The sequence below is a fragment of the Schistocerca nitens genome, chromosome 1 (assembly GCF_023898315.1).
Source record: "Schistocerca nitens isolate TAMUIC-IGC-003100 chromosome 1, iqSchNite1.1, whole genome shotgun sequence".
Lineage (NCBI taxonomy): Eukaryota > Metazoa > Arthropoda > Insecta > Orthoptera > Acrididae > Schistocerca > Schistocerca nitens.
In genome coordinates this window covers 715,722,490-715,854,195 of record NC_064614.1, presented here as the reverse complement: position 1 = coordinate 715,854,195, position 131,706 = coordinate 715,722,490, and the positions used below count along the sequence as shown (strand labels likewise).

General features: G+C 42.5%; 1 protein-coding gene across 1 annotated transcript; it reads right to left on the bottom strand.

Moving 5' to 3' along the window:
* Positions 1–10,082: 10,082 nt before the first annotated feature.
* LOC126197193 (odorant receptor 43a-like) lies at positions 10,083–118,498 on the bottom strand. Its single transcript, XM_049934626.1, has 6 exons — positions 118,244–118,498; positions 95,964–96,442; positions 74,035–74,134; positions 22,659–22,772; positions 12,455–12,610; positions 10,083–10,145 (listed from the first exon to the last, which is right to left on the bottom strand). Exons 1-6 carry the CDS (start codon positions 118,496–118,498, stop codon positions 10,083–10,085), a joined length of 1,167 nt encoding a protein of 388 aa, XP_049790583.1.
* Positions 118,499–131,706: the final 13,208 nt, after the last annotated feature.

Sequence of the window (131,706 nt, the reverse complement as noted above, 5' to 3'; positions counted from 1 at the left end):
TGTGTTCTGTTCCTACCCTAGCGCTGTTGACAACTGGTGGAGCGTCGTTGGTGGATTTGGAAATTCTGCAACACGCCTCCCCAACGCATCCCACACCTGCTCGTTGGGATTTAACTCCGAAGACAGGGGAAGCAGAGTCCACTCTTCACGTATCCTCTCGTTTCAACAGCTCTTTCACTTGTGCCGTAAGACGCAGTCGCTCGGTGTCATCCACAAAAATGAATTCAGCGTCAAATGCACCGCTGCAGAGACGTATATGGGAGGAGTACAGTGTCACTATAGCGTGACTAGTGAGTATACCGTGTTGAACGATCTGACGGTCAGTATATCCGAGCCTTCATACACCGCGACTATGAAACTGTTGCATTCATTTGTTGCAGTTTATGTGACAAACGCTTATGTTTTCATCACTTTTTTGGGAGTGATTATCACATCCACAAGAAAACCTAAATCGGGCAAGGTAGACAATGCTGGACATACCGTCATCGGGTGAGAGGTGCGAACACGTAAAGCACCCAGGAACTATTGCTTGATGCTCACGTGTTTTGCTACTGCATCGGGTCTGGTCAGACAAGCCGCAGTAAATTCCGCGTTCGGATGTGGATAAATGGGCCGACGTAGCTACTGTAGCTTGGCTTTCCTGCTGTGTTGATATTTCCACTCCAGCTGTGCACTGCGACGTAGTAACCGCCTGGCGTCGTAACGCAGTTTTTGTATCAGCAAGTAGCCTACGATGGAATGATTACTGCAAAATTTTGTCTATCCCAATTACGCAATCCATAGCACCAGACGTGGGATGTACTTTAATTTTTCCCTAGCTGTGCGAAATACATCATTTTGCGGTGCGCCGTATATAACATACTGTTTTTACGTAAATTCATCCACATATTATAGTCTCTAGATTCATGTAACAAACTACACCAAAACTTGTTATCCTTATAGATACACCAAATCTAATAATATTTCCTCCTTTCATCCGTAATATCTATGCTACTATATGAGACAAGTAGTTGTTTAACGATGTTCCCAAAATTCTCGAAAAGTAGGCTACTTGATCAATTTATTTCAAGCCTTTACACGATACTCTAATGAACATTCGGACGAACATAATCTATATATTTTAATGTATATAATGAATAAATTATATGTAATATATAAAAGATAAATATTGCAACAAAAAATCTCGGACTGATTTACTTCAAATTTTTACGTGCTGCTCTAATGAACATTCGAATGGACTTCAGCCCTATATTTTTTAATACAAGCAATATATAAATATACTTGTAATATGTGAAGAGGCAATGTTATTACCAGAATTCTCGAAAAGTTCTTGACCTATTCAATTCAAAACATCACACGATACACAAATGAACTTTCGGTCGGGAATAGACTACAAATTTTTAAATATATGAAGACTACTTGGGAAGAAAGGGTTAAGATCATTTTATAGATTTTCGGGAGACGAGTTTTAAAGTTTGAAATGTTACAGTTTCAGTGATTATTCAAATGCGCGTTTCTAAATTGTATAGATCATTCTTTAGTACTCCGTATTAAAAATATTTTTAAAATTTGGACCCTATGTGTCTATTTGTCTGCATGTCTGTTTTTCATTTTCTTATCAGGCGCTCAACTCAAATTGTGGAAGTCAGAATGTAATGCGATGCTGAGATCATATCTCACTATATTACTTCCACGCATCTGTGGCCCAGTCACGTGTTATACAGTGTGCTCATGACTAACTTGGTTTTAGGAAAAATATTGTTTATCGGTTATCTGTTTTTGTTTAAAATGAACTTCAGTAAGCTATAGTGTTTAGTAAGTCAATGACACACTTGAATGTCTCTACTTCTGTATCCTCATTAAATCACCTTGCACAGTACATAACTTCCAAAATCCTTCTATCAATGGCTTCGACACATACAATAAAAATATAGGTAATGGAAGATACGTTCAGCTATTAAGCATAAAACACGGTTTTAATACACCACAGTAATCATGTTTTACCTTCTATGTATGCAAAAGGCATAATACAAAATCAGCTTGACAAAAGAATTGGAAAAGAATGTTTGTAAAATGTTCTTGTTCCTCTATGTCACAGAACATCTTTAGTTCCTGCAGATGATGATACTTTCCTCTACCAATGGGTAGCAGTCTTCAAACCCTGCACCTGTTAGCATGGTATCTCAATAGGTCTATTATTTTATAACAGGGACTGTTACTTCAGTTAATGATAACATCCAATTTACTTAAATTACGACTCAATTCTTCAGTAGTTTACCTTTGTAACAGGATGATGGAAACAAAACTCTGTCCTCGAAGCCTTTCGCAGTGGCATGACTGCATAATATCTTCTCGATCTTCAAGCCGTGTCAGTTCCAATAAAATTCTCAAGTTTTCAGTGGCTAGCTCCGCTTTTATTCTCTGTTTTTCTTTATTGTATTTAAATTCCCCATCTGGGGAGGGCTGGCATCAGCATAGGTGCTGCTCTTCAGCCGAGAGACAGTAAGTATGTATCGCGAAGACACTTAAAGCAACATAAAGGAGAAAATATGGTGGAACAAAAATATAAAAAGGGGGCTCATTATGGAAGAGAGCGTATAAAAGGGGGTGGCTTTAGAAATGGAGATAAAAATCTAAGAAAGTATTTTACACAAAAAATCACACACTGAAACGATTAAAAGAACACAAGGCGAAGTACAGCCGGAGGATTAACTTAAGCACAGGATTAAAACCACAGTACTTGACGTCACTGTAGATTACTGCTGGACACAAGACTGACATAGCACACTGATGATGAAAAATAAACTGGAAAGATCTGCCAGGGGTAAGGATATCAGTGATAAGAGAAGAAATGGGGAAGGGGCGGTAGTAGGAGGGAGGGAGTGAAGGGGAGATTGGGTGGGGGAGCACTGAATGGAGGCAGGGAGAGAAGGACAGGAGAGGAAAACAACTGAGGAGGGAGTTCAGGACTCCAGGGAGGGGGAGGGAGGAAGAGAAAGCACTCTGGTAGTAGGAGGGGAGGGGTGAGAGTGGAGAGGAAGGAGGACACCAGGGGGTGGGAGGGCTCTAGACTGTGGACAGTGTAAAGAATGTGGATATGTTGGAGGAAAAGGAGAAGTTGGGGGAAGGGGATTAGGTCATACAGCAGGAGCCATTTGTGGCACGGAAGGTGGATACGGAAGGCAAGACAGACAGTGTGGCGTTCATGGATTTGGAGGGCCATATAAAAGCATGGAGGGTGCGGGGGGAGATCCAGACAACGCTGGCGTGACAGAGGATAGGACGGATGAGGGATTTGTAGTTGTGGAGGATGGTGGAAGGATGCAATCCCTATGTCTGGCCAGACAGGAGTTTCTGGAGGTGGAGGCAGATATGGGTTTTCTGCTGGATGGTCACGAGATCTATGTGAGGTGGCAGTCGAGCGTAAGGCCAAGGTGTGTCAGGGTGGGGTCGAACTGGAGGGTCGACCATAAATGGTTAGGTAGAAATCATGGAGACGGAAGTAGTAGGAGTTGCGGCCTGTAATGATTGGCAGGGTCTTGGAGGGGTTGATAGGAAGGAACCCCTGGTTGCACCAAGTGGTGAACTGGTCAAGGGTAGGATAAAGGGTTAGGAAGGCAGTGTCATCAGCTTATTGGAGGAGAAGGTAGCTCCTTCATCGTCGTCAGGAGTAAAATTATTGACTGCAGGGAATGGCTTTTTTATCCTTATTGGGTTTCGATTCCCCCCAGAGGGGGCAGCCAGGCAGCAGCTTAGTACGCCTCTCTTCAGCCCACATAATATTTAAAAACATAATAAGAAGATAATAAACAATAAAAACAGGCGATAAAAATGGTGATCTTTTAAAAATATGGAAGCTAAAATATAAAAACAAAGGGTTGATGATGGTAATTAGGACCCACAGTAAGCAGACAGGTACAATAGTAGACAGACAATTAAAAAAACATCACGACACTCTGGTTTCTGTTCGCAAGAGATAAAAAATCACACCTAGGGACTGTATGGTTTCTGTTTGCAACACTTCACACCACAGCGGAAGGTAGTTGGGGCGGGGGAGTAGGACCCAAGCCAGACAGATAAGGGAAAAAAGGGGGAGGAGAGGAGAAAGCAAAGGAGGGGGTGGAGGGGCTGGCACTATTTCCCGCTTGTATAACTATGATTATGGACGCTGGCACCAATCAGAGAGGGCCGAAAAGACGCGTGCACGGAAGGCGAGTTGGGCAGCTCATAGCAGCTCTGGCCCACCGCAGGACCGAATGACGTCATATGGTGTGAGGGGCCGGCGCCTCGTTTGCCGCTCCCGCCTCCCTACAAGCGTTATGCATCCGCCGTTGCTTCCTTTCCACATCCAAAGCCCACCCCCACTCCCTACTCAATGTGTAGCCCTGGTCTCTATGGAAATTGTTACTGTGCATTCTAATCTCAGCAACCTCTTTTATAACGGAATCCCAGGCATGAGCGTAGACTCTCGTGTTCTCAAACTGTATTTTGTGTCCGTTTGCGGCGCAATACTTGTCGAGCTCCCTTTGCTTAATACATCTCTTGTACTCGGTACAATGCTCCGCAACTGTGTTAACTATCTGGCCTATATAGATGCTGCCGCACTCGCGAAGGACAACATACACACTGGGCACATGAAGAGCTATGTTGTCTTTAACAGAGCGCAACATGCCTCGTATTTTGTGGGTGGGCTGGGACACTGCTCTCAATCCGTGTCTCTGCAGTACACATCCTAACTTGCTGTTCGTTGCCCCACGATACGGCAGGAAAGCCATCAGCTTGGCTTTTTCTGTCGACTCACGAGACGCCATTCCCCAGCGACACTTGAAGGCGTTTGCAACTTCTTTTTTGCTGTAGCTATTCTCCCTGAACACAGAACCAAAGTTATTTCTGACGACAACCACCTACAGTGTGAATTGCAGCACTCGGATGTCGAAAGGAAGCAGCATTGGATGTTTAATGTTTGTAGGGAGACGGGAGCAGAAGTTTCAAATGTGGTGCCAGCTGCTTGCGCCACCTGAAGTCACTCAGTCACGAGGCGGGCTGGAGCTGCTATGAGCTGCCCAACTCGCCTTCCGCTTTCTTCTTTCCCTCCAACTTAACTCCCATCACTCTGCTGTCTGTTTCCCTTGATCTCCAGAAAGCCTACGACCATGTCTGGCCTCCCAGGCTTCTCTTCAAACTCCAGACCAATGCTCTATCAGTTTTGTACATCTCGTTGCTTCCTTCCTCTCCCATCGTCCCTCCTATGCCACTATCCACATTTCCAACTCCTGTACCTTCTATCCCTCTGCTGGCACGCGCCAAGGCTCCGTACTTTCCCCTCCCCTATATTTCCTGTATACTGCTGATACGCCCAAATCTCCCCTGCCTGTTCATCTCCTCCAATTTGCTGATGACACCGCCTTCCTAGCCCTTTGCCTACCATCAACAGTCTCTCCAAACCCACCTTGACCGTTTCACCACTTGGTGCAACCAGTTGTTCCTTTGTATCAACCCCTCCAAGACCCAGGCGATCATCATAGGCCCCATCACCCGCACCTTCTGTTTCCATGATACCTACGTAACCATTTATGGCCGTCCTATCCTACTCACTCCTACTCTCAAATACCTTGGCGTCACCCTCGACCCCCAACTAACTTGGACTCCCCATCTCCTTACAGTCCAACACAAAGCCCACAACAGACTCTGCCTCCTAAACTCCTGTCTGGCCGGACATGGGGACTGCATCCTTCCACCATCCTTCACAGCTACAAATCATTGGTCCACCCTATCCTTTGTTATGCCAGCGTTGCTTGGATTTCCGCCCCTCACAAGTTCTATAAAGCCCTCCAAATCCTAAAACGCCATACACTCCACCTCACCTTCTGTATCCACCTTCCATCCCCCACACACATCCTCTATGACCTGATCCCCTTCCCCCACCTTCTTCTTTTCCTTGAATACATCCACACTCTCTCTATTGTACGCCAACCCGATCGCCCCCCCCCCCCCTTCCTAGTGTCCCCCTTCCTCTCTGCCCCCAGCCCATTGCCACGTCGATACCTTTGTGTCCTGCCCACTCTCTATCTCCACACCCTCCACCTCCTTTCCCATCGCAACTTCCAGCACTTATCCCTCCCAGATGATGAGCTTCACCCTGACGTCTACCCCTCCTACCAACTTTAACCCCACCTTCCTCCCCCCTACTCCTCAGGGCTCCCTCTACCATCCCCTTCCATTTACCAGAGCGGTTTCCCGCCCGCCTACGCCCCCTACTTTCCTGTGCTCCCCTTCTGTGACTCAGCACACCCTCCTGCCCTGTCTTCCCTCTTCATCTCCTGCCCTGCCTGTCTCCTGCGTCTTGGTGCACCCCTTACCCCCATTTTTCCTCTTCATCCCCCCCCTCCAGGCCCCCCTCCACCGCATCAACCATCCCTCATTTTCCCTTCTCTCCAGCCTCCAGTCTCTCGGCAGGTACCTACCAGTGGTTTTTATTCTTTGTGAGTGCTGCTTCGTTTCCAGTGGTTTTTTAAGTGTTTCGTCTGTGTGATTTTAATACTGTGGCCGAATTTTAATTTGTGTTGACTCCAGTGTATTTTAAGTGGGCCACGAATTGCCAGCTGTGTTCTTTTAACTTTATCTCGACATTTTAAATGTCCCCCGGTGCCTGTCCCCATATTGGTGTATACACTCCTGGAAATGGAAAAAAAGAACAGATTGACACCGGTGTGTCAGACCCACCATACTTGCTCCGGACACTGCGAGAGGGCTGTACAAGCAATGATCACACGCACGGCACAGCGGACACACCAGGAACCGCGGTGTTGGCCGTCGAATGGCGCTAGCTGCGCAGCATTTGTGCACCGCCGCCGTCAGTGTCAGCCAGTTTGCCGTGGCATACGGAGCTCCATCGCAGTCTTTAACACTGGTAGCATGCCGCGACAGCGTAGACGTGAACCGTATGTGCAGTTGACGGACTTTGAGCGAGGGCGTATAGTGGGCATGCGGGAGGCCGGGTGGACGTACCGCCGAATTGCTCAACACGTGGGGCGTGAGGTCTCCACAGTACATCGATGTTGTCGCCAGTGGTCGGCGGAAGGTGCACGTGCCCGTCGACCTGGGACCGGACCACAGCGACGCACGGATGCACGCCAAGACCGTAGGATCCTACGCAGTGCCGTACGGGACCGCACCTCCACTTCCCAGCAAATTAGGGACACTGTTGCTCCTGGGGTATCGGCGAGGACCATTCGCAACCGTCTCCATGAAGCTGGGCTACGGTCCCGCACACCGTTAGGCCGTCTTCCGCTCACGCCCCAACATCGTGCAGCCCGCCTCCAGTGGTGTCGCGACAGGCGTGAATGGAGGGACGAATGGAGACGTGTCGTCTTCAGCGATGAGAGTCGCTTCTGCCTTGGTGCCAATGATGGTCGTATGCGTGTTTGGCGCCGTGCAGGTGAGCGCCACAATCAGGACTGCATACGACCGAGGCACACAGGGCCAACACCCGGCATCATGGTGTGGGGAGCGATCTCCTACACTGGCCGTACACCACTGGTGATCGTCGAGGGGACACTGAATAGTGCACGGTACATCCAAACCGTCATCGAACCCATCGTTCTACCATTCCTAGACCGGCAAGGGATCTTGCTGTTCCAACAGGACAATGCACGTCCACATGTATCCCGTGCCACCCAACGTGCTCTAGAAGGTGTAAGTCAACTACCCTGGCCAGCAAGATCTCCGGATCTGTCCCCCATTGAGCATGTTTGGGACTGGATGAAGCGTCGTCTCACGCGGTCTGCACGTCCAGCACGAACGCTGGTCCAACTGAGGCGCCAGGTGGAAATGGCATGGCAAGCCGTTCCACAGGACTACATCCAGTATCTCTACGATCGTCTCCATGGGAGAATAGCAGCCTGCATTGCTGCGAAAGGTGGATATACACTGTACTAGTGCCGACATTGTGCATGCTCTGTTGCCTGTGTCTATGTGCCTGTGGTTCTGTCAGTGTGATCATGTGATGTATCTGACCCCAGGAATGTGTCAATAAAGTTTCCCCTTCCTGGGACAATGAATTCACGGTGTTCTCATTTCAATTTCCAGGAGTGTATCTTAACCTCACGTATCTACATTTCTGCGTTTTTGTGTCCCCCTTTCTTCGGCCTTTTTGTATGAGTTCCCCCTTGTCACATGTTTGTAAAACCACTTGGTTGAAGAGTGGTGGACTGTGCTGCTGCCATCCCTCCCCTTCCCATATGGGGCAGGGGAATTAAATTGCAATAAAAGAAAAAAAAAACAGCCCCGGCTTTAGTGCTTCGTGGATGCTGACTCTCCAGCGCCTCCAGAGGAGAGTGCTTCAGTGGCGACTACATGCCACTCCCCTCACGAGGATTGTTACCATCCACGAAGAAACAAACATGGTAGCTCTACAGACGTCCATTGGAGAGAAATTCTGGCATCTCTGTGATAAAGTGGATGGGCTGTGCGATACAGTAGCTGGCTTAGAAACCATTGGCACCACGACTCCCTGGCACTGTCACCGCCATCCTGTTCTTCTCACCATCGTTGAGGAATCAGATTCCAACCATGGCTAACGACTGCCCTGTTATGGCCGCTGATGAATGTCAGTGTGGAACTAACCACTTGATAGGTGTCGACCATAGTAAACCACAAATGTTGGTACCTAATGTAGTCAGTACGTATGTCACCTATTGCCTGCAACTTGAACTAACACCATTAGAGGATGGTATGGGACGTCAGGTCCCACCGCCACACCTTCAACGTACACTCTACTGATGTCTTTGAATTGCCATCACAGTAGAATAGAACGCTTTTACCATCCACCAAGCCAGTAAGACCGTAATCCATTGGTGACGCTCTACATCAAACGTCCAAAAAAAAATAAAAAAATTACAGCCACAGCAGTCAGTAATTTTACTCCTGATGACTATGGCATAGCTAGACATCGAAAGCTCGAGAATTTTATAGCAACTGACGCAGCTTGAAAACCGAGAGGATTTTATCCAAAAAATCTCTTTCTGCAAGTTCTGGTACCTCAACTATTCGTTCACCGGGAGCAGTGAAAACTGATGTGATCCAAAATCCATTGTAAGTGCCACGATGACTGACAAGTGTTGAATGATGACTTTATATCTTTACCTCCTTAACAGTTCGCAATGGAAATGGGCGTTTTGGTCGGTAACTTGGTTGCAAGAAATCAGTAAACTTACGAATCATCGAGCCATCAACTTCAACAATGTTAAAAAAGTAGGTTATGCACTTCCATCTTTACTTATGTCCATCCAGTCCTTCTGAAAATCCACTTTTGTTTTTCGTCTTAGGAGGCCCAGGTCTTTTGTCACATTCCAGACATAACTTGTGCCTAACTGGGAATGTCACACGATTTGGTTCAGAACGCTTTGCATGATGAACAAAGACGGCGCGCTAACGGAAGCACGAGACTTATTGACACGCTGGACCGTTGTTATAGAGAAAAATGGATATTATATTCAAGGTTTGTGAAACCATCTTCTGAAATAAAGAGAATTACAGTATGAGAATTGTTTAAATGACCCTCATAAGAATAAATATACCTGATGGAACCCTTACTATGCTCATAAACAGTTTAACAGCAATGCTATCCAAACTTAAAAGCATTTTTGTAAGAGAAAAATAACATCTGTGTTTTATGTAATTTATTATGCTTGCATTTTCCATCCACTTCGTCAAGAAGATTCTAAGGTATAGAGACATGTTACTTTTATGTACACTGGAGACATATGGTGGCATACTTTATCAAATTAAAAGTAAATACTTAGTCTACAATTCGAAAACAGCTTTACAAATAAAAATTTTAATCATTACGACGAACAAACTGCATTATAAGAAAATTAAGTAAACTAACACCATCTCAACTGATATATTAACTTGCAGTATTTTAAGAATACATCGCATATATTATACATAACATTAGAGTTTAAAAATAATTTATAGAGTGCTTTCCATATCAATAATTAACCGTGAAAGATCATGAAAAATTATTTGCGAGTCCAGTAGTAGCCAGGTATGTTGGTTGTCTTCTTGAATATAACGCGTATTTATCCCTCAGGACGACGAGAATGATACAACAAATTTATAAGCGTGTATGAACCATTAAGAGCCTGTGAACAAAAATATACATTACTGTTTTATTATCAGCGGTTATTCATAATCATACACATCAAACGAAGGAAACTGAATTGAATGGTAAGTGACATGAACGAAAATATATGCTCGTTCTAAATGTAATATTTAAAAGTAAAAAGCAAAGCTCAGAACAAGATTTTCAGACAAAATTAATGACCAAAAAGTAATCGTTCTTTCACTACTAAAACTTAGGAAAGAGGCTAAGAACGAATCAGTAAAAATAAGGAAGCGTACTACCTCAATCACATTTATCTATCTCAGCTGTTCCTCAATTCAAATGCCACTAATATCTTTATCGTTCTCCTGAGCAACGGTGTGAGAAGAACTCCTAGATCTTCCGTTCTAAAGGTTAATTTAAAAAGGAGTTCAGCGTTTCTGCTTTTGCTGTGTTACCCTCAATTTCTGTTCCTGTATCAGCGATCAATTTCTGGACAATAACTTTGACACGCTTTATAGCTTTTAAATTAGAACACAATATCTTCGGATATTTAGAGAGATCTGAGAATAGTTGTTTTTGAAGGCTTCACATATTGTGATTTTGATATTCACACATGATGCATTTAGCCTCTCTGTAGTTGTAGCGCTATACTTATACTCCTATAGCGCAGTAATCGCTATTTGTTTACAAGTTTCGTTACAGGCGCTGGATATCATCTAGGGTTCCTACAACATGATCATTTACTGGCTAAAAATCTATCAAGTGATCAACAAGCATTCTCTATATAATCCATACTTATGTTATACGCTCCTGCCCATAGCTAAATGTTTCTGTATCCTCTTGAAGGTATAACACTACTGTCTGTTTATCTTGTTTACTGAACATGTAAATCTCTCTTGTTGTTTAACTGTCCTTTGTGCTTTTGTAATCATTGTCGATACAACCGGCTTACAATCACTGACACTAGTTTCAGAGTGTCAGGTTCGCTCTGAAGAGATCTAACATATTTCCGACATTATTAAGCTTGCAAAATTCTAAATAGTTTTCTGAGAATACGTTTAGTATTATGTGTAAGATTTCTCGTCCCATTAACCACCGACAAAACTGTAAATACTCTAATCGATTATTGTATGATTTACCACACAATGCTTAATGACGTTTCCTTTTAAACAGAACGTCAACAGCCAGGCGGCACAATGATTAAGGGAATGCACTTCCATTTGGATGTACTACACCCAGTCTTGTGATGCAGATTTAGGTTTCCCGTTATATGAATGAAAGCGAATTCAGGTACAGGTCCTTTAAAGAATAGACGGCAAATTCACATATCCTTCCATCCCAATTCGATCTTCTACAACAGCACCACGCGAAATGTACCGTGGTGCCAGTAGAGTCATTTCGTAGTTGGTCGCACATGCCGATTCTCTAAACTTTCTCAAGTGTTTCACGAAAAGAACGTCTTCTTCCCTCAGAGGTTTCCCATTTTAATTCACTGAGCATTTCCCTATTACTCAATTTTTGATGAAAATCACTAGCAAAAAATATAGCACGACGCTTCTGAATTGCTTCGGCGTCTTCCTGTAATCCGACCTGACGGTGGTCCCAAACACTCAAGCAATCCTCAACAGTGGGTCGCACGAAAGGTCTGTGCGCGGTTTCTTCCCAGATGAGTTGCCATTTCTTCGAATTCCATCTATAAAACGAAATCGATCATTCACTTTTCCTACAACCTGCCTTATTTTTTCGTATCATTTCATGATTATTTGCATCGTTACGCCTAGATATTTAATCGACGTTACTCTGTCAAGCAAAACAGAACAAATTATTTATTCGAATATCACAAGATAATTTTTCCTTCTCACCTGTCATTAACTTATATTTTACCACATTTATAGCAAACTGTCACTCATCACATCAAATGTAATCTCTGTATCCTCCTGTAGTCACTCAACGACGACGCTTTTCCGTAGTCTACAATACCATCACCAAGCAGTCTTACATTGCTGCTCAACAAGAGCGGTCCTCCCACCCTTTCCTGAGGCACTGGTGCTGCCTCTAATGAACACTCGCCATCCAGGATAACGTACTGGTTTCTATAACTTACGAAGTTTTCGAGTCCCTTACATATCTGAGAACCTATTCCACATTCTGGGTCTTGCATGTGCTCCTTCAGTTGTGACGTTATCGTTTACAGACTGTGAATCCCTAATGTCCCATTCCCTTTGCATTTTCTTCCTTCCTCCCTGTCTTCTCTCATGTAAGGACATCTCATGTAAATCGCTAATGAATTATGAAGTAAAGTGGACCACAGACGAATTTGACAGCTGAGAAGAGTTGCAGAGTTACCTGTAGGAATGTTGACCTTGACAGCTTGGCAGTGCCGCCCAGTTTGATCTGCAGCGGGTGTGACGCCATCAGCATGAACTTGAGGAGCGGCTTCCTGAAGCAGATGTCTGCGTGCAACCACTCACAGCTGAAGCCCGCATGGACCAAGTTCTCGCTCTGAAACGGGGGAAAATTCTTGTCTATTCGGGCTGCAGTTGATTTTCTGAAAATTTCGCACGTAGTCCAGTGACACATAAGTTATCAAGAAAAAACAAAAGCCAGTGTTGCGGATTATACAGAGTACACTCCTCTAACAAATCAGTGCTGACGGCAGATATTGTTAAATAAACACGTGAGCTGAGACAGATGGAAGACATAGAATCTCACAAGTCGAGTTGCAGTACATATGGTCTGTAAGTACTGGTGATTGGGACAACCGAATGAAAATGATGGGTTCAGTCGGTTGTTGGAAAACAGTCATCTCATTCAGTTATAATTTTATGTGCTGGTTGGATTAGTAATTCATTCTAGTGAGGGAAAGCAGTCTATGGGAACAAATGAATGAGAAAAATCGATTCTGTCGCTTATAGGTTGACATATCGGTGGAACTATTAACTCATCAAAATGTTCAAATGTGTGAGAATTCCTAAGAGGCCAAACTGCGGAGGTCATCGGTCCCTAGACTTACACACCACTTAAACTAACTTAAAATAACTTATGCTAAGAACAACACATACACCCATGTCCGAGGGAGGACTCGAACCTCCGGCGGGAGGGCCCGCGCAGTCAGTGACATGGCGCCTCAAACTGCACGGCCATTCCGCGCGGCTATTAACTCTTCCCTTTGAGTGAAACCAGTCTGTGGGAACTACCAAATGGGAACAGTCGACAGAAGTTGATTGTAGTATTACGTGCGCCAGTAGGTAGCTTGCGAACTGCAAGTGGTACACTCAAGAGGACAGCCTTGCAAGAGTCTTGAAAGAGTAAACGCTTCCGAATAAAGCAGCGTGCTAGTGTAAAGGTGACGAATTTAGGTTTACTGGCTCTAGGGAGAGTAATTATAACTGTTTTGTCTTTGGTCGTAACTTCACATACAGCACTTTTTCTCCTGAAACGAAGTTCTATCCAAATAAAAAGCAACACATAGCTAGACGGAAAGATTGCATCATGGCATTGAAGAGGAATGCAGCTGATGGCAAGAAATCGACTCCTGCAACACATTATCGCGTTTTTAGTCGTCATTTCATCAGTGTTTTGGCCACAAGAGAAACTGGCAGCCCAGGATATGAACCAAGATTGCGCATGACATCAATAGATGATATTACTGTGAGATTCAAAAGAAGAAAAGAGAGAGACACAACAGGAAAGAACAATCTGCAGGGAACTACAACAATGTACCTCTTAATGAATCTAAAACGCTCCAAGCAAGTACCCACGTGGAGTATGGTAATTTAAATCCTTCTAGCAGGACACACAGTTCGATAAAACATTAGCTTCACTTTCATGTTCTCTCGCAATGTTCGAGAAGGGTCACAGACCACCTCTTTAACCTTTTCAAATTTGTCAGATATGTTCATTAACACACAGCTTATCCGTTCTGCAGATTTAACAGGTTGTGTGTGCTTTTTCCTGTGAAACATTTCCTCAGTTTTTTCGCCTTGCAGTGAGAAAAACCTAAAGTTTCCCATTGTTGCAAAATGATTGTTTCAGAAAAATATCTTTGTCTATTAATGAAGCAGCATAATGCAGCAATATATTCACCGTGTCCCGACAGGGCTGCTTCACACTAACATTCACCTTCGATAACCTGTCTGTCACGGCCTGTCTGAAAAAAATGAGATGCCGCACATGCTGCTTATTAACGTTATACAGACGACATTTTCACATTACATAATTCTAGTAGACATATTTTCACAACTTGCTTTGATTTTAAACGTATAAAGTTTCTGATTAACACATGCTTTTCTTAAACGCTTGCTGGACACTTCCTCTCTCTACATTTCCTTTACTACGGACGCTGGTTACTGCTTTGGAGGTCTATGTCTTTCACCGTAGTGGCATACCTAAAATATGAATAGTCGCATTTTACTTTCTCGTAGCATAACATAAATAAGGCTTGCAATATCGGACGCCATACCCACGACAGACACTGGAATACAGTGCCCTCTCGGTCTCTTATTGATAAAGTTTTCCGCTAGTGCTGCTTGAGGCGGGTACTCGCTATCACAAATACTGCATTCGCACACTCATGACGGATTAAAACTATATGCCGGACAGAGACTCGAATCAGGGACCTTTGCTTCTCAAAAGGCGAAGGTCCAAGGTCAGAGTTCTGGTCAAGAACGCAGTTTCAATTCGCGAGACACAAAAAACGGCAAAAATAATGAAAAAGGTGGAGGTATAAATCTGACTAATCCAGGAACGAACAAATCCAAAGATAGAACGGAAAAGGAAAGGGTTTGAATGGTGATCACGGAAACACCCCGTACACATAAACAGAGAATGAGATTTTCTACAATAAGTGTTCCTTGTAGAATTATCTTATACAGTTGTCACGTGCTTGATATGTTGAGAATAAAATTTTACCTAATTTAAGCATCTCTATTAGTATATTATTCCTTTTCCAAAACAAGTGTGTCGAATCAATTTCAGTTGTGAGCTTACAGGATGTAAAACTCAAGTGCACTGTGAGCCGTGCGTGGCTCGTGTTCGTGCCACATCTGGTTTGACATCCTGTTTTTGCTGTACTACCACCTCGTTATGTTAATTTCAATTACTGGTGTCACCGAGTTGCCGCCGCCGCGAGTGGTGATTGTTGCCGCTTATCGATATAAGCCCTGGCGTATTATCTTTGGTGACTGCTATTACTTCCCGGTTGACATGTGTTCGGAGTTAGTTCGGATCTGCCAGTCAGTTGGCAGTGTTTGACTTAGGACGCGGCAGAAGTTCAGTCGGGGCACGGCTGCAGTGAGGTCCGGACAGCCATGACTTGCCCGACCGCTGCCGATACATATCACTTGGGTCATGACCGCTTTGGTTGGTCGTCGGTCGGCCGTCTTGCCGGATGACGTGTATGTTGGCCGGCGATCGCTTATGGGTTGCCTACGTGTGCCGACTCGTAATTCGTCCTTGTTATTGCACAGTCGCTGCCATTAGTATTGTCTAGTCCTTCGTGCAAGTGTTCGTGAAACTGTGTGTAGCTTGTGATGTCGACTGCTCAGTTATGTTCGTGCTGTATCAGTGCTGATGTGTGGCAGTCGGTTGGTTGGTGTGGATCAGCCAGGAAATCTCTGCGCGGCGCAGTGGGCCAGGCCGCTGGCAGTCTCTACTCAGTGTCGGAGTGTGTGGGAGCTGTTCCGATTGCTACGAGGTTCGTGGTTGACCAACCCAGGACATCAAAGTTGAATGATGATTTAATTACTGAAGCCAGACTGTTCAGAATGTACCGTTGGTTTTCATGGTTGACTGTTGAGGGTATTCCCGTGAGCAGCAGCGAGTGTTCGAGTTGGCGAAGGTTTGTCCACCATCCTGTGGAGTTTAGCAGTATTTTGGATATTTGGAGTCCAAGTGCATCAGCGGAATTTTCTGCCTTGTCGCCGTCAGCGTTCCGGTCACCTGCCCTGCCCTCTGACGTAAAATTCATGCAGTGTCTTTCCCTCACCGTGTTGTCGCTGTCCAACAGGTGTGTGTAGTTTTGACAGCTTATGCATGCTTGGTTGTGGGCGGCTACGCCTTTTACGTTTTGGCTTTGGAGTGCATCGATCGGGTGGAAAGCAAGTCGTCTTGTCGGTGGGTCCGCTGACTTTCTCTTGGTTCGGTTGCCGGTGGATCGGATACAGTTGGGCCGACTACCTGTCTCCCCTAAGCGAACGTTAGTATTGCAAGTGCAGACCGACCCCCGGAAACTTCTGAGCGCCGCTGGCTGTACTACCTTTTCTTATTAGTGTTTGATTGTGTATTTTAATGGTTTATAGCCCATGGTTTGCATTTGTATGCTTTTAGTTGGGTTTTAAACCATGGGCCTTCAGCCGCTTTAAAATTTAAATTCCTTACTTGTTAACTCTTAGATTGTTTGGACCTTCAGCCTGTGTAAAATATTGTTAAAAGATAAAGCTATGGGCCTTCTACCTACTAAAAATTATTTTAGTTGTTTTAAGTAATCGGCCGTCAGCCGTTTTCAAATTATAGTTCTTGTCTTTCAAGTATCAGACTGTGTGGGGCCTTCAGCCTAATTGAAGATTAGGCCTTCTGCCTTGTGTTTTGTTTTTTAAATTACTGGCCATTAAAATTGCTACACTATGAAGATGACGTGCTACAGACGCGAAATTTAACCCACAGGAAGACGATACTGTGATATGCCAATGATTAGCTTTTCAGAGCATTCACACAAGGTTGGCGACACCTACAACGTGCTGACACGAGGAAAGTTTCAACCGATTTCTCACCAGCGTTGCCTGGTGAAACTTTGTTGCGATGCCTCGTGTAAGGAGGAGAAATGCGTACCATCAGGTTTCCGACTTTGATAAAGGTCACATTGTAGCCTATCGCGATTGCGGTTTATCGTATCGCGACACTGCTGCTCGCGTTGGTCGAGACCCAATGACTGTTAGCATAATATGGAATCGGTGGTTTCAGGAGGGTAATATGGAACGCCGTGCTGGATCCCAACGGCCTCGTATCACTAGCACTCGAGATGACAGGCATCTTATCCGCATGGCTGTAACGGATCGTGGTTCAAATGGTTCTGAGCACTATGGGACTTAACATCTGTGGTCATCAGTCCCCTAGAACTTAGAACTACTTAAACCTAACTAACCTAAGGACATCACACACATCCATGCCCGAGGCAGGATTCGAACCTGCGACCGTAGCAGTCGCGCGGTTCCGGACTGCGCGCCTAGAACCGCTAGACCACCGCGGCCGGCTAACGGATCGTGCAGCCATGTCTCGATCCCTGAGTCAACAGATGGGGACGTTTGCAAGACAACAACCATCTGCACGAACAGTTCGACGACGTTTGCAGCAGCATGGACTATCAGCTCGGAGACCATGGCTACGGTTACACTTGACGCCGCATCATAGACAGGAATGCTGGAGATGGTGTACTCTACGACGAACCTGTGTGCACGAATGGCGAAACGTCATTTTTTCGGATGAATCCAGGTTCTGTTTACGGTATCATGATGTTCGCATCCGTGTTTGGCAACATCGCGGTGAACGCAGATTGGAAGCGTGTATTCGTCATCGCCATACTGGCGTATTACCCGGCTTGATGGTATGGGGTGCCATTGGTTATACGTCTCAGTCACCTCTTGTTCGCATTGACGGCACCTTGAACAGTGGACGTTACATTTCAGATGTGTTACGACCCGTTGCTCTACCTTTCATTCGATCCCTGAGAAATGCTACATTTCAGCAGGATAATGCACGACAGCATGTTGCAGGTCCGTACGGGCCTTTCTGGATACAGAAGATGTTCGACTGTTGCTCTGGCCAGCACATTCTCCAGATCTCTCACCAATTGAAAACGTCTGGTGAATGGTGGCCGAGCAACTGGCTCGCCACATTACGCCACTCACTACTGTTGATGAACTGTGGTATTATGTTATGTTCAAGCTGCATGGGCAGCTGTACCTGTGCACGCCATCCAAGCTCTGTTTGACTCAATACCCAGGCGTATCAAGGCCGTTATTACGGCCAGAGTTGGTTTTTCTGGGTACTGATTTCTCATGATCTATGTACCCAAATTGCTTGAAAATGTAACCACATGTCAGTACTAGTATAATATATTTGTCCAATGAATACCCGCTTATCATCTGCGTTTCTTCTTGATGTAGCAATTTTAATGGCCAGTAGTGTACTTTTACCTGCAGTCTTAAATCATGGGCCTTCAGCCGTCTTTAAATTAACTTGTTTTCCTCTGAAGTGTTACATTTGTTGGGCCTTCAGCCAAGTTATAGAACTTACTTGCGTGAGGCCTTCTGCCTTCTAAACATTCTGAGTCTGAATTTTAAGTTAATTTCTTTCGGCCGTTTTTAAATTTAAGTGGTTGTGCCCTTAAGGCATCAGATAATGTGGCCTGTTCAGCCGATAACTACGTTCAAAACAATTTTACTGTATTGTTTGGACAACTAAATAAAGTTATGTGTGTTTGAGTGTAACTGACAGCCCCTTTTAGCCCCTTTCCACAATTCCAACTACTTGTTCTGTCCTGCGGACTCGAGCAGGGTGTTACACACTGATACAAGAGAAAAGGCGTAAGTAACGGAATCTGTGGAAAATAACCAGAAGAAGGCATAACAAGGCAAGACAAGTATTGAGACGTTAGGGAATATTTTCCATGCTGCTATACGGATTCATAGAGTGAAAAAGTTGTAGATGACACTGATTTGAAATATAAGCAACAGCAGGATGTAATGCTACTCTGAAGTTAAGTGATTGACGCAACAGAGGAAGGTGTGGCAGGAATCATCAATCGAGACACAAGACTGATGATTTAATCTATGTAGAGTGCTGTGGGGACATACGAAGATTATGTGTCATGCAGCAACTGTCTGGGTGATATTTTTTATCACAGCATCTGGCTGTATGTAATGATCCAAGTGAACATGAGTAGACCAGATTAAACCGTTAATTCTTGTAATTTTTAATATGTGATGCTAAATACAGTTGATCCTTAACAGGCGTGAGAGGATTACCTTTTGATCCATTAACACGACGCCTACTAGGTCATTTAAACAATAAATGATAACTAACTGACAACCTCAGCTGCCGACAGGTGTTGTTGTTATACCTCGATGTGGACAGCTGAAAATGTGTGCCCCGACCGGGACTCGAACCCGGGATCTCCTGCTTACATGGCAGACGCTCTATCCATCTGAGCCACAGAGGACACAGATGAATAGGACGACTGCAGGGGCTTATCCCTTGCACGCTTCCCTTGAGACTCACATTCCCAACTGTCCACAATTCTACATATGTATTGTACATTACAGACATTTGCCCATCCACTCATTACTCGTGCACGCTTTGGCGATTCCCGTCTTCAACAGTAACTGTTCTTTCGAGAACAAGTTACTATCTTCGCTTATACATTCAAATAATAACTTAAGCAAATGTTGTTTTGGGGTCAGTACTACAACAAAATGAATGAACTCTAAAATTATTAAGTTCTTTAAAAGTCTGGGTTAATTCTGACTGGAAATAAATAAGTGAGGCATCATAATTATTTGTCGACAGGCTTTAAAACAACAATTTAGACTTAGTATCGCATCACTCTTTATCAATGCTGCATTCGTGATACTGCAAGAGATACAGAAGCTCTCCTTTTGATCGCTGTACCGATTATTTAATCTATTGTGTTTTAGTGGGATGATTATAATTTTTGGAAATTTATTTTTGTCATTTCTGATAAAAGAAAATGTTAGAAGAGCTTTCAGATCTGTTGAACAGATTCGAGACAACCGCGAACCGTATTCGACCTTTCCTGCAGGAAGTTAACCTTGAGTTAGTTGTTATGGTACGGTCTGAATCGAGGTATACCACGTTATTGTTTTCAGTTATCGGCTTTGCTACATTCATAACGGAAAAGGAGCGTTTATATTTTTTTCATAGACAATTGTTCATAACGTTTGCCTCCTTCACTAAATTCAAAACACTAAAGGAGAATTCATATTTTTCATAAAAAATTGTTCATCATATTTTTCCTGCAGAATATAATTTAATGTTGAAATTTAACACATATCCTGCATTGCACTAAAGTAAATTAGAAAAGCTCTTTTTTATATCAACTGCTGTTAGCCACTAGTGGCTATTTGTTCACCTATAAAAGCAACGCTCAGAAATATTAAAGAATGGTGTTACATAACGATTATTTAATAGAGCTCCAATGTAATAATAGACTTCAATAGTATTATTTAAAATGATCGCTCTAACAGTGCCAACTCCAATAAAAACGGCGTGGCGTGTATTAACGGGCCAGCGCATGCTTCCGTGAAACACAACGCTGTCTAAAGTGGAACATTTCTGTCACTTCCTAAGTGAAGTCGATAAAAGTATATACCATTAGCCTTAAATGCTGTTTACTGCTTTATCTACTACAAACAATCGATTTTGTAGGTATTAACATATTCCTCCGGTAAGTATGAATACCATTTCTGTGGAATTAATTTTTCACTCTTCAGCGGAGTGTGAGGTGATATGAAGCTTTCAGGTAGATGAAAACTGTGTGCCGGACAGAGACTTGAAGTCTGGACCTTTGCATTTAGCGTCCTCCACAGACTGATCTACCTAAGCACAGTTCCAGACCCGTCCTCACAGCTTCATTTCCACCACTACCGCAGCTCCTATCTTCCAAAACCAGTTTTAACCTAACAGAAGTTTCATATCAGCGCACGCACGGCTGCAGAGTGAAAACTTCATTCTGTAAACATCTTCGCCCGCATCTCGTGGTCGTGCGGTAGCGTTCTCGCTTCCCACGCCCGGGTTCCCGGGTTCGATTCCCGGCGGGGTCAGGGATTTTCTCTGCCTCGTGATGGCTGGGTGTTGTGTGCTGTCCTTAGGTTAGTTAGGTTTAAGTAGTTCTAAGTTCTAGGGGACTTAGGACCACGGCATTTGAGTCCCATAGTGCTCAGAGCCATTTTGTAAACATCTTCCAGGCTATGGCCAAGCCATGTCCCGGCGATAACCGTTCTATCAGGAGTGCTTGTCCTGAACATTTTGCAGGAGCCCTTCTGTGAACTTTGAGAGGTAGGAGGTGAGGTCCTGGTGGATGTAGCTTAGGTAGATCAGTGAGCACTTGCCTGCGAAAGGCAAAGGTCTCGAGTTTGTGTCTCGATCCGGCACCGACTTTTAATCTGCCAGGGAGTTACCATTTTTATGGTTCTAAGTCTCTAGGCTTGAGAAATCAGCGAACAACTGCGTAATAGTCACTGCCAAATATTCATATATTTGCAGATGCTCTTTGAGACTCTCGTCTTCTCAGCAATCAGCTTGTGTTTAGCATTAGGCGCCTGTGGAGAGACTGAGAACTTTAGAAGTTGACCACTTGAGAAGAGCATGTAGAATTTTCCGACCTGGCCGTGTAAGAAACGTAGAAACAAGAGAAAGGGCGCAGATTCATTATAGCATTATGGCTAGAATAGGAGAGAGACAGGAAGCTTGGTTAGGGCATGTCTAGAGAACGAAAAACAAGTGGCCAGAGAGAACACTTCACGACAATCTCCTGGAAGGAAAAGACGAGTAAGTCCTTGAAAAAGTATCTAAGGAGTATGAAAGGGGGAATGGAGAGTGGAGAAATAGAAGAGGATGAGGAAAAAATGGGAAGATCGAGGCGTTTACGGACAGAGTTGGGAATGCGGCGACGCTGTACAAGTCATGCAGCAAGGAGAATATTAACCGCTTACAGTCCACTTATTGGATGACTTGTGAGGTATACAAATGACGAAAAGAGGTTATGGACTTACTTGCATGTGGGGGGCATATTATTTCCTCTGTTTTTATTGGTTTTTGTAATTAGAGGGATAATGCTGACATTCGTAAATATTTGTTTTAGATCAATAAGAATGACTTCATGGACGAGGCATACTTCCATGGTAGATGATGTCTGGCTGATAGTGTAAAGACCTTATGGAAAGTGGTTAGAGCAGAGCACACAGAAGGTTCAGAATTCTGAGCCGACTGAAGGAGATGATGTACATACTATTTGTATCGTTTGAAACACTTATGTAGTAACTGATGGTAGTCGCAGAAACGTCTAATACGACGCAGCAGGCGGGGTAAACTGTTTGCCTGTGCTTGAAGAAGTATTTCAAGAAATTCGTGAAAGTAACTTTTATACTATAGTGGTTGCAAATGTGGATTTATACGGGAAATGTCTTCCTCCTTACGGAATATATTTACTAACAGATTTCCTACAGTTGTTTTCGAACTTTTCAGCACAGATTTTGTGCTCCTTCATTGGTATCAATATTTACCATTTACCACAACGAAAGTAATGGTGAGCTTAGAAATACATAATAAACTGAGCAGTTATATTGATTACTATTCCAAAAGAAGGCGTACAGGCACGCATTTCATAGTTATGCTGCATAAGACATTTCGTTACTTAAAGTGTTAAAGAAAATTAACTACGTGCAACATGCTTACAAACACTGAACTTACTAGCACAGACTTTAATTCTCATATTTTATTTTCACAAGCAAAGAACACACATTGTTGTACGTACCTGATCTATTATCATCTGCCCAAACATGCAGAAGGCTCCGGATTCGCACAAAAGACAAGGGAGGGAAAGTATGGTCTGCAGCACGGCGTGTAAGCTCTTCTCATTATGTAACAGCTGTAAACACAAACGCTTTGAAAACCAGACAACGCCTGATTCCGAGACACACAACAATACGATATTCTAATAACAAATGTTAAAGTAGCCTCCAATCTACCACAAACTGTCGTCACTCATGAGTCACAAACTACAAACAAACTTGAGCATATGTAACCAGCTTCGAATCTGCCAATGCACAAAGACGGAATGAGTAGAAATAAGTGTTCGCGAATGCGCATGAGACCAGTGTGACTTACATTAGAGCGTAGTTTCCACATCATATTTATTTCGAGCTTTGGAGACTAGCTTAATGGATGACTTTCAAAGGCTACGTTAAAAGCAAACTGATTGAAAAGAGAGTAATACATTTAATGTATATGGTAACAGAGGTAAGAATTATTCTAGGTTTACGACCGAAGGGGGTGAGATATGAAGAGAAACGTCAGTCAACGGGGCACTAGTCGAGGGGCAGGAAACGACAGCGGTACAACCATCTCCCTCTCCTCTAGAAAAAAATATTATATCGAAAACCTATCTCACACCCTACCACAACCACAAAGACATACATATCGACTAAGCATGTCTAAGCATGTCTGAAGAAATGCAAATAACCTAACGTGTACTGACTAGAAGCAAGAGCACCCAGAGCAACTTCTTCTTACATCTCAAAAGTATTTCCGCCATGGGCAGCTGATCTCCTTACAGCTGAAATGCTCCACGAGTCCAGTAGCACAGTAATTTCAATATGTAATGTTTATTCTGTTACCACCCTCTGCCAAAACCTTCTATGAATGTGAAAATAGGGAGTATTAGAAAGTATCTGAAATCACTTGCCTGGCAGGAAAGACATGTACTCTCTCAGGCAGGTTCCTCTAAACACAATTTCACAATAGTTTTTAGCTAAGTTTGTAAAAAATTGACTTTAATTTCGTCTATCTCTCTCTTACTATGAGTTCTCCAGCACCTCCCCCCCCCCCCCCCCCCCCCCCGCTCAACCACTCTTTCAGTTCCATTCAGGAGTACAATTTGACGTCATTAGTTTATATAGTTTTACACAACTTACCAATACTTAGTACCAGTCAATAATTATTACTCGCTATGTCACATATAATCTCCACAACCAATAACTCTGCACAGTTTCATTAAGAGGCATTTTTGGGTCATCAGTCTTCTGATCAGTTTGAAACGACCGCCATGAATTACCATCCTGTGACAACCTCTTTGTCTATGATTATCACCTGCGCCGATCGTCCTAAATTATTTGTTGAATTTAACGTAATATCTGTCTTCTGCCACAGATTTTACCTGCAGGTCCTTCAAGTGCCATGGAAGCAATTCCTTGATTTTTAATACATCTCGTATCATCTTGTCCCTTCTTCTTGTCAGCATTTTCCCTACATTCCTTTCCCAGCCAATTCTGCGGAGAACATCGTCATTTCCTAACTTATCAGTCCATCAAATTTTCAACATCCTTTTATGTGATTTTATCTCCTGCTTCCGGTTTCTCCAAGGTCCGTATAACTCTGCACTCGACACATACACACAAATTATTAAGGGCGATGTTTGGTACTGAGAGGATTCTTTTGGCCAGAAATGGCCACTGAGCCTTTGTCAGTCTGCTTTTTATCTCCTCCTTGCTTTATCCATCACGGGTTAGTTCGCTGGAGAGATAGCAGAATTCTCTTACTTAGTCTGTTTCGTGGTCCCAAAGTTTGATGTTAACTTTATCGCTAGTGTTATTCCTGCTACTCCTTATTACTATCGTTTTTCGTCGATATACTCTCCAAGCATAGTGAGTGCTTAGTAGCCGGTTAACCGTTCAAGAGGTGAATAATTTTCCTCACTTTCACTGAGGATACCAATGTCATCAGTGAATCTTATCAGTGATATCCTTTCACCTTGAAATTTAATCATACTCCTGAACGTTTCCCTTAAATCAATCATTGCTTCTCCGCTAAACAGATTGAACAGTTGTGAAGGAAGACTACGCCACTATCCTGAACTCTTTCTAATCCCACCACTTCGTTGTAACTACTCCCTCTGGTTATTTTACACATACGTTGGCCGTCTTTCCCTGTAGCTTACACCTATTTCCTGAGCATTTTGAAAGTCTTGCACCATTTTCCACTGTCGAACGCTTTTTCTAGATCGACAGATCTTATGAAAATTTCATACTTTTTCTTAAGGCTTCTCTTCATTATCACGCGAAACGTAGAACTGTATCTGTGGTGACTTTACCTTTCCCAAAACCGATCGAAGAAACCTTCGTACTTTTCCATTCTTCAGAATATTGTTATTATTGTCAGGAACATGTATGAAAGAGCTTTTGAACTGATTATGTGGTAGTTCTCGCACTTAGATCCCCTTACTACCTACAGTGTGCGGATGATAACTTTTCCGAAAGTCTGATGGTGTGTCTCCGGAATCATAGATTCTACAAACCCACATCAATAGTGTTTTGTTTGACATTTCCCCAACTAATTCTAGAAATGTCGAAGGAATGTTGTCTATACCTTGTACCTTATTTGACAGCGAAACCTTCCACAGCTCTATTGAACACTGAGTAACACTGGATCCCCTATGACTGCTACATCGACTCTCATTTCTTCTTCCATCGCGTCGTCTGACAGTTCCTCCCTCATCTTCTATGTACTTCTATCACTATCACCTCTTCCGTCACCTCTTCCTCGCCCCCCCCCCCCTTTGGAAATGTGTTGCCACGTTGGATTAATCGCGTTCTTGTTCCACTAGGTTGATGATCCTGTGCGGATACGCACTCATTCACGCTAACAGCTGCTCGAAACATGCACTGTCATTGACGCAAGTTCACGTGGGCTGTATTACGCAATGGGAAACACCCACCTGTGCTACCACTGGACATGTGGTGGTAATCGAAGGCATTGCGATATCTGTGTACTGTGTCAGCCTTAATGAGGACCACCTCCATCCCTTTAGACTTGATTTCTTCCTTGACAGCATCTTCCAGCAGGTAACTGCCCATGTCAAAGGGCCATAATCACGGCACGTTGCCTTGAGGAGCACGCCAGTGAACTCACATTGAATTTTTATCACAAAATTTGCACAATCTGAAGTATGGTACACATCGGGGATGCTGTTGGGCTCCAACTCTGTGCCAGAAACCGCCTTTTTGGGGGTGCATCAAACAATGTTTGTTGTGCATTATTACAAAAACTTGATTATGTATATATATATATATTATCACATATCTGTAATAATGCACAACAAACATTGTTCGATGCACCCCAGCAAGAAATGTGTGTACATTTAGTAGTGATGGGAACAACCTAACTGTAACAACAGGGGCCACAGCACGCGCCCAGAGCTGTAACTAGGGTATAGTCAGATTGATTACATTTGTTAAACGTAGACCGTGTCACCGTTGCTGCCTGGTGAGTTAGTTATATTTATTTCTTTTATTCATCAGTCTTGTGACTGATTTGATGCGGCCTGCCACGAATTACTCTCCTTTGCCAACCTGTTTATCTCAGAGTAAAACTTGCAACCTACGTCCTCAATTATTTGGGGAACGTATTCCAGTCTCTGGCTTCCTCCACAGTTTTTGCCCTCTACAGCTCATTCCAGTACCATGGAAGTTATTGCCTAATGTCTTGACAGATGTCCTATCATTCCGCCTCTTCTCCTTGTCAGTGTTTTCCACATATTCGTTTCCTCTCAGATTCTGTGTAGAACCTTATCAGTCCTTACCTTATCAGTCCATCTAATTTTCAACATTCGTCTATAGCACCACATCTCAAATACTTCGATGCTCTTCTGTTCCAGTTTTCCCACAGTCTACTTTTTCAGTGCCATGCAATGCTGTACTCCAGACGTTCATTCTCAGAAATTTCTCCCTCAAATCAAGGACGATATTTGATACTAGTAGACTTCTCTTGGCCAAGAATGCCCTTTTTGCCAGTGTCCTCCCCTTTCTCCATTCGTCATTGATTATTTTGCTCCCTAGGTAGCAGAATTCCTTAACTTCATCTAAATCTTGATAAACAATCCCGATGTGAAGTTTCTCGCTGTTCTCATTTCTGCTACTTCTCATTACGTCCATGTTTTTTTCGATTTACTCTTAGTCCATATTCTGTACTCTTTCTTTTACTTCCATCAATGCTTCTTCGATGTGCAGATTAAATAGTAGAAGTGAAACATTACATCCCTGTCTTACTCCCTTTTTAATGCGAGCACTTCGTTCTTGGTCATCCACCCTTGTTATTTCCCCTTGGCTCTTGCACATACAGCTTACCCTCTTTTTTCTCAGAATTTCGAGCAACTTGCACCATTTTACGTTGTCGAACGCTTTTTCCAGATCGACAAATCTGTATTCTGATTTTTTTTTAGTCTTGCTTCCATTACCAACCTCAACGTCAGATTTGCATTTCTGGTGTCTCTACCTTTCGTAAAGCCAAACTGATAATCATCTGACACACCCTCAATTTTCTTTTTCATTCTTCTGTGTGTTATTATTATCAGCAACTTAGATGCATGAGCTGGTAAGCTGATTCTGCGATAATTTTAGCACTTGCCAGCTCTTCCAGTCTTTGGAACTGTGTGGATGGGATTTCTCCGAAGGTCAGAAGGTATACTGCCAGTTTCATACATTCTACACACCAACATCGTTTTGTTGTCACTTTCCCAAAGGTTTTAGAAATTTGGATGGAATGTTATCCATCCCATCTGCCTTATCTGATCTTAAGTCCTCCAAAGCTCTTTTAAATTCTGATTCTAAAACTTGATCCCCTATCTCTTCTAAATCGATTCCTGTTTCTTCTTCTATCACATTAGACAAATCTTCCCCCTCATAGAGGCCTTCAACGTACTCTTTCTACCTATCCTCTGTCTCCTCTGCATTTAACAGTGGAGTTTCCCTTGCCTTTAGTGTTGTTTTAACTTTCCTATACGCTTCCTCAGTCTTTCCGACAATCATTTGTTTTTCGACTTCTGTACATTTTTCAAGCAGCCATTTCGTCTTAGCTTCCCTGCGCTTCCGATTTGTTTTTTATTCCTCAGTGACTTGTATTTCTGTCTTCCTGAATTTTCCTGAACATTTCTGTACTTCCTTCTTTCATCGATCAACTGAAGCATTTATTCTGTTACCCATGGTGTCTTCACAGTATACTTCTTTGTACGTATGTTTTGCTTTCCATCTTCTGTGATGTCCTATTTAGAGATGTCCATTCCTCTTGCACTTTACTGCCTACTGAGCTATTCCTTATTGCTGTATCTATAGCCTTAGAGAACTTGAAGCGTATCTCGTCCTCCCTTAGTACTTCCATATCCCATTTCTTTGCGTATTGATTCTTCCTGACTGATCTCTTCAGCCTACCCTTCATCACTACTACATTGGGATCTGAGTCTGTATCTTCTCCAGAGTACCCCTTACAATCCAGTACCTGATTTCTACAATCCAGTGCCTGATTTCTGAGTCTCTGGCTGACCATGATGTAATCTGACTGAAATCTTCCTGTGTCACCCTGTTTTTTTCAAATATACCTCCTCCTCTTGTGATTCTTGAACAGAGTATTCTCTATTACGAGCTGAAATTTATTACAGAATCAATTACTCTTTCTCCTTTCTCCTCCCTTGTCCCAAGCCTACAGGGTGTCCAGAAAAGGGCTCCCTGATTTCAAAATTAAATATCTCTAAAACAAAGATCGATATAGGAATGCAGTAAACGGTATGTTTATTGTGAAAGCTGTAAGAAGTTTATACAGCAGTTTGAAATAATAGTTACAAAAGCTGCTAACAGATGGCGCTTTACGCTGTACAGCTCATATCAGCATACATAAGTGAAATAATCGTATGAAAACAATCTTTGCAAACAATCAAATCAAAATGTTTTCAAAATGTTCACCATTGGCACTACAGAGGTGGCGCAAACGAAGAATGAAATTCGCCATCACATTTCGTAATGTCTCAACCGAAATGGATTCACATGCCACAGAGATCGCCGATTCAAGCTCGTCGATCGTGGCGGGATGCTTCGGGTAGACCATGTCTTTCACTGTGTCCCTCAAAAAAAAGTCACATGGAGTCAAATACGGCGAATATAGAGGCCAATCCATGCCTGCACCAGAAAATTTTGGATATTCCAAAGCAATGACTCGATTCCAGAAGTATTCCTCAAGAAAGCGAAACACTTGGTCGGTCCAATGTGGTCGGGCTCCGTCTTGCATAAACCATTCAGTACCTGGTCGATCCTCTAACGCTTGCTGTGTGGCGACAAATTGTTCCAAAATTGCAAGGTAACGTGCACCAGTGACCGTTTCTCGAATGAAAAAAGGGCCAATAATGCCTCTGCTGCATACTGCAGCCCACACAGTAACTTTAGGAGAATACAGGGGTTTCGCTTCACACCAATATGGCTTTTCGGAACCCCAAAATCGCCAGTTCTGCTTATTCACGTATCCATTCAGGTGGAAGTGTGCTTCATCTGTGAACCAGATGCAGCCAACATCAAATCCTTCACTATCAATCATTTTGAGCATCTGATTAGCAAAGGCAACCCTTTGTTGGACAGCTCGTATGGGTATGGCCTGGTGCGTTTGAATTTTGAATGGAAACATGTGTAGGCTCTTTCTCAGTATTTTCTGCGTGCTGGAACGCTTCAAACCAGTCTCAGATGCAATTCTACGGACGGATGACATTGGATTTCGCTGAATAATTCCAGTAACTGTGGCGATATTTTCAGGCGTAACTGCGGTTTGCTTGCGGCCAACATGCCCCACTAGATCATCAGTTACGCTGCCTGTTCGTTGAAATTTTGCGAAGAGCGTACGAATGGTTTTCGCATCGGGTCCTTTTGGAACATTAAATCGTGCTTGAAAACTTCGCCTTGTTGCCGTAGGGCTCTCTTCTAACCTGTGGGACTCTAGCACCAGAAAAACGCGTTGTTCAATGGAGTACATGGTTTTAATCTCTTCCTTCGGTACGCTAACCTCCTTTCACGTTTCAATAGTGAAACTGATCGCTCTGTGCTTCGGATCACTATTTATACTAGGCTTTACGTACGGCGATTACAGTGCCATCTGTTAGCAGCTTTTGTAACTATTATTTCAAACTGCTGTATAAACTTCTTAAATCTTTCACAATAAACATACCGTTTACTGCATTTCTCTATCGATCTTTGTTTTCGAGATATTTAATTTTGAAATCAGGGAGTCCTTTTCTGGACACCCTGTATATTCTCCCGTAACCTTTTGTCCTACTCCTTCCCCAAATACTGCATTCCAGTCCCTCATGATTATTAGATTTTCATCTACCTTTACATACTGTATTACCCTTTCGATATCCTCATATACCTTCTGTATCTGTTCATCTTACGACATTGGCATGTAGACCTGAAATTCGTTGTCGTTGTCGGTTTGCTGTCGATTCTTAGAAGAACAAATCTGTCACTGCACTATTCACTGTGACACACTGTTTGCCCTACCTTTCTATTCATAACGAATCCTACTCCCATTAAACCATTTTCTGGTACTGTTGATATTACCCTATACACATCTGACCACAAATCCTTGTCTTCTTTCCATTTCGCTTCACTGGCTCCTACTATATCTTGACTGATACTTTGCATTTCCCTTTGAAGATTTTGTAGCTTCCCTAGCACATTTAAGCATCTGACACTCCACGCCTCGACTCATAGAACGTTATCCTTTAATTGGTTCTTCTATTTTTTTTCTCGTGGTAACCTCCCCCTTGGCAGTCCCCTCCTGGAGATCCGAACTGGGGACTATTCTGGAATCTTTTTCCATTGGAAGAGATCGTCATGACACTTTTTCAGTTACAGGCCACATGTCCTGTGGATACATCTTATGTGTCTGTAATGCAGTGGTTTCCATTGCTTTCTGCATCCTTATGCCGTTGATCATTACTGATTCCCGTGCGTTTAGGGGCAGTTTTCCGCACCCCTAGAATAAGTGAGTGTCATGAACCTCTGTCCACTTCTTCGCCCTCTTTGACAAGGCCGTTGGCAGAATGAGGGTCACTTCTTATGCAAGAAGTCTTCAGCCACCAATGGTGATAATAATTCTTTAAGTGCTGGTGGGTATCAAACCTGGAACCAAGGACGTTTTGATTGCTAATCAGAGACGCTATCTTATCTCATTTTGCTTTTCTTCTTATGCAAGAAGTCTTCAGCCACCAATGGTGATAATTAATAATTCTTTAAGTGCTGGTGGGTATCAAACCTGGAACCAAGGACGTTTTGATTGCTAATCAGAGACGCTATCTTATCTCATTTTGCTTTTCTTCAGGATTGACGTACCAAGATGCCCATTCAGGTTCATCATTGATCTGTTCACTCAGTTTTTTTATAACAAAGACCGAACACGCTGAGCTACCTTGCCGGCAACCCCTACTCCACAGAACACCAGGCTACAGAACATGAGAAATGATCAATTATAGCTAATACACTGATTGCCCGGTGGTGATTATGCAAAAGGGACCAAGAATGTCCATACCTATCACCTGGAATGGTCTCAGGTCACCTCTGAAATAGGATTCACTGACAAATCGGCTCTGCTCTTTGAGTAAAATAAACGTGGTTCTTTATGTAGCACTCCAAATATTGCTTTCTTGTCTTCCGCCAATAATTTTCGGCGCCCCAGTGATCTAAGGCACATCGTCTAATATGTCTTGCCCAACTACAATCATGCCTTGTTCTGCAAACTTACAGGCACAACTATGTAGTGACCACATTTTGTTTGGTTGCACAACACTCTGTCATTACAGCTGAGTGTTGCTTCATGAACAGCTGAGAGGTTGGGTCAGCAGCCTGAGCTTTCCACACTTAGAGCAATACATTGTACGATGCATACTTTCTGACTCAGTCTATCCACATTACCATGAGACAATCCAGGTTGATGTACACCCTAAAAACTAAATTTGCTTTGCTGTAAAGCCCAGTAAGTCAAGTGAGCAGTAATATCTTCTTGAGCAGTTACATTGCTGTGTGATCCATTCTGACACTAAAACAATGGCCTAAATGTAACAATGATAACAGGTGATCTCAGAAAATCACAGTAGGGTTTTCTTTCCTATAGTTGAATAATTCATCTCCCCCTCATTGAGTTGTCTATAACTGTAGGTTACTGGGTGTTCTTTACCACCCACCTCTTGGCTCAAAATACAGCCTAGAGTGTGGCTATTAGAATCACATAATCACATAAACTGTTCCCAGTAGTCTGGGAAAGAGAAGACAAAATCGGTGGTTGGTACATTCTTTAACGCCGCAAGGCTGCTTCGCAGTCTGTTGTCCATCAAAATTTTTCTCCATTCCTTAATAAATGCATAAGGGTTCTTGCAGCATCTGCAAATTTTGGAATAAATTTTCTGTAGAAATTAGCGCTACTGAGAAGTGAATGTAATTCCTTTTCTGAACTAGGAGTTTGGAATCTGTTTGTGGCTTCTTCAAATTACGTGCCAGTTCATACATCATCCTGGCCAATAATATGGTCTTAGAGCCAAGCTCCTGTAATGCACATTCTCACATTCGTGAAGTAAGGGTAAGTCACACTGCATGTAACTCATCAAAGACCTCTGATATAGCAACATGTGCTCTTAGATGTTCTTGGAAAATACATTTTCATCCTGGTGTATCACGCTTTCCTTCGGTAGCACCCAATCTAAGAGGCAATGAAAAGTTGCCAGTCTGTTTATCAGACCAAATGAGATCTGACAATACTGGTAGTCTACAGATGTAACTATAAATGCTGTTTTGAGCCGCTTCTCCAGTGCTACCTCTAATTTGTTGTACCCAGTTTGCGAATCTGTGGTGGAAAAATGACTGCACTGCCCTAGACTGGCCAAGGTTTTATAATGATAGGCACTAGATAAGCCTCCTTAACTGTCCGTTGGTTTCACCATCTTTAGCTGCAGTAGATCATGTAAGCTTTACTACTATTTGAGGACATTTTTGGAATTATGATTTGTTCAAATGTTCAAATGTGTGTGAAATCTTATGGGACTTAACTGCTAAGGTCATCAGTCCCTAAGCTTACACACTACTTAACCCAAATTATCCTAAGGACCAACACACACACCCATGCCCGAGGGAGGACTCGAACCTCCGCCGGGATCAGCCGCACAGTCTATGACCGCAGCGCCTTAGACCGCTCGGCTAATCCCGCGCGGCAGATTTATGATTAAAGATGCTCCTCGATGAGTAGTGCATTCCTCTACAATTTCACCACAGAGCTGCTGATTAACAAACTCCTCGATCACTGATTATGAATGGTGTGGAAATCTGTATGGTTCTTTGTACACAGGTGACTCATTCCCAGTGGGAATACTATGCTGCACTAGTAGCTTAGCTTGTGGTGGTCCAGACAGGTTGAATAAATCCGTGCATTCTTCTAATAACCTCTCCACATCCACCCTGTCACATTGATTCGAAAGAAACATCTTCCCCATCACTGTGACGTAACTGTGTGAGATGGTTCTGGTTTCGACTATTCTAAACTGAAATACCTACTAAAGTCTTCTTCTGCCATTATTATTATCCATGGCTGTATAGAGAAGCCATCGAAATATATAAACATTGGGATAATTTTAACAGAAAAGAAGAAGCCATGAAACTCAGTGATATGTGGACTGTGGCGCTACAGAATCGATGAGAAATTTTATTTTTGACGTACTATGATCGATAGTTAAAAAACTTTTATCTTTGACAAAGTTTATCTCTGCTATCACGTGAAATCCAGACAACGCCCACTTTCCACGGTATTTAGGACGCTCTTCGACGTCCGACTCATCAGTCGGCAAGACTCAGCACAACCAGGACCACCTCTGAAGATGTCCAACGTAGCCTTGGAAGAAACGTCGGGGACTGAACAGTTCCATGGACCACAGCCATAAAATCCGGAAGAATTCTCAACAGCTGATATTAGAATGTCTTTCTACATACATCTCATCCATACCAACACTTTTAACTTACTCCTAAAACACTGCATCCTGTTCTCATTAATAAGTCTTACTGTTTTGTAAGAACCTGCCTTAGGTTCTATATTGTTTGTTTCTATTAATTTATTGTACATCATGCTCAAAAAGCCCATTGGCGACTGGGTACACATTAATTGTTTCAGCCATACCAGTCCCATTAAAAACGTTATGAATCAGTTTACTGTTATCTTGCTCAGTACAAGCTGCAAAATTTTGGATTGAAAAATCCAAATAACGATTCTAATTCAGTTCTCCTATCTGCTTCTTTGGAGAAATCTACATTGCAATCCCTGCAAACTGCTTACTGTTTCTCCTTGTCTGACAGGTAGCTGTGTAATGTATCTAGATTTCTCATAAACAGATGACTGTTTCCTAAAGGGTTTGTTGTCTGTTACAATTGTCAGAGAAGTATTCTACAGTAACAACTCACAGACACATCCTTCTAGGTTCTAATCAACACAAAAACTATTTGTTTTAATATTTTTGACTTCGTATCCAACTTTTATTGTCTCTTTCCTCTTCACCCTATCTAATTCGAGATATACCATTTCTAATTCTGCCTTAATGGCCCTAATCTTTCTTCCCTCTTCCACGATTTGCTTTCTTCGAGAACATAATCTACAACTGCGTAGAAGAGCCTCATCAAACACTTTTTCTTAGCTTCTCTATTGCTTTCTCGCCAGTGAAACACCAGCACACAGTCCTGACATGTTTGTCCCATACCAATTAATCTATGACAACATCACATTTGTCACACATGACGCTACCCTCACAGTAAACTACAATGCACTACAACAAACTTAAGCTGTTATAAAATAATAATTGGTAAAATTATATTTGTCGCAGAGTTGTGCAGTTAAATTCCAGGTATCAAGCAGACAAAGAATGACACTCCGATGTTTGTTGAATGTCAGTAGTACATCACACAAAGTGAATGAAAACTAAAAAGCACGGTATTTTTAACAACTATCTTAGATTGATGCTATCAGGAAATTAGGCAAACCACTATAATTACCACAGAACAACATGTAACGAATAGATGGTGGGCAAAAGTTAACACTAGCTTGTAAACACATCCCCGATATTCACTGAACGTCGGTTTTCCATCAGTGAAGATGCAAAACTATGGAAAACTCTAAAAAGCACCATATTCTGATTAGATTAGATTTAATTTCATTCCAATTGATCCGTAGTAAGGAGATCCTCCAGGATGTAGAACGTATCACGAAAACAGTAATACAAATATTTACAACTGAAACAAATAAGCTAATGTACCTTCCACAGGTCCCAAATGGAATGGTCGTCATTTTTTTCAATGAACACGATATGAAAGAATCATTTTACAAACACTAATGCACTGAATGTAAAATATAAAAGTTTTTTATTTATAAGGTAATAAATATGTAACAGAACTAGTATAATACTTATTAACAATGAACACATTACTGCATTGAAATGGTGCAGAAGTTAGATTGTACTTACACACACACACACACACAATATATATATATATATATATATATATATATATATATATAATCAGTTGGTTCAACTGAGAAGTTCATCAATGGAGTAGAAGGAGTTGGCCACCAATAAATCCTGTAGGTTTCTCTTAAACTGAATTTCATTGGTTGTTAAGCTTTTTATGGCTGGTGGCAAGTTATTGAAAATGTGTGTTCCTGAATAATACACACCTTTTTGTAGAAGAGTAAGTGACTTTAAATCCTTGTGAAAATTATTCTTATTTCTAGTATTGATTCCATGAAATGAGCTGTTGGTTTGAAAAAGTGATATATTTTTAATGACAAATTTCATTAAGGAATAAATATATTGAGAAGCAGTAGTTAGTATCCCTAGTTCCCTAAACAGGCTTCTGCAGGATGTTCTTGAGTTCACACCACATATAACTGTTACTGCACGTTTTTTTGCCCAGAAAACTTTTAGCTTGGCTTGATCAATTACCCCAAAAATGATCCCATATGACATTATGGAATGAAAGTAAGCGTAGTATGCCAGCTTTTTCATTTTTATGTCCCCTATGTCTAACACAATTCGCATTGCAAATAGAGATTTGTTAAGGTTAGGTTAGTGTTGTTTAACGTCCCGTCGACAACGAGGTCATTAGAGACGGAGCACAAGCTCGGGTTAGGGAAGGATGGGGAAGGAAATCGGCCGTGCCCTTTCAAAGGAACCATCCCGGCATTTGCCTGAAACGATTTAGGGAAGAGATTTGTTAAGATGCGTCAGCAGTTCTGTGGTGTAGTCCTCATAGTTGAATTTATTATCAAGCTGTACTCTCAAGAATTTATCACTGTCCACTTCTTCTATCTGCTTGTCATCGTATGTTGAGCATATTCTCGTGGAACACCCCTTGCAAGTTCTGAACTGCATGTAGTGTGTTTTTTTAAAGTTTAGTGACAAGAATTGGCTAGGAACCAGTGATAAATGTCCACAAATATTTTATTAGCCGATCTTTCTACGACTACACTTGATTTGCTATTTATTGCAATGTTTGTATCATCGACAAACAAGACGAACTTGGCATCTGGTAATGTTACTGATGAAAGGTCGTTGCAATACACAAGAAAAAGTAAGGGCCCTAAACTAGAACCTTATGGGGACCCACATGTAATTAGTTCCGAGTTGAATCATGCCTGATAGCTTAATACATGTCTCTTTCCTAATAATACCCTTTGTTTCCTGCCAGAAATATAAGATTTGAAACATTTTGCAGTATTTCCTGCTACACCATAATATTCTAATTTACTTAACCCTTTGTTGCCTGACGGTACTTAAAAGTACCAGTAAATTTTGACTCTCATTATTTTCTCGTGGTGCGGTTTCGTGATCTGAGAGCCTGTCGGTACGTAACAGTAACTCTGCTCTACTGTTTCATAGATGTTATTGTGCAATAAATAGGTATCTCTGGCGGTCAGAGCTTGAAATTGTTTTTTGCACGCTGCTGTGAAAACAGAAGATTGTATGTGCTTGTTTCCATGGTGTTGCCTGAATTTGTGCGCAATTTATTGAAACTTCCGTTGAGTTTTCCATTGTACGTGCTTACCTTCTTTGTTTTTTTATAATAGTTTGAAGCATTACGTTACAAGTGAATGAGAAAGTGGAAAATATAAGGCGGCCTTATTAGTACTGTCAGGTTGTGCGAACGCTTTATTGTAGCAACAATACGTTACCTGTCACTAGTTGTTCTGTCCACTTTTTCTCACACAGAAATCCCTAAATACATTTGCCTGTGGAACAATTAGAACAAACAGGAAAGGTTTGCCAGGGAATTTACCTAAAGAAAAATGTCTAAATCAAATCACAGAGAGTCATCTTTAGACCTAACAGTATATCAATGGAAGGAAAATAAAGTAGTGTATTTTGCGTCAAACTTTCATGGCACTGAACAGAGAGTAGTGACAAGAAAACAGAAAGATGGAACTAGTATGACTATACCATGTCCAGTTATTGTATGTGATTACAATAAAAACATGGGTGGTGTGGATCATGCACACAGATTACGTTCAACTAATGGTCTTGACAAGCGATCAAAGAAATGGTGGCACCGTCTCTTCTGGGGAGCAATAGAAATTGCTTTTGTCAATGCTTACGTCATTTTCAGTGATCTACATTGGCCACTGCCACTGCTGAAATTCAAGCGTGCTGTGGCACTAGGGCTAATGAATGAACAGCAAGTGCCACATCTCAAAAAGAGAAACTCTGGTAAAGATGAAATAACTCTCCCAAAGAGAAGGAAGGATAACTTTTATGTTCCGAAGGATGTACATCGTGGCAACCGAGGAAACCATTTTGTAGTGTTCAGTTGTAAAAGAGGACGATGCGAAATGTGTGCGAAAAATAAAATTCAGTCAAGGCCACATTCACAATGTAGTACATGTAAAGTGTATTTGTGCTGCAATGAGAAAAAGAACTGTTTCCTACAATTTCATGAGGTATCACTAAATATGTGATATGTATATACTGTCAAAAATGTATAGTTAAGTTACTATGTATTGTGAAGTTGCTCTAGAATAAATTTATGCGAAATTTAAAAAAAAATTCAGAAATATCACATTTCTGTTAATTTTCTAATGTAAAAATATTTAATATGTATGTGGAATAAAGTACAAGTTATAAAAATTGGAGCATTTTTCTGCGCATGTTGTGATTCTGTCCATGGAGTCTGACAGTACTTCTGAGTACCAGGAGAGAAAAAAGTTGTGATAAATAAAATAAAATTTTACAAAAAATCCTACCGTCATTTGAGGCCACAATAGCATAAATTCTGCAAAGAAAATGTTAAAAAGTAAATTTTTTTCTTACGTCAGGAAACAAAGGGTTAAAAGGATACTGCGATTTGTACAGTCAAACGTCTTTGACAGATAACAAAATATACCAGTTGCCTGCAATTTTTTGTCTAATGAATTAAGCACATTTTCACTGTAAGTGTAGATAGCCTTCTCAATATGAAAACCCTTTAGAAATCCGAACTGCGACTTCGACAGTATGCTGTTTGAGATAAGATGGTTATAAAGCCGATTGTACATTACTTTTTCTAAAATTTTTGAGAATGCTGGCAAAAGTGAAACTGGACGGAAATTTGATGCTGTTTCTTTATCTCCCTCCTTAAACAATGGCTTAACTACAGTATATTTCAACCATTCAGGAAATATTGCACTGATAAACGACTGGTTATGCAGATAGCTTAATGTGTCACTTAACTCAGAATCATATTCATTAATATTGTTGATATTTCATGATACCCACTAGATGTTCTTGTTTTTAAAGATTTAATGGTGGACATTATTTCTGCTGGGGTGGTTAGGGTCAAATTCATATTATGGAAGTTGCTTGAAATGTCTGGTCTGAGGTATTCCATAGCAGTGTCTACAGAACATGAAAACCCCATCTTTTCAGTAACAGTTATAAAATGTTTGTTTAAAAGTTCTGCAACACTACACACATCTGTCACCAATGTATCATTTACTCTTAATGCTATTTGTCACTCTTCATGTCTGGTTCTACCAGTCTCCTCCTTCACTATATCCCATATCATTCTTATTTTGTTATTTGGTATGACTATCATTTCCTTGTAATATATTTGTTTTGATGTCCGTATTACAGTCTTTAATATTTTGCAGTATTTCTTGTAATGTGTTAAAGCATCAACGTCAGAACTGTTTGGGATTGACGGATACAGTTTTCTTTTCGTTTTACAATATACCCCTATTCCTTGAGTAATCCATGGCTTCTTTGCAGACTTTTCTCTAACCTTTGTTAGTTTTTGGAGAAAACAGTGTTCTAATAAGGTAAGAACTTTATTAACAAAAGTGTTATGTTTGTCATTCATGCCATGAGTACTGTAAACACCAGTCCAGTGAATGTCTCTGAAGAGTGTCCTAAAATAGTTTTTGGCTTATTGATTACCCTCTTGAGCTCAGATTTAACAGATTTTATATCCTGTTCAGTATTAACATTTATCAGAAGGAAGTGTATGTCATGGTCTGAGAGGCCATTGACTACGGGTTTTGCAAAATAATTTTGTTCACTGGACTTTTCTATAAAGATATTATCAATAGCTGTTTGTGAGAAATTGGCTACCCTAATGTGGAACTTTACAGTGTGAATTAAGTTGAATGATAGTGTTACTAACTCAAATAAGTTCGTATTGCGAGTGTCTTTAAGGAAATCTACATTGAAATCATCAGCAACCACTATTTCTTTGTTTTTGGTTGTTAAATGGGCCAGTACAGCTTCAAGGTGATTTATGAATAGATTAAAGTTACCTGCAGGTGTTCGATATACACTTAATAGTATGAAGGATTTTTTTCTGAAACTCTACTTCTGTTGTACATGCTTTCATATGCTGTTCTAGGCAAAATTTATTAATGTCTATGTTCTTAAATTTATGACAGTTGCTGATGAATGTGGCAACTCCTCCTTTCTCCATTTCTGCTCAACAAAAGTGAGATGTTAATCTAAACCTTGTAACACTTAAAAGTTCCATACCAGTGATCACATGATGCTCAGAGAGGCAAATTATGTCAGCTGGGTTTGAGGACTCGAATTCATCTATGCAGATAATTAATTCATTAATTTTATTTCTCAGTCCTCAAATATTTTGATGCAATAAAGAAAGCTGACATTTCACATTGACTGAGTTAAAATCGGGTAGAGTTGAAATATCTGCTGACTGTTGAAAATTTTTAACCTATGGCTGTTTATGCTGATGTAATAAGCAAGAATTATGTTTTTTGGTTTCTTTCTCAAACCGAAGGTTTGTCTCAGTCCTAACTTCTATTAAAATTTGGTTTCTTTCTGTCCACCCTACCCTAAAAAAGGGTCTTTTATGAACCCTATAAACACAAGTATTTTATCACTCATGACAATGCCTTCCCCCTTTAACTTTCCTGCAATTTTCCCAGCCAGTTCACCCTTCCCTTTCCTGTTGAGGTGAAGGCCATGCCTAGTATAATCCCACCTGTTGAGAGAATCAACAGGAACCACACCAATGTGTGACCCTGCACACGACCTAAGCAGCAGTTCCAACTCCAAATTAACTCTCTTGACAGTAGAGTTCAAATGAGGTCTATCATGGCACCCAAGAACAGATACAACCTCAACACTAGTATGCTTCGATGCTGATGCAATCTTTGCCAGGTCCCACTCTATTCTGTACCCAGGATCTCTGTCAATAGTATTATATGCCCCACCCACTATAACCACAGTGTCTTCCTTAGTGAAATCTTTGCAGAGTGATCCTAAATCCTCTGTCACCTGCTGCAGACCAGCACTAGGTTTAAAAAATTGGTGACCTGTTATTCTGATCCTAGTTCGTCTTGCGAAAGTTGGCCAACACCTCTTCCATGGGAACTACCTAACAAAAACTCTCTCTTTCTGTTTACTGATTTCCTTAAATTCTTAATTTTCAATTTGCTGCTGAAAGTTTCTTGTGACTTGTCTACAGCTGCAGCTGCTTGAGGCTCACCAGCTTCTAACTGAAGCAACAGCTGTGACCCACGAGATCATGTGAGCGGGTGTGCAGGTGGGGTGGAAGCCCAGGAGGCTCTAGAGAAAGGCAAGTTTTTGTTACAATTTTATTTCTGTGTGGATCCACAGACTATAAATATTTAATAAAAGAAAGCCCGTAGTATGCCGTAATGTAAACGATCTTTATTTAAATCTTGCACGTAGCTAATTTCGACAAATTGTCATCTTCAAGCACGTGTATGACAGTACCTATTACTAATGGTCTGAATTACTCCAAAATCGAAAGATGTGTAGAACAGTGTAATCATAATAAGTGATTAAGATTTCAGAGAGATGGCATGCACATAGGGCTAGCAGAGCTCCATTTTGTGTTTCCAGACAGGTCAGTGTTATACCAAGCCGAGTTGGTGAAAGCTGTCAAACAAAGTAATAACGCCGGCCAGAGTGGACGAGCGGTTCTAGGCGCTACAGTCTGGAACCGCGCAACCGCTACGGTCGTAGGTTCGAATCCTGCCTCGGGCATGGATGTGTGTGATGTCCTTAGGTTAGTTAGCTTTAAGTAGTTCTAAGTTCTAGGGGACTGATGACCTCATCAGCTAAGTCCCATAGTGCTCAGAGCCAAAGTAGTAACGTGTAAACAAGTTCCACTAGGCCTCATCAATGTTAAATGGTGCAGTATCAGCATAAAAATTATTTCAAATGGGTCAGTGAGACTGGTCTCCGGGAAACGAATCTGGCGTGCTGTGACACTGCAGCTCGTACAGGGCACGCTGCTATAACAGTGACGCGTTTTCGGGACCAGTGGACAGAGAAGGGTCACACACAGCAAAAGTGGGGACTGGACCACCAATGTGGCCACAGCCTGGGGTGACCTCCATCTTGTCTGTGTGGTCATAATTGAGAAAATAACTTCAGCCAAAGGATTTATTCGACGTCAGACTGATGCAACGGGAGCGGGTATGTCTGCGTCGCCGGTTCGACGCCATCTGCTGTCGACTGGACTAGTGGCACGCAAGTCATTACATGGGCTTCAATTGTCCAGAAGCTACCAATGCCAGAGATTTCGGTCGGTACGTAAACGCCGCCACTGGCATGCTCAAAAGCAGATTTCAGTGTTTTGAAGAGAATCACGTCTCAGTTTCAATGGTTCAAATGGCTCTGAGCACTATGGGACTCAACTGCTGAGGTCATTAGTCCCCTAGAACTTAGAACTAGTTAAACCGAACTAACCTAAGGGCATCACAAACATCCATGCCCGAGGCAGGATTCGAACCTGCGACCGTAGCGGTCGTGCGGTTCCAGACTGCAGCGCCTTTAACCGCACGGCCACTTCGGCCGGCCACGTCTCAGTTTGTCCTAAGTGATGGGGGCATATATGTTAGATGCTCCAGTGTTGACAGAAGTCCGACAGACACTGTCGTTGAGCAGCATAGCTGGCAAACACCAAATGTGATGATTTGAGGCGCCATTAGCAGTAATATGCGACCTCGCCTCCTACATGCGTGCCAGAGGCACTGCCACTCCTGCAGGCAGCACCCATGCCATACAAAGCCTGGCCACATGTGTTGAGGAATGCTTTATGGCTGCTCCTACAAGCCGCGTGGCAGTGTGTGCTGCAGCAGCATTCCAAGCCCTCTTTGATCCTACGTCTCGATATCTAGAGGCTATAAATGCAACATGTAGCAAAAAAATGGTTCAAATGGCTCTGAGCACTATGCGACTTAACTTCTGAGGTCATCAGTCGCTTAGAACTTAGAACTAATTAAACCTAACTAACCTAAGGACATCACACACATCCATGCCCGAGGCTGGATTCGAACCTGCGACTCTAGCGGTCGCTCGGTTCCAGACTGTAGCGCCCAGAACCGCGCGGCCACTCCGGCCGGCAACATGTAGCTACTTCACACTATACTGAAATCTGACAGTGAAATTGTATCTACAGTTCTGTAGGTCATTAGCGTGTTGCCATGTCCTGAATCTGTAGAAGAAATTTGACTGTAATTTGACGTGTCTCCTTCTTGGTGTTGCGATTTTCACGAAAAAAGTGTATATTGTAACTATCAAATTTTTCTTTATGTGTAAAAATAATGTGAAAATTACATTATGTAATATGTAATATCAGACATGTGCTTGTAAATAGGCTGCCGAAATTAGCTAATGCCACTAGCGGTATCGTATTTAATTAGTAATGAAATGTCTTCGGTCCCGTGCTCGAAACCAACTACCTCAAACTTAGAATAAAAATCGTCAGTAATGTTAGCCGATTACTTCCAGCATAAGAAGTCACCCCCATTCATTGGCCTTCTAAAAGAGGGTGGAGGACCGGACAGAGGCTCAGGGCACTTTCTGTCCCTCGGAATGGGAAATTGTCCCTAAATGTCGAAGAATCAGTGATGACGCATGAGAACGCACAAGGCACCGGAAACCTATGCATTAACCACACACCATGTGTTACCACAGGATTTTTGGCCTGTACTTCAAAAACTGTTGTGATGATTAGAACTAATTAAACCTAACTAACCTAAGGACATCACACACATCCATGCCCGAGGCTGGATTCGAACCTGCGACTCTAGCGGTCGCTCGGTTCCAGACTGTAGCGACCAGAACCGCGCGGCCACTCCGGCCGGCAACATGTAGCTACTTCACACTATACTGAAATCTGACAGTGAAATTGTATCTACAGTTCTGTAGGTCATTAGCGTGTTCCGGAATAGTCCCCCATTCGGATCTCTCGGACGGAACTGTCAACAGGGAGATGACCATGAGAAAAAGATTGAGTAACGAAGGAAAGGATAAAGTTCCACGAATTGGGGAGTGGAGTGTCAGATATTTGAAGGTGATACGGAAACTAGAAATATGAAAAAGGCTCAACATAGATACAGTGGGGGGGTCACTGAAGTGAATGGAAAGAAGACAAGGATTTACTTTCAGATAAGTATAGGTAATATCAAAAGCAGCTGAAAATGGTATAACGGGAGTAAGATTCATTATGAATGGGAAGGTAGGGAATAGAGTGAGTTACTGTAAACAGTTCAGCAGTAAGGCTGGTTTCGTCATAGTCGACAGAAAACCACCACGGACAACGATGTTTCAGGTATACATCTCTACGTCGCAAGCCGAAGATGAAGAGATAGACATAATATATGAGGACATTGAATGGGTAATTCAGTAAATAGGGAAGATCAAAATCTAATAACCATGAGGGACTCTAATGCGGTTACACGGGAAGGACTAGAAGAATAGGTTGCGGAAAATATAGGCTTCGTACTAGGAATGAGAGCGAAGAAAGACTAACTCAGTACTACAATAAATTCGAGCTAGTAATAGTGAATATTCTGTTGAAGAATAGCAAGAGGAGAAGCAATGCCTGGAAAAGACCGGGAAAGAAGGAAAGGTTTCAGTTAGGTTACATCATAGCCGGCCAGAGATTCCGAAATCAGATAATTGACTGTAAGAACACAATTTAGTAGTGATGAAGAGTAGGCTGAAGTTTAAGTGACTGGTCATGAAGAATCAATGTGCAGGGAACTGGGATGCTGAAGTACTGAGGAATGATTTGATACGCTTGAAGTTCTGTGAGGCTACAGATGCTTCCATACGTAAAGCTCAGTAGGCAGTTCTGTTGGAGAGGAGTGGACATCTCTGAAAAGGGCAGTCACAGAAGTTGGGGACAGAAACGTTAAGACAAAGAAAGTAATTGCGAAGAAACCATGGGTAACAGAAAAAATTCAATGAAAGAAGAAAGTACAAAATGTTGATGAAATTCAGGAATACAGAAATGTAAGTCATTTAGGAATGAAATGAATGGGAAGTGCAGGAGAGCTAAGGCGAAATGGCTGCATCAAACATACGAAGAAATTGAAAAAGAAATTGTTTTTGGAAGGATTGATTCAGCATGTACAAAGGTCAAAGCAACCTTCGGTGAAATTAGAGAGCATGGGAACGTTAAGAGTGCAATGGGAATTCCATTGTTAAATGCAGAGGAGAGAGCGGGTAAGTGAAAAAGAGTTCATTGAAGACCTCTATGAGGGGGAAGACACAAGAAGAAAATTGAGTCAACAGAGAAGGGGTAAGAGATCCAGTATTAAAATCAAAATGTAAAAGAGCTTTGGAAGACTTAAGATCGAATAGTTGGTTGGTTGGTTTTGGGGAAGGAGACCAGACAGCGTGGTCATCGGTCTCATCGGATTAGGGAAGGATGGAGAAGAAAGTCGGCCGTGCCCTTTTAGAGGAACCATCCCGGCATTTGCCTGGAGTGATTTAGGGAAATCACGGAAAACCTAAATCAGGATGGCCGGACGCGGGATTGAACCGTCGTCCTCCCGAATGCGAGTCCAGTGTCTAACCACAGCGCCACCTCGCTCGGTTCTTAAGATCGAATAAGGAGAATGGATAGATAACATTCCATCGGAATTTCTAAAATCGTTGCTGGAAGTGGCAATAAAGTGACTATAGAAGTTGATACGTAGAATGTATGAGTCAGGATATACCGTCTGACTTCCGGAGAAGTAATGTCCACACATTTACGAAGATTGCAAGAGTCGACAGTTATAGCACAGTCATATTAACAACTCATGCATCCAATTTCCTGTTGTGATATCCACCACTATTAAATCTCCACACCGAGCAGCGGCACGCTCCATTACGCGCGGCCGAGAAACGCGTCGTGGCCGCACTTCTCCGTGCGCGGCCCGCCGCTAACATCGCTGGCCGCAGTCGCTCGCGAGAGCTTCAAAACACAACAATTGGCTACACATAACACTCAGCCATTGGCGGCCCAGAATGTACAGCGCTAATGACATCTCCAAGCCAATCCTCTTAGTGCTTGTTTCTACTCCCCCAAGTCGGAAGTGCTACGCTGCGGTGGACCTGCTGTTAGATGTTGATTCGGCTGGGATCTGGACTTAGAAACCGAATGCTGTAGTGGAACGTCGACATCAACGTTCAGCAGGCTTAGTATGTCAACAGCCTTGTGATTTCCGCCAAAAATCTGCATTTCACTTGCACTTCCTGGACATTGGTATAACCTCCATCAGTTTGTATAATTTTCCATATAGTGTTCAGCTACAACTTGATGCATGGTAACTGAATTATTTATAGCAGTGTTGTGTCAATAAACTGTAAAATGGTGATAGGTTTATTGTGTTATTCCTAGTTATAATAAAATGGTTCAAATGGCTCTGAGCACTATGGGACAAAACATCTGAGGTCATCAGTCCCCTAGACTTAGAACTACTTAAACCTAACTAACCTAAGGACATCACACACATCCATGCGCGAGGCAGGATTCGAACCTGCCACCGTAGCAGCAGCGCAGTTCCGGACTGAAGCGCCTAGATCCTCTCGGCCACAACGGCCGGCTAGTTGTAACAACTGTCAAGGATAATATACAGGAGAATGGGAAAGAAAATTGGAGATATGTTAAATGACGATCAGTTTGGCTTTAGGAAATGTAAAGGCACCAAAGAGGCAATTCAGACGTTGCGGTTGATATCCGAATCAAGAAAAAAGGAAAAAAGAAGGCATGTTCATAGGATTTGTCTACCTGCAAAAAGCCTTGGACAATCTTAAATGCTGCAAGATGTTCGAAATTCCGAGGAAAAGAGGGGTAAGGTATAGAGAAAGACGGGTAATGTACAACATATACAAGAGCTAAGACAGAACAATAAAACTGGAAGATCAAGAATGAAGTGCTCGGATTAAATAGGATGTAAGAGAGGGATGTAGTCTGTCGCCCCTACTGTTCAATACATACGTTGAAGAATAAATGTTCAAATGTATGTGAATTCCTAAGGGACCAAACTGCTTAGGTCATCGGTCGTTAGACTTACACACTACTTAAACTAATTTCAACTAACCGATGCTAAGAACAACACACACACCCATGCCCGAGGGAGGACTCGAACCTCCGGTGGGAGGGGCCGCGGTGTCCGTCACATAACGCCTCAAGCCTTGCGGCCACTCCGCCCGGCGTCGAAGAAACAATGACCGAAATAAAAGAAAGGTTCAAGAGTGAAATTAAAATTTAAGGTACAAGGATATCAGTAATCACATTCGCTGATAACATTGCTTTCCTGAGTGAAAGTGATGAAGAGTTACAGGATATGCTGAAAGGAACGAACAGTCCAATGAGTACAGAATATGGATGGAAGCTAAATCGAAGAAAGACGAAGACAATAAGAAGTGCCAAAGAAGAAAACAACGAGGATTGTTGAGGGCGAAGCTGATGAAGTTAAGGATTTCTGTTACCTAAGCAGCAAAATAACTAAGGGCGAACGGAGCAAGGATAACGTAAAAAGCAGACCAGCACTGGCAAAAAGGGCATTCCTGGTGTAACGTTCCCTGGCATTTTCACAGTTTATTTGCACCATATACGCCGCTCTGGTCAAGTTGTATATACATCGTAATTATTGAACAAAAATATTACTGAATGTGGTATAAAGTACGTTTGTCATTTTTATTATGTTTTATTGTAATATTTCTCTGTATTTAGGATAGGAATTTTTCTGTATTTAATATGTGAATGTAAAATGTGTCAGTATTTGCGGTATCAGAGATATAAAAATTTGCCAGAAGAGAATAATTTACAAAGAAATGTTAATAGTCGGGAAATGCTATATAAGGACTAAACATTATGTATTCTTTGGTCTTGTCTGATGAGACGCGATTGAGGTTGGACGCTGTGAAGAAGCTTTTAACGAATGTGTAGAAGTCTTTTGTCTCCGTCTGGACTTAGCCGCCATTAGACGATGTGTTACGAATTAATGTGAGTTGAATTGTTGTTTGAGCTAAATATATCAGTATTTACCAAAAGTGTGAATTATTTATGTAAATTAGCTTGCCCACGTCATCTATAAAATTTCTTTAAGAATTTTTCAGCATTTTTTAGCGGTGTTGCTGGGCTGTGCCGCGACCAACAATCGCAGATCTGAAGAGGCGGCACATTTAAAAAATTATCAAACCCGTAAATCGGGAGCAGAAGCATAAAAATCAATAGTGAATTAAGAAATTGTTCTTTCTTTTCAGTGATCCTGTGGCTGATAAAATTTGAATTAATTATACGTTTGTGCATTCGTAGGCGGATAGTTAATGTTAGTTAACATTGACATTTAAACAGTTTGGTTCTTTAAAATAACTCAAATGCGTAGTGAAGTAGGTTTGATCAGTGATAAATGTCGGCTTGGCAATAATTAAAACATTTTCTGCTGATAGAGATAATCTTGTGTTCTATGGCTATTACCGGGATAAAATTCAGTAAAAATATTTAACAAAAAAAAACCCACTGCATCAGGAAAGTGTATGCCAAGGCCGAATGATCTAAAGGACTCAATTCTCAACTAAATATTATTATCCAGTTAATATGAGTGCACGTAATATTTTTTCTTTAAATGTACGTAATTCTTAAGAAAGTAAAATTTTTTATTACCACACGAAATTAAGAGAGTGGTTCTACAACAAAGTTCGCACGAAAGAAAATTAACTTAAAAGGCAAAAGATAAAATTTATTATTCATTCTTTAACGAAATTTAAAATCAATTCCAAATATTTCGACGATTTCGTTAAATTTGGCGCCCAACGTGGGGCTCGAATATGCAGTGGCCACTAAATACCCGTGAGATAACTAGGGAATTAATATAGTCGAACTTTGTTGCAGAACATTTAATAATTTTTCTATGTATTGTATGTATTTCATAACCAATATTGTGTGGTAATACCTGTGTATGATTTTTTGCATGAGAACACTATGTATCCAGAGGCAAGCTGAAGAAGAGAGCTCATTATTTCGAAAAATTAATTACCTACCACAATATCAGGGGGCAGCTGCACCCAAGATAGATCACCAAAAGGTAAAGCTACAGTGTAGTTGTCCTGTGGGTAGTAAAGTAGCCTCAGTGCAGTGTTCTCGGATCATTAGTGGTGTGCTTGTTGTTAGTACTTTGTTTTAAAATAACAGGACATTTAGGTAGTTAGTCATTGTAGTATATAGTAAGTGTGTATTAGTTAATGTCCATTTCTTGTGTGATTATGTCAGTGAAACCTGAGTGTTAGGATATTTAGTTCAGATTTTATTTCTTTTGTTTACTATGGTTAGATTGCGTAGTCAGAAAGATATCAACATGGATAATGAGCAACAGTCAGTAAGTAGTGATACCGAGTTGGAAAGTGGGACACAAAGTAATGTTAGTGACGTAGTTCAGGAAGTACAATGTGAGAATCTGGGGGCAGAAGGGCAAGAAATGTTGCCACTGCCACCCAGTGATTCAGTTGATAGCGGAAATTCTGTGCAATCTGCAAGCACTGGACACGGACCAGAGAGTGGTGTGATGTCAGAAGTGCAATCATTAAGAGTTATGTTCGAGCGCATGCTCAATTTCCAAGCTGAATTTGTACATATGCAAGCAGAACGTGACCAGAGATTGGTAGCTGAATTTGCATGTATCCAAGCAGAGCGCGATAGAGAACGTGATGCTAAACAAGCAGAGCGTGACCGACGCCTGCATGAGAGGGACTTGCAGTTGATGCAAACTTTAGAAGTTATGCAAAGTGACATAGTTAGTTTGAAACAAAAATATGAAACCATACCCAAAACAGTGCATGAATTAAGCGAAAGAGTAGACAGTATTCAAGTGGCTAACGCCAATATCGTAGAGGAAATCAGTGTCCTGACTAATAGGGTCGAACAACTAGAACTCGACACAACTCAAGCAATTGAGGACAAAGTGATCGAACAAGTGCACAAAGTAGAACGTAAATTCACAAAGGAATTAGATGAGAAAGTGCACGCCGCAATTGAGGCCAGGGAGGTGGACTCAACTGCGGATGTGCAAAATCTTAAAAGGATAGTGCAAAAGGACATTCCGCTGTGGCAGCGGAGTGTGGACCGCCGTCTTGCCGAAATGGAGCTAGGCTTGCGGCATGACGATGCGCAGGCGTATGTCACGCCAGCCAGGTCCAACAATGATAGGCATATAAATACTGCAGTAAAAAATTGCGACTGCGAGACAGAACAGGCAACCAATGTAAGCGGAACAAATAAATGTCATTCCAAAGTAGTTATTGAAGAAAGTCTGATTAGGAACCGACAGTTTCAGATCTTTACAACCGAGAAGAAATCTGTTCACCCTGTAGTGTTTATCAAGGGATTTAGAAACATTTTGCCTAGCGTTTGGAGTCATACCCAGAAAATACAGTTTGTTATGTCTTACATACAAGGAGATGCTGCATTATGGGCAACCGAAGCAGCTGACAGTTGTGATACATATGAGCAATTCGAAAAGGCATTCTTGGCCAAATATTGGTCAACATGTATTCAAGAGAGATTACGGAAGGAGGTATATAATCCAGAGCCGTATTCTCCACGACTAGGAAATTTGCGAAAATATTTTGAGAAGTACATTAACAAGACCCGTTACTGGGACGAACAGATTTCATCTCGGGATTTGATCAGGCTTTTGAAATCACACTTGCCGATACATGTAAAGGAAAAGCTTATACACGTGCCTGAAAATGATATGGAACATTTCTTGTCTGTTCTGGACTCAATTGACCTGATTCAGGAGGACGTTAAGGCAGCCTCTGAACAGGCTAGAAATAACGGAAACGGTTATAGAAATGGTAGAAATAACACGCCTCCACCAAGTAGTGGAAACGGCGGAGGTAATAATAGGAGACAAGAGTATGCACAAAACGGAAATAGAGGTAGAGACCGGAATGGCAATAGTCCGCCGGTGAATAATGACCGAAAGAGGAGGTTCGATGACCGGTATGAAACAGGCCCACCAAGCAATCATAGATGGAAAAATGCCAGGGGGCCGTACAACACTAATACTTATAATGATGCAAACCGAACTTGGCCACAGAACCAGAGGCCCAGTCCGGACCGGCAAAACAGTGATAGATATGACAATAACCGACCGCCACCACAAAATGCGCCAATTGCGCAACCGTGGCGGCCGACGCAGCACAACGTGCACATAGTGGAGGTCAGTGACACAGAGCAGCCACGCCCATCCACTAGCAATAATTCAACAAACTAGATGCAGCCGAGATACGCTCTCCATCGTCGGCTGAGGTTTGGAGTGAGAGCAGCCCGACACAGAACAAAACACCTAACAAAATCTGTATCCTTAGATATAATGACGGGGTACAGATGGGAGACGAACTAATAACTGAACCATCCACGTGCATAAAGGAACACAAAGACAAAGTACAAGCGATAATAGAGATCAAAATTAACAATATTGATGTGCAAGCAGTCATAGATACAGGTGCTACTGTCAGTGTTATGAGTATGGACTTATTCAAAGTACTGGGGAAGGAAAGGCGTATGCTGACTTTTCCCGTGAATAATTGTAAAGTCACTGGAGCCATAAGTGCACAGCGACAAATAATTAAACTCCAAGTGCAGGTAGAGATGTATATAGGGGAAGAAGCCATAGCGAGCTCATTCCTGGTAGTAAAGGGTTTAAAGGTAGCCTGCATTTTGGGGGTAGATTTTTTAAGAGAAAGGGACGCAATAATCGACCTTTCTCGGGGAAAATTAAGTTTGATGAATGCTGGTAGGAGAATAGAATTGTCCATGCTCAGATCCGGAGAGGTACCTGTACCTGTACCTAAATGTAATGCTATTAATATAAAATGTAGGAATCAGTCGATACTACATTTAGACAATCATTGTCTAGGACAGAATCTCTATTATCCTGACGTACAAGTTGATCAATCAAAAGCGAATATGGACGCATTAGTGAACAAAGTGTCACAGTCCGAAAATTTGAATTCTACGCAACAGCAGGATTTGGTACAGTTATTATTTAATTATGCAGAGGTATTTTCAGAACGACCAGGAATTGTTAAGGGATATCAGTACAAGATCGAGGTATATCCTCACAAAACTTACTGTCGAGCCTCATACTCCATTCCTTAGTCCAAGAAGGAAATAGTAGCTATCTCTCAGCAGATCCCCACTCACGGAGAGTACGGGGACTGTATCCGCGTAAGGATGTAAAAGCATTCCTACAGTAAAAGACTAATAGTCCTATGTGGACACCACTCTTTTGTAAAATGAACATTAATGATGTGTGATCTTTAGAGATAATGTGTACTAGTGTAGAAGTGTTTAGTTATAAGAATATGATTGACTTTCTCATGTGTATGGATATTTGTGTTATGTACTCTTTTAATTTGTGTTATCTAAAACATGCTCTAAATGTTTGCACAGATAATCTGATTAGTGCAATTATTTGTAGTGTTAAGCTGTGACAAAGTTCAGTCAAGAAGAACATTTTAGTAAGGATTAGTTAGTGTATTACATAATTTCCAATATGTGTGTCAAATTTGAAATATTTCTTGGCACAATCTTTTCTATTATGTGTATGTATGTATATATGTGTAGCTGTCAGATTGACAGACTCGAACCCAGAATAATATCAGTAATATGATGCCCTGAGAACTTTATTATCTCACCAATGTTATCAGAGAAAATAATGCACCCAGTAGTGACCCGAGGGCACCACGGGAGGCAAACTTGTTGCAAATTTATGTAGCGCAAAGTTACGCACAAAAAAGCTTCAATTGAAGCATGTGCATATTCAATCAGTTAAAAGGAGCTAGCCAGATACAGTCCAAGTAAATTTTTGCCTACAGAGACTACACTGTAGTTACGTAGGACGTTAATAGTAAAGTGTGACATGAGTACAAAGGAGTTATTGAACAATATGCCTGAATCCGGCTGGAATGCACAAATAAAATCTAATCGAACACGAATATAGATGACTATGGGCAAACTAATACGAATTTTGAGTAATTGTTACCATGTACGCAAATCTCACACCTTGGTAAAGAGTTACGAATGTGCTGTTACAAACAAAATTGAGCAGCGGAAATTGTAAATAGAAATAGAGGAACTTTAACAAAAGTGCAGTATTGTGCGGCAGAGACAGACAGTGACTGTTAAACCTGCAGCAATACGTCACGGAGTAGTTGTGTATAAGTAATAAAAAACTGTATCATCACCGTGTGTGCAAGTGGACAAGGAACTAGCACGACACGAACAGTGAACCGATAACGGAAGGTGATCAAGTTAGTGTCAAACTTTAACTCTTTGTGTGTCAAGGGACGCTAGGAAAGCGCATTGACTACAGAAATACATTTTGATTTTGTCCTAAGGTGAAAACTTGCGTGTGACTAATGACAAGTCATGACATGGTGAAGAATATTGTGTGCCCATAAAAGTGTTACTGTGACAACGAAACATTGTGCAAACCAGACTAGTGAAGGCCTACTGAGTAATAACTACCACTAACTGTGTGCGTTCTTTCCCACAGCAGGAAAAATGCCTATAAGGATAGTACACTGTTTGTGAACTTGTTGCATGTTTCCTGGAGCACCGCGAGAAGACGTCGCACGGGCGAGCTGATATCCAACGCGCATCCGGCTACATCAGCTATGCAGCGGCCACAGCAGCCCGTAGCAGACCAGACAGCCACGCCCCTCCGCGCCGTAGCTGTCAACGCCGGGGGCGGTGACCTACACGGAGTCAGCGCGCCGCGTCGAGCGCCGCCCAACAATCACTCCGCACCGCTCACCAAATACAACATTATTGACCTTTTTGAAATGTTCACATAAACTGAATAACATGTTAATGACTTCATTTCGATAAACATTGAACATTTACTATGTATGTCCGTGAGTGATATATCCTAGGACAAGTGACTTTGTAGTGTATCACAAGAATAATAGTATCACACACAAAAAACCTTCCATTGAACTGTATGTGACTGTGATATTGTGTAATTGTGTAACCCCGTTTGTGACAAACTGCTAATTTAATTCAAATGAATAACTGTTAAAAAGACAATATTGACTATAAACCAACTGGGATGGCTGGGCTCCGGCACAGTTTTGCCCAGGTTTCCTGTTTGCCTACGCCCAAATGGGGGAGCCATGAACTTATATAACCCTGGGACTAAATAAAAGAGCCATTCCGTAAAACATACAGAAGTATAAAGAACGTTACTGGCACCATTGTGTCAAAGTGTAAAAAACTCTTTGCCAAATGCTGCCAGGGGGCAATGTAACGTTCCCTGGCATTTTCACAGTTTATTTGTACCATATACGCCGCTCTGGGCAAGTTGTATATACATCGTAATTATTGAACAAAAATATTACTGAATGTGGTATAAAGTACGTTTGTCATTTTTATTATGTTTTATTGTAATATTTCTCTGTATTTAGGATAGGAATTTTTCTGTATTTAATATGTGAATGTAAAATGTGTCAGTATTTGCGGTATCAGAGATATAAAAATTTGCCAGAAGAGAATAATTTACAAAGAAATGTTAATAGTCGGGAAATGCTATATAAGGACTAAACATTATGTATTCTTTGGTCTTGTCTGATGAGACGCGATTGAGGTTGGACGCTGTGAAGAAGCTTTTAACGAATGTGTAGAAGTCTTTTGTCTCCGTCTGGACTTAGCCGCCATTAGACGATGTGTTACGAATTAATGTGAGTTGAATTGTTGTTTGAGCTAAATATATCAGTATTTACCAAAAGTGTGAATTATTTATGTAAATTAGCTTGCCCACGTCATCTATAAAATTTCTTTAAGAATTTTTCAGCATTTTTTAGCGGTGTTGCTGGGCTGTGCCGCGACCAACAATCGCAGATCTGAAGAGGCGGCACATTTAAAAAATTATCAAACCCGTAAATCGGGAGCAGAAGCATAAAAATCAATAGTGAATTAAGAAATTGTTCTTTCTTTCCAGTGATCCTGTGGCTGATAAAATTTGAATTAATTATACGTTTGTGCATTCGTAGGCGGATAGTTAATGTTAGTTAACATTGACATTTAAACAGTTTGGTTCTTTAAAATAACTCAAATGCGTAGTGAAGTAGGTTTGATCAGTGATAAATGTCGGCTTGGCAATAATTAAAACTTTTCTGCTGATAGAGATAATCTTGTGTTCTATGGCTATTGCCGGGATAAAATTCAGTAAAAATATTTAACAAAAAAAAAACCCACTGCATCAGGAAAGTGTATGCCAAGGCCGAATGATCTAAAGGACTCAATTCTCAACTAAATATTATTATCCAGTTAATATGAGTGCACGTAATATTTTTTCTTTAAATGTACGTAATTCTTAAGAAAGTAAAATTTTTTATTACCACACGAAATTAAGAGAGTGGTTCTACAACAAAGTTCGCACGAAAGAAAATTAACTTAAAAGGCAAAAGATAAAATTTATTATTCATTCTTTAACGAAATTTAAAATCAACGTCAAAATATTTCGACGATTTCGTTAAACTGGACAAGGGAAATCTTATCAACTATAGGACTTACGTTGAGGAAGGAATATCTGAAAATGTACTTTTCGGGCAAAGAGTTGTGTGTTAGTGAAACATGGACTGTGGTAAAACCGGAAAAGAGATTCGAAGCATTTGAAATGTGGTGCTACAGAAGATTGTGGACAGTAAAGTGGATCGATAAGGTAAGGAATGAAGATGTTCTGCACATAATTCGCGAGGAGCGGAGTACATGGAAAATACTGACAAGAAGAAGGGTTGGTTTGTTGGTTGGCGGTATGGGGGGGGGGGGGGGGAGGGATCAAACAACGAGGTCATAAGTCCCACCGGATTAGGAAGAAAGTCGGACGCGCCCTTTCAAAGGAAGCATTTCGGAATTTGCCTAAAGCGATTTAGGGAAATCATGGAAAATCTAAATCACGATGGCCGGGCGCGTTCTTGAACCGCGTCTTCCCGAGTGCGAGTCTAGTGTGCTAAGCATTGCGCCACCTCACCCGACCAAGAACAAGAGACAGGATGGTAAGACATCATTTGCGACATCACGAAATAATTACTATTGTACTAGAGGGAGCTATAGAGGATAAAAACTGCAGAATAGGAAGAAGACAGAGACTGGAGTATATCCAGCAAAAATTGAGGATGTAGGCTGCGAGTGCTACTCTGGGTTGGTACAGCAGAGGAATTCGTGGAAAGATCGCTCACATTACAGCCTACTACAGCGTATGTTTCTTTTATTAAGTGCTTTATTGACACATCTGTACTGCTTAATAGATTATGTCAATGGCCGGTTTGCTGCTGAACTTTGCTTGACTGGATGCCAGCAGGCTCCACCGAGCACAGGCGGTCTCTTCACGGAAGCCAGCCATGTGGTCCCTGTGCCAGCGGTTTGTATTCGACGACGGCGTACCTGCTACGGCCCCAGATGACACTGGATGCGTCACAGAGGTGCAAATGCCCACTTGTTAAGTCCGAGGAGAGATTTTGTGGTCAGAGTTGTCGCCCTGTCATGGTATCGAACCGATGACTTCTACTGGCAGATCTATGTTGTGTCCTCGTCTGGCACAACCCCGTCATACTCATAGGGCTACAAGACCAGGAATAATGCCCAGTATTATGTAGATGGCAGCGGCGTGCTTGATCTCAGTACGTGCCACAATCAGTCAGGTATCCTAAAACACCATTGCGTCAGTGAGGACATCTCCCTTGCCCCTTATTGCACAAGTCTGTGCAGTATGTAACCTCCCCCTCACTTATCGACCTTAATGACAGTGAAAAATTAAACCACGTGTACCTAATGGAAATTTGGGAAAAGCAATCGTCACCGAAGTTAATTTGTCGGTAAAGAGGGAGGAAAGGGTTACATCTAAATGAAAGGAAAAATGCAAATGAAATTGGTGAAAATTAATTTTGAGAAAAGGGTAAAATTAAAAAAGAAAGTAAATGTGCGGTCGTTATGTTAACAATTAATTGGCGTTAATTAGATATTTGAGATTTGGGGAAAATTACGGTCGCCAGTCCTGTGGACAACTACTATAATAACTGAAAATGAAAGATTAATGCACATATATTTAGCACTAAAAGCGTGGCAACTGAAGGTTGACACGTGTCGTGTGAAAAATGAATGTTTGTCAGAAGTAATAAATTTCGCTACACTCTAACTTAATTTAGCAAAAGAATTAATAAAACTGGAAAACTGAAAGTTAATTTAGTGACTGAAATTAATAGTGAGCTTTGTTTCTGAAGCACTACGAAATTCAGTTAAATAAGGTTAGTCTTGGGCTACCTCAACAATCATTTCAAAAGCTACTTGACTCTACGCAATTTAGAAATAAGAGGTTTAACTTTGAACTTGAATTAAATGATTCTGAACAATTAACAATAGTAAAATTTAGTACGTACCAAGCTGAGCTGCAGTCACAGGTAAGCTAAAGTATGCTAACAAAACTCGCACTCTTAATTGGTGCTTGTGTAATATAAAATATTCTAGCCAGCTATGAATACCTTAACTGTACTTTGAAATTAAAGCAGTGAAATGGAATGATATTACTTTAATGCTGGTGTTTGAATTTCAACGACACTCGGGTTCATTTCGGAAAAGGAAGGGATCCAGCTTGGTAATGCAATTGGGACAATGAGCAACAAAGGTTCATGCTAAGTTGCTGTAATTTTGTGATGCAACAATTTTAAAAGCTGAGGTCTGCCATACAGTTCTAAAACTTGACGTGCTTCCAGTCTTCCTTGTTGGTTGATTGAAGGTTTGAAGTCGTCGGTCGAGGAGGTGGCGACAATCACTTATTGTCGGCCGTAGGTGTTGCAGAAGCTGGATGTTGGTGCGCCTTCTTCTCGACACGGTCTCCAGCCGAAACGGGCTCTTGATGTTTGCCAGCTAACGCTTCCCGTCCGCGACACCATGTCAGAAACTAACATAGCAAGTCGAGCGCAATTACATGCTGCCAAACCCCGAAAGCGCGGCAACTCGCGAGAACGTCACACAACACACATGCTCCACCGCCCTACTCCAGCCACACTCTCTCTGCCCGCGCTCCATGCGGCAGAGTTAACACTACCAAAGATCCTAAACACTGTGGTTCTCCACACGACCTATCGATGTAGTCCTTCGATAGCATAGTTTTCCCTAGGCCAGACCCAGCGTAAAAATACAAATAATATTTACAAAACAAACCAATTATACATCGACATAAATGCATAAATAGTAAAACAATTACAATATATAAAGACACAGAAATGTCATATCTTCAGGTAACAAAATGGTTCAAATGGCTCTGAGCACTATGGGACTTAACATCTGTGGTCATCAGTCCCCTAGAACTTAGAACTACTTAAACCTAACTAACCTATCACACACATCCATGCCCGAGGCAGGATTCGAACCTGCAACCGTAGCAGTCGCGCGGTTCCGGACTGAGCGCCTAGAACCGCTAGACCACCGCGGCCGGCTCTTCAGGTAACAAATAAAGGAAAAGAATTAATAGTACAATAGGTGGAAATAGGAGGATATGCATTTCCGGCGTTACAAGTACTGCCGAGTTCCCTGTTTCAACTAGCTAACCTGCCTCGCAACATTGCATTAGCCTTGTTGAATTGTTACAGAGTCAACAGCCTGTCCTCGTCAGACGTCAGCTCCGTTGCAATACGGCGTTCAAGCTCACACGGATATGCACGTAGAAGGTCGGTCAGCTACATCTGCCTTCACTATTTAGCCTCTCCTTGCAGCCCACTAGTTTAGTATTGTATTCATCTCCCCTGTTTTTAGGTATTCGTTGCCTATGCTCTCTCTTAAACTCTCAGAGACTTGTGGTTCTTTCGATTTATCAAAGTCCCATCATCATTTCCTACCTTCCTGTAATTTTTGATCTCAGTTGATAACCAATAAATTGTGGTCACAGTCCTCATCCGCCGCTGGAAAGGTCTTCCAGTTTAAAGTCTGGTTTCGAAAACTTCCTATTACCATTTTGTTATCTATCTGAAACCTCCCATTGTCTGTAGGTATCTTCCACTTATACAACGTTCTCTCACAATTTTTAACCAAAAGATACTAAAAATAAAAGGAGTAATCTACCAGAGAGCTGGACAGGTTACTTTTTCAGTCTTTCCACCCAGTCCATGTTCGATGGCTAAGTGTGTAAATTACTTGTAAAGTCCAACGAACCTATTACAATTTATACATACACAACTCCATGAAACAAATAATGTGTAGTAAACAATGGGATCAAGCTCATATTAACGTAGAACTTTAGTTGAGGGCCAAGAAGTCTTACGGTAACACTTTGGTCTTTGTTTCGAAAATTGAAGGTATACTACTCTTGGTTTTAGACTGCGGAACCGCCAGCTGAGTGTAGATTCCAATTAAACGGAATCAAATAACCTACAGTAGCACTTGTAACGTTTCAAAAGGTAAAATACTTCTTTGGTATTAACGTACGTTGATCCTTCTGGCAAATACCACTAAGAGTAGAATCGCAAAAATGGTTCAAATGGCTTTAAGCACTATGAGACATAACATCTGAGGTCATCAGTCCGCTAGAACTTACAACTACTTAAACCTAACTAACCTAAGGACATCACACACATCCATGCCCGAGGTAGGATTCTAACCTGCGACAGTAGCAGCAGCGCGGTTCCCGACAAGCGCCTAGAACTGCTCGGCCATAAAGGCCGGCTAGAATCACACAAGAATACAGTTTATTACACGGAGGTAGAAGTTGTCAGTTTGGAGTTCCACCATTCGGACTAAATGTGAGTGCCGGAGTATTTACTAATGCACTTGATAAGGTTCTTTGAGCAGAGCTGTTAAAAAGAATTAGTGTGTACGTGGACAACATACTGAACACCATGCCTACCTGGGAGGAACACTCTAAACTGCCTGAGAAAGTATTGCAAGCTTTCGGACCGTCTGGTATTAATGTAAACCTTACCGAGTCAGAAGAATAGAATCTGTTTACACATCAGTGTTGTGAACGAAATCAGGGCAGTTCATATGCTAATCTTAGTTTCAAGCCATTATAGTCGCTTAAAGAACGCATCCATTAGCTTCACACTTATTTTCAGACTGCAGGAGAACAATGCTGGTGCATCGTAACCCCAAAGTACGAGTGTAATGAGAGAGAAGAAAACATCAGAGAAGCAGTCGTGTCTCTGGCGCAAAAACAGAGAAAAATAAGAAATACTTTGACAGGAAGATTGGCCAAGTGCTTGTCTGAAATTATCTGAAGCTCTCAAACTTGACAAAACTCTTTAGAAAATGGGAATATGTGTATAACTGCTGCTGTGTTATTGCATGGATATCTAATTCTAGAGAACTTTTGCTGAGTTGTCGTAAATTACAAGGAATAAAATATCTATGTCTTTATCAGAATTTTAAGCAGCTTTATAAATGAAAGGAGTAAAAATGTGATGTGCATACACAACTTAATTTTTGAATTTGCATTTATGCCTATTTACTGTGCTAATCTTAAGATCCGATAATGAGGAGGTACTGAATCGAAAAAGGGAGAAAAGTAGTATACCGCATAATTTCACTAAAAGAAGGGATTGGTTGATAGGTTACATCCAGAGACGTCAAGGAATCGTGAAGTTGCTCATGGAGCGTAGTGTGGTGCGTAAGAATTGTAGAGGGAGGCCACAGTGTGATTGCTATAAGATGTCCAACCAGGTGCGGGCTGCAGTAGTTTTGCAGGAATGAAGGGGCTAACATGGGGTAGAATAGCGTCGACAGACGCATCAAATCAGTCTTCAGACTGAAGACAACAACAACAATAGCCTGCATACAGGTAGTTTGTTCAAACGTCCTGAATGAGTTCTCGGGGTGTGGATGACGGAGATGGAGAAAGCAAGCTCCACCCACCGACTCCCAGCACCCAGGTGGAGAAGTGGCAGTGGCAGTGCGGGAAAACAAGCTGCGCATACTTCACTCAGTGCTGGCGCTACGTATATGGTAGTAAGAAACTCTTCTGTTCCGCACGTTTCATCCAGGACTGCACTGGACATCCTCAGAGGCGTTCCTCCGCTAAGTCTCCCCGAATGATTAGTCGGACGTCCGAGGGCAACATATACAGGGTGTCCATTGATAATGACCGGGCCAAACATCTCACGAAATAAGCGGCAAACGAAGCGTCTTGCTTGAAGGGGGAAACCAGATGGCGCTATGGTTGGCCCGGTAGATGGCGCTGCCATAGGTCAAACGGATATCAACTGCGTTTTTTTTAATAGGAACCCCATTTTTTATTACATATTCATGTAGTACGTAAAGAAATATGAATGTTTTAGTTGGACCACTTTTTTCGCTTTGTGATAGATAGCGCTGTAATAGTCACAAACATATGGCTCTTAGTTTTAGACGAACGGTTGATAACAGGTAGGTTTTTTAAATTAAAATACAGAACGTAGATACGTTTGAACATTTCATTTCTGAGAATGCAAGCTGTTACAGCGTGATTACCTGTAAATACCACATTAATGCAAGAAATGCTCAAAATGATGTCCGTCAACCACAATGCATTTTACGTGTAACAACATTCCTCTCAACAGCGAGTAGTTCGCCTTCCGTAACGTTCGCACATGCATTGACAATGCCCTGACGCATGTTGTCAGGCGTTGTCGGTGGATCATGATAGCAAATATCCTTCAACTTTCGCCAGAGAAAGAAATCCGGGGACGTCAGATCCAGTGAACGTGCGGGCAGTGGTATGGTGCTTCGACGACCAATCCACCTGTCATGAAATATGCTATTCAATACCGCTTCAACCGCACGCAAGCTATGTGCCGGACATCCATCATGTTGGAAGTACATCGCCATTCTGGCATGCAGCGAAACATCTTGTAGTAACATCGGTAGAACATTACGTAGGAAATCAGCATACATTGCACCATTTAGATCGCCATCGATAAAAATGGGGGCCAATTATCCTTCCTCCCGTAATGCCTCACCATACATTAACCCGTCAAGGTCGCTGATGTTCAGCTTGTCGCAGCCATCGTGGATTTCTCGTTGCCCAATAGTGCATATTATGCCGGTTTACGTTACCGCTGTTGGTCAATGGCGCTTCGTCGCTAAATAGAACGCGTGCAAAAAATCTGTCATCGTCCCGTAATTTCTCTTGTGGCCCCTGGCAGAACTGTACACTACGTTCAAAGTCGTCGCCATGCAATTCATGGTGCATAGAAATATGGTACGGGTGCAATCGATGTTGATGTAGCATTCTCAACACCGACGATTTTGAGATTCCCGATTCTCGGGCAATTTGTCTGCTGCCGATGTGCGGATTAGCCGCGACAGCAGCTGAAACACTTACTTTGGCAACATCATTTGATGCAGGTCGTAGTTGTCGTTTCGCATGTGGCTGAACACTTTCTGTTTCCTTAAATAACGTAACTATCCGGCGAACGGTCCGGACACTTGGATGATGTCGTCCAGGATACCGAGGAGCATACATAGCACACTCACGTTGGGCATTTTGATCACAATAGCCATACATCAACACGATATCGACCTTTTACGCAATTGGTAAACGGTGCATTTTAACACGAAGCAAATACCGTCCGCACTGGAGGAACGTTACGTGATACGACGTACTTATACGTTTGTGACTATTACAGCGCCATCTATCACAAAGCGAGAAAAGTGGTCCGACTAAAACATTCATATTTCTTTACGTACTACACGAATATGTAATAAAAAAATGGAGGTTCTTACTTAAAAAAACGCAGTTGATATCCATTTGACCTATGGCAGCGCAATCTAACAAGCCAACTATAGCGCCATCTGGTTTCCCCTTTCAAGCTAGACGCGCTTCGTTCTTTGTAGTTTTTTCGTTTGATGCTTATTTCGTGAGATATTTGGCCCGGTCACAATCAGTGGACCACCCTGTATAAGTCGCTCTCGGACGTCCGACCGGTCAGTCGGCAAGACTCAGCGGATGAGCGCCTCTGAGGATGTCCAGCGCAGTCCTGGACGAAACGTCGGTAAGAGAAGAGTTTCGTGGACCACGACCTCACATCCCGAAAGGTTTACCAGCAGCTATGTCATCCGGTTGCGAAAGCCTTTATTCTATGATTAAGTTCAGACAGCCATATTTAGCACGAAAAGAGTTTACCACAGTCTTGCACGTAGTTGATTTACATATCTGCTTTCGTCTGATTCGGTCTAATGCAGATGAACATCACTAACATGTTTAGAAAATGGCCTGACATCTCTGAACATCTAACTAGGTCGAACTGTAAAATAACAAAACATTTCTATTTGTACGACTATTGTCAATACAGTAATGAGAATGTAGTATTAGGTATATATATTAGCGTATTTAACGAAGGTTGCGTTTTTTATGGAATGATTATATCATTAACAGGACAAATAATCAGCTTTATTCCTGAGGATCTTCCACGAAAGTGCCCTAACATCTTTTACTTGCCAATGAGATAAGCTGTTGCTTTGCTTTGATACAGAATCTTAGCTCATTGGGATTACTGTGCAGTGAAAAGAAAATAGTTGAACACAATAATTAACAACTGCGCTGTCTACTCATGCAATCTGGACCGTGAACTGGTGCAAAGACACAAGTGAGGAAGCTGTGATGATGATAACATTGTTTTCCGAGATGAAAGGTGCGAACATCACTCCTGCGCTGTAAAAACACACTGCACTGAGTGAGCGTTATAGTTTGAACTGGCGTACTGATCTTACCTACTGTTTCGTGCTGAAGAAGGAATGAATTCACTTGTGACTAATTGAAACGTGACGTGCGGTCAGACACATACTACGAACTGTTAACGTATCTTGTGATGGGGAGCAGCTCATGCCACACGACTGCAAAAGTGTCACCAATTTCAGTAAATATTAACTGCTTTGCAGGACAATGTGATAGCCCTGTTCTCTGGGAACTAAATGTGAAATTTTTTAATTGTTACTCGGAATTTTTGTTAATTTGAAATCTGAAATAATTTTCAAGGCATATAGACCGTATATACAGTTTATATTTTACTCATCTTGTAAAAATGTTTCGTATAATCTCATTAAGTAAAATGAAGTTCAAAACGAATATGATTAGATTGCTGTAAGATGATGTTTCATTACTGAGAACAAGATATGTAGTCTATAACTAGCGGTTACCCTCGGTTGCGTTCGGATATCAATAGTTTTGTGATAATGAGTGACTGTGAGTAAATATGCTACTGTACGTGCTGTAACATCAGTTGCCATCACGTGTGTGCCAGCCCGTGATGTGCGCCCCACTCTCCCCCTTCCCAAGCTATCTCAACGCACGATACATGGGCATGCGTAGCATCGATGTCTGACAGTGCGTACAGAAGGATATTTGCAGTAGTACACATCACTGCAACCTGTTGATGAAGTAGCTATACATTATACAACATGTACATTACAGCCGGCCGCGGTGGTCTCGCGGTTCTAGGCGCGCAGTCCGGAACCGTGCGACTGCTACGGTCGCAGGTTCGAATCCTGCCTCGGGCATGGATGTGTGTGATGTCCTTAGGTTAGTTAGGTTTAAGTAGTTCTAAGTTCTAGGGGACTAATGACCTCAGAAGTTGAGTCCCATAGTGCTTAGAGCCATTTGAACCATTTTTTTTTTTTTGTACATTACACAACAAATATCGTGAAAGTATGAATTAAACGTATTGAAGGTTTTACAAACATTGTATTCGTTACACTGAATTGCACCATGTATCACATACCAACCAATAAAAACATTTTCACAAACATGATAAATGTCAAAAGTCAGAGTAAATAGCTTTTTGAAAAAAGAGGAAATATTTTACTCTAAATTATGTAATATTCCTCAAATCATTAAGTATCTTGTACTACACACTTCATAAGTAGCCAATATTCTTCCTCAAGGATCAAGCTATCTCTATACTAAATTTCAACGAAATCTACTCAGCAGTTTAGTTGTGAAAACGTAACAGACAGAGTCACTTTCACGTTTATAATATTAGAACGGAGAAAATTTTCAATTACAGTATCTTTCTTTTTCTGTGATCCAGTTTTCATGAATTGAAGCCTACACGGTGCCCGTAGCTATTTTCAAGTTATGTATCGAAACCTCATGAAATAGATAGCGTTTTCAGACAAACAGACTGATACGATGGTTTTAGATATTTTTTTACGCTATCACACTGTGATTAAATAAAGCCTGCACGGTTCCCTAAGGTCCGCTCAAGTTACATGTGAAAACCCAATAGCTTTTGAGAAGCGTGTTCAAGCAGGCATACAGACACGCCAGTTTTACAAATTTATTATTAGTTTACACAGGTATGACTATTGTAATGACAGTTGAAGACGACCTTCTGTGTGTGTTTTTAGGACATGATTTTCTGACAGACCGGGGATCGAATGACAGGGCGTTTGAGAAAATTCCAGTCCAGAAAATACTAATCGAAACAAGACCAATGGTCACTAAAAACGTGAATGAATGGACGACAGCGGTAGTAGATGAATGACGAGCTACGGCAGGCTTGTGATGTTTACTCCGCGCCCACTGCTGTCAGGATTTTTTTCCCGCAATTCCGAAATAATTTAAGGTCGCTGAATTGCAGCATGTTTGTCTGCTATGACTCATTATGTGAGTAGATTTTTTTTTTGCATGCTCGTCGAAAAGGAAACAAATGAATATGTTATTGACGGATAGCCCTGGTATTAACCGAGACTGGGATTCGCTGTACTCGTTTGTTGATGTCATTTCCTGCCATTATGACACACCGTTTGTAATGAACTAAATCGTTGCGAAACTTTTTAAAGTGTTATAATTTATTTATAATAAACGTGTCATTATGATTCAGAGCTAATATGTTCTATAATTATTAAATAATTGTGGAAGGGGGGGAAGCACCTGAGATATTACATACTAAAGTTGGAACTTAACTTATCCTGGCGATAAACAAGACGTAATCACTCGTCTTTAGTGACCAGTTATAGAGTTATAAGTTAAAATTGTAGTTAAAAAAGTATCCTTCGTACAGACCTCTATCTGAAAATGCACTTTCCTCCTTGATATTGCCATTGAACGTGATACTGAAAGGGTTCAAACAATTTTTTCTGTTGTAGCACAACACGACGTAGCAAATCTGACAATATTTCACACGTAGCTGGTCAACCACTACCTTGAGTCGTTTCGAGTGTTCAGGGCAGTAATTACTGATAAATCTGTTGCTGGTCACTACTACACTCATAGCTTACCTATGACAAACATCTTCCTCTTCTTCTCTGTACTGTTGTAGCACCTGATAATCCTTTTCACTCCCTGTCATTGATGTCAACAACAGTTTAATAACATTACGACTAACTTCTGACCCCCGCCTCACGTTGCAGTCATTGTGCTAACTGGTTGACCCCTACTCAGCCACTGATCAGACCATGTGTTAACAGGAACCGCGCCCTGCTACTACATCACTCGATTTTGTTTATTCATCAGTATTCCGATTAGTTTGATGCGGCCCACTACGAATTCCTGTCTTTTACCAATCTCTTCATCTCAGAGTAGCACTTGTAACACCGAAAACGCACATAAAATATCTTCTGCACCATCCAAAATTTTTCGCCGTTCAGTATCCGTCGATAAATTGAACTGTACCCCCAATTCTGAATCTGTAAGCATTATTACAGAAACTATATTTAATATGTAATGGATGTAGCAGAGTATTTATTTGTGAATGTATATAACTGATTGTTATTAAACTGTAAATATTGTAAGTTGGTGGGAAATATCGAAGGCAGGTAGGTAAGAAAACTTAAAAAGGGAAATGGATAGGTTGAAGTTAGATATAGTGGGAATTAGTGAAGTTCGGTGGCAGGAGGAACAAGAATTTTGGTCAGGTGAATACAGTGTTATAAATACAAAATCAAATAGGGGTAATGCAGGAGTAGGTTTAATAATGAATAAAAAAAATAGGAGTGCGGGTAAGCTACTATAAACAGCATAGTGAACGTATTATAGTGGCCAAGATAGACACGAAGCCCATGCCTACTACAGTAGTACAAGTTTATATGCCAACTAGCTCTGCAGATGATGAAGAAATTGATGAAATGTATGATGAAATAAAAGAAATTATTCAGATAGTGAAAGGAGACGAAAATTTAATAGTCATGGGTGACTGGAATTCGAAAGTAGGAAAAGGGAGAGAAGGAAACGTAGTGGAGGAATATGGATTGGGGGAGAGAAATGAAAGAGGAAGCCGTCTGGTAGAATTTTGCACAGAGCATAACTTAATCATTGCTAACACTTGGTTCAAGAATCATAAAAGAAGGTTGTATACATGGAAGAATCCTGGAGATACTAGAAGGTATCAGATAGATTATATAATGGTAAGACAGAGATTTAGGAACCAGGTTTTAAATTGTAAGACATTTCCAGGGGCAGATGTGGACTCTGACCACAATCTATTGGTTATGAACTGTAGATTAAAACTGAAGAAACTGCAAAAAGGTGGGAATTTAAGGAGATGGGACCTGGATATTACAGGGCCAAATTAATGATTCCAGTTTAAGTACCCCACTAATACGAACCGCAATGGCAAAAAAAGAAAAGTCTCTGGCGTCTGTCTATTACAGAATTCTGGAACATCTTTTATGCATGCACATTTTGACTCTTGTGGAGCTTCGGAATTTTCTCCATAGGACTCAAGATGGGTTCCAAAAGCAATATATGTGTGAAAACGCAGCTATCCCTGTTCGTCCAGGATATCCGTAAATACATAGATACCGTGTGCGGTGATCACTGGATGGAAGCATTTCTACACTGCTTCCTAATGAACAAAATACGATTGTGTGGAATATCGGAGCAACAGTGTGACTGGACTGAAGACTTACTACAAAATAGATCACAGCATATCATTCTCAATGGAGAGAATTCTTCAGACACAGAAGTCACAGAAGCATCTTCGGGTGCACCCCAAATGAGTGTTATAGAACCGTTATTTTTCACTCTCTCTCTCTCTCTCTCTCTCTCTCTCTCTCTCTCTCTCTATGTGTGTGTGTGTGTGTGTGTGTGTGTGTGTGTGTGTGTCTCTCTCTCTCTCTCTCTCTCTCTCTCTCTCTGTCTCTCTCTGAGACAGGAGGAAAGGTACATGCTTCGAGGAGTGATAGTATTAGTGATTCTGAACAAAAAACTTCCTATGGACTTACCCTGTTTCGAATGGTTTCCGAGATAGAACACAAATTAATATCACTTTTGTACGTTTTTCTTGAATAACTCGAAAACCGCTCCCTCCAGTGAACGCGTGTCGCAGTAAAAAATTACACTTTATTAAATTTCCTTCAAAATAGGTCCTATTCATTTTTTCCTCTAGAACTAATGGTTTGTGCGAAGAGATCGCATTAATGTTGGAAAACTCGCTCGACGCGCATGCGCTTTAGATTACGTAGTTTTTGTAAGCCAATTTCAGGTAGCATATTGAGGTAGTAAGATGAGACGAACAGTACAATGCGGGACACTTGTGGTCTATCAAGTCGGGATACTACCTCAAGTTGGCGTACAAAAACTAAGTAAGCTACAGGGCACGCGCGCCGACCTTGTTTTTCAACATTCTCGAGCTCTCTTCGCACAAACCATTAATTCTAGAGGGAAAAAATGTATACGACCTTTTTTGTAGGAAATATAATAAGTTTAATTTTGTACTGCGATGCGTTTTCGCTGGAGGGAGCGGTTTTCGAGTTATTCAAGAAAAACGTACAAAATGATATAGAATGTGTTCTTTCATTGCTTCGTCCGAGGCAAATCGATGGCCCCTTAATGCCTGTTTGAGTGGACCAAACAAGTGATAGAAGGTGCAAGATCGGACTGTATGTAGGATGATCCAGTACTCGAAATTTGAGTTTCTGGAGCGTTTCAGCGGTATGGGCAGCAGTATGCGGGCGGTCATTGTCGTGTAACAACACACCTTTTAACAAGAATCCTCGGCGTTTGCTTCGAATTCCAGGCTTTAGCCTGGCAGTAAGCATCTCATGTAACGTACACTGTTTATTGTTGTGCCCCTTTCCCATAATGTTCCAGTACTGGACCTAGTGCGTCCCAAATACCCGTAATCATCAGTTTTCCGGCGGACAGCTGGGTCTTGAACATTTTCTTGCACGGTGAATTTGGATGTTTCCATTCCACACTCTGCTGTTTCCTCTCCGGCTCGTAATGATGGATCAATGTTTCGTCACTAGTAATGATCCTGTCTTAGATGTTGTCCCCTTCGTTACTATAGCGATCCAAATGTTTTTTGCAGATATCCAAGCGCGTTTGTTTATGCAACTGTGTGAGTTGTTTTGGGACCCATCTTGCACAAACTTTACGAAACCCAAGTCTGTTGTGGATAATTTCGTATGCAGAACCGTGACTAATTTTCAGACGATATGCCACTTCATCAATAGTTAATCGCCTGTGTAACAGATTCATTTCACGTGAACGCTCAATGGTTTCTCCATTTGTGGCAGCAATCGGTCGTATGGCTCCCTCATCGTGCGTGACACTTGTGCGACCATTTTGGAATTTTTCAATCCATTCGTAGACACTCCGTTGTGGCAAAACACTGTTCCCGTACTGCACTGAAGGTCTTCGAGGAATTTCGGCCCCTGATACGCCTTCTGACCACCAAAAACGGATCGCTGAACGTTGCTCTTCTTTGGTAAAAATAGACAGCGGAGCAGCCATGATTAACAGCACGGCAGCGCTAACGAAACTAACCTAGCCGCTTGAAAATTGCAAAGGTATAACAAAAAATAAACAAAGCATGCGTCATCAACGTAAAACGACAGTACTACCAAAATCAACAAAAATAACTCTCTCTCTCTCTCTATATATATATATATATATATATATATATATATATATATATATAGAGAGAGAGAGAGAGAGAGAGAGAGAGAGAGAGAGAGAGAGAGAGAGAGGCAGGCTTTGTCATGGATAAAAGCGGCAACACGTCGTGTCATGGAAGCAATGAGACCTTGGTAGGTCGCTGGAGAGAATTGGCACCGCATGTGCACACACAAGTCAACCAATTCCCGTAAATTCCAGGGAAGTGCTCGATGAGCTCTATCGCCACGTTCATTCACATTCCAGATGTGTTAGATCTGGTTCAGATCCACCTAGTTGGGGGGGCCAGCACCTAAATTGGAACTCGCCACTGTATTCTTCGAACCACTCCGTCACATTCCTGGCCTTGTGATATGGCGCGTTACGTTGCTGAAAAATACCGCTGCCATTTGGAAACATAATTGCCATGAAGAGGTGTATGTGGTCTGCAATACTCCTTGGCCGGCATGGTGCCATGCACGAGCTCCACTGGACACATGGATGCCCACGTGAATGTTCCCCAGAGCATAAAGGAGCCGCCGCCAGCTTGTCTCCGTCCCGCAGTAGAGATGCCTAGCGGTTGTTCCCCTGGAAGACTATGGATTCACGCCCTCCAATCGGCATGATGGAGAAGGTGTCGCGATTCGTCAGACCATGCAACACCGCCACGGCGCCGACGTCCAGAGTCGACGGTCACGTGCCCATTTCAGTCGAAGTTACCGGTGTCGTGGTGTTAACATTGGCACATACATGGGTCGTCTGCTGCGAAGGCCCATCGTTACGGTGTACTGTGTGTTCTGACACACTTGTACACTGTCCAGCATTAAAGCCTGATATTAGTTCCACAAAAGTTCAAACACGTCCAGTTTTACCAGTCTGTCCAGCGTACGACGTCTGACATGCGTAATGAGGGGTGGCCGCTCAAACCCATGACGTGTAGGAGTCACTCCTCGCCAGGTGACGTTTCTGTCGCCTGGCGTGTTTATGTTGATAGTAGGACGGTGATCGTAATGTTCTGGCTGGTCAGTGCACACAGAGAGGTCGCAACGCAAGAAAACTGTAGCGAAATGCAGGAAGATCTGCTGACTATCGGTGGTTGGCGCAGGAACTGGCAATGGACCCTCAACAGAAAGAAAAGTTACATACTGCGTGCATATAGATAGAAAGACCCATTATTGTATGATTGCATACAGAGCGATTGCAAGCGAGACCACCCCACAAAGGCAGATGCCAGACTGAGACTCATTGGAAGAATCCTCAGGAAAGTCCATCAACAAAGGAGGTAGCTTACGAAACACTTGTCCTACCAATACTTGAATATTTCTCGTCAGTCTTGGATCCGTATCAGATAGGATCGATTGGACAAATAGGGCACATCCAAGGAAGAGCAGTACGTTTCGTTACAGGTTCGTATAGTAAGCGTGAAAACGTTACGGAGATGCTCAGTCAAATCCAGTGGCAAACGCTGCAAGAGAGGCTTTCTGCAAAATGATTTGATTTACTGTCAAAGTTTCGGGAGCGTACCTTCCTGGAAGAGTCAACCAATATAAACAAAATCAGTGATATGCGATCTCACATAGAGGCTAGACGGTAATATTTGTTCCCGTGAACCATTCAAGATGGGAACAGGAAAAGGGGGCTGCACAAAGTTCAAATGGTTCAAATGGCTCTGAGCACTATGGGACTCAACTGCTGAGGTCATTAGTCCCCTAGAACTTAGAACTAGTTAAACCTAACTAACCTAAGGACATCACAAACATCCATGCCCGAGGCAGGATTCGAACCTGCGACCGTAGCGGTCTTGCGGTTCCAGACTGCAGCGCCTTTAACCGCACGGCCACTTCGGCCGGCCGCTGCACAAAGTATTCTCCTCCGCATACCGTGAGGTGGCTTGCAGAGTATAGATGTAGATGTAGGTGAAGAAAGCGTTGATAATTTTCTATTTGTCGATGGGTCCACAATAAACCTGTGTGAAACGCAATTTAGTATACAGGGTGTAAACCTTAAGTTGGTAAACCAGAATAACTCGAAAAATAAGCTTCACACGAAAAAATGTGTAGAATACAAAGCGTGGGGCGGGAGGCAACTTTAAAATTTCAAACGGGAACCCCCATTTTTTATAGCACAGCCAGATTCTACATAAAAAGCTACATACATTTCGTCTTAAACATTTGTTTTGATTCTTCGTAGTTGGCGCTGTAGCTCAAGAAAATCCATGTTCTCATTTTTGCATAGAAAATAGTTACGGATAAATAAAAAGTAGGATGTTTGATTAGTTAGTTAGCTAGTCAGATGATTTGTTTGATAATCAAGAGTTGTGTGGCCTCATGACCACTCAACAAACAAAACTTATCCGAATTTGCGGAAAAAATTAATTACAGTATTTGGGTCAACATTTGTAAAACTCTAATTCCTCTATCTCAAACCCCACCCTATCGGGAAAGAGGGAGAATTTTAGTTTTAGCGACTCAAAATTTTAAAGTGACCTCCCGCCCCAACGCGAAGGGGCTGGGGTGGTGGGCTAATTTTAGCACCAGCAGATGTCCCCCTCGAAAATAATCAGCTTTGGATTCTACACATTTTTTTCGTGTGAAACTTATTTTTCGAGTTATTTTGGTTTGTCAACTTAAAATTTACACCCTGTATAAGGAGAGTTTAAACAGAGCAAAGTCGTATTTTACTGTGTAGTTGTAATTTAGAGGGACAATAATTCAGCTGTAAAGTTATTCTAAGTCCCGCAATTGGACGAATAGATGCTTTTGCAGTTTTGTAGATTAGAGCAGAAATACAGTATATACGTAGTGGGCACTTGTTTCATCCATACGCATAAAATTACAGGTATTGTCACTAGGAAATTTATAATCTCTACACGCGTCATAAATCAATAATACACGAGCACTTCTGTGAGACATGTGCGATAAAAAACGTGTAACAGCAAATTTAGACCGCTACGCATTCGTATAAATTAATGTTTTGAAAGAGTCTAATACGTTGCGGTTGTTTTGGAAACATAAACACTTACTGTAAATAGGGGTATGCATCAGTGTTCTGCACAGCCCATTTCGAAGAGAATGCTCAACAAGCGAACGCCTGCGGAACCACCGATCACATATTGCATTCTATCTTTTCTTTAAACAAAAATAAAAATGCCGGTATGTAATGTCACTACATTCCCTTTCAATCAATTAACTCTATTTATCTGTTTTCCTGTAGAAATGCAGTTACTTAAGTAAAGGAGTACTTCTTCCTGGGGTAAATTAAATGCAACATAACCTAACAAAATGGAAATTCTTCTTGCTAGACTTACTGTTGTGACTTCTAGTGAAATAAAATTTCACCTCATCGTTAAGATAAAATAATAGTTTATAGAGCGGGAAAAATTTGAACGGAATGTCCTCTTGATGAGTCAGGTTTTGAAAATAAATTTTTGTTTGAAACTTCATGCACATGATTAAAACAACAAAAGAATGGAAATTATAAATGATAACTTATTCTTTCTTTTAACGTATGTGTAAATCCATTTACTACTTTTTGTGGTTTTGGATTGTTAACGAAAAATTTGCGGTTAGGTGAGCTGTGTGTACGTAAGACCACGGTGGGCAGAAGACGTAAGCTAAATGAGAAAAATTGTACCAAAAGCTGATTTTGGTACTCACATCCTTGTCACTTTCCTCTGTTTTATCCCGCCTTGTCGGACCCTTTCGTACGATAGCAGGATGGTAATCTCCAATGCCGAAATTCAGATTCACTTGCTACTTTTCTGAAAGCTTCATCATAAAAGTTGTGAGTAGACAACCAAACACGGTCAAATATCTGTCCTTTTCTGATGATCTAATCTTGTTTCCGGGAGTCGGAGCTTGCACATGATGGATACTATTCCAATCTGGTTTTTTTTTTTTTTTTTTTCAAATCTGTAGTGGTTATGCCGTACCTGTTGGGACATAATCGCTTACCCTGGAAACGGGGACAGGATGGATTTGTTTACGCCGTTCGTCTGTGTCATTTGTAATCTTTTTACGGCGTATTTCTGTGCTTCAACTGATAGCGCCTTGTGATTTTCGAGTGGAGGTGAGAAATAAGTCTAGCATCTGCATGGGGGAAACCTCTTAAAAATCACATTCAGGCTGGCCGTTATTCCACATCAACGTCCATCGGTCCGCAGCAATAAGTCGATCCTGGTCTGACTAATCATCCTGTACCGCAACGTAATGCGCTAAACCTTAAACTGGAGTTGCTGGTTTAGCATGGGCAGTAAATAAGGCGTTATTATTTTTCAGAATAAGGAACACAAACTACCATTGCGGTACTAGGAGATATTTATTTCGTTATTTGCCTGAAAATCATTATTTCCTTACACTGTTCAGAACTGTTCTCATAGTCAGCAATCAGTGTTACTTAAATATTACATCGTTTAATCACCAACAGTATTAATTTTTTTTTAAATTTGTGGTAAGTTGCTATGACACCAGACTGCTGTGGTCATCGTTCCCTAGACTTACACACTACTTAACCTAACTTACGGTTAGGACAACATACACAACCATGCCCGAGGGAGGACTCGAACCTCCGACGGGGGGAGCCGCGCGCAGTGTGGCAATGCGCCTAAAACCGCACGGCTACCCCGCGTGGCACACTATTAATGACTTAAGTTGGTTTACACTAACATTAAAAAAACGAGACATCTTTGTTGGGCATGCTTAAATGTTTCTTACCTCGGACATGGTGAATATTAAGAAGCACACATCCAGCACGTTGGTGAGAAGCAGTACCGATACTGAATAGTCCATAATTGTCTGCAGCAGGCCGACCATCCTGCATCAGAAGAGGCATGGTTACTGCGACGCTTTCCCTCAGTTTTAAATGACGAAATATGTGCCACAAACTGTACACATTCAGACAAATTGTGATTGTCACCACTTACGTTTGACACAAACAGCACTTAGCTCAGGAGAATTTTGTATGTAGCGTGGAATGTACGATTCCGGCAAGCTCGTGGTCGTGGCAGCTCGTGGTCGTGCGGTAGCGTTCTCGCTTCCCACGCCCGGGTTCCCGGGTTCGATTCCCGGCGGGGTCAGGGATTTTCTCTGCCTCGTGATGACAGGGTGTTGTGTGCTGTCCTTAGGTTAGTTAGGTTTAAGTAGTTCTAAGTTCTAGGGGACTGATGACCATAGATGTTAAGTCCCATAGTGCTCAGAGCCATTTGAACCATCCGGCAAGCAATTGACTTTCTTCTCTCAGGAGTTAAGTCCGACGTAAGGATTGTAGAGAGCAAAATAAGTTGGCTACACGCTGAAGGAGTTTCATGCAATCGTTGCTGTTGCTTTCTAAGAGTGAATCGTGAATGAACGTGGGACTCACGTTTCGAGTATGAAATTTAGAAGACGCTGGAAATCCTGACCTCTGCATTGAGAGGCGAATGTCAAATACGAATGTACAAGAACATCATACGAAAGTCAAGAACTGGCCTTCAGAATGAACCAGATGACTACGCCAAATAGGCTACAACTCCACAGTTAAACGAAATTTTCATGCAGAGGAGCCAAAGTAAGCGCCTTTGCAACCGTCCAACAAAAATCAAGCTGTGGAAAAACTTGTAAATTCCAACATCGACAGAGAGATTTGATGTCGATTGATCGTAGGTGAATCACAAATTCTGATAGATACCTTCTGAGGTGTAAAACGGTTTTACAGATATAGCGCTCTGAAATTACTGCGAGAAGAGCACAGGTTGTGCTCGCGAATTTACGGTCGGGCGAGCATTTTATTGCAATTCTTTAAGATGACTCACTGCTCTATAAAGGATACTAACGTGATTTAATGATGTACCTTTTCTTTCAAATGTTTCAAGCTTGTGTAAGCTTCAGCCAGGAGAATAACCAATAAAGAAACGCACGACGTAGTGGCACTAAAATAATCGTCAATTGTCAGTGTAGAGAAATCCGAATTTGTTACACTGCTGCATATGAACATTTCACTGATGGAACCACAAGACAGCATGATTAAGGCATGAGTAGGTATAAAATGAACCATTTCGTAATTCAGTATATTGGAAGTCCCGACCGAAATTAAAAAAAAAAAAAACTGAAAATAAATAATTAATTCACTTCGGCTCACAAAGCATATTTTCATGCCTTTTTAATTTTTAAATTGACGCTTTAAGCGAGCGTCTCTTTTCGTTTCGTCATTAACGTAATTACGTAATCAAATCACGGCACCAGCTTGTTGTCGATATAATTGTGAGCCTTTTGTGTTGAAATTCGAAATACGTAATCACTAAACGGCGTTTCTGATGACATTGTCACAGAGCTAAGCCATCAGCTTTCAATTGTCATAACAACAGTGGCACAGTTTGCGGTGCAAGCCTCCTCATCTTAAAGTCCTTATTCACAATGTGATTTTGTGACTTAACCTGGAAGACATAACATGCACCGCACCGTAGGTCGGCCGCCAAGTGCACGTCTTATTTCAGTCAATACAACATTGGGCGACTTGCGCGCGCGGGGGAAGCTGATGAAATGGTGATAAGGACAACACAACACCCATTCCTAGAGCAGTCCGCCGGAATCGAATCCGGGCCCGCTTGCATGGGAGGCTAGCACGTTACCACCCTAGTTACTAAGTAGGCGGCCGTCTTTGCAATATAAGCCTTCGATATTTCTCTTGTTAATTTCCTGTCAGCTAGGTCGTCCGAAGTCGCTTGAACACACACGCTGCATTGCTCTCAAGTTGAAGGAGTCCTTTCCATCTTTGGTGAAAAGGTAACATAGGAACAGCCGCAGATTATTTCAGTCAAATTCTTCTGGGTGTGTGATATGATAAAACTAACGACGTATTGGCTGCTATCGCAGGCAGCTACCACGAAAGTGTTTTGTCATACACAAGGTAGTGACACATCAAGAAAAAGAAATAATATTTTTTCAGTGTACGGACAAACGTTATGAAATATCATTCTTAATATGTCAGCTATTGAAAAAGCCTGAAACACACGTGGCCAATCTAATGGCACAAACAATTTCTCTAATATACTACAGCTACTTTAACATGCCTGCCCATATGATATTTCACATCCATCTAGACAGTTTCTGACGTTGCTGAGCAAAAGTCACAATAATATAGACATTTTAAAATGAAAACACCCCCAAATGACTGTATTGTTGTTATTTAACTACGACCTAAGTTTCGGTCTTTTATGCCATTTCCTAGTGAATGACTTCATTTCATTAACATATAGTGCGGTGTGTTCATTTAAAAACCATATCCATCTCTTTCTTGTGCGAAAAGCATCTGCTTAAAACACTAATACGCAATAAATACATTAAGCATTATATTACACTAAAGAGCCAAAGAAACTAGTGTAGGCATGCACATTCAATTAAAGAGATAACTAAACATACAGACTACGTCGCTGCGGTCTGCAAAGCCTATATAAGACAACAAGTGTCTGGCGAACTTCTAGATCGGTTACTGCTGCTACAATGGCAGGTCAGCAAGACTTAAGTGAGTCTGAACGTGGTGTTACAGTCGACGCACGAGTGATGAGACACAGCATCTACGAGCTAGCGATGAAGTTGGGATTTTCCCGTACGACAATTCCACGACTGTACCGTGAATATTAGAAATCCAGTAAAACATCAAATCTGCGATATCGCTGCGGCCGGAAAAAATCCTGCACAACGGGACCAACGACAACTGAAGAGAATTGTTCAACGTGGCAGAAGCGCAACCCTTCCGCAAATTGCAGCAGATCTCAATGCTGGTTCATCAACAAGTGTCAGCGTGCGAACCATTCAACGAAACATCATCGATATGGGCTTTCGGAGCCTAAGGATGGACGTGTACTGGTATGGAGACAATCTCATGAATCCATGGATCCTGTTCAAGCTGGTGGCGACTGTGTAATGGTGTGTAGAGTGTTCAGTTGGAGTTATATGTGCCCCTGACATGTCTAAATACAATTCTGACCGGTGACACGTACGTAAGCATGCTATCTGATCACCTCATCCATTCATATCCATTGTGCAATCCGGCGGACTTGGGCAATTCCAGCAGGACAATGCGACACCCCACACGTCCAGAATTACTACAGAGTGGCTCCAGGACTGCGGTTCTGAATTCAAACACATCCGCTGGCCACCAAACTCCCCAGACATAAACATTACCGAGCATACCTGGCATGGTTTGCAGCATGCTGTTCAGAACAGACCTCCATCCCCTCGTACTCTTACGGATTTATGGACCGCTCTGCAGGATTCATGTTGTCACTTCCCTCGAGCACTACCTCAGGCATTAGTCGAGTCCATGCCACGTCGGGTTGCGGCACTTCTGCGAGCTCGCGGGGGCCATACACGATATTTGGCAGGTGTACCAGTTTCTTTGGCTCTTCAGTGTACCATAAGCACTCTTACGGATCTAACGGCATTAACGTGTCAATTGCAGTTGGTAGTCGATGGTTAGAGCGCTGACATCACAGTTACAGGTAATTTTCATAAACCAATTATGTTGCCCATTGATGCAGCGTACATATGAATCGAGACAACCGATTCAGCGTCAACTAAGGCCTGAAGATGGTGCATTGAAGCGCCGAAACTGGTAGCTACACAGTAAATAAGATCATAAGGACGGTTGTAGGTCTCCAAGACCTACAGTCAAAAGGATGGACATACAAAAAAATGGTTGCTGCACGTGTTGGACACAATGTATTGGTGGTATGTCCTGCTCTCAGCAGTGATCTCTGGAACACGCCCACATCTGTAGACTGGGTCCTGGACGTACGCGTAGTGCAGACGCACGTCAAGATCGACGTGTTGTGTAAGCAGCGCTGGCAGATCGAACTTCATCCAAAAACATAATGCGGTCGCATTCTGCACCTTCTGTATCATCAGCGACCACTGGGAACCGTCTGCTTACATCATAATTAAGGTCACGAGGGCCCCTTCCCAGGCTGTGACTGACACCATGACACCGGCAAGTATGACAACTCTGGTGACGTGAAACAGTTGACTGGAGAGTTGTCTTCAGTGATTAACCTGCTATGACTGTACGCGAGTAACGGAGGTACTCGTTCATGGCGTAGACCTGGTGAGCTGCCTATTACAGAGTCAATTCTCCCACGACACACAGGTTCCATCCCTGGATTCATGGCGTGGGGGCCATCAGATACAGCTCGTGGTCAAATATGGCATTTCTCCAGGGTAAATTAAACAGTGCCCACTTGATTGGACAGGCTGTTACCCCGTGCTACTGCCATTTCTTCGACAGGACAGCACATGTCCACATACGACTATTGCTACGCAACGTGCTCTTCCTGGTGTACAAGAAGTTCCCTGGTCAGTGTGGTCAACAGATCGCTTGCCAATGGAACACTTTACGTTACGTGAGAAAGAGAGAAATTCTCGTTCTCCATGGTGAGAAGCTTAAGACTGCATGCGAGAATAGACGTCTGCGTTGTCGCGAGAGGGGATGCGTTATGTATTGGTGTGACTGTTTGGGCACCCTTCACTGTGACATGTATGTTTCATGTGGCCTGAATATCTTGTCATATACTCCTTACAATGTACCTCACTTGTCGACAAAATGACCTTGTCCTTGGACGTGTTGCATTTTTCCCGGCCGTGTATTTGCTGTAATTTCATTGAACCAGGATAACTAGAGAAAGGAAAAGTAGCTAAAGTTCCCCTGAAATTCGAAATTACCCCAATGTACGGTCGAGTATGTCGTTCGGTTGCAGTGGTTCGATAAAAATTATTTTCTTTCAAACATGTTCCTATGATGAATGTAGATAATGTCATAAATATTTTAATGAACTTAATTTAATACGAAAATTAATTAGAATGTAGCCTTTAACTTGCATCCGATTGTCCGTACCGATGTAGTTTAACAGCCCTGTATCACCAGTAAAAGCACTTGTCTCCGACATTTGCTGTCATCAACATGATGCCATATGAAACATGCAAATCACCACACTTCGGGTGGGCTGGAATTCATTGGAAGCAGCTTAATGAATAAATTAGCCCACCGAGCCTATTACGACACCGTGAATGATATGCGCTCCTGTGTTTGAATGACTGAAATTTACCTTAAAAGCAACGCGGTGAGCCGAAACTGTTTACCGTCACTCACATACATCGACATGTTCAAAAGCATCTAGAGAGTTCCGCATCATTCAACTAACAAAATTACAAGGAAAATTATGCTGTTGTTAGGAAAATTTGCTATTTAAAATTATAATGCAACTTTAAATACTACACAAATATCATTAAATAAATGAAGACACTCCGGACTGCACGGGCCGGTCAGGAATCAATCCCGCATATACACGTGATCTTTACTTGTGGTGATTAATGGACAAGTGACATTGTACTACGGCACATAACTCTCTGAAAAAGTGATTTCCTAACGATATTACAATTTGCAGGGACGTGGAGAAGTGTAAATGTATCACTTTGAGGCAACGCTCTAGTTCGAAAAAGACAAAAAATTGTTCAAATGGCTCTAAGCACTATGGGACTTAATATCTGAGGTCATCAGTCCCCTAGACTTAGAACTACTCAAACCTAACGTAAGGACATCACACACATCCATGCCCGAGGCAAGATTCGAACCTGCCACCGCAGCAGCAGCCCGGTGCCAGACTGAAGCGCCGAAAGTTGTAAGCTTAAGACTGCATGCGAGAATAGACGTCTGCGTTGTCGCGAGAGGGGATGCGTTATGTATTGGTGTGACTGTTTGGGCACCCTTCACTGTGACATGTATGTTTCATGTGGCCTGAATATCTTGTCATATACTCCTTACAATGTACCTCACTTGTCGACAAAATGACCTTGTCCTTGGACGTGTTGCATTTTTCCCGGCCGTGTATTTGCTGTAATTTCATTGAACCAGGATAACTAGAGAAAGGAAAAGTAGCTAAAGTTCCCCTGAAATTCGAAATTACCCCAATGTACGGTCGAGTATGTCGTTCGGTTGCAGTGGTTCGATAAAAATTATTTTCTTTCAAACATGTTCCTATGATGAATGTAGATAATGTCATAAATATTTTAATGAACTTAATTTAATACGAAAATTAATTAGAATGTAGCCTTTAACTTGCATCCGATTGTCCGTACCGATGTAGTTTAACAGCCCTGTATCACCAGTAAAAGCACTTGTCTCCGACATTTGCTGTCATCAACATGATGCCATATGAAACATGCAAATCACCACACTTCGGGTGGGCTGGAATTCATTGGAAGCAGCTTAATGAATAAATTAGCCCACCGAGCCTATTACGACACCGTGAATGATATGCGCTCCTGTGTTTGAATGACTGAAATTTACCTTAAAAGCAACGCGGTGAGCCGAAACTGTTTACCGTCACTCACATACATCGACATGTTCAAAAGCATCTAGAGAGTTCCGCATCATTCAACTAACAAAATTACAAGGAAAATTATGCTGTTGTTAGGAAAATTTGCTATTTAAAATTATAATGCAACTTTAAATACTACACAAATATCATTAAATAAATGAAGACACTCCGGACTGCACGGGCCGGTCAGGAATCAATCCCGCATATACACGTGATCTTTACTTGTGGTGATTAATGGACAAGTGACATTGTACTACGGCACATAACTCTCTGAAAAAGTGTTTTATGATCATTTTGTATAACAACCTGAAGAATTCGCTCCAGAATATTTAAGCCTTCAGCGGTTTGTGCAATCTTTTGGAACTTCATCGCAGATTAAAACTGTGTGTTGGATCCGTCCCAGTCCGGCACACAGATGTGATCTGCCAAGTAGTTCAGTACGCTCCAATTCGTCTTGCACATTAGAGGGGATTGTTTAAGCGGTATACCAGTAACCATGTTGTACGCTCTATGTTGACGTTCTGTGTTATGGATGATTTTCTGTACTCTTCCTTAACATTTCTTAACCTATTCAGCGAATATTCATAGGTCTTGTAACTTTCTCTTGAAACATGTCATTGAAATCCACAAATTGCTATACAGTTTCATAGTTAGTAAACACGGAACTGTACAATATTTCAGTTAAAGCCACTGAATTCCCTGCAACGTAATTTTAATTTAATCAAACGACGATCTGTAGCATAGGCCGCTAAAGCATGTTTATATTGTTGAGCTCGCCTTGTAGGTAGCCCCTTTGCAAAACGAAATTTTTTTTAAAAAGTTGAAGAAAAATTAACGTTCGACGCCCCGTCGACGACAGGGAAATTAGAGACAGTACAAGCTAGGCTTGGCAAAGGGTGCCGAAGTAAATACTTTCAAAGGAAGCGTGCCTGCATTAATCCTAAACTAAAAGGCAAAATCACGGGAAACCTCAGTCTGGATAGCCATACGCCAGTTTTAACAGTGTCTCAACCAATGCGACACCTTTCTTGGTAGAACCGGTTCGATGCCAGGTGGCGGAGGAAATTTGCGCATCGACGTCTGTAGTCTGCAAGCTCCGTTACGGTGTGTCATGGAGCGGTACTTGAGGCACCACAATCATTTCTCTTCTTCCCAGCTCCACTCGCGAATGGTACGTGGAAAATGGAACTGTTGATTAATCTGTGCGTGAACTCTAATTTCTCGGATTTTCTCGTCGTGGTCAATTCGCAAGACATACGGCGTGATTTCCTAACGATATTACAATTTGCAGGGACGTGGAGAAGTGTAAATGTATCACTTTGAGGCAACGCTCTAGTTCGAAAAAGACAAAAAATTGTTCAAATGGCTCTAAGCACTATGGGACTTAATATCTGAGGTCATCAGTCCCCTAGACTTAGAACTACTCAAACCTAACGTAAGGACATCACACACATCCATGCCCGAGGCAAGATTCGAACCTGCCACCGCAGCAGCAGCCCGGTGCCAGACTGAAGCGCCGAAAGTTGTAAGCGAAAATTGTTCTTATATATGTGACAGTAGAAATCATGTACTGGCACTGTTTTTGCTGAGACTGTACGGTGGGAAACTTTCAGAGGTGGTAGTACGGACCAAACCAAGAAAAAATATCTAGTAAACGTCGACCCTGAAATGCATGCCTTATGAGCTCCGAGCATTTGTTCCTCTTTGATACTGTGGAAAATCTTTCGCACTGAAAAAGTGCCCATAGCTCTTAAGGTATGTATTTACTATGCACTAAGTGAACTTGAACAGGGTGGCTTTCATACAGGGATCTTTGGATGACAAACCAATGGGAATTTTCTCTAAGATTTCGGCTTATAGTCATTTATTAGATGTCACAATAAATACTCGCGTACATTGCTACTTGAACAACACAAACGAAGAGTTACTTTGACCAAATTTTTTAAATAAATGCAGCAACTGCAATTGTAAAATTCCTCAGAAATCTTTCAACAGCTGATACCAGTAAACGTTTTAGTTTAGATAGAACGAATGAACTTCTAAACCTTTGTCAGCAAGAAATACTTCCTGAACGATGAATAAACGAATTAAAAAAACTTAACAGCAGTGATGTAGACTTTTGAGGAAGTTACTTAAAACATGATCACACCAAAGACAAATACAAGGGAATTGTTTTTTAGCGACGCCTGACTTGGTTAGAAATATTTACGAGCAGCTGACATAAGTAATGCACTTAATTTTCAGTAATTCACAAAGTGACTCAATTACGAACAACTGACAGTTTACCCAGGTCACTGCCCAAAATGCAACGTCGTACCCTTTATGATATGGCAGGTCTAAGACCTTCGCTCGAATACAGGATCTACAATTAATCAAGTCACATTAACAACGACTAAAGAAATCGGTGGGGGGGGGGGAGGGGGGGGGGGCGCTTGCTCGTGGCGGCTGCGTACCAGACTGAACTCATATGCACAGGAAAATACGCCGGGGAGCCACGCCTTGTGCCATGGCGTCTTACAATACGGATACTCACAAGTTAATCACTATAATAGAGAAAATAGCACTGGTAAGGCAATTGTATAACAAGCTTTTCTTTTTTTTTACGCGGTCCGCAGTGACAGGCGAATGACCTGAGAATTATGTCAGTGGCATGCATTTGGAAACAGTAATGCAAAATTTAATATTGAGATAACTGACGGTCGCAATGGCTGGCCATCCATTCGTGAAACTTGAAAATCAGCCATTAAGTCGCTTTACTTTAAACGCGAGCTGAGTTCCTACTTTGCTTAAACTGATGAGAAAAAAAGAAGATAGAAAGAAACAGTAAGCTCCACCGTGCAGCTTTTCCTCAAAGTTTTCGAAACACAGTCATCAAGGCGGCACTTGAATTACTCTCTCTTGGCAGTGCATCTAAATAGACCATAAGAACACTAACTTCGTAGGAACCAGGAAAGTTAGCTGGCGCTCACTCATTATGGATCTGCAGACAGCCGCTAAGCTCACGGTGTTCAGGTTGATGCGGCCACCACTCTCATCCAGACGCCTTCCTCTGTCCGGGCGCCGGTTGCCGTGTACTACGGTGCACTTGCCCGGCTCGGCCGACAGCTCCAACACTCGTTGCCCTGCTCGAGTAACCTCAAGTATAAAGCAAGCAAGCAGCCTGGCACATATCAGTCACGCCCTCTCTTTCTGCAGGTTTCTGCTGTAAGCCAGACGCCGGCTACGCGCCTGCGCACCACTTACGAAGGCAGTTTCATTCCGTGCGCGCGGCCTTCGCCCACAGTTACCCGGTCCAAACACTCCCAGCGGCGTTGACAATCGATAGGTCGCCAACGACCGTATCAGTATTTTACAGCCCATGTTTACTAGACTTTTTGTCTTGTTTGGCCCATACTACTAACTCTGAAAGTTTTCTACCCTACAATCCTAGCAACAACAGTTCCAATATGTGTATCCCAAGGTCAGAGGTATGAAATGATCTCCGCTCATAAATTTCGACTAGGTCGTCATCGGACCAGGGTCCCTTACCTCGAATTGACACATTTATCCTTCCCCACCAGCCCTGAAAATTTCTAACATCACCGCAGAATCACCCTGTATGTAAAAAGAAAAAAAAAAGTTCCTACCCTTTTGGACCACTCATGACCGACCGCCATGTCATTCTCTGCCAATGGCGTTACTGGATGCGGCCCGGAGGGTCGCAGGGTCAGGGCACCGCTCTCCCGACCATTATCCAGCTTCTCAGTTGACATCACGAGGTTGAGTGCAACTCGTTCCAGACCTCCCATCTAGTAAAATTCCCTATCGATACTGGGAAACAAACCCAGGTGTTCCGCGTACTAGCCACGCATGCTAACAACTGAGCTACCGAGACAGACGCGACGTATGTGGGAAAAGTAATATGTTGCCAGACTATTCTTGGAACACATGCTCTCCGAATGTTCACACTAAACCTCTCCGTGATGCACAACGTCTCTCTTGTAGCATCGACCAAACACTTTGGGTTTCACAATCTCTTCTACTAATTCAGCGTAGTAATGATCCACGACTGGTAAGTAAAAAAATGGGTTCAAATGACTCTGAGCACTATGGGACTTAACAGCTGAGGTCATCAGTCCCCTAGAACTTAGAGCTACTTAAACCTAACTAACCTAAGGACATCACACACATCCATGCCCGAGGCAGGATTCGAACCTGCGACCGTAGCTATGTACTGCTCCTCCGAGTGCATCCTTCAATGGGTCAAACAGATGGCAGTCACAAGGTGCGAGATCTGAACTGTAGTGTGGATGAGGAAGGACGGCCCAGCGAGTTTTATGAGCTCCTCTCGGGTGTGCAGACTTGTGTGAGGCCTTGCATTGTCGTCATGAAGTAGATGTTTACTCGGATGTTTGTGGTGGCGAACACGCTCATGCCATTTCTTCAATTTCCTGAGTGTAGTACAATACTCTTCAGAGTTGATCACTGCAGTACGATTGAGAACGTTAACAACTTCAGAGTCCCAGAAGACCGTCGCCATCACTTTACCGGCCGAGGGTGCGGCTTTGAACTTTTTCTTCGTAGCAGAGGTGGTGTGGCGCCACTCCATGGAGTGCCGTTTTATTTCCAGCTCGAAGTAATGAATTCTCGAACTGATGAAGTCATCTTTCATCGCCTGTACGACGTTCAACAAAAAATTGTCACAAACAGCCATGTAACGTGCACGCAATTCAGCACATGTGGTCCTTCGTTACTCTTTAACGTCCACTTTTAGGTGCCGAGGAGTCCCGCGGGTATATACCCCAACCGGTGGACGAGTGCGTCAGCACTACCAACAGAGGGATCCAGTTGTGCAGCGGGGTATCTGACTGCGGTCCGTCTATCACCTTGAATGAGAGTATTCGCACTTTCTAACATACTAGGAGTCACAGCTGTGTTCGGCCTGCCGGTAAGCGAGATGTTTGTGCGACTTTGTTTCCATTATGACAGATGCTCCGCCCAACGACTCACCGTTCTTTTGTTCACTGTCAGGTCTTCGTAGACCTTCTGCAAGCGCTCATGAATATCTGCGATGCTCTGATTTTCCACCATAAGAAACTTAATGAGAGCTGCCTGTTTGGAACGCACATCGTTACACTTTGAAGCTACGTATAACGCCTCCGCCTGTCTGAATTTCTTGAAACTATAAGGGCTGAAACAGAAATATTGCACGATGTCCCACAACAAAAACTAGATATCCTCAACCTAAACTGTCTGAGAAAAGAAAATGTGTTTCTTTACTTATTGAACGCCCCTCCTACATACAAGGGGAACAGGAACTCCACCAGCAAACTTGCAGAAGTGGTAGTATGGGCCAAGAAAGAAAAAAAAGTCTAGTAAGCATGGCCTCTAAAATGCATACTTTAAGGGCTATGAGCATTGTTCAGTGGAAGAGGTGTGTTTCGCAGCAATGCAGATGGACAACTGTTGATACATCTTATGACATGTACTTTACCGACTGGTACATAGTACTGAATAATCTGTCGAACGAGTATCTCATGAACCACTTCTTTCCTGGATTAATTACATTTCTTAACATTCTTTCAGTGTATTTCCGAGTGTCATATGATTTTCTTACAAGTTTTATGGTGATCATTCCACTTTGAACACTCCGGACTGGATGAAGAAGAGGTGCTAACGAAAAGTTCCCGATCATCAGACTTTACGCCAGTGTCCTGGATTAATTTTCATATTTCTCTGCAGTACCCCGTGAAGTATGGGCATGTGACACTCTATTGATAGCGTTAAGTTCGTGGGATGGAGACGTTTAACCCTGCAGCCGCCTTGACGAAGGCTGTGTAACGGCATCTGGTATCTCGCTCTCCCCTTTGTCTTCAAATAACAGAAACTCTACACCACGCTGTACATAACACCCATTACAGTCAGCTATAGTAAGAAGATACCCATTAGACACAACTGCCCGTCGCCGCGAGAAAGGGTCAGTCGTGGGCGTATTAAGAAAACACTTTCCAATTTGGCGGCTCTGAGTCTCCCAGCTAACAATCCCACGCTACTAATTTTTTGTTTGTGACCATTTTCCTGAGTACGGCATGCTGTACACTACACATGTTTACATATATTCAGGTTTTACTGCTGTGGAGATTTGCAAATGAGATTATACACCGTCCAGTAAGTTATAAAATGGATCGCAGTGAATTCTTCAGAACCCTTTATAAAAATATCGTACAGTATTTACTATTTCCAGAGAGTTGTATCCCAAACGTTAGCAATTTCCTTTTACAGAACAATATACACCTCATTCCAGTAACTAGTTGAAATATATACATTAATTCAGCTGAAATGGCTTAAAGGCAACCTCATCAGATATTCTCGAAAGAGTCATGTTTATCGACAAGAGGCCAAGACGTTGATTTCATTGTGCAGTTACTCGGCAAGTTAATAATGTGGAAATGCAAAACATGTATTTCGGTAGGGATTTTAATATAAACACGGGAACGATTTTTTAAGCATTTGTTGCTAGTTTCCGAGTTTAGAACCTTGCTTCAGCATCGTTTCTGTGTTACTATTGAGAATACACTGGTGTGCAAAACGTAAGGACGGGCCCGCATCTCGTGGTCGTGCGGTAGCGTTCTCGCTTCCCACGCCCGGGTTCCCGGGTTCGATTCCCGGCGGGGTCAGGGATTTTCTGTGCCTCGTGATGGCTGGGTGTTGTGTGCTGTCCTTAGGTTAGTTAGGTTTAAGTAGTTCTAAGTTCTAGGGGACTTATGACCACAGCAGTTGAGTCCCATAGTGCTCAGAGCCATTTGAACCATTTTTTCGTAAGGACGGAAGTAACTTTCGCATGACGTGTCCGTGCCAAGTAATTTCGTTCGATGAAACTTGTTCCACACACTGAAAGAACTGCTGCCGCGTAGCACGGAAGGTAACTGAAGGACACAGCGAATAAGACGAACGGATATGAAACTTTTGATCAGAGACAATAATTACACGCCGGCCGCCGTGGCCGAGCGGTTCTAGGCGCTTCAGTTCGGGACCGCGCTGCTGCTACGGTCGCAGGTTCGAATCGTGCCTCGCTCATGGATGTGTGTGACGTCCTTAGATTAGTTAGGTTTAAGTAGTTATAAGTCTAGGGGACTGATGACCTCAGATGTTAAGTCCCATAGTGCTTAGAGCCATTTGAACCATTTGAATTCCACTGAACTGACCGCGATCCACGATGGTCCCCTAGACACTACAAAATGTTGCTATGGAGATCTCGTGGTAGTGCGTTCCATTCCTCCACCTGCACGATTTATAACTACTGCCAGTTCGTTGGTGCATGCGGACATCCGCAACACATCGTACACGTGCTCGGTGTGATTTAAGTTGGAGAAATGGCAGGCCAGGCCATACGCCGCATATTCTCTTGTTCGAAGAGCTGCTCCCCCTGCACTGTTCGATGCGGTAGCGCATTGTCATCCATGAAAATGAAGCCCCGGTGGAACGCACCCCTCAAAAAAAAAAAAAAAAAAGAAAGAAAGAAAGACGCTTATGGGAAAGGAATATAGTGACACAATAACGTTGACCAGCGAATTTGCCTTGTTCAAAGATTTGCAGGTCCGTACGCTTATGCATCGTTATGCCTCCCCGCACCATGACCCCTGGATCACCAAAGGGGACAAGTTTGACAGTGTTCCTGGGTACGTTGCGTGCTCTCATCTCTTATCATATGAGAGTATGTTCAGAATTGTCGAACACGACAGTTCTAGTGTCCAAGCGATATGGTGTGGGGAGGCATAATGTTCCAGGGACTTCTCCAAATCTTTGAACACGTAAAACTCAACTATCAACAGTATTCTGACACTCTACTCCTTCCCCTGTGCCTTATTTCAGGGGTGCGTCAGACCCTGATAACATATTATGGATGAAAATACGCTACCACATCGAACAGCGCTGGTGGAGAAGCTCTTGGAATGAGAGGATACTCGACGAACGGACTCGTCTACTCGTTCCCCCTCCTCCCCCTTCCCCAACTTAAATCCCACTCAGCACGTGTGGTTCAAATGGTTCAAATGGCTCAAAAGGCTCTGAGCACTATGGGACTTAACTTCTGAGGTCATCAGTCCCCTAGAACTTAGAACTACTTAAGCCTAACGAACCTAAGAACATCGCACACATCCATGCCCGAGGCAGGATTCGAACTTGCGACCGTAGCGGTCGAGCGGTTCCAGACTGTAGCGCCTAGAAAGACTCGGCCACCGCGGATGGCCAGCACGTGTGGAAAGCATTAGGGATACATATTGCAGCACGTCACATGTAGCAACAACCATCCATCAGTTGCAAACCGCGATAATGGAGGAATGAAACACACTATCACAAGAACTCCTTACCAATCAAGTCGTCAGCATTTGAACACGTCTGCAGAGCATGCATTGCCGCCCGTGCTGATAACACACCCTATTAACAGCCATTACTCGCCTTTTGTAATGTCCATCGTGAATCGCGGTGACCTAATTGTCATTACTACCTTTGAATGTACGTGTCATTTCTTTTCGCCTCTCTGTCGTATTTTCTTCAGTTATCATCTGTACTATACTGTACCAATTATTTCTCTCCAAGTTTCAGTTTCATCGAGTTATGTTACTTGGTAGTGGTACTCATACGAAAGTTAATGCGTCCTCAAGTTTTGCACTCCAGATCGATGCTTTCTTTTTTGTTGTTCTTTTTTTTCACTGTTTTTAGGAATTCTTTTTCTCCTACTATTGTGAGGAAGGTTGCAAAAGTGTTTGTCATACTCCCTGTGGAGATGAAGGTAGCACAAAAGGGAAAAGAAAAAGTAACTCTCAGAATTACACTACTGGCCACTAAAATTGCTACACCAAGAAGAAATGCAGATGATAAACGGGCATTCATTGGATAAATACATTATACTAGAACTGACATGTGATTACATTTTCACGCAATTTGGGTGCGTAGATACTGAGAAATCAGTACCCAGAACAACCACCTCTCGCCGTAATAACGGCCTTGATACGCCTGGGCATTGAGTGAAACAGAGCTTGGATGGCGTGTACAGGTAGAGCTGCCCATGCAGCTTCAACACGATACCACAGTTCATCAAGAGTTGTGACTGGCGTATTGTGACGAGCCAGTTGCACAGCCACCATTGACCAGACGTTTTCAATTGGTGAGAGATCTGGAGAATGTGCTAGCTAGGACAGCTGGCGATCATTTTCTGTATCCAGAAAGGCCCGTACAGGACCTGCAACATGCGGTCGTGCATAATCCTGCTGAAATGTAGGGTTTCGCAGGGATCGAATGAAGGGTAGAGCCAAGGGTCGTAACACATCTGAAATGTAACGTCCACTGTTCAAAGTGCCGTCAGTGCGAACAAGAGGTGACTGAGACGTGTAACCAATGGCACCCCATACCATCACGCCGGGTAATACGCCAGTATGGCGATGACGAATACACGCTTCCAATGTGCGTTCACCGCGATGTCGCCAAACACGGATGCGGCCATCATGATGCTGTAAACAGAACCTGGATTCATACGAAAAAATTAAGTTTTGCCATTCGTGCACCCAGGTTCGTCGTTGAGTACACCATCGCAGGCGCTCCTGTCTGTGATACAGCGTCAAGGGTAACCGCAGCCATGGTCTCCGAGCTGATAGTCCATGCTGCTGCAAACGTCGTCGAACTGTGCGTGCAGATGGTTCTTGTCTTGCAAACGTCGCCATCTGTTGACTCAGGGATCGAGACGTGGGTGCACGATCCGTTACAGCCATGCGGATAAGATGCCTGTCATCTCGACTGCTAGTGACACGAGGCCGTTGGGATCCAGCACGGCGTTCCGTATTACACTCCTGAACCCACCGATTCCATATTCTGCTAACAGTAATTGGATCTCGACCAACGCGAGCAGCAATGTCGCGATACGATAAACCGCAACCGCGATAGACTACAATCCGGCCTTTATCAAAGTCGGGAACGTGATGGTACGCGTTTCTCCTCCTTACACGAGGCATCATAACAACGTTTCACTAGGCAACGCCGGTCAGCTGCTGTTTGTGTATGAGAAATCGATTGGGAACTTTCCTCATGTCAGCACTTTGTAGGTGTCGCCACTGGCGCCAACCTTGTGTGAATGCTATGAAAAGCTAAGCATATCCATATGACAGCATCTTCTTCCTATCGTTTAAATTTCACGTATGTAGCACGTCATCTTCTTGGTGTAGCAATTTTAATGGCTAGTAGTGTAGCAACAACCATCCATCAGTTGTCAACCGCGGTGATGGACGAATGAAACACTCTGTCACAAGAACTGCTTACCAATCATGTTGTCAGCATCTGAACACGTCTGCAGAGCATGGGTTGCCGTCCGTGCTGATAACACACCCTATTAACAGGCATTTCTCGCTTTTTGTAATGTCCATCGCGAATCGCGGTGACCTAATGGTCATTACTATCGTTGAATAGACGTGTCATTTCTGTTCGTCTCACTGCGTATTTTCTTCAGTTATCATCTGTACCATATTGTACCAGTTATTTCTGTCTATGTTCAAGTTTTATCGAGCTATGTTACTTGGTAGTGGTACTCATGCTAAAGATAACGCGTCCTCAAGTCTTGCATTCCAATGGCTTTTTTCTTTTTCGTTGTTTTTTTCACTGTTGTTTATAGGAATTCTTTTTCTCCTTTTAGTATGAGAAAGTTTGGAAAAGTGTTTGTGATACACCCTGTGGAGATGAAGGTAGCACAAAAAGGAAAAGAAAAATTTACTCTCAGAAGTAATAGTGTTTCAAATTGAAATAATATACTTGGTGCAGCCAAGCAACAATTCTGACACCTTCCGTGGGAAGGCAAGAAGCAGAGGAGGAAATCGAGTCAAGCCGTAACAGCCAGGCGACATTTCAGCAAGAGGAGTCTGCTGATATTGCAAGTATTACGGGTGCACCACGAGCTGGTTACCTTACCTCGTAGCCAGACTGCACAGTCAGGGAGCCAATGTAGGGTTCGGGGGATTGTCTGCTCTGTAAAGAAGGATAGACGATGATCTGTGGCATCTGTGACGAAAGAGCAGACTGCTGATGCACGCACAAGTGTATCGAAGCACACTGTTCACCGTACATTGTTGAACATCGAGATCTGCAGCAGAGCACCCCTAAATGTCTACATGTTAACCCAACGGCATCACCAATTACGATTGCAGTGGGCACGGGTCCATCGGGATTCGACCGCATATCAATGGAAACTTTAAAGCTCTTCCGGTGAATCGTATTTTTGCTGTACTAGGTCAATAGTCGTCTCCACAAACGCCGTCATCGAGATGAAAGGACGCAGGCTGATGGGAGCAGTATTATGCTACGGGAGACACACTCCTGCGCTTGCATGAGACCTGTGTTAGTAATCGAAGAGACGCTGACAGCTGCGAACCACCTGTATCCCTTAATGCTTGATGTCTTCCCTGACGGCGATCTTTCAGCAGTATCTCGGAGCCAGAACCGTGCTAAAGTGGTTTGGAGCATTATAATGAACTCACACTGAAATATCAGGGATCAAATATGCGTGCTGAAAATCCTATGGAACCCGTGTGGGTCGCTATCGGGTGGCGAATAGCAAATCAGTGGCCCGTTATTTACGCGAATTACATGACCTGTGCGTAGATACCTATTGCCACATACTTCCACAAACTGTCCAACGACTGCCGGATCTCTGATATGCAAATCAGTGAAGTATTTCGTTCCTAAGACGGACAAAGAAGCAATTAAGCATTTGGCCATAATGTCTTGGCTCATCAGTCTATAAAACTGTGATGGTTTTAAAATTTTAGTCCCGTTCTGAAACATGGGCATTCTTCAATATGGCAATTCAAATAACGACTATCAAGACATGTAACCCCATAGTTCACTTTCAAAATGGCGCCACAAGAACTACAAATGAAATCAGTGATAAAGACGATCTTAAGAAAAACGTATACTGGGGTTAAAAAAAGGAAGATTTTCCAAAAAGGAAGAAGATATTCATCTGATGATAAACCGAATGCAGGCAGACAAATAGAGGAGAGATTTGTACCTAAAAAAGGTGTACCTAGGAACACTTGGTGCTTTTTGATATACACTCCTGGAAATGGAAAAAAAGAACACATTGACACCGGTGTGTCAGACCCACCATACTTGCTCCGGACACTGCGAGAGGGCTGTACAAGCAATGATCACACGCACGGCACAGCGGACACACCAGGAACCGCGGTGTTGGCCGTCGAATGGCGCTAGCTGCGCAGCATTTGTGCACCGCCGCCGTCAGTGTCAGCCAGTTTGCCGTGGCATACGGAGCTCCATCGCAGTCTTTAACACTGGTAGCATGCCGCGACAGCGTGGACGTGAACCGTATGTGCAGTTGACGGACTTTGAGCGAGGGCGTATAGTGGGCATGCGGGAGGCCGGGTGGACGTACCGCCGAATTGCTCAACACGTGGGGCGTGGGGTCTCCACAGTACATCGATGTTGTCGCCAGTGGTCGGCGGAAGGTGCACGTGCCCGTCGACCTGGGACCGGACCGCAGCGACGCACGGATGCACGCCAAGACCGTAGGATCCTACGCAGTGCCGTAGGGGACCGCACCGCCACTTCCCAGCAAATTAGGGACACTGTTGCTCCTGGGGTATCGGCGAGGACCATTCGCAACCGTCTCCATGAAGCTGGGCTACGGTCCCGCACACCGTTAGGCCGTCTTCCGCTCACGCCCCAACATCGTGCAGCCCGCCTCCAGTGGTGTCGCGACAGGCGTGAATGGAGGGACGAATGGAGACGTGTCGTCTTCAGCGATGAGAGTCGCTTCTGCCTTGGTGCCAATGATGGTCGTATGCGTGTTTGGCGCCTGCAGGTGAGCGCCACAATCAGGACTGCATACGACCGAGGCACACAGGGCCAACACCCGGCATCATGGTGTGGGGAGCGATCTCCTACACTGGCCGTACACCACTGGTGATCGTCGAGGGGACACTGAATAGTGCACGGTACATCCAAACCGTCATCGAACCCATCGTTCTACCATTCCTAGACCGACAAGGGAACTTGCTGTTCCAACAGGACAATGCACGTCCGCATGTATCCCGTGCCACCCAACGTGCTCTAGAAGGTGTAAGTCAACTACCCTGGCCAGCAAGATCTCCGGATCTGTCCCCCATTGAGCATGTTTGGGACTGGATGAAGCGTCGTCTCACGCGGTCTGCACGTCCAGCACGAACGCTGGTCCAACTGAGGCGCCAGGTGGAAATGGCATGGCAAGCCGTTCCACAGGACTACATCCAGTATCTCTACGATCGTCTCCATGGGAGAATAGCAGCCTGCATTGCTGCGAAAGGTGGATATACACTGTACTAGTGCCGACATTGTGCATGCTCTGTTGCCTGTGTCTATGTGCCTGTGGTTCTGTCAGTGTGATCATGTGATGTATCTGACCCCAGGGATGTGTCAATAAAGTTTCCCCTTCCTGAGACAATGAATTCACGGTGTTCTTATTTCAATTTCCAGGAGTGTAGTAACTGATTTTAGATCTCATGAAACAATAAGCACTACACATCCCCATAAGCAGTTTCCGCTATTTTCTTTAGCTTTTATTGTTATTGGACATGGGTTTGTGTTTTGTGCAGCATTTGTATGCATTTAGCGTTCTACACATGTAACTGCCGTATAATATAGTAATTGAAGCTATTTGGAATGTGTTGTTAATTCGTCACGTACAGAATTTTATAGTGAGTAAAACTGATATATATTTTAGGAACTACTTCCACAGGGTGTCCCAGGAGGAGTGGTTAGTATTTAGGGATATCACAATAACGATCATTTGAAGCAAAAGACTTCATGTGCGAATATGCACTTTTCCTAATGGTTTTCGAGACAGAACACGTCTAACGCGTATCGTTTATTTACTGCGTTATGAAGAGACTGACTCAAAGGAAGAATTCGTGACGAACTGCATCAAATCAGTCAGAAGCCTGACGATTCAACAAACAACCAGAAAACATATAGCAATAATTGAGTTAGTTCTTTGAGGGTTGTATTGTATGCAACGCGCCGCGCGGGCTTAGCCGAGCGGTCAGAGACGCTGCAGTCACGGACTGTTCGGCTGGTTCCGGCGGAGGTTCAAGTCCTCCCTCGGGCATGGGTGTGTGTGTTTGTCCTTAGGATAATTTAGGTTAAGTAGTGTGTAAGCTTAGGGACTGATGACCTTAGCAGTTAAGTCCCATAAGATTTCACACACTTTTTTTTTTGTATGCAACGCCTTAAAATGTAGAAGAAAGTTCCAGCGCCGGCTATAGAGATAGTTTGAATCTAAAGTATAATTGCAAACCGAAACAGAAGATAATCCTTTCTTACGATGTTGACCATTTTATGACAGCTGGCAGTCAAATCTTGGTGAAAGAGTGGTAATTCGCAGGAAGTTAATTGAGTTTATACTGTTGTTTTGGCCGGCCGCGGTGGTCGAGCGGGTCTAGGCGCGTCAGTCCGGAACCGCGCGACTGCTACGGCTGCTGGTTCGAATCCTGCCTCGGGCATGGATGAGTGTGATGTCGTTAGGTTAGTTAGGTTTAAGTAGTTCTAAGTTCTAGTGTACTGATGACCTGAGATGTTAAGTCCTATAGTGCTCAGAGCCATTGGAACCAACTGTTGTTTTGTATGTGGAAACTAGTTGCAGTTGCTCTCCTCCAGGTGTGTCAGATGATCAAGTACACAAGTTGTGAGAATGCAGAGATGATATTGACTGTATTGGATACCATCTAAGCTTTCGTTGCCCCTTTGCTGGGCGGTTAGGCTGAGGTATCCAGAAAAAACTTAAGGACTAAAATAAAAGACTACTTTAGGTGTAAATCCTTTATTTATAGGCTCGAGCGGTTACGCAGCATTCTCGCGGCGTCATCAGGTGCAACAAAATCAAGTTATGTTTCAATCGAGAAAAGAGAATTGAATGACCCAGATTTCATAGTCGGTCATTTTCACTAAGTAACGGACGTGAAACAAAGTAACACAGAACGCTCCAGTGATACCAAGAGTAACAGTATCGGGTGAGCTAGCTTGTTCTCCATATACCGAAATAGTGATCAAAGCGCAGACCGTTATATGATCATCTACCGGAATGTACAATTTGAGCACCATAATGCTCCGTTATCTGCCACAGCAAGCCCGCGCACTGTATTCCGTACTAAACAGGCTGCATGTCAAGACGCAAGTGTTATTTTTTTAACTTAGAAATGCTTTAATGCACCACAAATGACTTACAAAATCAAAAGACTGGTGAGAAATTAGAATCTGTAAGTGATACAACCTAGTACTTACTTGATTATAATTTGATGGTGCTGTATAATTTCAATTAAATCGGAATAGTTCTTCTCCGTGATTGTTGCTTGGGGGTTCGACAGAGAAACTCCGCCTTCATTCTGTCCGTTGTTGATGACGTCAGAAAAGTTTTGCTGTTGCTCCCCTGCGTCCTTAACCCTGAAAAAGACTTCCTTCTCGTCGGGTGACGCGACCCTCCCAACCATAGAAATATTGTCGTTGAGGACCTGCAGCTCGGCGACAATCATCAGCGTGAGGTGGAAGAAGAGCGTGTCGACGCCCAGCATCGCCCCCGCCGTTGCCACGGCGCAAAGCACCTGGCCCAGGTAGATGAGTTCGTAGGTCGGGGAGAGCTGCATGTCGATGGGCAGCCAGATGGGGATCGGCGTTGGCCAGTCGATGTTCGTTGATCCAGCCGTAAACACGCGGAACGGCACCGTCACGAAGAGCCAGGCGATCGAGGACACCACGATCATGACCTGAAAGTAGAAGTTTCATTTGTGTTAGACGTTGTCATCCTAAAGATAAGAGCCTTCTTTCAATGGCTATACTAACGACGCTGATACACGGATACTATGGTTTCGTTATAGTGATAAAGTTACTCCTTGTTTGTGTCTGTTGCATTACACTTTCACTATAGTGCAATTCGCATAATAATATTTGTTTCAGTAGTTCATTTACAGCGCAAGTAGTTCAAGCAAAAATGTCAGATCGTGACACAATTATCTGGAATTCGCTAGCAACAAATGTGAAATATCATTTACTGTACTGCATAAGAAATAACACATTACTTCAATACTTAGATAACTGTACATATATTTTATTTCTTTTCATTTATTTATTTATTTATTTAAGTTGATTTGATTACGGCCATCAGACCTTCTCTTACATCGGACCAGAGTTTCAAATATATAGTGACATCACAGTTAGCTAAGAGATAACAACATTAATATGACAAATAGTACAAAAACGATCTGACTGTCTACAGGGACAATGTGAATACATTGAACTGACTGATAAATAATAAAGTTAATAATTGCAGTACTTCTACCACAATAGTTCTACTATTACTGCTGCTGCTGCTGCTGCTAATAATGGGGGAAGTTAGGGTTAACTCGACCTATTTTTGAAAATAAATGAAGATAGTAACTCTTCTCGAAACAACAGATACCGTTGATGACCGTGCAGCTTCCCTAGAATAAATGATAATTAATTGAAACCCTCAGCTGCCGACAGGTGTTGTTGATATACCTCGATGGGGACAGCTGAAAGTATGTGCCCCGACCGGGACTCGAACCCGGGACCTCCTGCTTACATGGCAGAGGCTCTATCCATTTTTTTTCTTTTTTTTCATTTTGTTCGTTGTTGATCGTTGTGTTTGGTCGTTGCGGACGTCACATGACATCCGTTCAATTTCGTTGTTGATCCTTTAACTGAGGTTTTTTTTATTTTTTTTTATTACAGAGGCCAACCAGCACTCTGACCGAACACGCTGAGCTACCGTGCCGGCGTCCGAGGACACACATGAACAGCGCGACTGCAGGGTCTTAACTCTTACACGCTTCCCGCGAGACCCACATTCCTTCCCCTGAAATTTTACTTGAAAACCGGGCCTTTATCAAATTTTTAATCTGAAGAACAACATATGCAAAGATTACAGGCACTTTCATTTGCAGTGTCTCACACAGATTTTACAAAACTGGAGAAGAACTTCGACCCTACTTTCGAGCCATTTAATCCTACTGGATGGCTTAACTTGACCATATATTCAGGGTTAATTGGATCTCTCCGTTAAATAAAGGACCCTAAAAATAAAAATTTATGTCAGCAACATTAGTAATAATGCTAATCACGCCTTTATCAGCATATTAATGAAATTGATTGGCGACTCCGTGTTGTCTTGTGCACAACGACCAGATAACAGGTATACTTGAAAAAAGAGACAGCATTGGTCGTATATTTTTTTATACTATTGCAAAATCGATTTTCTGTCACTGAGTGACCATCTTCAGTGCTATATTGTATAACTTAAATTGGGATGCACTGTTGTCACTATGCTTACGGCGATCACATAGACATAGATCACTCAGTCTATGTGATCGCCGTAAGCATAGTGACAACAGTGCATCCCAATTTAAGTTATACAATATAGCACTGAAGATGGTCACTCAGTGACAGAAAATCGATTTTGCAATAGTATAAAAAAATATACGACCAATGCTGTCTCTTTTTTCAAGTATATTAATGAAAACTATCTCGGAAATAATAAAACTAGTGCTCACTGACTTTAGGAGATCAACATGGGACAAAGTCATGTTTTCATAGCGAGTCGCAGTGCCATCTATTGGCTTAGGTTGTTCCGCGTTTATTTCGTCTGAGGCAGCTTCAAATTTTGTAGCAGAAATATTTCTGTTTAAAACATTTACTTCGCATCAAAAATCAAATGTTCAAATGTGTGTGAAATCTTATGGGACTTAACTGCTAAGGTCATCAGTCCCTAAGCTTACACACTACTTAACCTAAATTATCCTAAGGACAAACACACACACCCATGCCCGAAGGAGGACTCGAAACTCCGCCGGGACCAGCCGTACAGTCCATGATTGCAGCGCATAAGACCGCTCGGCTAAACCCGTGCGGCTTCGCATCCATCATCGTACATTTTATTCACTTCAGCAACATAACTGCCATCACTCGTGGCAGTTTTCCTTGTACTGTAACTACAAAAATCTCCTTTCTTCTCTGTTTCAACATTTATGTCAGCACCTTAGTACAGGTCAGCATCAGAGGAATCAATGTACAGGACATGAACAGCATGTGCAGTGTTGCTCATGCACTTTTCCAGTATTTGGCGTTTGTCGGAAGGCTTTATTGCCTCGACTTTCCATTCTTTCTCTACCTTGTTGTTTTCATTGCACCAGTGTTAGGATATGGCCACACTTGACAGAATATTTAATGTCTGTTTGCTGATCTTCCTACTGATGCTCAATATTCGCTACATTGTCATCTGCAGGTTTGTCTGCATCTTCTCCCATCTGCTCTCATCTGCTGTTCGTTGCTGCATTGGCAGAAGTCTATCCATTGCATTAGATCACAAAAAAATCTTGGTCGGTGAAACTGTCTGAATTGAAAAGTTCCATCCACTGACGTTAAAGACTTTCAAGATGTTGGAGACGGTAAATGCCGAAGGATATGCTACACCTATTAGTGCTGCTCTGCAGGTGTTCTTGTGAAATTATCCATTGTATTCATTCACCAGCAACTTTCTAGGCTCAACTGAACTAGTCTACTTAACCCCAAACTTTATTAGACCAGTTAAAGCCACCTACAGTTTGTCAACATCTTCAAAATAGCTCTATGTACAGACTGTATTCCTTGGAGTATCATACAGCAATGAACACTGAATTTAACTCAAACAAACAAAATTATTTACTATTACTAATTAAAACTTCTGAGAATTTGTTAGATGTGAAGAAATTAACTCTTACTATCACTTTTATACACACTGTGTATCTGCGAATTTGGCCAACGTACAGCAGCCATATAAGTGCAGAGAACCTCATTTCCGAGATTTCTACTTGCAATTTAGCCGTGGACAGTTACACAACAATGCAGCAAGCAGCTTCATCAGTTCCTTACAGTCAGATAATTTCCAGTACAGTCACGCAACCGATTACTGAATCCAACACCTTTGCCAATGCCGATATTACCTTGTCGCAGACCCAAAAAAAACCACAGTTGATTTCCAGAATTCCGCTCAGTCTAACGATTTGCAAAATTCGCCTCAGTCTACTAATGTCACGAACTGTAGGGCCTACACATATTTTTCCAGAGAACACAGCATGTAATGTAAACACCATTTAAAAAACCAGAAATTCCTTGTACTAACACAGGTGCTAAAATCATTTTCGAAATATTATGCAGTAGAACATCCAACAAACCCCACAACTCAGATAGTAAAACAAACAAAACATGCGACGACTCGAACAGGATGTACAGCAAATCGAACAGAATGTAAAACAACTAACATTTTTAGACAAAAAAACAAGAAGAACGCGACGAACGACTCGAACACACTTTTACCACAGGCTTAACACGCTGTTCAATTGTAAATCGAAGAGACAGCGAATGAACAGTCAGATCCAAAACAACAGTTTATAGAACGACAGACGGTAGTTGACGAAAAATTACAAAACATTACAGACGTTCACGAACTGGACAAAGCTTTATTGATTACCATGATGAATAAAGAAGTTCCAAACGTTTTGGTCACTAAGGTCCACAAAAAGACGCTACTGTAGTACCGGAAGATCAAACACATTCTATCCGACGTGCATAATGTCAGAGAGCACTTGCTCACGGCACAATCAGAAACTGAGGATCTTGCAAATAATATTGCACAAATTCAGCAGCGTACTGACAATTCCGACTCAACTCAACCGGCAAATTTTCCGGAATCGTGAGAATTTCAATCCGTCCAACGAGCTATCGAAAATCAATCAACTGTGAACGACAGACGTTAGCAGAAGACATGGCGCATAAATTCTAAGATTGCAAACATTTACAGGAAGCATGCTTCGTCTAATTTTACGCACAATCAGCCTCCATATTTTAATGAACACGCCTCACCGCAACATTAACAATCGGTCCCACTGAGAAGTGAGAGGAACTTTTCTTTTGACAACGGCTTCTCTCATCCAGATTTTAATAGACGAAAATTTAGTAATTCGCCGAGAAAAAAAGGCTTTGACTTCAAGTTCAAAGTTTTTCGAAATAGTGCATATGATTGAATCCATCAGTTTACATATTCTTTATCACCTCAATGGCCGGTAACTAGCAAACTGGAATTAATATGCAGCCACATAGACGGCGAGCCAGCCATGAGAATGCGGCTAATTGGGTGTCCGTGCTATTCGCTTGAAGAACTTCAGCTTCAAAACGCTTTTCTAGACGCATATTTGTCAGACACAACACAACGGTGCCTGAAACATAAGGTTCTTAGTTTACCACATTCCCATGAGTCACAATATGCAATCATCATACAATTTTTTTAATACATGTTACAACAAAACCAATACTTAACGAATCCGTGCAGTCCATCCGTTCTTATACAACTTTGTATCTTAAAACTGCCGAAATCTTTACGCATTCCTTTACCGACTTGTCAGCAAAAAGATAACACGAATCCGTTTCGTGATGTCTTACAGCTTCTCGAAATTGGTGATTCGCACAGTTCACAGCGAAACAATTTTTCTTCACGTAATAACCAAAACAGACATGACAGCCGTAATTGGAGACAGCGAATTTCTTTTTAGAATTCGGATCATCGCCGTTGTAGCAATCGGCCAAATTACAACCATCATAGTCACTATGCCAACAACCAGTTTTCAGATAATAGAGGCCAAACCTGGAATCATCGAAACTATCAGCAATAACAACCTCTCCCGTAATTTTTTGACAGCAGAATAATTTTGGCAACAGTTTAGGCACAGGAATGAAAAATATCGAAATAACACACAGCGACCGTAGCGTAATAATTATTACAATCAGCGATATTTCAGCCTAAGTCACCCGGACACTTGTTTCCATTCACCATAACAATCTCACAACAATTCCGAACCGCAAATATCAGTGCGCATAACTGAATTACCAGCAAAATCTCGCAGAAACGAAGAGACAGTGGAAATCAATAATCACAAGCCCAGCAATATCCCATGCCCAACCTGTGATTATACAAGACTCCACACTTTCTCAGAATATTACTGAAAATTTTATTTCCTTTCAAGACATTATTTCCTATTACAGGAAAAAGAAGAACCTCGAAGACGTATTTTTCATCTAGTTGTTAGCATTCAGAAAGGCAACAATACGTTGAATGAAGTTCTTAATTCCTGCTCTCCTGTTTCAGCGATCAGCGATTCCGCTTTCAGTAAATGTAATTATGATGATAATTGTCTAACGATACCTTTACATTAAACAAAGATTAGAGGTGCAGTTTCTGGCAAAGGAGTGGATGTCCAACGACAAACTCTCTTGGAATTTTTTGTTCAGGGACATTCATTTTTCGCCAATTTCCGAATTGTTCCCCCTCTTACTACCGAAATAATCCTATGCATCGATTTCTTAAACTGCGATAAAGCAATCCTACACTTCAAAAAACCCTGCATTTCCCTTCAGAAAGATGACATTCCGATCGCTTTGCATTTTGAACATGGAAGAATAGGATATCAGTCTATTACATTTCTTAACGTCAAGCAAAAATACTAACTGGTTTACATTCTACTTTACTTCAGCAGATACCTATTTTTATTCTTCAGACAACCAGTTTCAATCTGACATCTTACAAATAATGCAAGTCAAAGCTGACACCAGCGAGGAAGGATCCAATGAAGACAAATTCCAATTGCAACAAACTTTAACTAAACACTCATGTTTCTGTCAATGTTCCTGGTATCATTCGTGGATTCCTATGTGAATTTCAAGTTAAATGGCATGATATTATTGTTGCGCGGCATTATATTATTACTCTCTGTTATACCGACGAAGTACAATGAAAAACTGAGTCTATGTTATGGCAAGGCAATATTGAACCAGCTGCGAGTACTTATACCAGCCCACTTCATGTTGTACACAAAAAAGGCGGATCTGTTAGACTTGTGATTGACTCACAACGGACTAACGACACCATTCTTCCAGAAAAAGATCGACCTCAAATGTTAGATGAATTACTGCAGAAATTTTATGACGTTACTGACTTTTCTATACTAGACTTGAAATCCGGTTTTTGGCACATTGAGTTGCGTCCCAACTGCGGCAAACACACCGTCTTCCACTTTTCGGTACCTGTTACCAACTTCGCAAATTATGATTCAGCTCAAAGATTTCTTCAGCAGCCTTCATTTGGAGTTTAAATTCGAATCCACCAGACGATCTAAGGAACAGAATAACAACATGTGTTGACAACATTCTTACTGCAGAGAAAATTTCTCAACAACTTAACAACCTTTTGGACTCCTTTTTGCAGACATTTGCAAACAATGGCATTACCATCAACCTAAGAAATCTGAGTTCAGCAGAACCATTACATTTTTATGCCACATTATATCCATTTCCGATATGCATCCTGATCCAGACCATCTCCAAGCCCTTCGTGACATTACAGCACCAACAAATAAACGTCATGTTACGAGTTTTCTCGGCCTAATTAATTTCTTTCCCCTGTTTTATTCACTACAAAGCCTTGGACACTCCCAAATTATGTGAATTAACCGGCAAAAATATAAACTCGACTTGGGACGAGCACACACAAAAAGAATTCGACACACTTAAACAAGCCTTATAAGAAGCACATCTGCTTTCCCACCCTGACATTTCACGTGGCTTTTGCGTCGCCACAGACAGTTTAAAGACAGATACTGTGGTACATCTTTTCCAGGAAGTTGACATTAAAGTCATTAAAAACATTGCATTTGGCAGCCGTGTTCTTTCACCAGCAGAACGTAATTATTCCATCACAGAACTGGAAGCACTAGCAGATGTTCGGGCTTTCCACGAAGTTCGGCACTTTTTACTGGGAAGGCATACCACAGCTTATACCAACCACCGCGCATTGAAGTTTAAGATGTCTGCTAAATTATCGCGCGATATGTTGGGCGGATGGATCTTACTTCTGCAAGAATTCAGCTTCACAATTGTACATATTCCTGGTACAGACAATGCTTTCTCACGGTCACTGGGAGGCTCTCAAAACGAGTCATCTGCACACTTTGGTCAGTCTAGTTTACCATCCAGCAGGTAGCTTTCGATAGCTATGTTTTTTCAGCCTTACGCGACTTTGGCAGAGAACAAGGTAAAGAAGGGATTGAATATTGACTTGTTTAGGTTACGCATTTTTTAGCAGAATGTCTTGTCATTTTACGTTTTCTCCCTCATATGCTAAACCTTATGTATGAACGATAACTTCACAACACAATAAGTAATTTTTAAAGAATATTTCTTTTATACTAGTACTTGCACTCGTATGATACCACTTTACTGTTACAGACTAACGTACGTTTTTATTAAGCTATTGAATTTAGTTTTTCCCATGCAGCACTATAATACAGAATTAACAGATACGAGTATATAAGAAAATGAATAAATTGCACCACCTTGTGTACCATAAAGAAGAAAGCATGAATATCCTAACAGAAATTATACTGTTCTATCACCTCATATAATGTATACTAATAGTAAAACCGTAAAACCGTAGCGTCATGTCTGTCTGCCTGTCTTTCTGTCAGCTTCAACATGCTAATCTGCAAAATTACTAGACGAAGTTTCACGATGTTCCCGCAGGTAATTTCAGCGTTGCCTGGGCAACGGCTTTGTTTCATTGTAGTCGGATCACGAAAAAAATATCGTGATTTAAAGTTTTTTTCTAAAACCGTCGGGTATGTTTGTTTCAACGCATTGGTCTCCAAAACTGCTAGACCAATTTTTATGGGGTTTCCACAGGTAACGTGAGCCTAGCTTGGGACAACGCATAGGCTTCATTTCCTCAAAATCTGATCTCATAATAAAAGGATATCGTGATCTGAAGTTTTAAAACCGTCGTGTCTGTCTGTTTGTTTGAACAATTTTATCTCCAAAACTAGTAGACGGATTTCCATGGGCTTCCATAGGTAACTTGACCGTAGCTTGTACCAACATAGTGGTTTCATTCCTCAAAATCGCAACGCGGAAAGAAAGGATATCATAATCAGGGTTTTACCTAACTTCGTCTGCGCAGTTTAGTACGACGGATGTTCAACCATCACGGTGTAGTACACCAGAGAACCGATAGATGGCACTGTTTTTTTTCTTTCCCCTTTTTTTTCAAATCAGTCGGGGAAATGTTTTCAGAAATTTATGTCATTGACAGAGCTAAGCGCTGCAGTCTTAACTTTACGAATACGAAGTGTCAGCGAATTTACTTGGCTAGGATATGTAGCTTTACTGATTTCGCTTTGTGTATTAACAGCTGAACGCCGTTATTAACTGTTATTTGTGAGTTTGGTGCCTACTCTTGACATTTCGATATCTTTTTGTTTACGAATAAAAGTGTCTAGAAAATGCTCGAATCTGTATGAATACACTTGAACTCCTAAATGAGTGAGGACTATGCAGTCTGAAGAATCCAATGAAGAGACTTGCTGCGACTCGAGAAAATGAGGTTTCACCTTTGCTATTTGGAAACTCCTCCAAAAATTGAGATGTCGCCTATGCTCTACGGCGTCAGTCGTTATCTCGCTCCTCCGAATCCTTCACTCACATACGCTAAAATTTTCTTCTCTCGAACGTGACATCATAGAATCGAAAATTTTGTCGGGAAGTGGCGCAGGGGAGAGAGGTTTTATAACCCAAATCCCGATATTCCTAACAATTCAAAATTTTACTTTAAACGTGCACAATTCCCGGCGAGCTTACGTTATGCCACGATCATAAACAAAGCAGAAGGTCAGACGCTGTAAGTTGCGTCCGTGTACCTTACTGCCACTTGATTTTCGCTTGTCCAGCACTGCGTGGCCCTCTCCCATCTCACTGAAGCAAACAAGCTCTTCGTTCATGTTCTGGATCTTACTACGTCAAACGTTGAGTTCAAAGAAGCTTTACAAGTCAAAAATAAATTCCACGTGCTGAAGCCTCGGCAGCACTCAAGGTGGAGTTGCACTATTTACGTTGTTAAAAGCAGTGTCCGACGAAATAGTTACGTCGAGTGGCAAAAGAACAATAGTACACCACAAAATAGGAGAAACATGGTGAACAGTGTGAAGAAGGTCACAACGCAAAGTTAGGCTCGTATGTCAGTAATGAAGTGGTAGTGAGACCTCCAGACCAGATGAGAGGAAACGCATATCAGCAAATCATAAGTAATTTCTTTTTTACATAAAATATCGCCACGTGAACGGTTTAATAATCTAAAAATAACAAAACTGTACCGTTATAGATCTCACTGATGATGCCTTAGAACAAGAACAAGGCGAAACGCGTGTGTCTAGGATAAATAAATTAAGTGGCAGCAGGAAAAGGCGGTTTTATTTACAAAACAAGACAAATAGGGTGTTTTGCGAAACTGCGCACAAAGTTTCAATAAAATCTCGGAAATAAGGTACTTCAAGTAAATGTTATGTAACCTTTAGTTAAGGTAAGAACTGTCTTCAATTATATCTACAGTAACGACATATTTTTAAAATTGTAAATTCTACCTAAAACTTTATTCTTAAACCACAAATTTAAAAGTTCCAAATTGATTGATTGTGATAGTAAGGTCTGTATTAACAATTTTGGCAATAATAAAATATAATAACCTCAAAATTAACCTACATATCATCGCAGTACAAAATTAATTTTGGGAAGCACCTTCATTTAGTACGTACATACTGCTGTGGATGCCCCTTACCATTTCTACCATCGCTTTAATACGTAAATTCATACAAACTATGGCAAAGAACACAACTCGACACTGTTTTATTGCTTAAATAAATAATTACATTTAGATGATTAGCAAGAACGTTTGAAGCGCACTTGCGTTCGGGAATTTATTTAGGACTTGTATAGAGTCGTAGTTAAATACACCAAACTTAGATTTGTGAAAATCGCCCTGAAAAGCGTTTTCCTGTCACGAACACCGTAAGCCTTACTACTACTACTACTACTACTACTACTACTACTACTACTACCAGCTATGTTTTCTCGCATTTACCGCCGGTTCAGTGCACACATCCTGACAAATGTGCCATTCGCTAGAATGTGAAATCAGAGACAGAGCTGCCATTTCTCAGATTATACTAGAAACATCAACTAATATGAATAAACTGCATCATGTATCACTTTTTCATGCAATTACTTTGCTTCTCATCGAGTGTAACTTACTGTTGACAGCCAAAGTTTTCGTATGTGGTCATTCATTCATGCATTCCACTCAATATCTGCAACAAAATATTGTGAAGCAGGAGACAAATGTAATTGATAATTTAAATAATTATTAGTGTGACAATGGAAATTATAAGTGAGAACGTTCTGTGAATAGTGTAATACACGAAAAATACAACATCTCTGACAACGTCCAAACTCTTCGGGTAAAGCTACTGTCATAACACTGTATCTTCGTATCAGATTTTGGTTTCACAGAAGCAAACAGTGTGAGTGATGGCTTACATGTGTGTGCTTAAGTCACAAAAAGGCGACTCCATGGAAAGAGTGGCAGACCAACACAAACATCACATAAAATAAAATTGTACCTATTTGCGCTCGATGATGAAAACAAATTCTCGAAATGCGTCGTGATGTACATAAAAAATTTAAATAGAAACAACCTACTACGCACCCATTTTATTATAAAACCTGTTCAAAAAACAACTGAACAACCATCATGTTGTGCAACCGATTATCCATCTTGCAACATAAAAGTAATGATATATCTATAATACGCAAGTAACGTACGTTTTTTCCTTTATGTCGTAAATATTATAATATATTGGATAAAAACCATGGTTTTTTCACGGATTTATTGCTGTAGATTATGCATAATATTATGACATATTACAGTGTTATGATTATCTTATAGCTCATACATTTACGTTTGAGCTCTTAGATATTTGGATAATGAATATATTTGTACTTCTTGGATCATATCTGATAATTCTTTCTAACGACCAGATGTCAAAAGGCAAATGCACCTAGGAGCTCTTGGAAGTAAGCCTTCTAAATCCGATCTCGTATTCGTATTTGACATTTATCATAGTGTACAATGCACTTTTACTCTGAAGCGCCAGAGACACTAGTATAGGGCCGAACGGTTCTAGGCGCTTCAGTCTGGAACCGCGCGACCGCTACGGCCGCAGGTTCGAATCCTGCCTCGGGCATGGATGTGTGTGATGTCCTTAGGTTAGTTAGGTTTAAGTAGTTCTAAGTTCTAGGGGACTGATGACCTCAGATGTTAAGTCCCACGGTGCTCAGAGCCATTTGAACTGGTATAGGCATGTGTATTCAAATATAGAGATATGTAAACAGGCAGAATACGGCGCTTCAGTCGGCAACGCCTAAGTAAGACAACAAGTGTCTGGTGCAGTTGTTACATCGGTTACTGCTGCTACAGTGGCAAGCTATCACGATTAACTGAGTTTGGACGTGGCGTTATTGTCGGCGCGTGAACATGGGACACAGCGTCTCCGAGATAGCGATGAAGTGGGGATTTTCCCATACGACCATTTCACGAGTGTACCGTGAATATCAGGAACCCGGTAAAACATCAAATCTTCGACATCCCTGCGGCCCTAAAAAGATCCTGCAATAACAGAAACGACGACAAATGAAGAGAATCGTTCAACGCAAGTTGCTGCAGATTTCAAGAAGTGTTAGTGTGCGAACTATTGAACGGAACATCATCGATATGGACTGTCGGAGCCGAACGCCCTCTCGTGTATCCCTGATGGCTGCACGTGACAAAGCTTTTCGCCGCGCCTGAGCCCATCAACACCGACACTGGATTGTTGATGCCTGGAAACATCTTACCTGGTCCAATGAGTCTCGTTTCAAATATTATCGAGCGGATGGACGTGTACAGGTATGGAGAAAATCTCATGAATCCATGCACCCTGCATGGCAGCAGGGCACTGTTCGAGCTTGTGAAGACTCTAATGGTGTGGAGCGTGTGCAGTTGGAGTGATAAGGGACCCCTGATATGTCTAGATACAACTCTGACTGGTGACACGTATGTTAGCATCCAGTTAGTCACCTGCATCCATTCATGTCTATTATGCATTCCGACGGACTTGGGGAATTCCAGCAGGACAGTGCGACACCCCACACGTCCAGAATTGATACAGAATGGCTCCAGGAACGCTCTTCTGAGTTTAAACACTTCCGCTGGCCACCAAACTCCCCAGACATGAACATTATTGAGTATATCCGGGATGGCTTGCAGCGTGCTGTTCAGAAGAGATCTCCACCCTCTCGTACTCGTACGGGTTTATGGACAGCGCTGCTGGAATCATGGTGCCAATTCCCTCCAGCACTACTTCAGACATTAGTCGATTCCATGACACGTCGTGTTGCAGCACTTCAGGATGCTCGCCGGAGCCCTACACGATATTAGGGAGATGTACCAGTTTCTTTCGCTCATCACTGTGTATTACAGCTAATGTGTTATAAATATGTCTAGTATGAAGTATTGTCTGATAATATACGGTAACGCTAACACCAAACGTGCGTATTAACAGTGACCATATTCAGAAACAACATCTTTTATGAAATGTATTTTAATATTTACAACATAAAGTAATTAAGTCTGTTGTATAGTATAACGATTGTAGACTTGTTTTTGAAAAGGTTTTTGTAAGAAAACACGTGCCTAGTAAGTTTTTTAGACACAAACTTGTTAGATTCTATTAAATACTGTTCTTTTATCATAATTTAGTTATTTGTTTTATACAGTGATTATATGATGTATTATAGATGCCTAATTTCTGTTATGATATGACAGACATTACACTTGATTTAAACTGTAATACAGAGAACGAAACGGGACTGCATTGAACGTATGGATTCCAGTGCCACTCGTCACGTACATTGATAGTTCGACATAACACCGCCTGATGTATAAATAGGCGGTTCATGAGGCCCAGTTCAAAACAGTCACTGTCCATTACATCGCCTGTAATAGACAGCGAGAGAGGAACGTTGCATATCTCGAACAAGTCATTGACTTTAATCTGCGTGCTGGTAGACAACGGACTTCCATATACACTAAGCTCTAGAGTTTTTTGTCTAAAGTATGTTGTTCCAGGATTAAAACAAAGTAGCTCCCAACTGCCGACCCTGAGGAAGTTCTTCGGGAGTTTTCCTTCGGTTGTAAGGTAAATGTCGGAAATTGAAACGCTCTCCCAGAATACACTGGCGGAAAAAATTCCCAGAGTCAAGAAACAGTGGTGCGACGTAAACGAAATTTTATACGCGTGCTTTTATATCTTAAAGATGATGTCTATTAAAACTTCACACTAGTCACATAAGGATGCAAATCAACTTTGCTTTAAATAGACGCATTTAATACCCACTACATGATCCAGAAGTTTGCTAAGTATCGGAATGATGCTTCATTGTTTAACATTTTACACTTCCGTCAATGTGTTTTAGAAGACTGACAAACACTTGGCTTGAGATATTTAGGGAGAAAACCCTTACAAGAACGGTAGAAGGGAATAAACGGCAAGCCGACTGCTGTGACCGAGCGCTTCTAGGCGCTTCAGTCTGGAACTGCGCGACCGCTACGGTCGCAGGTTCGAATCCTGCCTCGGGCATCGATGGGTGTGATGTCCTTAGGTTAGTTGGGTTTAAGTAGTTCTACGTTCTAGGGAACTGATGACTTCAGATGTTAAGTCCCATAGTGCTCAGAGCCATTTTGAATAAATGGCAAACCAAGAATAGAGTGGCAGAAAGTAGCAAGATCTTTACCAGGCTGCTCGTATGTAGGTTGTTATCTTAAGCATTTGTAGCATTAGTTATTTTTAAAAAGAAATTGTGGCGTAAGCTTTAGTTTAAACAAGACTAGCAAACGTAACTAAAATACCCATACCTACTCATTTCAACAATGATATCCCAATTTCACATGGTCTAGTAGAGAAGAATCGAGGGTGAAATTCCTCTTTGCTAACCTCTCACTAGATCAGGAAACGAGCTCTGCCTTAGACTACCGAGCGTGAAACATCTACTTAGCCATCAAACACTTCTATAAACAGCACGAATTTTGTCAGCTACGAAGTACTACAAATACTGGCTTGAGTGGAGTCAACCAAATCAGCTTGTGGAGATATCGGTGGAGATAATGTTTAAGAGAAATTTTACATATCTTGACAGGAAGCATATATAGGCCGACCTGTTATTAAAAAATAAACTCCATGCGAAGAGGGCTCGCAGGGTCCAACGGTACCGACCGACTGCTGTGTCGTCCTCAGCCGACAAGCCTCACTGGATGCTGATATGTAGGCGGGGCGGGGGGCATCAGCACATCGCTCTCCCGGGCGCTGCCAGTTTTCGTAAGCTGAGTCGCTACTTCTCATTCAAGTTGCTCCTCAGTCGGCCTCACAAGGACTAAGTACATCCCGCTTACCAACAACACATCGCAGCAGGCCCGAAGGATCACCAATCCAAGAGCTAGCCAAGTTAACGTCGGTTATCTGACGGGAAATAGTGTAACCGTAGTCGCTAAGCCGCTAGCTCTATGGCTGTCATTCTCTGCCTATAAAAGGAAGCGTGGGCTGCACAGGTAATGGTCACTGAAGAGTAGGATTCTGTCAAATTCCAGGCAAGTTAGTAGTGGGGCAGAGCCCTCCCCAATAAGGTATATTTTGGAGGACAGTTCTGGTTAAAGCATTTTTCCTTACAACCAACCGAAACTTCCCGAAAACCTTGGTCAGATCCAGGGGTGGGAACTACTCATGACTTAATTCTAGGATAATATGTACACAGGCGAGAAATGTAAAGAGCAGTTTATGTAAGGTGTGTCTGTTTAAAATCGAGCACAGCTAAGTTGATGAATTGCTCGCATGTTTAGTGCAACCATGCCGCTGCCAGTCGCAGGCAGTTTGATGACAGAACGTTCGCGAAACAGCACTAATGTTCCATCCTCACCTGCAAGTATCGGTAAAGCCTGACAGATGTCCGTCCGTAACTGCTGCGAATTTCTTCGTTGTGCTGTACATCGATGACGTTTTTCTTTTTGGCTTCTGCCAGTAGAGTCACGAGCTCGTGGAGGGTGTTTCGCTGAAGAAGTAGACATAATGCCTGCAGCAGAAAGAGGTATTAAGTCTATTTTGAATAATATTTTGCACATTCTATTGATAAGCCCCATTCCGCCGGTTAGCAGGTGCGATCAGTCGCCTTTCCGACCCCACGGCCACAAAACACACACACACACACACACACACACTCACTTTGATGATTGGCTATTAAAAAGGAGTGAAACAGCTGACTAATAACGTCATTTGTACAACAATCAACATAACACAATAGTAATGGAAGACTAAGAAAAATTCGTAAAGCAAATAAATCGCATGAATCTTTTTGGACCAACCCTTGCTTCCCCTTCACTCTCAGCAGATTATCGAAACTGTCACTTTTGTTCCTGAGATCTTTAGACCGAAGACTGGTTTGTTCCAGCTTATCTATGGGATGGGGCAGACCAACTTGCTTATTTAGAAACGCCATTTCTTTAAAAAAAGTAATGCAGATATGTATTTATTCAAAAATGGTTCAAATGGCTCTGAGCACTATGGGACTCAACTGCTGAGGTCATAAGTCCCCTAGAACTTAGAACTACTTAAACCTAACTAACCTAAGGACAACACACACATCCATGCCCGAGGCAGGATTCGAACCTGCGACCGTAGCGGTCGCGCGGTTCCAGACTGTAGCGCCAGAACCGCTCGGCCACCAGCGGCCGGCTATGTATTTATTCTTCGAAAAGTTTCAGCATATAAATTTTATGTTTACAGTTTTAAGGATGATATCATTCAGATGGAGTCCATTATTCTTAATACACTGCGTTAATCGAACATGAGTTTCGTTTAGCTCTTTCCAGCATATCGACAAGTGTGGTGGTGACAGCTCGACGAATGTTGTTCACGTGAGCCGTGGTCCTAGGACGATCGTTGTAAATAACTGATTTTAAATGGATCGATAAAAAAATAGTGGCAGGAGGCTAAATCAGGCCACCGTGATAGCCATTGTGGACGGCCGCTCAAGGAGAGGAGGCGTCCAGGAAAGTGTTGTCGCAAAAGAGTCACCGACACACGGGCTGTATGTCCCATTGCACCGTTCTGCTGGAAACATACATAATCCACATCATCATGTGGACGTAATGCTTAGAAGTCACCGAAATTGTCCGTTCGTTTGCTTAAAAAACCGTTGATCAGTTATTCCACCTAGCGATTGTGCACACCAAACAGGTACTCACTGTGAATATTTGGTACCCTGATGAACTTTTCTGGGGCTATCTGGGCTCCGATAGCGCATGTTATGCTTACTTACAGATAAGATAGAAGCGAACCTCATCACTGAAGAAAACAAGAGTGTCGTTTGGTATGCCAAAAAGCGCCTCACAAGATTTTCTCGAGCAACAAAATGGCGTGGATAAAGTTCCTGTCTTACAACCTCATTGTGCGGATGAAATTATTAGTTCTTCCTGAAATATTCGCCTCAAAGAACTTGCAGACAGCCCAATAGAAACTGCACGGTAGCAGTCAGAGTGTTGAGAGGATCGCAAAACAGCCTAACCATGTCAATGTTTAGGATGCTCAATTTTTATTTGTTTTGTTGTTTTTTTTTTTTTTCGTCACATCGTCAGTTTCTCTAAAGTTGTTTACCCGTCAAACTATCGACTGCCAGCCACAAACACGACCTTGTGGCGCAATATTGCAATGAGTACGGAACGCAGTTTGCGTGGCGCTGACTGAGCGACCATTAGAAACATATGGCTCGACCGTTAACGGACGCTCTACATTCGGCCACTCCATGACGCTAATTAAGGCCGCGTCCTACATAAACGACAGAGGCAACCGACAGCATTCTACATGTAGATACGCACTCCAGGTACAAACGGCAGCATCGAGCAGTACGCTCGATTGTCCTTCCTGGGAGCGAGGAACTCCTGCTGCAAGGTGGCTACTAGAACCGGCCAGCTGTTACTATAAAACGGCGCCTATAAACCACAGAGTATTTACATAGAAAACTAAAGCGATAAAGAAGAGCAGTGTATGAAATTTACAAAGGAAGGAACTTTAATGGAGAATTTCGTTTATATCATCAACTACACTGATCATCAGACACGGTTTTGAATATATGTGGATGTGCCAACCCTCTCTCCTTGGAGCAGCCATTTCTTCAGGGTGCCAAATTCAAATAAGCATGTTGCTCTGCCCTACCATGTTTATTTCGCAAGTCTCTCCATCATAGCATAATTTCTGCAGTCTATACAGGGTGAGTCACCTAACATTACCGCTAGATATATTTCGTAAACCACATCAAATACTGACGAATCGATTCCACAGACCGAACGTGAGGAGAGGGGCTAGTGTAATTGGTTAATACAAACCATAAAAAAATGCACGGAAGTATGTTTTTTAACACAAACCTACGTTTTTTAAATGGAACCCCGTTAGTTTTGCTAGCACATTTGAACATATAAACAAATACGTAATCAGTGCCGTTTGTTGCATTGTAAAATGTTAGTTACATCCGGAGATATTGTAACCTAAAGTTGACGCTTGAGTACCACTCCTCCACTGTTCGATCGTGTGTATTGGAGAGCACCGAATTACGTAGGGCTCCAAAGGGAACGGTGATGGACCTTAGTTACAGAAGAGACTGGAACAGCACAAATGCTAACACCTTTTTATTGGTCTTTTTCACTGACGCACATGTACATTACCATGAGGGGTGAGGTACACGTACACACGTGGTTTCCGTTTTCAATTACGGAGTGGTATAGAGTGTGTCCCGACATGTGAGGCCAATAGATGTTCAATGTGGTGGCCATAATTTGCTGCACACAATTGCAATCTCTGGCGTAATGAATGTCGTACACGCCGCAGTACATCTGGTGTGATGTCGCCGCAGGCTGCCACAATACGTTGTTTCATATCCTCTAGGGTTGTAGGCACATCACGGTACACATTCTCCTTTAACGTACCCCACAGAAAGAAGTCCAGAGGTGTAAGATCAAGAGAACGGGCTAGCCAATTTATGCGTCCTCCACGTCATGGTAATGTACATGTGCGTCAGTGAAAAAGACCAATAAAAAGGTGTTAGCATGTGGACGTATTGTGCTGTTCTAGTCTCTTCTGTACCTAAGGTCCATCGCCGTTCCCTTCGGATCCCTACGTAATTCGGTGCTCTCCGATACAAACGATCGAACAGCGGAGGAGTGGTACTCAAGCGTCAACTTTAGGTTACAATATCTCCGGATGTAATTAACATTTTACAATGCAACAAACGGCACTGATTACGTATTTGTTTATATGTTCAGATGTGCTAACAAAACTAACGTGGTTCCATTTTAAAAAACTTAGGTTTGTGTTAAAAAACATACTTCCGTGCATTTTTGTATAGTTTATATTAAACAATTACACTAGCCCCTCTCCTCACCTTCGGTCTGTGGAATCGGTTCGTCAGTATTTGATGTGGTTTACGAAATACATCCAGCGGTAACGTTAGGTGACTCACCCTGTATACATTTGAATCTGTATACTGTGGTCAAGCTTTGGTCTCTCTCTATAACATACTCTAAGATAACAAACGATTCACCATGAATGAATTATCCACACCGAAGGGAAACCCGTAGATGTTACGTACATGTACAGACAAATAAACGATTACAGTTTCAGAAAAGTTGTATGATCTATTCAAGAGAAGGAATTTCGCAAATTGAGTAAGTCAATAATGTGTTGATCTACCTCTGGCCCTTATCCAAGAAGTTATTCGACTTGGCATTGATTGGTAGAGATGTTGGATGTCCTGAGGAATATCGTGCCAAATTCTGTATCAATGGTGCGTTAGATAATCAACTGGGGAGAGATCCGGTGACTTTTCTGGTCAAGGCAGGGTTTGGCAAGCACGAAGACAAACAGTAGAAACTCTCGCTGTGTGAGTACAGGCATTATGTTGCTGAAATGTAAGCCCAGGATGGCTTTCCATGAAGGGCAACAAAACGGGTTGTAGAATATCATTGACGTAGCGCTGTGGTGTAAGGGTGCAGCGGGTGATAACCCAAGGGATCCTATTATGAAAATAAATGGCACTCCAGACCATCAGTCCTCATTGTCGAGCCTTAATGGCGGTCTCCCACCGCTGTCTGAGGCGTCTCCAGACATGTCTTCCCCGCTCATCAAGGCTCACTTCGAACCGGGACTCATCACTGGAAACAACTGCAATCCAGGCAATGAAATTCCAGGCCAAAGGCTTATCAGAAGACACCCCGAACAGTGGTGGGATACCTATCTGATTGTTGCCCGCCAAATGGCCCGATAACCTGGAGTGATGGTCTGGGGTGTTCCTACATTCCGAAACTGATCTTCCTTTCTACCACTCTTTCCATTCTTCTGTAAATAATTCGTGTCTGTACTTTGCATCGTAATCAGCTTCTTGGTATCCCACGTTGTTATCTTTTTTTATGCGTCGGCAGGTGAGGCCCCTCCACTAAATACCATCCTTAAACTTCCCTACCTCGTCGATGCTGTGTCATGCACAGTGTTGAACAAAAATAATGGAAACATCGCTAGAAATACTTGAACATAAATGCAGGTACGAGTCAATACTGCAGATGGCGCTATAGCATCTGACCACTAACGGCATCCGTGCAATGCCTTTAATACTTTGCGTGTGTCGGTAGTGGTGAGAACAGTGTTCTATGCAGTCTTCGGTGCATTTTGACGGAGGTATATTAATTTGAACGCTGGCAAATTGCTGATGCTCGTTTGGTGGGTGCTTCTATAACCGAACTAGCCGAAGTGTTTAGCGTTTCAAGAGGTACCGTACCAAAGATTTACATCGTATATGGGAGAAACGGAATAACATGATCCCTTAAGTCGCAAATCGGACGGAAGTGTGTGCTGGACGACCGTAACGAACAGTCATCAGATTGTGACGAAAAATAAAAGGCTGACAGCTTCAAAAGTTACTGCAGAACTGAATGTCACCCTCTCGAACTCTGTCAGCACCAAAACAACACGCTGATCAGTGATGCGAATGTCCGCAACAGGAAGAAATCATGCCGAAGCCATAAAACAAGGGAAGAAAATCAAATGTCTCGTTTCATGCTGTTTACAACTTCAGGACGAGTTTACGTCCAAAGTGCGGAACAAGGCAAGATTTCGATGATGATTTGGGCAGTCAGTCGTGGTATTCCATGGGGACTTGGGCAGCCATATCGTGGTATTTCTTTGTGCCCTCGGTTACGGTGTAAGATCGTATTATTGCAAGTGTTATGTAACAATTTTGACTAATTAGATCCATCCTGTGGTACGATGTTTCTTCCCCAATGGTGATGCAATGTTCGAAAACGCGGGGCTCCGGCACACACAACAGGCATCATGCATGATTAGTTTTGTGATCACGAAGATGAATTGTTGCGTCTCTCCTGTCCTCCTCAGTTACCAGCTATCAATATTTTTGAGATTTTGTGATCCACATTGGCGAGAATGGCGCACGATCCCTATCCACCACCTCAATCATTTTTAGTTCTGTCTGTCGCTATTTTGCATAAAGAATTATTTAAGATTGTCTTGAAAACGGTACAGCAGCTGTATTTATCGATTCAGAGATGACTAGAAGCTATTTTGAATGCTAACGGTTTTCCTACGCCGTATTAGGCATGGTATCATGTTTGTGTGTTTCTACATTTTTGTCCATCCCTTTTATGTCCTCTCTGCTTGACGCCAGATTTCACGACATCTTTCTACCGGGCTCTTGGTCTTCCTCTTGGTCTTTTTTCTTCGAGATTCAAATCATACGTTAATCCTGGCAGCCTGTTAGCATCCATGTGCTGCATATTTTCATTACATCTAAGTCACTGCGAGGTTATTTATTACCTTTTATAAACTTGAGATGTTTTCAGATTTCCTCATATCAGATTCTATATTTCAGTGTCATTCTGAACGTGCTACGAACAAAGCTCATCTCAGCTGCCTGGATTCTATCCATGTCTTTATTTCTCATGGTCCATGTTTTACAAACGTATGTCAAAGAGTAAATAGCTTTCTTTAACTGTTTGATAGAAATTACTACCAGCTTCAGTTACGTGAGAAATTTCTTCGTCTACACAACGAGTATTAGAGCCAGCACTGCCAAGGTATTTGAAATTATGAGTAATCTGTACTTGCTTATCTACCATTTCAATGTTTCCTATTGCTAGCCAACATCTTTTCATGACCATCTCATTTTTGTCCCAGCTGAAGACGAGACCGTACACTCTGTAATTTTGTGCTCAGCTATTTTTTGGTATTGAAGGTCTTCTTTAGGGTCGCCCCAGAGTCATAGGTCATTGGCAAATAACATTACAATCATGGGGATACTGTAATATTCATATTTGTCAGCACCTACTGTCTTTGGAGTTCGCAGTAATACCTTCCTTTTGAAGCCTGAGGTATTTCTCCCGCCTTACATATCTTGCATACCAGGTGGAATGGTTTTGACGTGCTACGTTTTCATAAGGATCTCAATAATTATGAGGGAGTGTCGTGTATCGCAGGTGCCTTGCTTCGTCTTACCTTGACAAAGTTAGCGGTTATTATGACGAACAAGTAGGCACAGACGGTGAGCTCCGTCAGCTCGGTGGGCGTGTCTATGAAGAGCTTGGAGGCGCAGCAGAGGGAGAGCAGGCCGATGGCCACGCAGCTGATGGCTCCCGGCAGGGAGGCGGCCGCCCCACCGCAGGCTCCCCCAGAAGCCGCGGCCGGCCTCCACAGCCCCATCAGCCGCAGCACTGCGAGGCTGGGGCCGATCAGGCCGCCGGCGTCCTCCATTCCGGGCTACTTCTTGCTCTGAAAATTAAAAGGCTGAATTTCTACCCTGTACACAGTTACCCATTTCTTGGCTTCCCCACCTCACCACTATATACTAAGATACTTCCACGGTGATCCAAAAGGGCTGATGTTTCAATTTCAGATTTTAGGTAACTCATGTAGTTCTCATGATGAACCATTTTCTGACTGGGAACAAATTACCCTTCGATAGTGTTCAGTTCTCGGACAACTATTGTTCACTGTATACGAATGTGACACGATGCAGTGCGCCATTCCCTTGAAGGCTGTAGTTTCACTGTTGACTCATAAATCTACTCAACAGGGGAGGGTGGGGGGGGTGAAGAGGGTAGAAGTGGCTGACTGAAGGAGAATAAGCTGCGATAGTTGAAGCTATTACGCCATGGCATACATCATAGAGGTCACTCCGGCAGGATGAAGTAACCCTGGCCAACCTGCCACCCCACAGCAGGTCATCGTAGCCCCTAAAAATTGATCTTATCTGTTTTACTCATTAAAAGATTCGTATGTCCACTTGTGGATCCATCTGATAGTGCATTTCCTTCATAATTTAAGGATCAGTCCAGAGTCAAGTCTAAGATAGATACATTTACTCTTCTCCAGCATCTGTCAGAGGCTATATCACCATTTCGGAAGCCCGCTACATATCTAAAGTTGCACGGTATCTCCATTTTATACTCGCGAGCAAACTTAAAAAATCTACTGTCTTAAGAGCTCTCCACACTTACAATTTGGCGCATTTGCTGTGAATGGCCGAAACATTGCTCTTTCAATTTTCCTGCTAGTTTCTCGCTTGAACGAAATGGGCACGCCGGCCGAAGTGGCCGTGCGGTTAAAGGCGCTGCAGTCTGGAACCGCAAGACCGCTACGGTCGCAGGTTCGAATCCTGCCTCGGGCATGGATGTTTGTGATGTCCTTAGGTTAGTTAGGTTTAACTAGTTCTAAGTTCTAGGGGACTAATGACCTCAGCAGTTGAGTCCCATAGTGCTCAGAGCCATTTGAACCATTTTTGAAATGGGCACTTTTTCAAAATTTAGTAAGTTCCATATCATACTGTTAAGATGTTTCAGTGAATTATTCTTCATTTGCGGCAGTCACAGATACGTGATATCCTCGTTTGATTCATTGTCTCAGTACCAAACTAGCTGACAAAGTAGTCAAGGTACTGATGTTACATTCAGATGGCGAATACTGGAGGTCTATACAATAGGTAACTCCTATTAGCAATTCAGGCGTAAGCACAGCAACGGTCCAATCAAACAGCAGTTTCTCAGGAATAAAACTTAGTGAGGCAGTGCAATGAGTAGGAGGTTGGCCTTGAAATCAATAAGGTGGGATTGGACTTCAAGTCCTGGCTTCCAGATCTGAGTTTCCACGATTTATCTAAATCACTTCGGCGACTGCTGGGATGGTTCCTTCGAAAACAACAAGCTCTATCTCCTTTCCCATCCTTACGCAGTGTGACTTTGTGCTCCCAGTTAATGATCTCGGTACCGACATGATTTTAAATCCTGATTTTTCTTCCTTTTAACGTGTGTGACAGCTGAGTCTGTCGCCATTGTACAAACACAATCGTCAAACAGAAATTCTAGCACATACACATTCGAGGCCAATTTTCGTAAGCCCGCGAGTATATCTGTATCACTTAACCATCTCTGGGGAAATGAATTTTTGCGATGATGATGACGGACCTTGTGATTGGCTGATGTCGTGCGATGATAGCGACACTGGAAAGCGGCCGGCGAAAATCAGAGGTGGTTCCAAAATGGAAATGTCTAATTTATTTCGACTACGCAACAAATTTGGAGTTCCTGAAGGGAATGTCGTATGGTATTGATGGCTGGGAGATCCAAAGTGGTTGCTCATACACCTCATCGGAAGGGTTTTCTTCTATAGCGCATGATGGCTCCTCTTTGTTCTTTTAGATATTATTTACTTGTGTGTATCTACCGTGTAATACATGTATACAGCGTGGTTTCACATTTCTGGTGTATGATGATGACAAAAGGCTGTAAACAGGTGCCTGCACATAACCTATTCCTTCAGAACAGCATCAAAGTGACTCCCAAGGTTAATGCCTCCATCCGACAGATGGATTATCATGAACAGTGTCACACGCCCTCACTTTGTGACACACTGCAGAGAGGTGTGAAACTTAATCCAGGTGCTCATTACAATCCAGGTATATACACACACCAAAAAATGTTTTGTGTCACCTCGGTTCAGAGTGTTCCTGAACCTGTACAGAAAATTGGAGTAGAGATCAATATAAACATCATCTCCGCCCTTCTATTGCTCATGAAAACCACACATTGCATGTTGTACCACCATACAGCGAGACCTTCGGAGGTGGTAGTCCATATTGCTGTACACACCGCTACCTCTAATACCCAGTAGCACGTCCTCTTGCATTGATGCATGCCTATATCCGTCGTGGCATGTTATCCACAAGTTCATCAACGCAATGTTGGTCAAGATTGTCGCACACCTCAACGGTGATTTGGCGTAGATCCTCCAGAGTGGTTAGTGGGTCACGTCGTTCATAAACAGCCCTTATCAATCTACCCCAGACATGTTCTATAGGGTTCATGTCTGGAGAACAGTCGTTATCCTGAAGGAAGTCATTCACAAGATGTGCACGATGGGGGCGCGAGTTATCGTCCATGAAGGCGAATGCCTCGCCAATATGCTGCCGATATGATTGCACTATCGGTCGGAGGATGGCATTCACGTATCGTACAGTCGTTACGGCGCCTTCCATGACCACCAGCGGCCTACGTCGGCCCCACATAATACCACTCAAAAACAGCAGGGAACCTCCACCATGCTGTTCTAGCTGGATAGTGTGTCTAAGGCGTTCAGCCTGATCGGGTTGCCTCCAAAAACGTCTTCGACGATTGTCTGGTTGAAGGCATACACGACACTCATCTGTGAAGAGAACATGATGCCAATCCTGAGCGGACCATTCGGCATGTTGTTGGGCCCATCTGTACCGCGCTGCATGGTGTCGTGGTTGCAAAGATGGACCTCGCCTTGAACGTCGGGAGTGAAGTTGCGCCTCATGCAGCCTATTGCACACAGTGAGTCGTAACACGAAGTCCTGTGGCTGCACGAAAAGCATTAGTCAACATGTTGGCTTTGCTGTCAGGGTTCCTCCGACCCATAATCCGTAGGTAGCTTTCGGCTAATGTAGTAGTAGCCCTTGGGCGACCTGAGCGAGGCGTGTCATCGACAGTTCCTGTCTCTCTGTATCTCCTCCATATCCGAAGAACATCGCTTGGGTTCACTCCGAGACCCCTGGACACTTTCTAACAATCTGCATGGTGTCTGTTTGTTCTATATCGTGTCTCCCTACCACTTTCGCGCAACGACGCTCTGAGCGTGTTTTTTAGGGAACTGACTAGTTTGAACCTGGGACCTGTTGCTGGTAAGGAGACGTCAGACCACACAGGACATGTAGAGTTCAGAAGAGTTCAGTGAGACTAGCGATGATATAACCAAATACTTAATGATTTCAGCGTCAGCTCCACTGCACTCCCTGTAAAAGAATCTTAATACTAACTAAATTTAGTGGAAGGGGTTCAAGGCTTTCCTATTTTTAGTTAGCTGGTAAAATAACGTCGAAAAAGCAGTTAAGTTTACCATTGGAAATTTTATTCTACTCACAAAACATTGTTTATAAATTGCACTATTGATAAAAGGAAATGTTTTAATACAGGATGGTAAAAACCAACTGCGTTCAACAAAAATGTGAACGAATATTCCCTGAATGGGTTTCCAAGTTCTACAATGGATCGAAGGATGACCTATTCCATATCACATCTATAATCTAGGTTTAAATTCAATTTCACAAGAGAGAAAACTATCAAAATGGTCTACAGTGACCCTCAATTATCTTTAATTACTTATCTAACTTGTCGTAAATTACAGTGGCTGATGTGGCTTCTCAATAACTATATAACAGATAAATCATCGAGTTTCAGATTTTTACTTCAAGTGGCAAATGTGAACACCATGAGCTTTAATTGACGATCGACACTAGTATTACACAAAAACGGGGTGTAACAGACAAGACTTCTGCAGTTCTGAGTGAAGCTTTATGCGCTGTTATGCGGCATCGCGTGCGTTCATTACCTTGTCGGTGTTCGTCAGGGGGCGGCGGACAGCACAGCTCCGCTCACCTCGCCGTCTCGGAAGCAACTCTCCTAACTTCTCCTTACTACAATTTACCGAAGTTGGTTTTAAAAAAACTATCTGGCTGTGTTTTCATCTGACCAATCAGGGTCTCAATGTTAACCTTAAGCTCCGCCTACAAAAATTCTGTCCATCCAATGAGAAACGTTATACTTTTCGTGGTGGGGCAATGTTTTTAAAGTGTGCAACGTAACAGAGACATGAAAAAGTCTCACGCTAAAACTTGGAGCTGGTGTGGTCCTTTTAGCGTTATCGTAAGATCTATACTGTTCTTCTGGAGGGCTCTATCTTTTAACATGGGATGGGGGTTGGTCCTGACGTAACAGACGCGAAAAAGTCTCACGCTAAAACTTGCGGCTGGGGTGTGGTCCTAGCGGTTAGCTGGCGACGTGGGTGTCCGTCCCTTATCGTAGGGCCTTCAGCTTAACACGGTTCTGCTCTCGGCTTCTGTTCTCGTTTCTCCCCTCGGAACTGTGTCTCACGGTGGGAATGTATGACATGCATTTAGGCATTCTTGTGTTAGTCTGTGGTATTCCATTTGCTCACTCGTTACTCGTATTACTTTGGTTGATTTAATGTCACGATTTATTCGGAGCTATGTGACATACTTCTGGATTTGCTTATCATGTCAGGGTTTTCATGGAAGGTGTTGGATTTCCGTGACACCTTACAACTTCCCTTGTTGACAGCCCTTCCTGGCACAAAGTAACAATGCGTACGCTTCGAACCACGGTATTCACCGTCTAGGCATGATTGAACAACAGACAACACGAGTCGTGAACCTCCTTTCTGGTGGAATGACAGGAATTGATCGGCTGCCGGACCCCCCCTTCCTAATAGGCGCTGCTCATGCATCGGGTTTAGTGACATCTCTGAACAGTCAAAGGGACTGTATTTGTGATAAAATATTCACAGTCAAAGTCTGCCTTCAGGAGTTCTGGGAACCAGGGTGAGGCAAAACTTCTTTTGATGTATGAAGCTGACACCGGGGGTGACGAAGAGGTGCTAATGGATGGCCGACTGATGACGCCCAGAAAGGAAAATTGGTTCTGTGGAGTAGTGCAGAGACACTTGTCCACACGGAAGTGGACCCAAAGTCAGACAGCCAGTGACTAACGTCCATCCAGCTGGGCTACCTGTATTGGTGCCGTGCATTGCTGGTATCTGCGGTCGGCACCTGGCCAACGGCTTCGTTGCGTTAACCACAACATAAACGTCAGTCGTACGTACCGTAATGTTCCAGAGGAACCCCCTCTTCAGTGAATGCCTGTGTCCAGGTAGGTGCCCAAGGCTAGCAGTAAGTGACAGGTCCAGTGCGTTGTCAGAAGGCGGCTGCTGTGCTCGTTGTGGACCCGCTGCCTCCTAGCGGGAGTCCAGCTGCTGCTGGAGTGGACTGGCAGACCTGCTGCGCCGTAGCACCAAGTCCTGTGCATAGACTTAGTGCAGTAAACTGGGATCCCGGTCGGGACTCGAACCCTTAACTACGGTCGGTGGCTCCATTCCTCTCCTCTCATGGCATAGCCCTTGGGTCCTGGTGGCTCCTTGTCTCCTCATCTGGCAGAGCCCCTGCGTCCTGGTGTAACTGCTGGACCCCCGAATGCACCTGCTGTAAAATCAACATGTATTTGTACCAGATAGCAGCGTAGTAGTTGTGCTAATGCGTCGCTCCTGTTCATGTACTCGGCAACATAAGCGGCATCCTGATGATGGAGACATCGCCTTGCTTGCGCCGTGCATTACTGCAACGCTGGCAAATTATGCCAAGTCTATCCCGACTCACAGTTTCACATGCTTATTGTCTCAACCCGAATGTAAAGACGCCGCACTCAGTGGCCATTGGCGGTTAAAGCAATGTTCCATCGCACCTTCTCACAAATTTTACTCTTAACCTGGTACCGTCGCCACTAGTGGTACTGGCTCGTTATCAAATTCGAAAATACTGACGCAGCCGACTTTTCGGTTGTGTTGCAGTGGCCTCCCTCAGGGTATACAATGAAATCCTGAGGATGGCCATTGTGACAAGGCAAAAAACCGATTATTTTAAAAACGGATTTCTGGCCATTCACGTATTTTATAAGGTGACGTGACAGTGTTACCAGAACGTTTGTAATGTGGCGCGCTCCACCCTTGCAGTCCGGTGTATCGTGTAATCCAGGACACTGACGCGAAATCTGATGATCAAGAACTTGACTCCACCACCAGCACTTGAACCATGTACCTGGGAGTCGAGCGAAGCCCCACGGGCGTCCATAAACATCCTCGGTTGTGGGGGCAGGTTTTGTACTTACGGGGCTTTAAACCCTAATCTTCCTTTCTTTGCTGTTTTCCTCCTCAAATACAGGATCTTCTGTCCACTTATTACTTACTAATGTAAAATTTTAAAGTATCCAACAGTTCCGAGGCATCCGCACTTATACACTTCTTACCTGCTGCTGTCCCACAGATGACAATCTTCCTACTCCCTTAAACTCTTATTTTTGCCACTGCCAAGTGAAATATTTCCTTCAGTTTTCTCTGTAGAAAGAGAGCCCAACCTCTACCATCAATCCAGCAAGGATCGGTCCTTTGTGGTAGTGAGTTTATTACATCTGGATTTCTGCATTCCTGTGTAACTTCTCGTGTAGAATATGTCGACCAAAAATGTAGTTCCTCTAATTGAGCTACACTTTTCACGACGCTATTTCACCATCAGTCATTTACTGAAGGAACTGTTGAAGTCTTCTCAGCACATTTACTTCTATCACTGATGTGGTGATGAATAGGTAACTATTGGACTGCAGGATTGGAAATAGGGCATTTCTCAATTAGGGAAAAGGTGGTGGCAACTTTTATAGCAAAGTATTTAAGTCTTATATTTATGTTATATCTAAGAGAAAAAGTAAACATTTCTTGTACTTGCATTAGAATTTACTTTTTTTTACAAAATGTTTCGTATTACTGTATTTTGTATTTTCTATACACATTGTAGCATTACATGAGTATGTCCACTATAGTCGGATCCAGTTTGAGTCACGTGAGTGTAGGGGAGTCGAAACAATAGTGACCCGTGACGTCACATCAACTTGAGATTTTTTTTTGTACATGTAATTCATTTCTAAATTTTATTGATTATTTGCAGAGTATTAATTATGTACAACATTTAATAGGTAATGAGTTTTCATGAGATAGATATAAATTTGTTTTGGCATAGCAAATCACCTTGTTGCATTATGCATGATATGTTTTCTTTTTGTAAGAACAAAAACTTCCGTGTTGCTCAAGTGCACGATCAAGTAATCGTAGAGTGCGGATCTGCTGTAACCTTCATGAATGGGCATAGAATTGCTAATTTACAACCCGCAGTTGATTTAAAAATTATTCTAGGGAACCACGGCACGACTTTGGTGCAAATAAATCGCGCGCGAATTCTCAAATGTCGGCGCGGAGTTTAAGATACGCGGCTTGATATCGGGCGTTATCGTCACGTGTATGACTCAGTAACATTAACCGCAATTTATGGACTTTAGCTTGATAACAACTGTCAAAGTCTTATATGAGCGGCGTAGTAATCGTCTTGATGCTTAAAGCAAGCGAGAAGCAATTTACTGTCAGGATACGACAAATTTTAATCATTGCATAGTCAACTTGTTGATACGTTGCTTAGCAACTCCTAAACGGACAGTGATAAAATTACTGACATGATCTTTTAAGTATCAATGACCACTAAACACACATCAGAAAATAATTACTCTAACTGTGAGTGACTTCTGGATTGGATGAGTTTTTTATTTCAGCTAACTGCTATTAATAAACTTCTTTCGAGGCTGAAACTTCAATGGTGTTGCGCTCATTCAGTTTAGTAGAACGATAGATAGTACTAGCTACGCTACTATTTATAGTTTTAAAGGAAAAGAGGGCACATACCTGTTTTTTCTTTTGAGAAATGTTCGTACTTCAGTCATTAGTCTTCTCAAACCAGAGGCACGAGTGACGCTCCCTCACAGCACTACGATATCGTGAACCCACCACACATTTCTGCATTGGAAACCCTGAGATATAGCCGCGGTACGAAGAAGGAAGAAAGAAAGAAGGAGAAACATCAGCGAAAGAAACGGAGCAAAGAGAGAAGGGGAGGTCACAACATCTTATGAAATATTCTAAAGAATCGTTGATATAGCAGTGTATCTGACTATTAAAAATTGTTTTCATAAGACTTGACACATTCAGTTATGCAATTGTAATGTGTCAGGCAAATCCCAACACCTTCCATGAAAACCTTGACATGATATCAAATCCGGCAATATGTCACATAGTTCTACATCTACATCTACATCTATACTCCGCGAGCCACCTTACGGTGTGTGGCGGAGGGTACTTATTGTACCACTATCTGATCCCCCCTTCCCTGTTCCATTCACGAATTGTGCGTGGGAAGAACGACTGCTTGTAAGTCTCCGTATTTGCTCTAATTTCTCGGATCTTTTCGTTGTGATCATTACGCGAGATATATGTGGGCGGTAGTAATATGTTGCCCATCTCTTCCCGGAATGTGCTCTCTCGTAATTTCGATAATAAACCTCTCCGTATTGCGTAACGCCTTTCTTGAAGTGTCCGCCACTGGAGCTTGTTCAGCATCTCCGTAACGCTCTCGCGCTGACTAAATGTCCCCATGACGAATCGCGCTGCTTTTCGCTGGATCATGTCTATCTCTTCTATTAATCCAACCTGGTAAGGGTCCCATACTGATGAGCAATACTCAAGAATCGGACGAACAAGCGTTTTGTAAGCTACTTCTTTCGTCGATGAGTCACATTTTCTTAGAATTCTTCCTATGAATCTCAACCTGGCGCCTGCTTTTCCCACTATTTGTTTTATGTGATCATTCCACTTCAGATCGCTCCGGATAGTAACTCCTAAGTATTTTACGGTCGTTACCGCTTCCAATGATTTACCACCTATGGCATAATCGTACTGGAATGGATTTCTGCCCCTATGTATGCGCATTATATTACATTTATCTACGTTTAGGGAAAGCTGCCAGCTGTCGCACCATTCATTAATCCTCTGCAGGTCTTCCTGGAGTACGTACGAGTCTTCTGATGTTGCTACTTTCTTGTAGACAACCGTGTCATCTGCAAATAACCTCACGGAGCTACCGATGTTGTCAACTAAGTCATTTATGTATATTGTAAACAATAAAGGTCCTATCACGCTTCCTTGCGGTACTCCCGAAATTACCTCTACATCTGCAGATTTTGAACCGTTAAGAATGACATGTTGTGTTCTTTCTTCTAGGAAATCCTGAATCCAATCACAAACCTGGTCCGATATTCCGTAAGCACGTATTTTTTTCACTAAACGTAAGTGCGGAACCGTATCAAATGCCTTCCTGAAGTCCAGGAATACGGCATCAATCTGCTCGCCAGTGTCTACGGCACTGTGAATTTCTTGGGCAAATAGGGCGAGCTGGGTTTCACATGATCTCTGTTTGCGGAATCCATGTTGGTTATGATGAAGGAGATTTGTATTATCTAAGAACGTCATAATACGAGAACACAAAACATGTTCCATTATTCTACAACAGATTGACGTAAGTGAAATAGGCCTATAATTATTCGCATCTGATTTATGACCCTTCTTGAAAATGGGAACGACCTGTGCTTTCTTCCAGTCGCTAGGTACTTTACGTTCTTCCAGAGATCTACGATAAATTGCTGATAGAAAGGGGGCAAGTTCTTTAGCATAATCACTGTAGAATCTTAAGGGTATCTCGTCTGGTCCGGATGCTTTTCCGCTACTAAGTGATAGCAGTTGTTTTTCAATTCCGATATCGTTTATTTCAATATTTTCCATTTTGGCGTCCGTGCGACGGCTGAAGTCAGGGACCGTGTTACGATTTTCCGCAGTGAAACAGTTTCGGAACACTGAATTCAGTATTTCTGCCTTTCTTCGGTCGTCCTCTGTTTCGGTGCCATCGTGGTCAACGAGTGACTGAATAGGGGATTTAGATCCGCTTACCGATTTTACATATGACCAAAACTTTTTAGGGTTCTTGTTTAGATTGTTTGCCAATGTTTTATGTTCGAATTCGTTGAATGCTTCTCTCATTGCTCTCTTTACGCTCTTTTTCGCTTCGTTCAGCTTTTCCTTATCAGCTATGATTCGACTACTCTTAAACCTATGGTGAAGCTTTCTTTGTTTCCGTAGTACCTTTCGTACATGATTGTTATACCACGGTGGATCTTTCCCCTCGCTTTGGACCTTAGTCGGTACGAACTTATCTAAGGCGTACTGGACGATGTTTCTGAATTTTTTCCATTTTTGTTCCACATCCTCTTCCTCAGAAATGAACGTTTGATGGTGGTCACTCAGATATTCTGCGATTTGTGCCCTATCACTCTTGTTAAGCAAATAGATTTTCCTTCGTTTCTTGGCATTTCTTATTACACTTGTAGTCATTGATGCAACCACTGACTTATGATCACTGATACCCTCTTCTACATTCACGGAGTCGAAAAGTTCCGGTCTATTTGTTGCTATGAGGTCTAAAACGTTAGCTTCACGAGTTGGTTCTCTAACTATCTGCTCGAAGTAATTCTCGGACAAGGCAGTCAGGATAATGTCACAAGAGTCTCTGTCCCTGGCTCCAGTTCTGATTGTGTGACTATCCCATTCTATACCTGGTAGATTGAAGTCTCCCCCTATTACAATAGTATGATCACGAAACTTCTTCACGACGTTCTGCAGGTTCTCTCTGAGGCGCTCAACTACTACGGTTGCTGATGCAGGTGGCCTATAGAAGCATCCGACTATCATATCTGACCCACCTTTGATACTTAACTTAACCCAGATTATTTCACATTCGCATTCGCTAATAACTTCACTGGATATTATTGAATTCTTTACTGCTATAAATACTCCTCCACCATTGGCGTTTATCCTATCCTTGCGGTATATATTCCATTCTGTGTCTAGGATTTCGTTACTGTTCACTTCCGGTTTTAACCAACTTTCCGTTCCTAATACTATATGCGCACTATTTCCTTCAATAAGAGATACTAATTCAGGAACCTTGCCCTGGATACTCCTGCAGTTTACCAATATTACGTTAACTTTTCCTGTTTTTGGTCTCTGAGGACGGACGTTCTTTATCAACGATGATAATGTTCTCTCTGGTAAGCCGTCAGGTATTTTATCGTTTCGCCCAAGGGGGGGTCCCTCTAACCTAAAAAACCCCCGTGTGCACGCCACACGTACTCTGCTACCCTAGTAGCTGCTTCCGGTGTGTAGTGCACGCCTGACCTGTCTAGGGGGGCCCTACAGTTCTCCACCCAATAACGGAGGTCGATGAATTTGCAACCATTATAGTCGCAGAGTCGTCTGAGCCTCTGGTTTAGACCCTCCACACGGCTCCAAACCAGAGGACCGCGATCGACTCTGGGCACTATGCTGCAGATATTAAGCTCAGCTTGCACTCCGCGTGCGATGCTGGTTGTCTTCACCAAATCAGCCAGCCGCCGGAAGGAACCAAGGATGGCCTCAGAACCCAAGCGGCAGGCGTCATTCGTTCCGACATGTGCTACTATCTGCAGCCGGTCACACCCAGTGCGTTCAATAGCTGCCGGAAGGGCCTCCTCCACATTACGGACGAGACCCCCCGGCAAGCACACCGAGTGCACACTGGCATTCTTCCCCGACCTACCCGCTATTTTCCTGAGGGGCTCCATAACCCGCCTAACGTTGGAGCTCCCTATAACTAATAGGCCCGCCCTCTGTGACTGTCGGGACCTTGCCGGAGAATCGGCCACTGGCCCAACAGGCGAGGCATCCTGTGGTGGCTCGGAAACGATGTCATCACCACTAGGAAGCACCCCGTACCTGTTGGAAAGGGGTAAGGCAGCCGCCACGCGGCCAGATCCCACCTTCGCCTTTCGGCCAGGCACGCGCGAGCCCACCACTGTCCGCCATTCACCCTGGAGTGATGGCTGACCGGTAAGATGCTCACTGCCGGAAGACGCAGCGACATCAGGGGTTCCATGTGATTCCAAGGCCACCGAAGTAGGCATAGGTCTCACCACAGTTGCCCCAACGCCACTACGAGCCGACGCCTGCGCCTCGAGCTCGATGAGCCTAACAGACAAAGCCTCCACCTGTCCCCGAAGAGTGGCCAATTCTCCTTGCGTCCGCTCACAACAACCACAGTCCCTACACATGACTATGTTTACCCTACTCTATACGGTGACAAATTCCCAAGATAATCTTCTGATGAGCTACTCTGATAATCAAGAAACACTCACTGAAATACGAGACGCGAAAACTACGCTAGGTTTTCCCAGAAAAACTATTTAAAAGCTAAGCGCAGCAAATAAGTACAAAAACACTGTTATTGAAATAAAAGGTTCTACCTAGTAAGCACTCGAACACGCAAGAAATTACAAAAATAAACTAGTAATTACACAGATAACTGAAAATAAGTCGCTGCTGTTTGTAAAATATGTAAGAAGCAAACGGTGTACTCGCCTTAGTAGTAGCAGGAGCTAGCGATGCGCTCTCGCTGACGGTCTAACTGACACTGGATAAATCCTGACATTAAATTAACCAAAGTAATATGATCAACGAGTGAACAAATGGAATACCACAGACTAACACAAGAACGCCTAAATGCACGTCATACCTTCCCACCGTGAAACAGACGCAGTTCCGAGGGGAGAAACGAGAACAGAAGCCGAGAGCAGAGCCGCGTAGGCTAGAAGGCCCTATGATAAGGGACACCCACATCGCCAGCCGACCGCCGGGAGGTCCACCCCCAGCCCATGTTAAAAGATAGAGCCCTCCAGAAGAACAATATAGATCTTGCGATAACACTAAAAGGGCCACACCAGCTGCATATTTTAGCGTCAGTCTGTATGCATCTCTGTTACGTAACAAACATTAAAAACATTGCCCACCACCAAACGTATAACGTAGGCGGAGCTTAAGGTTAACATTGAGACGCTAATTGGTCAGTTGAAAACACA

Excerpts from the sequence above, each read along its gene's own strand:
- LOC126197193 (XM_049934626.1), bottom strand. The coding sequence starts at position 118,498 with ATGGAGGACGCCGGCGGCCTGATCGGCCCCAGCCTCGCAGTGCTGCGG. Across the intron at positions 22,773-74,034 it reads TAATATTCACCATGTCCGAG|CTGTTACATAATGAGAAGAG; the intron begins GTAAGAAACATT and ends TTGTGTTTACAG. Across the intron at positions 12,611-22,658 it reads GGCAGATGATAATAGATCAG|AGCGAGAACTTGGTCCATGC; the intron begins GTACGTACAACA and ends CCCCCGTTTCAG.